Source organism: Chrysemys picta, chromosome 9 (genome assembly GCF_011386835.1).
Source record: "Chrysemys picta bellii isolate R12L10 chromosome 9, ASM1138683v2, whole genome shotgun sequence".
Classification (NCBI taxonomy): Eukaryota; Metazoa; Chordata; order Testudines; family Emydidae; genus Chrysemys; species Chrysemys picta.
Window position 1 is genome coordinate 63,258,899 of NC_088799.1, and position 104,935 is coordinate 63,363,833.

A 104,935-nucleotide genomic window follows, 5' to 3' on the forward strand; every position below is an offset into this window, starting at 1 on the left:
GACAGCGTATCTTCAACATCATGGCCTGTGAAAGTCCCCAGTAACTGTGCAGCTGTGTGCTCAGCACCAGTTTACAGGGGACCTGCACTTCACTCCAGGTCTTTCCATGTCCCAACAACAGGGGCTGCGGGCATTGGGGAGGGGTTGTTCAGTGAGGATGTGAAGAGACCCACACCCCTCCTGGCAGGCAGAGTCAACTCCCTGGGACACATTCAGGAGCACAGCATTCACCTGGGACACTCCCTGCTGCAGGGAGTCATTGCTACCAATAGCTTGGGCTGATTCCAGAAAGGACCTGTCACTCACAAGAGCAGCATCTGCATTCATGGTCAGCTGGGCTCAGAGACCCACTCCTTGTGCTCTAGGGCAGGTGCCGATGGTAGCGATCTCAGCCATGGGTCAGGAGGGAGGCGCCCCTGGGGACAGCTTTGCACTCAGGTGCAGTGGGAAGGGGGCTACGTGCGCTCAACGCTCACCTCCAATGGGCCCATGATGGCAGCCTCCATTGTCCACTTGTTAAATTTCCAAACAGGCCCCTTTGTGTGTGGGAGGAGCACCCCATACACTTCTGCAAAGCTGCCTCATCATCAAACCCCTCCTTAGAATTCACCTTTGCCGTGACACCTAGAGAAAACTTGACAAGAGCGAGGCTGCAGGCGTGCTGAGCTCACTGCCCGTCATGCTGACTAAGAGTGTCTCAGGGTTGTCTTGTACTCTCCAGTCAGTCTATCTGGATCCATCTGTTGTCGCTTATCTTATACGCAGCTTGCAAGCTCTTTGGGGGCAGGGTCTGTCTTTTTGTTCTACGTCTGTACAGCGCCTAACACAAGGGAAATTTGCTCCATGACGAGGGCTGCTCAGCGCTATGGAAATACAAATAATACACCTGGCCATGAACCCTCCAGTGCTGTTCAGTGGCAGAGCCAGGAAACCTGGCGAATTGGACCATTGATCTGCTGAGGAATGCTGTAAGATTGGTCCCTTATCCCACCCTATTGGAATGTACCACCTAGCATAGGCACTGACTCTGTGGGTACTTTGGGGCTCATGCACACACCGAAAAATAATAGGGGGTGCTCAGCACCTGCAGGGCCAGCTTAATCTTTTGTGAGCCTCGGCACATGGACCATGGCCTTGCCAGCTCTGCCCTGAGGCTCCGCTCAGCCTCTTCCTCCCTGAGGCCCCGCCCACACTCTGTCCTGAGCCTACATCCATGTGTCTTTCCCCCAAGGCCCCACTCACGCTCCGCCCTGCACCTGCTCAGCCTCTTCCCCCCGAGGCCCTGCCCGTGCTCTTCCCCCGCTCAGCGTCTTCCCCCAAGTAGGGTTGTCAACTTTCTATTTGCAGAAAACTGAACACCCTTGCCACGCCACCTGTACCACCCCTTCTTGCAGGCTACAACCACGCTCACTCCATCCCCCCCTCCCTCAAATCATAGAATATCAAGGTTGGAAGGGACCTCAGGAGGTCATCTAGTCCAACCCCCTGCTCAAAGCAGGTCTAATCCCCAGCCAGATTTTTGCCCTAGATCCCTAAGTGGCCCCCTTAAGGATTGAACTCACAACCCTGGGTTTAGCAGGCCAATGCTCAAACCACTGAGCTATCCCTCCATTGCTCATTCTGCCCTACCCTCGTTCACTCACTCATTTTCACCAGGTTGGGGTAGGGGGTTGGGGTGCGGGAGGGGGTGAGGGCTCCGGCTGGGGGTGTGGGCTCTTGGGTGGGGCTGGAGATGAGAGGTTCAGGTTGTGGGAGGGGGTTCCGGGCTGAGGCAGGGGGTTGGGATGCTGGAGGGGTGAGGGCTCCGGCTGAGGGTGTGGGCTCGGGGGTGGGGTCAGAACTGAGGGGTTCACGGTGCAGGAGGGGGATCCGGGCTGGGGCAGAGGGTTGGGGTGCAGGAGGGGGAAAGGGGTGCAGGCTCCAGGCTGCATTTACCTCATGCAGCTTCTGGGAAGTAGTGACATCTCCCACCGGCTACTAGGAAGAGGTGCAACCACATAGCTGTGTGCACTGCCCGCACCTGCAAGCTGCCCCCTCAGCTCCCATTGGCCGCCTAGGAGCCAGAGCGTGATGCCGGCACCTTCCCGGGAGTCATGCAGAGTTGAGTAGGGAGCCTGCCTGTGCCACCAACTGGACTTTTAATGGCCAAGCTGCCAAGGTCCCTTTTCAACCAGATGTTCCGGTCGAAAACCGGACACCTGGCAACCTTACACCCGAGGCCCCACCTGCACTCCACCCCATCCCCACTCCTCCTCTTCCCTCCAGGCCCTGCCCATACTCTGCCCCGCCTCCCAGTCAGCCTCTTCCCCCCAACTCACACAGGGGCAGAGAAGAGAGCAGAGAGGAGCACCCACCAGCAAAAACAAAAGTCAGTGCCTGTGCCACCTAGGCCGGGGCAAAAGTATTCTGACTGTTGTCCCCTCCCCATACCACTTGGTTTGCCATTTGTTCTTGAAGTGAAAGCTTCTCACTCTAGCCCCATGCCCTGGCAGCTGTGGCAGTGCCACGCCCTGCCTGTCATAGCCACTTAGCCTTGGGTCTGGTGCTAGCTGCTCCGGGATCTGGTGCTATCTAGCAAGCTTGCCACCCCCTGGGTGAGGGCGAGATTAGTCTGTGCTGTGGGATTGGAGGAAGGGCAAGGGTGGAGCAGGGAGGGGCAGAGAGAGCACCTGGCTTTGCTCTGTTGCTATAAATTCTTTTTGCTAATGATCAGATAGCACAAGAGAAACACAGGAGTGTGCAAATGCACTGGGGCCGGATGGGGGAGGAGAGTTTAAAAGGTAAAAGGCACAAATCTACTGGAGATCTGAATACATGGGGAATGGGAAAGAGAGGTGGGACTAAAAGACAGAGTCTTCCCCTGCCGAGGGGCTTTTACTCTACCATTTACACCAGCGGGAGTCACTCCTGATTTACACCAGGGCCAGAGAGTGCAGGGGCTGTTGAGCACTGGGTTGAAGGCAGAGAGTGGGACAGCAAGGAGGCAAAGGAGGAGGAGTAGCGGGTGCAAGATCCAAAATGGAGGGAAGAGGCAAACAAGGAGAATGAACGCCGGTATCCAGGCTGGGTGAAGATGCTTCATCTCTTCTCTTAAGAAGCCTCACCAGTAGGGAAACCCTGATCTGGTGGGTCTCTGGGGTTCTCTGCATTTGTGAGAGACCCCGTCCCCATTGTTTGTGATGGGCTGCAGCAGAGCTGGATGGGCATCGTCTCCACCCAGGACCCTGATGGAGATAACTCAGTTACCCTAGCTGACAGGGTTGATGGGCTCTGGAGGCCTGAGTGAGGAAGCTTTAACGCAAGTGACCAAGCCTCCATGCCCTCAGGGAACCCCCATGGAGAATCCCAGCCTCTGCCTTCTGCAGGGAGGGTACCAGGTGGGAAATCCAACCAGCTCAACAGATGAGGAAAACATATCTAGAGAGAAGCCACAGACAGTGCTGTTGAATTCCACTCATGTAGGGCCCATGGAGCTACCCCGACTCACACCAACTGAGGAGCCAGCCCTTGCTCTCCCTCAGAAACCCTAAAGTGCCCATCTCCATGCCATCAGGTCAGTGTGCAATTCATTACTGCTAAAGAGGGCTGATCAGAAAATGGGGGGTTTCCCCAAGGGAAACTGTCAGCTTTTTGTCAGAAAAAGCTTGTTTCCACGAAAGACTGAAGATTTCCAGGCAAGCAAACACCTTCTGCCAAAATCCACCCTTTGCCAGAAAACCAATTTTCCATCCCCCAGCGGTTTGGATGCACAGCTGAATGCAAAGTGTTTGTAAGTTGTTTCTGTGGCACACTGGCCCAAGCAGTTCAGAATACCTCCAGGACTAGTCAGAGCTGGGTCACATAGAATCATAGAATATCAGGGTTGGAAGGGACCTCAGGAGGTCATCTAGTCCAGCCCCCTGCTCAAAGCAGGACCTAATCCCAACTAAATCATCCCAGCCAGGGCTTTGTCAAGCCTGACCTTAAAAACCTCTGAGGAAGGAGATTCCACAACCTCCCTAGGTAACCCATTCCAGTGCTTTACCACCCTCCTAGTGAAAAAGCTTTTCCTAATATCCAATCTAAACCTCCCCCACTGCAACTTGAGACCATTACTCCTTGTTGTGTCATCTGCTACCACTGAGAACAGTCTAGATCCATCCTCTTTGGAACCCCCTTTCAGGTAGTTGAAAGCAGCTATCAAATCCCCCCTCATTCTTCTCTTCTGCAGACTAAACAATCCCAGTTCTTTCAGCCTCTCCTCATAACTCATGTGCTCCAGCCCCCTAATCATTTTTGTTGCCCTCCACTGGACTCTTTCCATTTTTTCCACATCCTTCTTGTAGTGTGGGGCCCAAAACTGGACACAGTACTCCAGGTGAGGCCTCACCAATGTCGAATAGAGGGGAACGATCACGTCCCTCGATCTGCTGGCAATACCCCTACTTATACAGCCCAAAATGCCGTGAGCCTTCTTGGCAACAAGGGCACACTGTTGACTCATATCCAGCTTCTCGTCCACTGTAACCACTAGGTCCTTTTCTGCAGAACTGCTGCCTAGCAGAACATGACTTCGGGCAAGGTGATGGTCCTGTGACATCAACTCCTGAGTCACTTTTAAAGTCAATAGTCTTGCCAGGAATATTCAGTTTCAGCAATTGTGCCTTCCCCACTCTAAGGGCATCACAGATATATAGGACGAGCCGTTCTCTGTGCCCTCTTAATATCCCCAGGGAAGGCTGAGGGAGGAGAGGCGGAAGCACCCTAAAAGTGGGAGGGCCACAGGTGCCTGAACCGGGGCCCTGCCCCGCCTCCACACCACCCCTTCTCCCTGAGCCCCCACACCACCCCTTCCCCCAAGACTCTGCCCCCACACCACCTCTTCCCCCAAGGACCCACTCCCTCACTGCCTTTTCCCCCAAGACCCCGCCTCTGCTTGCTCCTCTCCACCCCTTTCCGCTCATCACTCGCTCTTCCGCCCATAAAAAATGGGGGGCCATGTCCCTCGGTTCCCCGTTCCGGCACCCCTGGGCTGAGGTCCCATTTCCCCATTTTATGCTAGGGAAACAGACTCTGTAAATTGCCTGCAGGAATTTCAGGCTCTCTGCCTTTCTGCACCCTGTAGCTGTGGACTCTGCATGAATATAGCAGCATGCTGATCTCGCCTGGCACAGGGAGGTAGAGAGGAAGGATGGCCTAGTGGTTTGGGTGCTGACCTGGGTTCAATTCCCTACTCTGCCCTTGGGCGAGTCCCTTAGTCTCTCTGTTGCCCGTCTGTAAGATGGGGATAATAGCGCAGCATGGGGTGGGAGTGTTGCAAGGATAAATCCATTGGTTGACTGTGAAGTGATGCTATCGTGATGGGGACCAGATCGGCACCTCAGCTCCCCTGATGCTCAGCCCTGTAGGTAACTAGTCCTGAACGTGAGAATGCATCTGTGATTATTAGCCAGGAGAGAATAAAGGTAATCATGGCCCAGGGCTAACAAACCCCCGGAAACCCCCTATGTAATTCTTAGGCCACATGTTCCCCTCCCTGTGTTTGCAGGCTCTGGCATCTGGAAGGGGCCTGTTTGGGGCATGCACTATTTTCACTGATCCATTTCACCCATCCCTACCCGTCACAGTACATGAGTTGGGCTCAGCGCATGGCGTTTTTCTCAAGAGCCCAGGTACCCACTTCAGCAGCCCCAGAAACCAGAGATGGGACAGAGCTGCCCAGTTCGCATGCAGATCTGAATTTCCCTGAGGTTCCAGTGGGTTTGGATCCAGGTGCAGGTTCATGCCCATCTCTGCACAGGGGTCTGTAGCCTCCTCCTGCCACACTGTCTTTATTCCCACCTCCTAATGTCCTCCTCTGCTCTGTGCATCCCAGACACAGAGACCCGCACTGGGCTGCAGACACCCTGGCAGATCAGCGCGTGCCACGCAGAAGCCGGGCGTGTTGCGCCAACTTGGGAAATCCTCCCTCTAAATGTGGAGATTCATGCACTGCACATAGGTGACGTCACCGACAGCCAATCAGAGAGCTCCAATTGTATTTGGTGTTGCCACGGAAATGGTTGTGCTGTTACAAGTTCAGCGTTGCCACCTCACTGCATGATCCCGGGGGCAGAGGGCCATGGACTAGGAAGCAGCAAAGGCTGCGGTTCACATGCAGCTCACAAGCACATGAAAGGCTCCATCTTGCAGCTTGATGGCCTGTGGAGCAGACTGAGGCCCAGATCCTCAAAGGTTGAAATCAAGGGGAATTAGGCACCTCAATACCTTTGAGGATTTGGGCCCGAGTCCTTACCCATCCTCAGCAGAGAAAAGACCCTGAGCTAGAGTCCAAACTCATCCCGCTTCCTAGGGTAACTCCGGCTTCCTCTCTTGGGCTTCCCTTTAAGACCTTCTGTCCTACTATCCTCCCCCTGGAAAGCCACATCATCCCCATACATCCCAGGTGCAGTTCAGAAGCTGCATGTGCCACAGTGAGCCACCCCAGCACTCCCCTTCATCACCCAGAGCTCACCCCAGGTTCTACTGGGCCACCTGCCAGCTCCAGGGGAGGACAGGAGTATTCTACCTCCTTAGTTAGAAAAGGCCCTGCACACACCTCCGTGTAATAGCTCCTGAAGACGTGCCTGCTAGGACCGATGGGCCCTTAGTCAAGTAGTGCAGATCTGGACCCAGTGGAGTTCAGATGGCCAGAAATGCAAAGGTCAGATCTAGTTCTGGATCCAGGTCTGGATTTCCCCAACATTCAGGGGAGGGGGATTCCAATCTGGTGTTTGGACCCTTCCCTACGCCAGACATGGTGATGGGTCAGGATAGGCAAGCTCTGCCGCTAGACATGGCAGCGCCCTGTGCCTCCTGGGAATGGATGACCAAGACACATTTAGCTTCTTTCCTTCTTGTCCTTAACCAAGCCATCTCCACACAGGGGAGGTCTCCTGCTGTCGTTAATGCTCATGGCCACTAGAGAGCAGCACAGCTTCAAGAACAGAGCGAGCCTCTACACTAGTAGAGCTGGGGTCTGGCCCAGGCAGGGTAATACCATGTGTTTGGGTTTCTGTTTATCCTTAGAAGTGCATGAAACTATAGCCCAGACATCGTATCCCAGGAGAGTAACCTCAGGCCTAGCAGAGACCATGTGCATTGCAATGACATAGGGTATCCCAGTCCTTAGCTACTGACTTACCTCCTTGGCTTTAGCATCTGAACCACATAGATTTACCTAGGATGGGCATAGGCACATAGCTGTTCTGGAGCAGGGCAGTGGTTCTTCTAGTCCGGTCTCCTGTCTCCAACAGTGGATGTTTCTGAGGCAGTGCCAATGCCCATGATACACCTGGAACTGTGCTTGGAGATCCCAGCAGTCAACCCTTGCTGGAGGATATGTGCCATATGCTGGCCTGGAATCAGTGCTAACAGAGCATTCCACAAGGGCATCCCCCACTGCCCCGACAATGCCCTTCCATTCTCAGGGGGGCACCATAGTCGTTCAGAACATAAAGGAGTCCAGGAGCCGCTGGGCTAGCGAGGAGATCCCACTGTCCATGAGGCTGAAAAGTGACTGTGGACATTTAAATTCCCTCTGCTGCGTTAGCATTACTGTACTGAGTGTGTCCAATTGCTACAACGCTGGGTTTAAATGAATGTAGTAATTCTGCCAATGAGCTCACTAAGATACAGAGAGGTGGAGTGATTTGCCCAAAATCACATGGTGAGTCAGTGGGAATGGAACCCAGGACTCTTGACAGCTGGCCACCTGGCTGTCACCACTAGACAACATGGCCTCCCAAACAGGGCAGGTACCAGAGGTTCATTTTGTGACAAGAATTCAGAATTGCACCCCCCCCCCCCCACCTCCCGCAAGGGTCTGCATCTGAGCTGGAGCTGGGCAGATGCTATCTCTTTTCCTGAGGCCAATAATTAACCAGAGAGCTTGGCGGGGATATATTTCCCGAGAAAGGAGCACTCAGAGCAAGTCGTTTCCTTGGTAACGGATGTTTCAGCTGGAGCAGAAATAGTTTCCCTGCAGCCCTGCGATATGGATTGGCAGTAAGGGTGGCAACCGCTACCTTGGGGAGAGGTGACAGTGCTAGAGCAAATGGGTAGGGAGGATGCAGCAGCCACACCTCTACAGGTTTCATTGGCCAAAAGCAAAGGTGCAAGGGTGAGGAAAGCAGAGACCGGAGAAGAGCCCCAGATCAGAACCTTGTTGCAATGACACAGGCAGAGCCAAATGTCACTGTCCCAGTGCCCAGAATACCCCGAATGTCCCCACAAAGATGCATACATGCTGCCTTGTGGTTCACCCTGTGACACTCTGTATTTCAAGGGAACAACCTACACCACCATGTTCATCCTTATAATATGACAATGCAAAGTTTGTCATGTTGGGTGTCTTCGGAAGGCTCACGATGCATTGAGCATTGTTGTTATAGTAATGTTATAGGTTGTAATTTCATGTATATAGTTATGAGGTTGAAAATATGTCCTCATGGCTTAAAACAACCCCTGGCAAAACTGTCCAGGAGCAGAGGGGCAGTTCACACCTCAACAGGGCATGTATGGGACAAACCCAGCCCAGCCTCACAGGAACAAAGGACACTGGCCTAGGCAGCAACAAAGGATCTGTTGGACTCTCGAGTGAGTCACCCCCCCCTTCCCTTGGTCAGTAAGGGACGACAATGAGGTAATGCTCACCTGACTCTGAAGGGGGGGGGGAAGCCAAGAGAGAAGAAAAAACATGATAAAAGGGAGAGATGTTTGCCATGCTCTCTCTCTCTCTTCCACCTCCATCTCCAGACACCACCATCAAGTGACTGAAGTGCTGATCAAAGAGGAGAGCCTGGTTGAAGGGCAACCAGCCAGTCTGTGGTGAGAAGCATCTAAGTTTATAAGGACACTGAAAGTGTTAAGATCAGCTTAGAAACCGTTTTGCTTTTATTTCATTTGACCAAATCTGACTTGTTGTGCTTTGACTTATAATCACTTAAAATCTATCTTTTGTAGTTAATAAATCTGTTTGTTTATTTTACCTGAAGCAGTGCATTGGGTTTGACGTGTTTCAGAGACTCCCCTTGGAATAAAAAGCCTGGTGCATATCAATTTCTTTGTTAAATTGACAAACTCATATAAGGTTGCAGCATCCAGCGGGCATAACTGGACACTGCAAGACGGAGGTTCCTAGGGTTGTGTTTGGGACCGGAGATATTGGCTAGTGTCATTTGGTTGCACAATCCAAGCAGGTTACATGCCAGAGGCTGTGCATGAACAGCCCAGGAGTGGGGGTCTCACAGCACAGCAGGGTAAGGCTTGCTCCCAGAGTCAAGGATTGGAGTGACCTAGCAGATCACCGGTCCAGATAACAGTCAGGGGAATGTCACACACCCCCAGCTCTGACAGGCATTTCCTCTGTTCTGTGAATTGTGATTTTAATTAGGATGGTGGAGGAAGGAGGTGATATCATCCAACATTTGGTGTGAGCTGGACCTCCAATGGCAAGCCCAGAGACTGAGAGTAACTGGGGAATTCTGCTGAGCTCGGACAACACAGATTTGCGGTCATCACCGGCAGCCACTCAGAATTAGAGATTTCAAAAAGAAAAAGCTGGTGTTTGAGATGGGGGTGGGGGAGTGGCCAGGAAGGGCTACTTGGATGGATGGATGGATCTGACACAACTCATCTACAGCTTGTTGGAGTGTGCTGGACAAACAAGGGTACATCTGATCATCTCAACAGGGTGTAAGTTACACCCAAAGTGATGCTACCACATTGTCTCAGGGGAGCAAAGAGGGAGACATTTGCTGGCTCACCTTTCAGGGGAACAATTCAAGAAGTGGGAGTGGGTTCCCAGGAAGGAGAAATGGTTAGAACTAAACAATTTTCTTGGCAGATCACTTCCAAGAGCTGTGTGAAAAAGGAATCAGCTAAAGCTGCTCCTCCATGCATAGACAACAGCAGTTATGGGTGTTGGGGTGGGGTCTTTGGGAGACTCTGCGTTCCAGCATCTGACCCCTGTGTCTTTGTTCCCCTTTAGTGGCTGGACTTTATAAAGATGTTTATAAGGACTGTCTACACAGAGACACTCAGGAAAATTAATCCAAATTAACTAAAGGTGTAAATTTAAGTGGATTAGTTAAACCTTATTACACCTGTGTGGACACTCTTTTTCAGAATTAAAGTGGCCTTTTCTCAGTTAAGTTTATTTCAGTGAATACAGCTAAACTGAATCATGGCCATTTAAATTCTAAGTAAGAATGTCCACACAGTGGTTTAATACAGTTTAACTAATCCACTTTAAAATTTAATTCAGATTAATTTTCCTGTCCTGTTTAGACAAGCCCCAAGTCTGCCTCCAAGCTAATGGGTCTGGGTTTTCAGCACAAGAAATAGAATCATGCTTTTAGATCCAGAGGTCACTACTTCTATCCTTATAAACAAGCCCACTCATAGGTTGTCTTCTTTAAAGTGATTAATGCAAGACAAGACTTGTTTGCCATCTAGATGTCATACTGATCTAATGCCAATAGACATGTAGCGGGGCCCATCTGTACTGGGTTGTGCAGACTCCACTTGTACATCACCAAGTGTGGGGGGTATTGTCTCCATAACAGACTCCCCAGTGAGCATTATGGGCATTACTGTTTACTCAGTTTGGCATTAGGACCATCTACTGCCTCCGTTTACCTTCTGCCCCAGTCAAACATATGCCCCACAACTGGGGTTTTTGCTTTAACCTCCCCTGGAGTGGAGTCTGATTTTTTAACATCATGTAACCATTTAATTCAGAACTAATTTTCCAGCCTTTCCTTTGGCTTAATAGTCTGTTCAGTCCTTACCAAGAACAAGCCATCCTCAGGGCCCTCTCTCTGCTGCATCCTTGGCCAAGCTGCCTAGTGGAGGGAGGGAGAGGGGGAGGGTTTCCCATGATAAAATCCACCACCAGTAAGAAGAAATCCAAGGACATGCCCCTACATGCAGCACATACTCAGCAGGTGCCTTGTCTACACTGGGAACTTGCTCTGAGTCCAGCAATCAGTGACTGGCAACTGACATAGCTGCATCAGTGCATCCTCCTTTTATTAACTGACATTAGGACTGCATTGCACTAGGCTTTCTGCAGACACATAGTGAGAGACTGTTTCTGCTCCAAGCAGGAGGGAACTCCACCAGTTCAAATCACAGTTTTCTTTGTCTGTGCTTGGAGAGACACAGGTGTAACTATATCAGTGCTGACCACTGATTGCTGGTAATTCCCAATACAGACAAGGCCAGAGGCCTGAAGAGCGTCTGGCTCATTCGGAGGAAGTGATAGAGCCATATACTGTGTCTGGATTTTTTTTCTACAAAGACCATTATAGATATTCATGTTAAGATTGGGATGAATGAGCCTGATGTTTCAGGGCATCATCAGCTGACCATCTCAATGGTGGAGGTCAGGAAGGAATGTACAACCCCCTTGCCAGTCCTCCCAGCACAGCAGTACACAGCAGCACACAGCAGCCCAGAGGCCTGGTTGGGAAATTGGGAGGTTTTGTGCCAAAGGTATCAGCGCCACTGTGAGAGGTGGAATTCCAGATTGGATGGCCCCCTGGTCTGACTAGATACCAGACCAGATTGGTCTGATGAGGTTCCATTCCTATGATTTCTGTCTAATCTAATTCAGTATTTTTCATGTGTCTGGAAGAGGCTTTAAAAATGATGCCATTTCTAGAGCCAATGCCGCTGGGATGGAAAATCCCCTAGCTTGGGGGAATCCCCAGCAGAGATTGACTTGATCTCCCAGAAAGTTACTTCTGTCTCCCAGTCCAATTTAAACACAGCCACACAGTTGAAGCCTGTTGTGTAATTAGGGGTATTTTTAAATCTAATGATATTGATTCCACATTCCACGACCAACTGCATTGGTCATCTCCTCCTACAGAAGATCCAGCGTGGTTTTACCTGCTGCGTTGCTCCAGGGTCCTGTTGTCAGAGGGACTGGGAGTGCTGTTACGTAGGGCTTGGAGTTAGTATAGCCTCTGTAACCAGTCCTACCCATTTGGGATGTGGTCACAGCTGGTTAGCATTGCACTGGCTATCTCCCTAGGTACCTAGTGTGACATTGCACTCCATATGTTTTATGGAAATATGCTTATAAGTGTGATTATGATGTAACTGGAATATGCTTTATGCAAAAGATCTCTTGTAAAGTATCATTACAAAACTTATAATCTACTGAATATATTCCTCCTATTTGTATGTATGTATCTTCCTTGTATCTGAAGCTAGAAATATGATGTATAGCTCTGAGGTCCCATTGTAATTATACAAAGTGTGGGCCATTAATGGTGGTTTGGAAGCTTGATGGCTCCCATTGACTAGAATAATTGGTTGTAAAGGGTCTGTTTACTTGTAAACCTTCCTGGGTGCGTGCGGGCCAGCCCTCGAAGAATGGAGGCTGGGGTCTCACAGTACATGTGAACATGTCACCTGATATTGGAATGCATCTTAAACCTGGTGCTTTTCCATTTAGAAGGAGGGGTGGGGACCCAGAGAGACAAAAGATTCCTGCCTTGTGCCAAAGCTATAAAAGGGGGTGGAACAGAACAAAGGGGCTTCCAGTCATGAGAAACCCCTAGTTTCCACCTAAGATGTCTGTTAACAAGGACTGTACCGGGGAAAGGATTGGGCCCAGACTAGGAAGGAGTCTAGTCTGTGAAAGAAGCTTATTGGAACATCTCTGAGAGTAAGATTTTACCTGTAAACAAAAACAACAAGGAGTCTGGTGGCACCTTAAAGACTAACAGATAGTCTTTAAGGTGCCACCAGATTCCTTGTTGTTTTTGTAGATACAGACTAACACGGCTACCTCCTGATACTTGATATCTGTAAACAGTTTCTTAATGGATTAGGCTTAGACTTGTGTGTTTTTTGCTTTATTTTGCTTGGTGACTTACTTTGTTCTGTCTGTTATTACTTGAAACCACTTAAATCCTACTTTTATATTTAATAAAATCACTTTTGTTTATTAATGAACCCAGAGTAAGTGATTAATACCTGGGGGAGCAAAAAGCTGTGCAAATCTCTCTATCAGTGTTATAGAGGGCGGACAATTTATGAGTTCACCCTGTATAAGCTTTATACAGAGTAAAACGGATTTATTTGGGGTTTGCATCTCATTGAGAGCTGGGTGTCTGGGTGCTGGAGATAGATGACCTGCTGAGCAGTTTTTGGTTAAAGTCTGCAGCTTTTGGGGCATGGACCAGACCTGGATCTGTGTTGCAGCAGGCTAACGTGTCTGGCTCAACAAGGCAGAGTTCTGGAGTCCCAAGCTGGCAGGGAAAACAGGCTCAGAGGTAATCTCAGCATGTCAGGTGACAGTCTCAAGGGGGTCTCTGTGACTGAACCCATCACACCTAGCCATCCCCCATCACCAGCTGAGCACCATATGGCCATTAGAGGAGTTTAGCCTTTCAACAGCCTGGTGAGGTAGGAAAGTACACATATTACAGATGAGGAAACTAAGGGCACTGTGTGGCTTAATTGACTTGTCCAAGGTCACACAGAGGACATGTGGCTGAGCTGGGAATAAAACCCAGGTCTCTGAAGTCTTGGCTAAGTGCCCTGCCTAGTAGACCATGCTTCCTACCCAATAGCTAGGGAGTGTTCTTTCCAGAATCTTGATTGGGTGTTTACCAGCCCTCAAAGAATCTACCTCTGGGTTTACACTGAGCCTGCTGCTCATTGAGCCAGGATTTAGGGAGAGCAATCCATCCTGCATGGCTATCCCAGGCAGTGCAGTTGTGATCAGTAAAGCTCCTAACAAATTGGCAGCTGATTAAAGGATGGATGTTTAAACACGGTACATAATTAGCCAATGGAGCTCATTGCCATAAGATCTCTTGGAGGCCAAAAGCTTAGCAGAATCCTCCCTAAAAAGGAATGGGTTTTTATATGGCTAATAGGAACATCCAGAGTTATAACAGGAAGGATTAACAAAGCAATTGTTTTGGAAGGGATATATAAACTTGCCTGCTTCAAGGCATAAGCCCCAACCTCTGACTAAGAGGGGTTGGCAAGAAACTTTCCCTGGGGACAGGTTATCCCATAACTCCCTTTGGGGGCTTTCTTGCACCTTCTTCTGAAACAGCTGGGCCTGTCTGCTGTCAGAGCCAGGCCCCTGGGCAAGATAAACTATTGGTCTAATCCAGGATGCCAGTTCCTAGCAGCTCTCAGTGCCTTCACTTAAGGTTCTCCCTGTACACAGCCAGGCCTTGGATAGGTATGGGAGACCTCCAGGGGAAATCCTATGCCAGATGATGGCTGGCAGGTGATCCAGAAAATGGGGCTCTCTCTTCTGAGTTAGCACTGACTATACTCCAAGGTAATAACCCACTGAGGAATGCCTCCCTCCCCCCGCTGAACCAGGCTAAGCTGAATAGGAACAAAACACCATTATTCTGGAATAAGAGCGCCCACACATGGAGTTAATCAGGAGTGACTATTCTGGAATAATTCCATGCATAGACAAGCCTTAATGGCAGGGGGGGCAGAGGAGGAATGCAGAGTCCTTGGCACGGGGAGGAAGGGAAAATGGGGGGCACACCGAATCCCTCACGGGGAGGAGAATGGGGGAAGGGTACATGGAGAAAACAGAGTCCCTGGCATGTGGTGGAGGGGCACACAGAAGGAGAGGTGGGGGACACACAAAGCCCCTGGCATGGGGGATAGGGTAGGGGAGTTGCAGGGAGTCCCTGAAATAGAGGGGGACAGCCGGATGGGACACGGGGAGCGTGTGCAGGTGGAACAGAGGGATACAAAGAATATGTGCCACGAGCTTGGCCTATACAGGCTATGAAGTGTGGGTCCCCTCGTCAATAACTCGTTAACATCTCGACACCAGCTAACAATCACCCCTCTGTGTCACTGCCTTTGGAAATTCTCCAGAGAAGCCTGCCTGGTTTCTGTTCAGACCGAGGCTGGATCACATGCCGTGGGAGAAACTTTGCTTTGGCAAAGCATGACTTTTGCTGAGCTCTGGCATGCAAGAGACATTTAGTGTCAGCTCCAAGGTGAGCTACCCACTTCCCTGTCTGAATCTGTGTGAGGAGCTGTGGTTTGGCCTTCAGCACAGAGCTAGATCTCCCTGGGAAATTCCCACTTCCAGGAGGTCTTCACCTCACTTCGCTGTAGTCCGGGATCCCATCGGCTGCTTTGTGCCTTGGGGTTCAGATTCTGGAGGCAGGTGGGATGAGGCTAATCCAAAGCTGAAGGTAGGAAGAGAGAGCAGCAGGGAGGATTGGGCTGCAGGATGCAGTGGGGGACCAACAGCTGCCATTAGTCAAGGACCTGATTGTCAGGAGTGCTGCACACTCACTAGCGCCCACTGAAATCCACTGGAGCTTCAGCTGCTCAACATCTCTGAGGCCACGTCTACCCTACAGACTGTGACGCAATTAAGATCGGCGTACAGCCGCTGCAGTTAGCATATTGCACACTTGGTACTGCGTGTACTCACCAGGAGTGCTCGTGTCGATGCAAAGTGTGGTGCACCATGAGTAGGTATCCCAGTGTGCCATGTGCAACCATCTGGTGCAGTGCCTTCTGGGAATGTTTCACAATGTGTTGTGGGATAGAAAGACTTGCCTAGGGATCTCTGGGACTTAGGGATCAAGTTCCAACCATGCAGCTTATGAATCAGGTCTTGCTGCTTCTGTGCCTTGGATTGCAGAGAGGTAATTCTCCCACAGTGAACAAAATAACTGCATTGGCACAAAGTGTTAGCACTGCATGAAGCTGGGCGCAGCACTTGAAGTGTAGGAACTGAAAGCCATGCTGCAGGAACTGTGGCAATTGGGTCAAGCAATCATCTGGGAGAGCCTCCTTCACACAACCAATGAAATGTGTTGCATCCAAATTAGCTCTAGAGTCAGGGTGGTGCCTGGTGGAGTCACCTGTGATATCACAGTGCTCTAGGACTCTGGGCATGGCATAGACTCATGCCATACTGTAGCTGAAAGCCCAGACCATGATCCCAGTGATGACTGAACCTGGTGATATTCAGAACAAAAAGAGCTCTCAGCCATGCTGCTAGCTGTTTCCATCACTTCACACTGACTCAACAGACATTCTAGGCCTCAGAGTGACACACACACAGCAACACTCCTGGACTCTTATGATATAGACTATGCCTGGTCGCCTATGGGCATGCCACCCTCATATGATCACTGTCACAACACAGCCTCGCAACACCCACTTGGGATTATGGGAAGCTCGGATCCCAGTAGGTGGGACAGATCCATGGAGATTTGAACTGTGCTCTGAATAGCAGCTGAGATGGTCGTAGGGGCATTGTGCTAAGGAGCATGGCTCAGATACTCAAGCGATATTTAGGCACCTAACTCCCATTGAAATCAAAGGGCATTAGGTGCCTAAATACCTTTGCAGTTCTGGGTCCACAAGCCTAGGGACTGAGTCTCAGTTATATGATTGATAAGAACAGACACTACACTTGGACCACGGCTCCTTTATGCCACTCCAGCAGTGTAAAGGAAATGTAAGGTAGGTAGAGATGGCTCCCTAAGGATCCCCGGTGCAGGTCCCCAACCAGCACAGAGTTGGCATGAAGGCTCTGCACCAGCCCCTGGCATAGTGGGGTGGGGGGATTGCGGACATGGCCAGGATGCACTGGACTATGGCTTTTCCCAGCTCTCCAGGGCTTATAGGGACCATGAAAAGGGTGTGTAAGTTAGTGTGGCCTTGAGGCTGCTCTAATTTGCACCAGGGCCTGAGTAGGCTCCTGCACAGCCCAGAATACAGGGTGGCTTCCCTGCCCCAAGCAGTACTGGAGTAACTGAGAATCAGCTCTAGAGAATGCAGTGCCCTGAATGTCCATCTGGTCCCAAGAAGAAATAATGCATTCCCCTTTAAGAGGCGGGGCCCAAACACAGCTGGAGGAACAGGACAGAAAGGGTTAAATGTGAATACAAAGTGTCTGTATTTATATATATCTACACACAGATAAAAAACAAGGCCAAGACTCTTCCAGCCCCTCCCTCCCCTTGCGGCATTGCTAGAAGACAGGGGAGGAGGGTGACTCCCCAGCTCAGCGGAACAAGCCACACTGATCTATTTATAAGCTGCACATGTGTGGGTGGGTGGTCTGGTGGGAATTGCCTCATTCACCTTGATACTCCCCCAAAGCCTGGAGGGTTTGTGGGTGGTGGAGACCTTGTTTTCCTTCCCTCCCCCGTTGATTCCACAGCCGCTCCAGCGTGAAGAGTTATTTACCAATAAGGGCCGTCACCGAGCGCAGGGCTCCAGGAAATGGTGCGGGTGCTTCTGCATTTCGGCTGCGTACACGCTCTCACCTCAGAGGCTGCTGAGTTGGAAATTCCCAGCCGTGGCCACTCATCAGATGCAAACCCCCTGGGTTGCTCTTGTGTGACTTGGACAGGGGAGGAAAGCAGAACCCAAAAGCAGAAATTGGTGGCTGTCCGGCTATCATGTGCCGGGAGTGGAACAAAAGGCAGCAAAGCCAGCAACCACTGACCCACATCATGGATGGCCTGGCTAGTCACTGCCTAGATAGTGCTGGTAGTATTCATGTTCCAGTAGCACCTAGAGGCCTGACCCAGATCTGGTCCCATTGTGTCAGGCACTGTACAGTCACACAGTGAGTGATTGGTATCTCCTGTCCTGAAGTAGGATGATCCAGTGGTTAGGGTAGTAGGGTAGGAATTAGAGAACCTGGGTTCAGTTCTCTGCTCTACCACCGGTAAGTCCCTTAGTCACCCCGTGCCTCAGTTCCCCACCTGTACAATAGGGACCATGGAGCCTCAGGGAGCACTACCTCACACAGCTGTTGGAGGCAGGGGCAGAGCTATAAAGATTGTGGGGGGGATCAGGTACTGTGGTGAGGGGGCAGAGAGGAGCAAGCAGCAGGTGGGGTCATGGATGGAAGAGACAGTGTGAGAGCAGGGTCTTGGGGAAAGAGACAGTGTGGGGACGGGGCCTCAGGGGAAGGAGCAGCATGGGGGGTGAGGCTATAGTTCAGGCCCTGGTGGATCCCAGTTTTAGGGGGTTTCCGCTGTTCCTGGTGCACACTGCAAAATGACAGGGCTTGGACCCAAGTCACAGCAAGATTTATGTTCTCCCCCCCCCCCGAACTCCCTTCCAGCGGGGTTGTAGGGGTTCTGAGTGCTTGCTGATCCGAGTCAGACTGATCTGTGTGTGGACCAAATGGGGGCTTGAGCTGAAACTTGAGTCATAGCCTGGGCTTAGTGTACAGTGTGGATGTACCCTCAGCATTTGAGCAGTTCCAGGTTTCTGTTAAAGGAAGCTTTATCGGCACCAGGCACTCACGACATGGAAGGCCCCTCACAGGGTCTCAGGGGAGCAATGTCTCTGCAAATGCTATAAGCAGCATTAATTGGGTGGGAGCGGGGGAGCAGAGGGGGCACAGTTTCCCTCTCCGCCTTCCCCACCTAGTGGAGTGAGCACAAGGATACCCCTCCCCAGTGAGGGTAGGGAGAGCTCCCTCCCTCTACACCCCCACTCCTTCTGTTAACTCCTTCTAGGCGGTACTGGAAAATGCCCACATTTGGGGTGAAGTGGGAAGTCCCTAGGGAGGGCCTGAGCCACAACCCCAGAACCAGATGCCCCTGAAAATAAAGAGAATTTGGATCCAGGATCAGCTGCTAGAACCCATCTCTAGATTTTACAAGCCTACTTGACAGCTTTCAGCTGTCGTTGGACTGGACCCACCCTGGTCTCAGCGTGATGGTCCTGTGTGCTCCTTCCACTAAGTGGCCCCACCTGTGGAGCAGGGAGAGTGCTATACAGATGGTACTGGAGATGGCCTGGATCACATGGATTGCCGAGTGTGTGGAGTAGCCAAACCTACAGAAAATGCGTCATTTACTGGAGTTTCTTCTCATACCAAAATCCCGAGCAGTCGTATTGCTTGGGGTTGGTATGATTGTCCTTTGTGGCCGCCGAACCTTTATGCCTTGTCAATATACACTCTTCGGCCACCCACTGACGCCCCTTTCTGCTTTGTGGTTGATTTCACTCTTACCCACACCGAGATTATTATCACTGGGTAACTGGGCTGCTTTCTCCACTCAGAACTCTTTGCATCATCATTGGTTTCAGTTGTTTGCTTGCTTGTTACAGTATGTGGCGGATGAACTGTGTGAGAAAAGCAGAGGGTCTAGCATGCCTCAGCTGAAATCAATTTTCATGCGGTTGGTATGACAGGGCTTACAGTGCACCCTTCAGTGGCCCGGCTTGATTGGGGTTTTTTTCAGGCCTTGGACCCCTTACAACTCTAGCCACTTTAAGCTCTGATTGTGGCCACATGTACAACAGGAATTGCATGTGCTCTTCTGTGTCTGTGACTGGAGCTGGGCAACTAACTGATTTTTCATTTCACTGGGCAATTTCAAAATGTCAAAAAAAATTGTTTCAGGTTGGATTGAAAACAAATGGGTTTTTTTTTTTTAATTCAGCCAATCAAAAAGAAAAAAAAATAGTTTCAAGTTGAATGAAGCATTTCACTTCAATTGTGATCAATTTTCAACATTTTTGACTTTAAAAAAATAAAATTAAAGGAGAATTTGAAAAGAAAATTAGTTCCAAATGAAAAATTGAAAAATGAAAGCTTCATTTTGAAGATGCCCGCATGAAACACTTCAATTATTTTAGATTTTCGGAAGCATTTATTTTCAGAAATGAACTGTTTGGTAGAATCAACAAAAATTCATCACATGTTTTGGTGTCACCAAATCTGCATTTTTTTTGCAGATTGGCAAGTGTCAGCTAAAAATGTTGCCCAGCTATGAAATGAGGATGAGTTGTGTGTCTGCATCTGGTGTATGAATTGTGTGGAGTCTATAGTGTGCCAGTATAATTTGTGTAATCAACTGTGTGTGCACTTGTGCCATTGCACCTCTGCATGAATTGTGTGTGGGGAGGGGGGCACTGTGTTTCACTCTTTGGGTGTTGTAGGTACTACTGTATGTGTGTATGAATTGTATCAGTCTGTGTGTGGGTATGCATTGTATGTGTGCGCGTGTATGAACGTGTGTATGAACGTGTGTTTTACCACACATGTGTACATTTGCATTGGGCGAATGTGGCTGCATCCTGTGTGAACTGTTATGTCGGGAAATTCTCAATGAAAATATTCAGGGTAGAAATATAGCCCAGAAATGACGTCCCTGGAAAATGTAACAAGGGTCTCCCCTCGCAGACCCCTGGAAAGGCCAAAGGTGGGATGTGCGCGCCTCTCGGGGACCTTGAGTTTCTTTGCAAACTTCCCACTGTTGCGACACTGAGTGCGTGGGCAGACACCCTCTGCCCTTTGTGTGTGTGTGTGGGGAATGGAACAGGCTCCCTGCCATTGAGAAATTCACCGGCGCTGCGGGCGTGAATAACTTTCTCTGCTCACCCAACAGCTGACGATGACTCCTCTTCCTCGGTGAAACTCCCACAGCGCCGCCGACCGAGTAGCGACGCTTCCTGGTTGCGATCCGCAGCGGGACCCATGTGCGACACCACCGACACGGAGAGACCGGGGCGCTAGGGGCGTGACATTAGGGGCGTGCCCCGCGGCGGCTCTTTGCCTGGCACTCGGCTTCGCCCCTCCAGCGTGCCGGACAGCCCAGCCCCAGCCCCGAGCATGGAGACGGGCCCCCTCCTCGCCCTGCCGCACGACAAAGCAGAGCTCCTGTCGGAGCTGCAGAGAGGGGCCCCGCCGCTGGATTTCTGCCTAGAGCAGGGCCCCCGGCTGGCTAGACCCCAAGACGCTCTGGCTCTCAACGGGTAGGTAAAGCTCCGGCGGGGCCGGGGGCTATTGGGAGGGGGCGTGTGGCGGGTGTTAGGTCCCATCAGAGCTTTAGCCGGGAGGGAGCGACAGGCATCAGCTGTGACCCCCTCCCCCAGTTGCTGGACGGGGGTAGCTGGGAGCGGGCAAGGGAGCTGGGAAGTGAAACAAGCCCCACGGGCTGCCTTTACCACCTCTTAACGCCCTGCCCTGTTCTTCAGCGCGGGGGGCCAGAGAGCCCCTCCAGGGGGCTTTTTAAAGGAGTGCTTCATGGTATCTTGAGAGCAGCAGGAAGTTTGAGAGAAGGGCTGAGGCTGGTGGCTGTGTGTGAAGGGGAGACATAGGGAGTTAGGCTGCCAGGTTATGACATATATACAGAACAGAAGGGGTGTGTGTGTGTGTATACATAGATACACACAGGCATGTAACCAGGCCAACAGGCACTGGTTGGTGGTTGTGGCCAAAGCTGTGACATCAGTGCTGCTGTGAAACAGGTGTGGACTGGGAGTTCTGTTCTGTGAGAGCCAGAATCCAATTCTGGATGGCTTGGCAGCTTCCCTGCTCCCTGCTGAACCCCAGTGGCTGCTAACATGGTTCCTGTGCTTGCTGGCCCCCAACACACACACCTCCCCAAGAATCACAATATAAACCCACATTGCTGGGGTAGCTGGAGACCAGCTCTTTGAAGGAAAAAACAGTCCTATGAATCTATCAGGAAAACTGTGCTAGATTCGTGTTTCCAGCAACCATTTTTAAAGGGCAGCCCAGCTCTGAGAAGTGACTGAACGAGTGGCTCTACGCACATCCCTGTTTGTCTCAATTGCTTTGGTCTCCCAGTCAAGAGATGACTTTCTGTCTGACAGTCTTACAAACCTGGGAATCACCCCAGGCTCTTTCTAAATTGTGCATCATCATCACCCGTAATAAGGATTCTTGGAGCGAAACTTAGTTATTAATAACAATAACGACAGATGAGCCAGACTAGAACCTCACTCAGCTTCCCATCGCTGTGGTGGCTTGGCTGAGCTGACAGGAGCAGAGCATTGTCATTTGCAGGAAAGGCATCTATCTAGGTATTTATTACTGTAGGTGGATCTGATTCTCAGTACACACAGGGGACAGTGCTGTGGGATCAGAGGGTAAATTTTCTCTATAGTGATTTTCCTGCTCTTAACCACCCATCAAACACTCTTCTACCTAGCATAGCTTCAAATGCAGCATGGACAGGAGCTTGCTGGAAGTTGGGGTAACATTTCAGGGAAGTAAATTATTTTTGATTAAGAGCTTCACTCTGAGCAGAATGACCCAGATCCCCAAAGGAATTCAGATTCTCAAATACTTTTGAGAATCTGGGTCAAAACCACTATAGCTGGAATTTTAGGGCCACAATTAGGACCACATTTTTCAAGAGCTCAGCATGTTGGGTGGATGTTGAGTGCTGAAAATCTCAGTCTGAAAATCTGGCCTTAGAGTTACACTGGGAGTTCCTGGCTGCTGAACCGATCCTTATTTAGGAACCAGAATGGGAATTGACGGCTTGAGAATCTGGCCCCGTAACAAACATCGCATCAAAATGCATTGGACTAACCCGGGACGGCCATTTTACTGCACTAGATACACCAAGCTTCACATTTTAGTTAACTTTACAATAGGCGCCACTAGATTATATAGCAGCTTAGGAACTGGCTTTATCATCGGTGTCATTCCAATTACTCCAATGGAGCTGTGTCAATTTACAGCAGCTAAGGATTTGGCCCATAAAATTTTATTCTTTCTCTCTCTCTGTCACACACACACACACACACACACACACACACACACACATATGCTTTTGTTCAGATATTTGAAGATAGTAAATAGCAGCTTTCTGCCACATGCAATGTTTGTTACTGACCTGAAACTCAAACAAAATTGACCAGCTATATGCCTCTGGGCAGATGGAGCCTGTACATTCTGCATATCAATGAGCAAGTGATTTGCATAAGCCCTCTGTGACGTATACACAGAGCCAATGATTGGTGAGTGTGGTAACCTCCAGGACCTACAAGCATTGTTTAGGTGGCCTATTGTGCTCATAGATTCTAGCAGGCCCCGGTATTCACACATTGCCCTGTTTTCTTTCATACACAAGATACCACACAATCACCAGAGATTTACATTATCATTATTTCGATTGCAGTAGCACTTAAGGCTCCCAGGCAGGGATCAGGGCCCCAGTGGGCAGGGACCATCTGTCTATGTAGGAGACTGACTTTTCTCAGAGGCTGGTCTAACTATGGGCCATCACAAGCTACCTCCCACTCTAAGTGCCAGGTGAAGTCGGGATTTGGACTACTCCTACCTACCCTCACATACAGAGCAGCATCAGCATTTAAAAACCAAACCCAAACCAAACCCCTCCCCAAACCAACCATTCCACTGTGCCCCCACAGTTCTCCTCCTGGGGAGAGGATGTGAGAGAGAACGAACCACATGCTTAATGCATGACTGGAAGGTCAGATACTGTGGTGATGAAGGCAGAACAAGGGCCTCAATAGAACTGTGTGTGTGTACAGCACCTGACATGATGGGGTCCTGGGGCGTGCTTGGAACTCCTTGGCGCTATCGCAATACAACTAACAATTGCACTGGTCAGACAAATAACACAAAAGCAGCCTCTGCCCTAGGCTGCTCACAATCTGGGATTTAGACAGAAGGTGGTAGGTGAATGGGCAGTCATGGAGGGCAGGTTGGGAGAATAAAATTCCACTAGAGACAGATGAGTACGTATAAGTTAGTAGTCAGGGAGGTCTCAATAATCGCAAGTGACCACTAGCCTAAGCAGTGCCAGCTGGGCATGATTTGTAGGGATCAGCAAAGGCAGATGTTAAGGAGAAATTTAGAAGAGGCTGAGGTCATGGGAGAAAGAAAAAGAAAACATGGGGTGAAATCCTGGCTCCATTGACTTCAATTGGGAGTTTTCCCATTGATTCCACCATCACCGGGATTTCTCCCACAACCCCTCCAGTCTGGGATGGCAGTGGGAGCTGCTACTGCAGGGGAGAGGAAATGGAGCGGCCGGCTCCTCACCCCTCTAGTTTCAAGGAGGCCCTGGGAATTGGAAAGCAGCTTGGGTTGGGAAGGAAGGTTGGTTGTTGTCTCAGGCCAGTGTGGTGACACATTCCCAGTTCCAAGGTGCCCAGTCTCCAGCCAGCCCACCTGCCAAGCTTTGTTCTGCTCCACCTGTGACATTTCATGCAAATGGTTTAACAAGATCATGTGGGTAGTTGAAAAGAATTTGACTATGCGTAAGCTTTTATGGTCAACACACCCTGCCCTGAGCAGTGGCTGGGGTAGGGGCTTGAGGATGTGGGGCAGTGGGAATCCGAGTGAGGAGCTGGATGGATTGCTGCTGTGGCTAGAGAGGTATGGGGGGCAGCAAAGCTGAAAGAGAAGGAGGAGGGGTGGGCTGACTGCTCAATGAGTGCTACAGCAGCCTGTAGTGGCCAAAAGATACAACTGCAGACAACTCCTCCCAGAAGAACGGTGAGAGGTGTCAGCTGAGATGCAGGAATGTGTGGCAGGGCTGCCTAATGCATGGCTGCCATGTGAGCTGTGTAACATTCGGCAGCCCTATTTGTATTTATTGTTACTGCTTGTGCTGTAGCCACAGCTGGAGGCCCCCGCCCCATTGTACTGGGTGCTGTGCAATCACATAACAAAAAATGGCCCCTTGCCTGGAAGAGATGGCATGGGAGTGACTGCAATGCTTGTAAAAGGTGCTGCACGGTTGGGCAGCCCTCGAGATTGATGTCCTATTGATCCCAAGAACGGAGGCAGCAAAGGCAGGCAGTGTCTAAGATTCCCCACTAGTGTGCATCATTCCTGCTCTAATGGCACCATTAGGCTTCTCCACGCTAGGTGTGTTTGTAAAACCTGATAGTTAACACATCATAAAATCCTAATGCCGGCACGGCACGTGTTAGTTGGTGCCCAGGCGAGGCAAATCCGTAGCAGGGATTTTAGGGGACACCCAGATTGCGATCCCGGTAAACTGCTACTTACCCTGTCTACACTGGGATTTGAACACATGAGCTAGTATTAGTGAAAGCCACTACCACTCAAGGTGGCACTGTGTGTGTCACCCCCTAGTGGTGGCTGTGTTACATAGATGGTGATCTCCTGCTACACCCTGACTTGCCCAACAAAGCCTTTTACCTCAGGCAAGTAGAGGCTCAAGCCTGTACATCCAGAGGTGCTAGGTTCTTTCCCTATTGCCACAGCCTACTCATTTTAAAAACACCTTTTATCCTGGTGTGGACAGACCCTTTGAGAATGACAAGGGAATTCTGTCTTCATAGCCAGTTCGATCTTTGTCCTCCTTGCTGGGACTGCTTATAAGGCATGTATGTGATGTGTGTGTGGGGGAGGGTCAGTGCTAATTGTGGTGAGACCCCCTTCCCCTCAAAAAAACAACCCACATCTAGGCCTCTCCTGTGACAGTGCATAATCATAGGGCTCACTGGACATGCACTCACTGATCTGTTTAATACGCATTGACATTTCTTACCTTCCAGCTTTTCGCTGAACCCTTTGGACATGGGAGTCATTGTCTAAGCCTCCTGCCCATAGCAGGGACTCACAGCCCAATCCAAAAATCAAAGGCCCTCACATGGGTCCTAGTTCTCAGATTGGACTGGTTTATGCCTGGGCAAATAACCCACAGCGATGCTAATCTAGCTAGAGATGTAGTCCATGCTACTTCCATGCAGGGTATGCTGGGGGGAAGCTAGCTAGAGCACTTCTGAGAATATGCAGAGTTACAAATAGACACCGTGACATCATTGCAATTAAAGCTCTGGCACCTGTCAGGGGGGATTTCCCAGCTCTGGTCTCCAAGGCTATTTGAACAACAACAGAGATTCATTTGCACAGGTGAAATCTTACCTGCAACCAGCAATTATTTAGTTCTTTCCGATCACAGGTTCCAGGGCTGATAATTGAAGGACTTGACTGTTCCTGAAATCATAGGTAGTATTAACACTGCTCAGCACTGACACCGTGCTTTACTGCACATCTTCAAAGCACCAAGGTGACTCTGATCTTAGTAGATCACAAGATGCCATATGATAAAATCACATCATTCTGATTAGCATCCTGTTTCACTTATACAGGAAAGAGAGCCAGATCCTGAAGACTCTCATACATATGAGTTGGCGTTATTTTGGTGCGTCTATTTGTGTGAGTGAGGGTTACCCACAAGAGTCAGGGTGTGCAGGACTGGTCCCATTACATCATGGTAGTAGTAGCTGATATTTAAGGAACTGATGGAGCAAATGCTATATGCTATTTCCAAGCAAAGACCCAGGCTGCTTTTACAGGGCAGACAGAATTAAGCCCAAATTTTTAAAAACTGACCCCGTGATTTTGGGTGCTCAACATGAGACACTGTGGCCTGATCCAAAGAAGTGCTGAGCACCCGTAACTCTACCTAAAGTCCGTGGGGGATGAAGATGCTCCGCACTGTTGAACATTAAGCCCGAGGTGTCTCAAACTACAAGTCTAAGTTGAAGCCCAATTTAAATACAGTTGTGGTTCAGTGGGGCTTGATCACAGGTGGGCGGCATAGTGTGTGAAGGGCTAACCCTATGTGAGTATTATTCAGGAATCCTAAACCCTCACTCAGGTTGAAGCCTGGTGTGTCCAATACACATAAGAACCCCACCACCATGGATCATCCTCAGGGATCTTCATTGCCAAAAGCACGAGCTTCTACCACTTGCGCTAAAGGAATAACTCCACTAGTTAGTAATAGTAGTAGGCCACTATCCTCTATTCAGCCAGTCACTAGAAGGGGACATACAGTTGTGTCAGACAGTGTGGATAGTGCTAAACCGTACCTACCCCTCGTTTCCTCTGGTTATCTCATCCCAGCCTGCAGATGGTGCCTCTCTGGATGTAACACGCTGGCCAAATTGTCATTCGAGTGGGAGATGGGCCGAAGCTGCACCCAGATTCCATTATACCCCTATGTTTGGGCATGTTTGGGTGTGAGTTTTGATTCAGGCCCATCTCCATTTACAACCCCACTTGACTACATTGGAGTTTAAATCCTTTTAAAGTGTGGTTGCTTACGGTAGTGTCAATGGGGGCCTAAGAGACAGATTTCCAAAGGGATTTAGGGGCCTCAAGGTACAGATAACAGGTGTGGCACCTAAGTCCCATTGGAAGTCACTAACTCACTAGGCGTCTATCTGCCCTTCAGTTCAGAGCCAGCACCTAGCTGAGCTTGCCCTAGCCCTCCTTGAATGTCCATGTGCAACTCCCAGGAAAGGGAGATAGCTACACACGGTTACATCTCCCTACACACAGCAGTCTCATGATAGCTCCCAGCTAGAGATGGGCTTAATCTGCCAGCCCTCTAAACATCTGAACTAATGTGCCCAGAACACATATGCCAGGAGTGAAGAGTCAGCCTTAAGCAGAAACAAACCGTGAGGCCTTGTCTGTACTGGGACAGTGAGATATGTGGGATTTAAAACTCAATCTAGACAAACTAGGGCAGCCCCCTAATATAGGTGCACCAGTAAATTACCGATTTAAGCTAAAATTGATATAAGCAAGGGGTAAACCAGTTTGTGTGTGTCTGTATTGGGGGTTTGCACCCATTTAACTGGCTCAAATTTTAAATAGATTTTCTTAGGCAAGCACTTGAGTGCTCATTGTGTCTGGAGTGAGTCAGCCAGGAACAATGCAGAGCCAGTGAGAGAGTGAAATTCCCCTGGTCAATTAGGTTTGATAGTAGGATCACCAAGCTACATGTATATATATATAATAGTTCCCTATTAGTAACTCACCTCCTCCCACCAGGTATGTCACTGATTATTCCACTGACAGGCTGCGCGAGAACAATGAAGATCGAGCTCTAACTGATGTACTTACTGACTTCACAACCCCCTGGGTGCTGGAGATCAATGTAGATGCACTTTGGAGCTCCTTCACACAACAGGTTGTTCTAGCACAACACAGCCAGATACCCAGTCAAAGTATTGTCACTTACACTGTTACCATGATACTCCCCCACGGCAGGGCCGGCTCCAGCATTTCTGCCGCCCCAAGCAAAAACAAAAAAACAAAACAAAGAAACCAAAAGCCGCGATCGCCGGCGGCAATTGGGGGGAAAAAAAAAAAAGCCGCGATCGGCGGCGGCAGTTCAGCGGCAGGTCCTTCGCTCCTAGAGGGAGTGAGGGACCTGCCACCCCGGAATTGCCACTGGTGCCCCCCCCTCCCTTGGCCACCCCAAGCACCTGCTTTTTAAGCTGGTGCCTGGAGCCGGCCCTGCCCCACAGACTCAAGTAGAGAGGCTATTTTTAGGGATGGGAGAGCTGGTTTGGATGACATGAGAACCAGCGCCGAGCCTTTGAGTTTTGGTAGAAAGGTGAAAATGGGGCCTGGATTTCACCCTCCATGTTTCCAAAAACAAAGTGTCTTTCCTTGTATTACTGGCCCCCTTCCCCGTCTCTGGAGTACCCCTGCTGGCCTTTCTTGCTGTATTCCCTCCCCCCCACACACACACACATTTTCTGCTTCTTCCATTGAGCAACCTCCCTCCAGCCACCCATGCAGGCATGGCGTAAGTGATGAAAAAAGGACGGGGTTCAGCCACTGGGAATAAGGACTTGGAAAACCAGCACAGGATATCAGTGCCAACTGCCTGGACTCTGCCTGCTACACCTGCTGGGAACCCAGACTCCCATGCTCTCTTATTGCCATGGTTTGAAAGCCTGAGTATGAGAACGTACCAGTTGATGACAGCCCGTCCCCTTTGTCAGGTTCCTCACATCAGCGGGGTGAGAAAACAGACAGCACCCACCAGCTCCAAAATAAACCAAAACACAGCTCTGTTCCTCTGCCTCCTGGAATATCCCCGATGCGGTCTCCATCCCTGCAGGAGAACTAACTCTGCTGATGCGACTGTGGGCAGAGGGCTGGGCATCATGGCTTCTATCTGTATCTCCCTGCATGAGGTCACTCTGTGCCTTTCTGTTTCCCATTGGAGTCACGATACCAAGCCCCCTCTGTAAAGCGCTTTGAGATCCCCTGCTGGAAGATCTCCTCCGATCATTACTGCCGAGGACTCTCCCCATGTGGGCCACGAGCTGGCCAGGCTTTGTACCACCAAGGGATGATCTGGCAAGTGATCCAAGCTAGGGGCTGCCCTCTGTTTGCAGTCCCATGCCGTTAACAGCAAACAGGCTGCTTTTTCTTAACAGCGCTGTTATGTCAGTATTGTCGAACCAGGTGACAGCATCCCAGGGCCCAGGCATCATGGCAGGGCAGCATGGGAGAAGGTTGCTGTGCGGATAAGGAGAGGTCTGCTGTCCCCGTGGAGATAAAAGGATCTCTTCCTCCAGCACTAGGTTAGTTTAGAAGCCAGAAGGTAAAGGCTGCATCGCCTAGCCACATAACTAACAAAGGTTGGCCCCTTACACAGGAACCTTTCCACCCCAGTGGACTTTTCCTGCCCATTTACTGGGCTCATTGGCAAGATTTGTAGTGAGTGCACCTTACTGGAAGTGTGATGAGTAGGGGGGCATTCCACCCAGCAGGGGGAACCCCATCGTTGTTCAAGTAACTGGGAGCAGAGTGGGTTTTTCAAGTCCTAACTGTCTCGTGTCAGAGTTTCCTGTCACTGGGGCCCGTGCATCCTGTATCAGCATCACCACTTCCTTCCGCCATGAGACTGGCCTGGTGAAGCCGTTGCCTTGGAAACAGATTCTTGGGCAGAGGAAGCTGTGCCGCCTCTAACGTAATCTCTGAGTTTTAGGGGTGGCTGGAGGCACAGGGCATGCGGGGGAGTCCAAGAGGTGTCCGAGTACCTGCTTGCAGAGGGCCTACTGATTTTGAGAACAGGGTGTGGGGGGGGGGCAGGGGGAAGAGGGGAGGAGGAACCTGCTTCAGTGCTACCCCTCAGCACACCTGCAGGATCACAGTTCTGATCAGCTCCAGTTCTCAACCCTGCTTCCCATTCTTCTGATAGATACGGCCCAGGTAGGGTTACCATATTTTAGTTTTAAAAAAGGAGGACACTCCATGGGACCCCGGCCCCGCCCCAACTCCGCCCCTTCCCCAAAGTCCCCGCCCCAACTCTGCCCCCTCCCCTGAACGCTCCGCCCCCTGCTCTTCCCCCTCCCCTGCTTCCTGCGAATCAAATGTTCGTGGGAAGCCTGAAACAGGGAAGCAGCAGGTAAACTGGGGCAGGGTGCGGCGCGGCCCAGTCCGGCCCCCGTGGCCGAGCGGCTCCCTCCGGCGCCCGGCCGGCCCAGGCCAAGAGGCTCTGGCCCCGGCATCTCCTGCCCGGCTCGGCTCGGTCTCTGGGGTGCCGGCCCCCGGCCGAGCACCCCTGGCCCTGGCCCCCAGCCGAGCACCCCCGGCCGAGCACCGCCGGCCCCGGCCCCATCCCAGCCCCGGCCAAGCACCGCCGGCCCTGTCCCCATCCCTAGCCCCGTCCCCATCCCCAGCCGAGCACTGCCGGCCCCGGCCCCGTCCCGGCCCTGGCTGAGCACTGCCGGCCCCGTCCCCGTCCTGTCCCCGGCCGAGCACCGCCGTCCCCGGCTCCGGCCCCGTCCCAGCCCTGGCCGAGCACCCCCGGCCCCGGCCCTGACCCATCCCCGTCCCCGTCCCAGCCCCGTCCAAGCAGCACCGGCCCCGGCCCCGGGCCCTGTCCGAGCACTGCCGGCCCCGGCCCCGCCCCTGGCCAAGCACCACCGGCCCCGGCCTGGCCCCGGCCCCCGGCCGAGCACTGCTGGCCCCAGCCTGGCCCCCGGCCCTGGCCCTGCACCGCCGGGCCCTCCCTCCCTATTTTCCCGGACATGTCCGGCTTTTTTGGGATTTCCTCCCGGACAGGGATTTGAGACCCAAAAAGCCAGACATGTCCGGGAAAATCCGGACGTATGGTAACCCTAGACCCAGGCTCTAATGACTGGCTGGTGTGTGGTTGTAAGGACCATCCTGGAAAGAAGTAAAAGGCCTGGCTCATTTCTAAGAGTTGCCAAGTGTATGAGACAAATGCTGCTTGCACTGAGCACCTCCTCGATGGAAAAGACAGTACCAGAAATGCTTCAGAGAGATCCGGCAAAACATCCCTATGGTCGATCCCACTAAAGGACCCAGGAGAAAACCCTGACTGAAGAATTGGGCAGTGAGACTTTGGACCTGAGACCCAACATAAACATGGTGGTAAAGTTCCCGGAATTGAGCCTGCACATCTGTGTTTAAGTGCAACACACACATAGCTTATCCTGTCCAGCCAGGTGGCCTCGTAGCAAATGCAGAAACTCAGTGATGGGTAAAATGGGTTTCATGCCCAGGAGCTTGGTTACGTGGATTGATCTGGCATCCAATACACAAGTGCATTTGGTACCTGGAGTGGTAGAGACTTCATCCATGCTCCTGATTTATTCCAGTGAAGATACCTGGGTAAGACTGGGCTGGTTTGAAGGGTAGTTGGGAATGGAACACAGACATTTCAAGACATCCCCATCCCAGGGGCATGAAGGGAAAGAGTCACGGCGCTGTCTACTTGCAACATGCCTGGTCTGTATGCATGGCATTGTGCCTAGGTCAAGGAAGCAATGTAGGTTTCACTGGGCTGCAAGCAAAGGAGGGAGGATTTGTATCAGTAGATGTGAGAAACAAGCCCAGAAACATTAGTAGAGCCATGGGCTCACTGCACCAATGGGCTATTGCCTTTGGCAAGCCCACAATGCACCTATCTCTGGAAGGCAAAAGCAATAGCCTACAGTAGAGATTCCTGTCTGGAGAATGGGCATCAATGGTGGAAATACTGCTTTGGTGCTAGGACAGTTTTGCTAGGCACAACGCATATCTTAGAAATGCAAGAGCTGGGTTTTCTCCCAGGGAAGACACACAAGCTTGACAGTGCCCTAAGGTCTGGGCACTCATCAGATCACTTTGCACCTTTTGGGACCCAAAGGGCAAATTGGGATGACACACTGTGCTGGATATTAGTAGGTGTGTTTCATTTGAGAGAGCGTCCATTATCGTCCATCATTAGTGACCATCGGGGAAGCTGTGCCTAATGAAAACACTGTATGCAATTTAAGGCATTCTTCCATCAACATCTGACTGAATCCCAAAAGGCCTGGGACACCAGTAATTGAAGATTACACTGGAATATGGTCTAGCATTTGCTATATTTGGCCAGCTAGTCCAAGGGACAAATGAAGGTTGCAAGGTCCCACAATACATAAACCAGAAGGACTGGGAAAGATTGGTGAATCTGCCTGGCAAGCTTTTGGGATTTCCATCTCCCTGCTGGTACAAAGCAATCATTTCCAGACCTGGCAGGCCAAGAGATAGCAGCCCATAAAATTCTTCTGATTCCCATCTTGCTTTACCCCTCAGACCTGGTTTTAGTGCCATGATCTCAAGCCCTGGACCATTACTGAAATTCAAACCTCTCGGTGTTTCCACAAAATGCAAATATATGTTAATATTTGTTAATATTTGTACTTCTGCTCCAATTCCCCCTTCCAGCGAACTGCAAGGGGCTGTTTGAGTCCCACGAGGCAGCTGCTGTTGTTGTCCTAAGCAGTTCCAGTTTCAATCATCAAGGGGAGCTGAAATAACGAAATAAAGTGGAAAAAAGAGATTTCCACCGGGCAGTTTTCTCCCACTGCTGATGGTCCCCAGCTAGCTCAGTTCATGGTAAAGACTCTATGGGGCTGCCCTGCTAGCACTGAGAAGGGATTTGACTTTGATTCATAACTTTGTGACCGTTCCCCTCCCCCCTCAGAGGTAAAATTGCAGACAGATCCTCTCTTAGTTCTGCTTTTGGAACACGTGGGGAAAGGAGACAGCTATTCTGGAAGCATTGGTCATGGATCCTTTGTTAAGATTTGGACTCAGTGACAAAGAGGTTTAACCCTTTGTTAGACATGACAACACCTCTTGGTCAGAACCACTTACTTACTCATAAGCAGATGGGTTGTTTTTTTGGAAGACTACAAGTAAAACTGCTTAGGAGCCTGAAGGAGTTACAAATGGATCCTTTGAAATCTTAAGGTGTGTGTGTGTGTGTGTGTGTGTGTGTGTGTGTGTATTTCTGATCTTCTGGGCTTATTTTTTAACACCATAGATCTGCTAAATAGAGATTTGAACAATACCTCAAATGTCACCAACACCCATTGACCCCCAAATGTAGCCTGACACTCCAGCTGTGTCAGGTGCACTCTAGCTGTGGTTGTTTACAGTACCCCCATAGCATAACTGCAAAGGCACGGCGGTGCTGTCTAGGTTACGAAAGTCACATGGAGTCAGGGAGAGGACATTTCACTACAGCACTGTGCTGGACTGTGGGGCGGGTAGGCTGGGTGTAACCGTGCCTCAGTGGATCACAACGGAGAATACCAAATTCAGGACAAACTGCCGAAAAATAGGGCAGCCCCCCCAAACTGATGATTATTCTCCCATGAGATATACCAAACCAGCAACTTTCTGTTTCACCACACTTACTAACAAGAGTCATAAAAGCAGTTTCCTTAGGTAATCCAGTCCTTGTATCACCACCAAAAACACTAGCCTTATAGATGAGTGGTTCTTTAAAACCAATTTAATCAGATAAAAAGTTGTTCTGATCCCAAAGGACAAGCCACACACCCAGGTCAATATACAAGTCAGATCTTACCCCAAAATGATGCCGTTGCCAATCCTTTAGCATTTAAAATCTAAAGGTTTATTTATAAAAAGAAAAGAAAAGAAAGAAAGGTGAGAGTTAAAATTGGTTAAAGGAATCATACATACAATAAATGCAAAGTTCTTGGATCAGGCTTGTAGCCCTGATGGAATAAACTACTGGCTGGACAAGTCTCTGGTTGCTTCCAAATCATTGGAAGGTCCTCAGTCCTTTGATTATAATGCTCCCATTAGTATAAGTCCATAGTCCAGAGGTTTGATGGAGATGTTTCCAGCGTCTTTTCTAGCTTCTCTCAAGGGAAGGGAATCCCATTGTTCTTACTGTGGAAAATTACAGGTAAAAGATGAAGTTTGGAGTCACATAGGCAAGTCACATGTCCATGCATGACTTGGCTTAGTCATAGCAGGAAAGTCCATTAAGAGTAGATAGGCATCTTCAATTGTAAGTTAAGTGTTCTTTAATGGGCCATTCTACTTGAATAGTTCCTTCATAATGTGCTGGCTAAACACCTTGTTGGCTAAACACCCAGAAGCAAACACCTTAAAAATACAGGTACATAGTATTCCTAACTTCAGGTACAAAAATGATACATGCATACAAATAGCACAATCATATTCAGCATACCATAGCCTTTCCATAGACATCTTACATGTCACATTTTGTACAAGATTTGTTGCAGTTATATAACAGTGGTAGCAACAATGATCTACATAGTCATAGTTTAATCAGATAACCTGCAAACCCAGTGTGACGTTAACACGCTGAGAATTACTGTACAGGATGACACTGGGTAGGGCGTGCTCATTAGAGGTGACCTGTTGGATCTCACTCAAACCTTCCAAGGGACAGTTTCTGGTGACACACTATCCATTGTTGTGTGCGAGGGCCGAGGGGTGGCCCTGGGAGATGTGAGGGCTCAGTAGCTTGCAGAATGAGGCCTGCAGGAACAAACCTAGGCTCATAGTGTCTCAGTCTCACACACACTTCTCTCTAGCTGAATTCCCCTTCAAAACCCCTTTTCAATGAAGTTGTTTATGCAAATCTAACGTATGCAAATGCCACTTACCAAGAACTTCCCCAATTTCTGAGTGAGATCAATGTAACCCGACTACTCTGAGCCCTCCTCAGTATGTGACTGTGTTCTAGTGGACAGGAAATTCATCAGAGAGAACTTGTTCTCCAGCTGGAGGCTTTGAGGAGCCTGCTAAGCTAGGCTGGGTCACAGCCCCCTATGTTGACACCCGGGTAAGGGGAGAGCTTTCTGTGCACAGATCTAGCCCTGCTGTGTTTCTTGGGTGCTGCTGTGGGGGAAGAGCAGAGCATCAGCTGGGACCCTCATGTCACTCCCTGGAGAGGATGCTGATGTGAGCATCAGGACAGTGCTGGCAGAGTGCCTGAACAGGGAGTCGGTGGGGAGGGGCACCCTGGGGTGAGGGCCCCAGAGAGGAGTGGGTGCTGCAGCTGGGGCCCCTAGTCTGGAGCCAGACACCTCAATGAAGAATGGGAGTTGTGCCCGTTCCTTCCTTTCCCCCTCGTTGACTTTCCTCCTCTCTTGGTGATGCTGGCAGGGAGGGCACCCAGCGAGTGCTCAGTGAGCCTGTCATCTCCAATCGGCATGACTCGGAGGAGATCGTCACCTACATCTCGGAGAGCATGACGGTGACATCGGCTGATGAGGAGAAGCTGCTGCTTCTCAACAAGAACACGGAGCTGCGGCGCATCAACAAGGAGGTGAACAAAGCACAGGCACCCCCGCCTCAGCTCCCTGGCCATACACCGCCTCATGCAAGCTACCGGCTTGCTCTGAGCCTCCTCTCCATGGCTGGTGCACATCCACACCCCATCTGTCCCCTGCAGTGTGATCAACCTTCAGCCCCTCCTCTCCAGCGCCCTGTACTGGGCTATGCTATGTCAATCAGGGCCAGCCGAAAGGAAACTGTTGGTCCTTCCAGGGTTTGCCCTTGATAGCGAGGACCAGACTCAATGACCCAGAAGGTCCCTTCCAGTCCAATGAACAGCTCCCTCATTATCTCCTTGGCTAGCGGGGGAGGGGGGTGGGTAGGGGACAGAATAGCTCCTGCATGCAGGTGTACAGTCCTCGTGCACTAAGAGTCCTTCCAGATCTGCCCCTCTTCCCAGTAGCACTGTATGGGTCCGGCTGTGCTCTGATCTCCAAGTCATGCCCCACGCATATCACAGTAGTGGGTGCAATTACATCCCCATAGAAGCCATGTCTTCATCTTTAGTCTTTTCCCTCCCATGGGACCATGCAGCTAACTGGTCAGCACCAGGTGACAGTGCAACTGGACTTAGGGTACGGAGTCCAAGGCAGCAGCACTGGCAGAGGGTGAGCCCTGTATCAAATCAGGCTGTGATCCTGCTGGATCTTGTCTGCCAGCTGGGTCATTGTGTAACACTGACAGACCCTGGTCGTCAGCGGGCAGGATCCAACCTGGGACCTATGGAGCTAAATGCATGAGCCTCTACTGCATGAATTAAAAGCCACATGGCTCTTAGCTAAGGCTGTAGCAGACTCATTAATCTCTAAGTGGTCTCGGAGCCACTAGAGGGGACAGATCACCACACCCAGGAGATGTGTGGGTTACAATTGCATGAACTTAACCACAACCCCCAGAATTAATGCTGAGCACAGCTCGCCCTAGTCTACACTGGGTACCATCGTGTTTGCTACCATGACTCCCCAGCGTCATGCACCAACAGGAGCTAATGCTCTAGTGAAGACAAGTCCTTAGACTTACATCTCCCAGGCTCAGTCCTGCTCCCATGGAAGCCCCTTGGGGCCGGGACCTTCCATTGTTACATTCCTAGGAAGTGTCCTGGGGCTAGAATCTATAATAATTAAATAGCCCATAGCCAGAGCAGAGTTGTTAAGACAAGTGTCCTGGGCAGGTCCTATCCCCAATCCCTTCTGTCCCCATCGTCTCCCCAGAAGCTCCAGCAGGAGAAGCTATTTCTCACTCGGCCCAGAATGGCTGAGTGACGTTCACCTGTGATGGGCTAGCGCACGCATAACCGGTTGGGGGTAGTCTGGCGCAGAGAACACTCGCTCCCTGTGCGGCCAGAAGGGCAATTAAACGCACCCCGTGGCTTTTCTGCCCCATTCTTGCAGCTCATGAAGCTAAATCAGGAGTGGGACCAAATTTACCATACCACTACCCTGGGGCTGCAGCAGAAGATGGGGGCCCTGCAGCAGGAGGTGGTTATCCTCAAGCAGCAGACGGAGAGGCTCTCCATGAAGCTTGAGCACGAACAGGTGAGCAAAGGAGCCCCTGCTACTTTCTGGGCATGCAGCAGAGCACCTAGGGCTAGGCTTGTATTGAGAGCACATGCCAGCACAGGGGAGGGACTAAGGCAGCAAATCCTGAGACGGTGGCTCGGTGTAGATCTTCAAGTCAGCCAATCTCCTCCCCTCGAGTCTTACTTGGCAGGTCAGTTTTTCTGTTGAGTAGCAATATTCTCTTGCCTCCCTCAGGGGCTCTTCCCTACTCCCCCCCTCCCCCAAAGCAGAGCAGTGCCATGCTGTGTTCATGCAGAGAGACTACGTGGTGTAGAAATAAAGCACCGGGGTAGAGGCACCAGCCTCCCCTGCAGTCAGAGCTACAGTGGTAGGTGAGCCCCTGTGTTACTGCACTTCCCTTGCACTGGGAAAAGCCCTGATTCAAATCTGTCTTAGATGACAAGAGAAGTGAATCTGATGGGCCTTTGCCTAGTCCTAAAAATACTGGTGACAGGAGGAAGGGATACATAATACCCAGCTCGCTTTTCCAAACCTACTCTCCTCATCTCTAATATCAAATTCATCAGGGAGTTATACCATCTAGAGGAACTGTACGGGGACAGAGAAAAGCCCAGTGAGCCTGATTCAGAGCCCACTGAAGACACTTTTTATTTAGCACTTTACAAAAGAAGTCAGTATCATTATCTCCTTGTTAGGGAAACTGAGGCACAGAGAAGCAGAGCAACTTGCCTAAGGTCATGAAGCTGGCCACCGCTAGAGCCTCGTCCAGTGTACTACCCCCTCGGTGACACCGAAGACACCAATGAGTTAGCTGACTGTGAGGGAGGTGGGGAGGTAAAGGACATAGGTTTGCTGCTTGCGAAAGACACACTGCAGCTCCCTTCTTAGCATAGATTTCCAGGAAGTGGTGCAGTAAGGCTGGGTGGAGAAAGATCAGTGAACAGAAACCCCTTTCCTACCACATGTGAATTTAGGATGCTGCAAGTAGCATCCAGGGCCTGTCTGCTTCCTTTGAATGTTAGATGCTGTTCTGACGGTGTCCATCCCCATTGCAGAACAAGAGGGAGTACTATGAACAAACCCTCATCCAGGAGCTCAAGAAGAACCAGCATTTACAGGAGTACGTGAGGCAGCTAGAAGGCAGACAGCACCACGACAGGGAGAAGAGGACCTCGGCTGTAAGTTCACAGTAAACCCTCCTCCTCCTCCCATAAAGGAGTCTAAGAACGGCAGGGCCGGCTCTAGGATTTTTGCCGCCCCAAGCGAAAACAGTTTTCCCCCCCGCCCCGTTTTTTTCTTATCCCCCCGGCCCCACCTCAACTCTGCCCCTTCCCCAAATCCCCAGCCCTGCCTCCTCCCCCCAGGCTCTCAAGCCTAGGAGGGAGGAAGGGAGAGGGAGAAGCAGCGCGTGCGCCGCGGGCACTCGGGGTCTCCCCCTCCCTCCCAGGCTCTCAAACCCGGGAGGGAGGGGGAGATCCTCAGCGGCCCGCGGCGCGCGAAACAGCTTTTCGCGCGCCGCGGCTGCTCGGGATCTCCCCCTTCCTCCTGGGTTTGAGAGCCTGAGAGGGAGGGTGAGCAGCAGTGTGCGAGGGGCAGCAGCGGAGGTGAGTTAGGGCGGCCGGGGCACATTTTTAGGGGCGGCATGGCCCGTGCCAGAATGCCGCCCCTAAAAATGTGCCGCCCCAAGCACCAGCTTGTTTTGCTGGTGCCTAGAGCCGGCCCTGAAGAACGGGGACTGTACCAAAGCTGCAGTGTTACAAACACAACTGAAAGTGATTCATTGGGTTGGAAGAGTCCAACTTTGTTATTGCATAGAAAACAGCCACCACCTCCATTTTCACTCAGGGAGGGCAAGGAACCCCACACTCTTTAGACCAGCTCCTAGCTGTAGTCTCAAAGGCCACCTGTGCTTGGCATTTGTCATATTGCTAGGTGTGAAAGACACCAGGTCAGTGCTGATGCACAGCCCTGGCTTTGACAATGTCCCGGAGCCATGCAAGTTGCTGCAGCATGTAGCCAACTCTATTAACAACAACGCACTAAGCAAGTTTGACTCAGCCGAAATTACTGAGCTTCGGGATGCAAAAATCAGAATGAAAGAAGCAAAGAAATATTCTCAGTAGCACAAAGAGTCCAGCTCCCACCACAATCCCGTCTTCTTATAACGGGATGGCCTGGTGCTCAGAGCAGGTTTAGAAGACATGGAGATCAGAACACCCACTCTACACCAGCATTCTCTGGGTGGGGCTAGAACAAGAGTGGGAGAATTATTGACAATGTATATGCCTCATCATGTGACCTCACCAGCTTGTCAGCACCTATAATTTCTCTTTCTTCCCCTGACTTTCCGAAGGACTCCGGTTCCATCTATCCTGGCTTTGAAGTACAGATAACCACACCTACTAGAATTGCACCCAAATGTGCTCCAGAGTTTGGCTGGCCAGCATGGATGGGGATCCAACTGTGTTAAAACAACAGTGCTCAAACCTGGCTAGGAATCGAGGCTAGATCGAGGCTCCACTATAGATTGGTCCCATCCACACTGGCCAGCCAAACTCTACTAGATTATTTCAGCTACAGACATGCTGAAGCTTTCAAACACTGCTTGAGAGCCAGTGCAGATATCTTATTTTGTTGTTATTTGTATTAGAGTAACATCTACGGGCCCCAGGTTGTGTCCCTGTTCTGCTAAGCTCTGGCCATACACAAGAGAGTTTAGATTCTAAACAGGAGGGGAAACTGAGGCAGAGTGGGGCAGTGACTTGCCCACGGTCACACAGCAGGTCAGTGGCAGAACTGAGACTAGAATCCACATCTCCCAACTTCCAGGCCACACCTATCCACTGGTCCAACTGTTTCCCTATATCATACAATAGCCTTATTTTGCTAAGCCCATTGTTTCAGGTGGCTCTTAGATGGAGTTGCTGGTAGCAGAGAGATGTGGTCTTGAACAGTTCAGTTGCCCTCCAGTTAGAACGGCTCATGATCCAAAATTATATCGGAAACAAACTGAAAAATGCAGAGGAGATTCAAATCTCCCCGGAGAGACTGACAGTAAATACAGGTCTTCAGGAGCAAGCTTCTCTGGTAGCATAGAACCCCTTTGTTAGGCTGGGCACCTGGAGACCTTAAATTTACCTTCATGCTTTTCTTACCTGCTGACTCATGCATGGTACCATCTGCTACCATGGGCATGACCTAATTTAGGGCTTCTCAGCTGTTTCCATATCATGGTGCCACATGCAGCCACTCCGAACTGGCCTGTCTTGCTGGCTCCTGCAGCAATGCTACAGGAATAGGAGTGTGGCTTGTGAGGCTCTGCTACCCAAGAATGACTTTGCTATAAGCAACAGATTCAGTGTCAAACACAGCCCCACCCAGCCCCTCCCCCTATTGTCACCTAGAGACCAAACTACTGTCCCTTATCCTAATGTATTGTGACCAGGAAGAGAATGAAACACCCAGGGCCCAATGTACAAGTGACCATTTAGCATTTCTAAGAAGCTGGTCACCAATGCCCTGGATGATGCCAACAGCTGACCTTTAAGCCTTTCCTTCCTTAGGGCTCCGAAGTACTGGCATCTGTGCCCTGGGAGGAATTTGTAGATGCCCAGTTCCCGCTTCCCAGAAAGAGCCTGAAGGAGAATTCACCCAAAAAGCACGAAGAAGCCAGTCAGAAAGTGCAGGGGGGTGAGACCTATAAGCCCAGGAAGTGCAAGCACTTGACCCAGGTGAATAATAGCTCGGATCCTGTGAAAGAGGTGACTGACCTGAAGGACCAGCTGGAGGCCTTGAAATGCCAGGTAACCAGGGGTCAGCAATGTGTGCATGGTAAAAATGTTGAAGTCTGTGGTAATTTTTCAAAAAATTGAATGACAATGTCATGCCCCCCTCCCCATGTCCATCACTAAGTACGGTAATTTTGTCAAGTGTCTGTCATGCAACATAGTGGTGCCGACCCCTGCAGGTAACTCAGCATCAGTCATGAAGGATGGGTGTTCATGGGGAAAGGGACTGCTGGGGGGAGGGAAAAGGGGAGGAGGAAAAAGAACCTCACTGAAATGTTTGCTCAGGCAGGTGGGAGAGGGAGCTAGTCTCAGGCGAACATCCAAGAGTGGTGCACTACTCCTCTCCAATCTTTCGCAGGAGGGACTGAGTATTGGCTCTGTGCTCTGCTCCTTCACCAGCTCACACCACCCCGCTGCATCATTTTAATCCCCCATCCTCCCAGCTTGGAGCGACCCTGGAAGCATTCTTCCAGCACCACCTTGTTAGAGTTCAAACAGAGTTGTTTAGTTGCTAGCGTGCTGGACCAGGACTTGTGAGACCTGGGTTTTAGTCCCAGCTCTGCCACTGGGTTGCTGGGTAACCTTGGGCATGTCACTGTGTCTCTCTGCTTCACTTTCCCCATCTGTAAATTGGGGATAATGATCCCTAAGTGCTTTGAGATGGCTATATAAGAAAGAGGTAGTATTATTGGAGTAGCAAGGGGAAGAAATTAGCATGACCAGTCCCCAAAAGGTGGCAATGACTTTTGCATGACAATCAGCATAAGACTGTAGAATGATCATCCCTTCCTAGCGTACTGTCCGGTTACCCAGCCGTGACAGAGCTTCCAAGCCCCTACTGACAGGCATCTCTTCCTGCTTTCACAGACAGAAATTTATGAGGCGGATTACAGGACGGAACACAAAGACCGGGAGCGAATCAAAGCAGAGAATGAGAAGCTACGGAAGAAGGAGGAGGAGATGAGGCAGCAGATGGCACTTCTGCAAGAGCAGGTGAGTCCCCTGAGTGCACTGGTTAGCCTGTTAATGCAACTCAGTTGCAGGGAAGGAAAAGCAACAGCCAGCAACTAGGCTGTATTTGAGGCTTTCTCAATGACGGCAGAATGGATTAAGGAACATGGGGCTTGCCATACTGAATCAGATCACTGATCCTGCTGATTTAGCCTCCTGTCTCTCACATTGACCAGTGCCTCAAGCATAAGAAAATGGGGAAGACCCTCCCTGATATACCTTGCAAGTTTTTCTGCCTCCAGTTAGTGTAGCTGTATGTGCAAGGGAATCCTTTCTGAAACCTGAATGATATCTGATTCTCCATATTGTCTCTTGGTTTGCAAGTTACAAGTGTTAGCAGGTCCCATTTTCTTATAGTGCGGTGAAGATAGAAGAGCACCTTCCCACTCAACGGATCTGTTCCTGATGTATTTAGAGCCACCACGGAGATATTATGGCGATTGGTGCTGTAGAGCTTAGATCTGCTGCTTTTGATGACAAAACTTTACTGCTGGCTCCGCGGAGCCGACACAGCTACCGGGGAACGAGCTCGGGTCGGGTCTGGCTCATGGATTACCAACTTTGTTAGCTAAGGTCCCTCTAAAGTGACATGCTCTGCCCTCAGTCTACAGCTGAATATTTCCAGGAAATACATCAGGTGCAGAGAAGAACCCTGCTTGACTTTCCAATCCCAGCACAAGGCTAAACTGGTAGTTAGAAAGACGTCCCTTTCCTTGTGAGCAGTCAAATGGAGGAACCAGCCACAGTCCTAGTGTCCTTTCAGCCCCGGGCTACTTAAAAAATGAAGAAGGTTGCTTTTTGAAAGCGATGTAAGAAACTCATTCCAGCCACTCTCTTCTTACCATCTGCAACCTCCCCCAATCTTCAGGGTTTAGCGAGTCTGCACCAACTGTTCATCACTGCAGTGCACTGCCAGGCTCCATGCAGTTTAATGACACAAGGCTGCTTGTCCCACTTGTCCTGAAACACTCTCTTGAAGCCAGAGGATTCTTACTAACCAGGGATGCGGATGCTACAAGGGGATTATTTCCTAATCCCTGATGATCTAGCAATCTAGAACATAAGAACAGCCATACTGGGTCAGACCAGTGGTCCATCTAGCCCAGTATCCTGTCTTTCAACAGTAGCCAATGCCAAATGCTTTAAAGGGAATAAACAGGGCAATTATCAAGTGACCCGTTCCCTGTCGCCCAGTCCCAGCATCAGGTAGTCAGAGGTTTAGGGACACCTAGAGCATGGAGTTGTGTTCCTGACCATCTTGGCTAATAGCCATTGATGGACCTGTCCTCCATGAACTTTAGTTCTTTTCTGAATCCAGTTATACCTTCAGCCTTCACAACATCCCTGGCAACGACTTCCACAAATTGACTGTGAAGAAGTACTTCCTTATGTTTGTTTTAAACCTGCCACCTATTAATTTCAGTGGGTGACCCCAGTTCTTGTGTTATGTGACGGAGTAAATAACACTTCCTTATTCACTTTCTCCACACCATTCCTGATTTTATAGACCTCAATCATATTCCCCCCTTAGTTGTCTCTTTTCCAAGCTGAAAAGTCCCAGTCCTTTTAATTTCTCCTCCTATGGAAGCTGTTCCATAGTTGGATTCATTTTTGTTGCCTTGCCCTTCTCTGTGCCTTTTCCATTTCTAATATATCTTTTTTGAGATGGGGTGACTAGAACTGTACACAATATTCCAGGTATTGGTGTACTATGGATTTAAATAATGGAATTATGATACTTTCTATCTTACTGTCTATCCCTTTCCTAATGGTTTCTAACACTGTTAGCTTTATTGACTTCTGCTGCATATTGTGGATAGTTTTCTGAAAACATCTGCTCCATGACTCCAAGATCTCTTTCTTGAGTAGTAACAGCTAATTTAGACCCCATCATTTTGTATGTACAGTTTGGACTATGTTTTCCAATGTGCATTCCTTTGCATTTATCAACATTGAATTTCACCTGTGATTTGGTTGCCAAGTTACCCAGTTTTGTGGACCAACACAGTTACAGGGGAATGAGCTGGGGTCAGGCCTGGCCTATGTATTTATATAGTACACAATCACCATGCCAAGTGCTAGGTGGCTGAATAGCTGGAATTGTTATTCTGATCTTTGGAAAGTACTGGCCAGTTGGGATCAGAAAAGAGGAGATAGAAATTATTCCCTCCCCGAATCAGCATGGACTCAGTTTAAACTATGTTCAAAAGTGTTCATGGTTTTAGCTGCACAATAGCTAGTGCCTCAAGTTGCACAGAGTTGGCCAGAGCCACCTCTGGGCTCATCTGCCTCTCCCTGCTCATTTTTGTTTTTCCTTTGCCTTCCTTGCAGCTTAAGATCTTTGAGGATGACTTCAGGAAGGAGCGGTCAGACAAGCAACTGCTTCAGCGCCTCCTGAAGAGCAAGGCCAGCCCCAAGGAGCCCATCCTTGTTCATCGCTGCAACAGCCAGGAGAGGCCAGTGGTATCTGCCTTGCCTGCGCACTCCACTTCCTCCACATCCAAGCGAGGCAACTGCAGCAAGCACTGTGAGAAGCACAGCCACAAGCAGGGGGAGTGTGCCAAGCACCACTTGCGGGATGCTGAGGCATAGGCATCCCCATTCAGCAGAGACTACTAGCAAGGAGAGACATATACATCTTCCAGGCAGCACTTCTTAAGCTAACATACATGGTCTCTCCAGCAGTCACCTGCTGCTGGGTGCATGTCTCCAGCCACAGGAACCAGCACTGCTCTCCTGCAGAGGCCATCAGGAGCTGCTTTCAACACCATAGATGCTTTCAGCAGCCACACCTTCCATTGGTTATAGCTCAGACCAATCAGGGCTTGAGGTTTCAGCAGCCCCATAGAGCAGAAGCCCAAGCTAATTTACTTGCTTCCTCCCTATTTTTCTGAAATAAGAATGGAAGGTTTGTGCCTGGATTGGAGCTCATCTCTTAGAGCCATCCAAGCAGCTTCACCTTGCTCCCGGGCATCACCTGCTTAAATCTACCTTGCAAGTAATTCTGGGGCAGGGAAAGCTTGACAAGAAGCACGTACATTGCCCCCCACATCAAGAAGAGTGTTGAGAATAAAAGGCCCTTGGACACAGGGGATGGGAGTGGGGGTAATGCTAGAGTCTGGAAAGGGTTCACCCCACCCTGCCTTGAGTCCTTAGCTGTAAGTCATCCTATATTCTAGCAATACCTCCCAGTGCAGCTGCTGCTCCAGCAAAGGGTTTCTCAGTGCTTCAATTTCTCAAGGGATTTCAGCAGCTCCCCACTCCAGCCTCAAACTCAGCCAGCAAGGACTGGGGCCAACTGTTACCTTTATTTATTTTAACCAATCTCCTGGATCCCATAGAGTTGGTACTTTATATAAGTGATTAAAAATAAATAAAATAAATACAAATGTCTTCATTTCTTCTGCTTTCTATGTGCTTGTAAGATACAGAGCAAAGACGTGTTCTTCCCTTCATTAAAAAACAGCGGTTGATTTAGGAACCAGCTCCACAGCACTGGAGATGGATGCTATTTACCTACAATGGAAGCAAAAGCATGGTCAGCAGCAGGGCAAACTTCCCCAAGCCTGCCCTGAACAGTCCCCTGGTGGGAGAATTCTGTCTGCGTGGCCTCTCTCTGCCTCCTAAAGAAGTGGTCAGCAGGCAGCTGGTTGTGGCCACACTAGTCTGTTTGTGATGTAGGCTGTTGTCCTTTAGGAACTGGACTGAGAACAACTAGTTACAGACTCTGGTTGGCTAGGTCCAGACCACTGACCTACAGCTGAAAGCCCCAAATTCCAGTAAGGGATTTAAAATCCTGTTTGAGGCACATCAGGCTCTCATGTTCCTAGGTACTGCTAACAGCTGAACCAGTTAACTTTGAATGGCAGCCACTGACTGGGCCAGGTTACCTGCTTTCCAAAGCAATACCAGGAGGATTTTATGCAATGTTATTTGTGACACAAGATATGCATGTGCTTATGAGATGAATGGACATCTCCGCTCAGATAGCAGAGTGATAAAGGTGGTAAAACTACTTAGAGTACAGATAACCAGGTCAGGGCCATCATATCAGGGTGACAAGCACTTCAGAAAATCCAGCATGTGCTTCAAGAAGTTCTAGCTGTGTGGAAAACATCCAAATAGTGATGTATGGGTCATTCTGGTTCAGCAAACTAGGAACACACTTGTTAAACTGTCTAAAGTTCTGCTTACCAGACAGAGGGGGAAGGTCCTATGGGCAAACCTTTGGGCTCATGTAGGGAAGTCGCCAACTAACAAAGCATCATTGACCTTGGTGTCAAGTGTGAATCTCAACTCTGAGTTGCATAACCCAGCACCTTCTGTTAACGGTTGGCAAGGTTCAGTTTTCTTGAATGCCATCTTCCTTTGCTAGTCAGCAACATAAGAACGGCCAGACTGGGTCAGACCAATGGTCCATCTAGCCCAGTAGCCTGTTTCCCGACAGTGGCCAATGCCAGGTGCCCCAGAGCAAATGAACAGAACAGGGAATCATCAAGCAATCCATCCCCTGTCACCCATTCCCAGCTTCTGGCAACACAGGCTAGGAACACTTTAGAGCCTGGTTTTACATCCCTGCCGATCCTGGCTAATAGCCATTGAGGGACCTAGCAATGCCAAACTGGGTTGAGCTTGATTTATTTTTTTTGTCCCAGAGCAGAGCCATCTATTTTCCAATGCCCATCTCTGCAGAGCATATATCATTTTGCCTTGATACCTCAATACTCCACTCTGCCCATCTGTCTTGGCAGTATAAAAGGCGGTGTCAGCGTGGCTGCTTTCTAAGGCGTTGGGTTTTTTTTAAATAACTAGATGAGCCTTTCCTAAATGATTTTTTGCCCCTGAAATTGTATCTTGGCAGTTGAATACCAGCATGACAAGTATCTCAGTATTGTTTAGTAAGTAGAAACGTTTTATTAAGTAGACGAGCATGTGTCCCTTCCTTCCCAGCCCCCACCCGTACTCCACCCTGCCTCTTGGCATAGTTCCTGTAGCCTTTTAGAAATATGCATTTTCCCAGATAAGTTTGTTCAAACGCCACACATGGCGGCAACACAAACCCAAAAGATTCACAGTTACACAGCTAAGCCTCTCCTTCAATGGCCATCTCAACCCATTTCCCTCACTCCATTTTATGCCAAACCCAGCAACACTTTGTGATCCTCCTGCAGAAGGACAGAGGAGGGCAGAGTGCTTCACAGAAATTCATTCACACTCAGAAAACTGCTGGGAGAGAGCTTTCCTTATCTGATGTTACAGATGGGGGAACTGAGACATAAAGAGACAATGTGACCTGCCCAAGGTCACACAGAGAGGCAGTGTCCGAGTTGGGAATGGAACTCAGGTCTCCCAACTCCTAAACCAAAATGTCCAACTTTTACAACTGTGCTCCACTGGACAACTCCTTCCAGCAGCTCAGTCCTGACTGCACCCCATTGCTGGGGAAAAGAAAGTGCATGGTTATATGAGGTAGTAACACTGGGTGGGTATTAAAAGAGTCCAGGCTGAAAAGACAAAGGCACCACTGTGACCCTCTGCAGTACACAGGCCAGAGAATTTCCCCTAGTATTTGCTGCAGTGGAGAGCATTATTCCCCTTTGCTGTGTAAGTGAATACAATCAAGTCACCCCAAAATAGGTGCATCTGCTAATGGTCGCTCCTGTGGCACAGAGCTTCAGACTTAATAGGGCCAAATCTCCCTCCTTACCTGCAGTGCTCACTGATCTAATCTCCCCCAGTCAAGTTAGTTCTAGCCTCACGTGCATTTGCCATGCCTCCAGTTTCAACATCAACCACAGATCTGATCATCACTGAACATACAGCAAAGGACAACTCAGCATAAATTACTCTTTCCTCCCCCCCGCCCCCAACCTGTGGATTGAAGTTGTGATATGGCCATTACTTTTGACCATTTGAATCTCAGTTTATGGTACAGCCACTCAGCCCCTCCAACTGGATTGTTCTGCAGGTCAGAGACCCTTCTAGCCCAGCCAAGTGCAGCACATTGCTAATAACTCTTGGTGTGCTGAGCATGCATGCAAGTCGTAAAATCAGCACAGATACAGCCTACCTGATAACAGTACTTACATGCCACCCTTCAGCACCCCACTATTTGCATAACCATCCCAGGTACAAAAGTCACAGCCATACGCTCACTAGGATTCCCCACCTCCTGCCCTATTGTACTGAAAGCCTCTTACTTTGCTATGGGGTTGTTCCCTACATGGAAATCCTGATTCGACTATCAAGGAGGTTGTAAATTTCCTCCTTACACTAATTATACAAGATCTTTCAATCAAATGTGCTTCACAAACTTCATACACAGACAGAAATGCAACCACCTCTGGGATAGAGCACAGTAACCCATCAGCACAGAGCACACTGTACAACAGAAGGACATGGGAGGAATTTGAGGCAAGGATACCGCAGCAAACCGCCACAGAACCATGTGGAATAGATGAGTCCTTGATTAAAGTCACAAACCACCTACAGCATGGAACTCCAGGAAGGACAAAGGGCTGAATCAACACTGATGGCAGAATGATAAGGTTGTTCTTTATGTAGAGTACTTGCAGGTTCTTTGAGTCCTAGAACTTTTTACATCAAACATGTAATAGTTTATTTGCCCTTCTGCAGCACCACTGAATAGTAGCTTGTTCTTTTCTATACTCCCAGAGTCTACTGCTTGTAACGCCCTGAAATAAGAAGTCTAACCAGGTACTAGTTTAGGCCCAACAGTTGCTGGTGAAAGTCTGAATGTGGTTTATTGTTACAATAGTGACCATTTGATAGTTCAGCAGAGAGCGTGTCCTGGGCCAGTAAGTCTTTGGATGGCCCACATCCACACATCCAAAATCATCAGCAAACTCTATGCCAGTTCTAATGGCACAGTGAGAGGCCAACCCATACAGGACTTGCTAATCTCCAAGTACACTCAGTGGGGAAGAGGAGGAGATGCCAATTGTTCAATAAGATCATGGCAAGGGTGGCTTATATCAGGAAACAAGGCACTATCACCCAACCAGAGATGCTGCTTTCAGTGTTTTGTACTTCTGATCATCACAGGAGGTAGGGAACAAGAACCAAGCTAGAATTTTATGCACCCTACCTACTAATGGGAAAAAAAAGTTGCAAACTGTGTTTGCCGCATTTCAAGGACAATGACCAGTCTTTGATATCCATTAAATGCCCAGAGCCTCATGCCATACAGGGACAAAGGGCTGCAGGAGCAGCTTTATAAAATAAAAGGGGTTCTCTGAGCACCACCACAGACACCTCTGTGATCATCAGATCAGTTGATCTTGCAAAATTCTTATAGGAAGTGAAGACTCATTTTTATAAGCCACATTTAAAGAAGGGTAAGAGTTCTACTTTGGATAATAAGTTTTTTCCTCCATGCTGTAGCCTAATTCAGAGCGCAGGGGGAAGCAAGTGGTTACAGAACAACACAAAAAGAATGATAGCACTAAGACTTGTACCAAAAGATTATTATAACCTGTACTTTTAAATTTAGAAGGGAACAGCTGAGCCTACAACACCTGCCCCAGCCCTTACAAAACTGTCTTTAATCTAGACAGGTTGCACAGGACCATAGAGATGAGATAATGTGGGAAGAAAGGGTCAGGAGGAGCAGCTTAGAAGGAAAAAGTTATTAGCTACCCAGGGACACTGGGGTTTTACAGTGAGGATTAAGAGTGTTTTATATAGCCGGTATCTGAGTGGTTAACCCAATGCAGCATGGTATTCATCTTTAACCTGCTCCCTTAGCATACAGGCATCACAGAGTAATGTTAAATCCTGCATATACCTGAGACACAAAGGCAGCAGAGTAGGGTGACCAGATAGCAAGGGTGAAAAAAAATCAGGGGGAGGGGGGGATAGGCACCTATATAAGACAGGTTTCAGAGTAGCAGCCGTGTTAGTCTGTATCCGCAAAAAGAACATTCTTTTTGCTATACAAGACAAAGCCCCAAATATCGGGACTGTCCCTATAAAATCGGAACATCTGGTCACCCTAGCAGACAGCCCTGAAAAATTTAGTTCCTGCAGCATGAGCTGCATTTACATCTTTCACCAAGACTTCTGTTCCATCCACGAGATGGAGCCAGGCTAGCCACAGAGGTACTGAAATGGTGATTTAAATGCTGTTAGAACAGCTGTGAGGAGCCGATCCAGGCCTATGAAACACTACTTCTGTAACAGCTTCTGTAACGGAATTTCAGCCATCATGTGGCAGGGCCTCACAGATGCCAAAGCTAAACACTGCCCCCTGCCAGCAGCACTTCTAGCTCTGACTGTAAGGGTGCCAACAGATTTTAAACTAATGGCTGCTATTGGACTAAATGCAGAAATAAATACCATCTAACATACTGACAGATAGGTAGAGTAATCCAGTAGCAATTCAGCCTTTGGAGCAGCTGGGGGATGGCATCATTCAGAAAAGTAAGGAAAAATCACCACAGTTTAGTCCACTTTCATCACAATTCAGTGTGTAATTCGCACCTGTTCAGCTGGAAGGACTTTTATGTCAGTTTAAGGATCCATGTCCAGATGCTGCTGCTTTGGCATACTAGCATGAAAAGTGCATGCGTCAGTAGCCTGGCAGCCACCAGGGCCGGCTCCAGGCACCAGCTTACCAAGCAGGTGCTTGGGGCGGCCACTTTGGAGAGGGGTGGCACGTCCAGCTGTATGGCGGCAATTCGGCGGACGGTCCCTCACTCCTGCTCGGAGCGAAGGACCTCCTGCCGAATTGCCGCCGCAGATCGCGATCACAGCTTTTTTGTTTTGTTTTGTTTGGCTGCTTGGGGCGGCCAAAACCCTGGAGCCGGCCCTGGTAGCCACAGAATAGCAGCCTGTTTGAAAGGACCCTTACTAAGCACAAATGCACGTCAGATGACTGACAGTGCCCCAGCTAACACCACTGTGGGTTTCTACCATAACACCTGCCCTGAGGAATTTACAGTGTGCAAAGCTGAGCACTGGGCTTCATTTCAGGCTCACACTGATCTGTACAGTAAACACAGGTATGTGGAATGAGGAAGAGAACTTATATCACAGGACCACTTCCAGGACAGATAACATTTTCAATATTGTTCTGCTTTCACATGCTAGCCACAGCCTCATTAAGCTTTCCTGCGAGGGAACCAGAGATGAACAGTTTTCAAACTCACAGCTACTTTTCCATTTTTTAGCATTCATTTTAGTAAACATGGAAAAGTAACTGTGGGACTTTCTACTCCTGCTGCCATCTCATAATATTTCATCCTTAGAGGTCCAGCATTCAAACATTTTCCCAAACACACAACTCCAACCTGCTCTAACCAGAAGATAGTACTGTTTAGCTGCGTCGGGGGATGGTGAGAGTAAATCTAAGTCAGAACAACAGATGTCTCAGCCTTCAGAGGAGAATGTTCAGAATTTGTAGCTACAGGCCATTTTCTGCTTCCTCAGCAATGTTTGAAGTTTGCAGGAGGAAGGCTCTCAAGTACAGGGTCAGAATCCTTCTTGCTAATTGTTTGGCGGTTTCACTAGTTGAAGTTCCCTGAACTCAGCCAGCATGTTAGCATAGTAGATAAGCACTGAGTCCATCTGCTTTGTCAGAAGAGTTCTGAGGATAGTTCTTGGGTGGAAAAAAAAAGCAGGAAGAACTCCACTGATTGAATTTAGAACAGAGATAGTAGTCAATAAGATGGAGGAAGGTGTGGCAATTTCACTGCTTGCTGCTAGAAGTAGGGGCCAGATTGAGTTTGTAGTGGCTGGTATATGCCGCACCAACACTTCACATTCCACCTCCTGCCTCTGTCCGCCATATCCTTCTTCCTAGAAGCACTACAGACAACTAAGAACCTTATTGTACTTTTATAGTCCAGTCATAAGTCTCCCAGGTACTCAAATGCCTGACTCTTCAATATACACATGGGTAATACACAATTCCACTCTTGCTGGGATGCTGGCTTGACAGCTCTTTGACTGAAGATAGCACTAGTCATATAGGATCTTTATATAAACATGCCTGTTGAGTAGGCTGTTTGGGGCACTAGTATAAAATAATGCAAAGATTCAGAGATGATAAAAATTTGGGGGCATCCTATTAGCTTGTCTTAAGCTAAGATACGCACTTCACATTTTAGTGCTCACATCATGAAAAACTTACCGTCTAGTAGCTTGACTTTGAGGCAACATGACAGAGTGAGGGATTATATAAGACAAGTGCCACACCTGTTTTAGACTCAATATGTCCGCTTTTTCCTAGAGTAACATCACTGTGTATGCAGAAATAATTGCTCAAAGGAACATCAGCCCATTCAACAACTCTTACAGGTTATAGATTTTCCTAATTGATAGTGCTTTTGTTTTCCTATGTTTAATGGAGAATCAAGCACAAGTCCAGTAAAACAAATTAGACCATAATGTAGAGTCACATTGGTGTCTAATATTGTCAGACTGCCTTTTTGAGATCACAGATGACTGAGTGCAACATTTTCAGCGGGGCAATGAGATCGGTTATCTCATCTGACTTCTATACAGTTGTCCCTTGCCCTTCTCAGCATCTCCCTGCTCAGGAGGAGGAAGACCTGAATGCAAGGACTACTATCTTGTTAAGTGGGAGTATTATTTTCAGCTACTTCCATATAACAAGGATGATCTTCATTCTGGCAAGCCTAAAATCATAGAGAAAAAAAGAAAAAAAAGATTAAGATGACTAATAAACAGTCATTCTGACTACGACTCTTCTGGATTAAATGCATTTTTACACAGTAGAAACTCTCTCTCAAATGAGGATCTGGTTAAAAAAGGCCCAGGTAATAAGAAAGGAGAAATGCAGCTAGGTACCTGTTTGCCTGTCCAATGGCAAAGCTTCACAACATTTTAAAAGGAAAAAATAACCACTTCCAGAGCTCTGGGAATCAAAGTCCCTGGTAGCAAAAATTTATTTTCATGACCGAAGACAAGGAGAAATTTATAAATGTATCCTAGCAACTTGCTGATAAAATAGTAATATTCCATCCTTGTGATTTATATGATCATCTGGAATACAGGAAAACATCCACAAAGGCTTCAATGTGCATGACTATGGCAACTAGGCTTATCAGGCCAAGTGCAAATCACCTGCCCTTGTATCTTCCCCAACCCCTAGTGTGCCAGGAAGTCTCTCTCAAAGGTCCACGGTGTATCCAGACATCATCCAAGTGACTAGTGTCCAATGTTAAAAGGAGAAAAAAATAAAGAAGATTGCGGTGGTAAGCAGCACACTCATTTAAAGCCCACAAAGACACCCACATTGTTAGATTCTCCTAAAAAAACTGCAGTTCCAACTTTTCTCCCCCAAAGACCATGTGGTTTGGCCAGGGTTCAGCGCATGAGCAGACTGTGCTTTGGTCCATCCACTCTCTCCAGCTTCTCAAAGTGTTTCCTAGCGTTGCGGATGTTGATCAGTGTAGCTGCAGAAGCTAGTGGGAAGAAGGGGCAAGAGAGGAAAAAACAAAGGATGTGAGTAATTAGGTCAAAAGCTGCCTGGAAAGGTTAGCTAGGAAGGTTCCCTGTAGTGTAAAACACAGGAGTTTTGGTTCACAGCAGCAGGACTGAAGCCACAAAGCTCTGTGTGGTTTTGGTTCGTGTTTCCCCTAAAGCTCCACAGCTATAGGTTTCACCAGGAGTGAAACAAACAAGGCAAGTTGCCACCTCGTGTAGCACTGAAAAGGGAATATTTTACATTGACCAATGTCAGATTTCACTGATCAAACTCTTGAGAGGAAAACTAACATAGGGAAACAGGACCTCTCTTCCAAAGGGCCTAGCGCTTATGAAAAAGTACCACTACTCTAAATAGCGAGCTCTACCAGATCTGTTCTGCTACTCCCAGGCCACTGAGGATGTAATGTAAGGGGCACAGCAGGCAAGATTGGGTTGCTGTGCTGGATGATCCCAGAATGGTGCTGTCTGAGACCCAAAGGGAGGTATACTGTACTGATGCAAGTTTGTTAACAGGAATTGTGATTATGGAAGGAAGTTGCTTTAGCTTTTTCTTAGCTTCCCATTTGTGGAATTCCAAAGAATGTCACAGCTGGTAGCAAGCCCCCAGTCTGGTAGGATTAAACGCATGGGACTAACCAAATACAGAAAAGTAGTTTTAAAAAGGTATTTTCTGCTCTCAGGGAATCACAGCACTAGGCCCATGTGCCGCATGTCTGTCTCACTTAAAATCCTCAAATAGTGTAATACAAAAAGCAGTTTCATAGTGAGCAACAGGAAAAAATGTTACCAAAGAACATACAAGGGCCTGCACTCCTTGGCTGTAAGCAATGTAATTTTATCCATCAATTGCTTCTTGAGTTAAAAAGGAAAATGCAGCCATAATTGAAGCACTAACGAAGCACAACAATTCATCTAGAAAATGCCCAAATTCAAATTTAGGCCCAAAACTCACAGCCCAGCTGCCAGATTAGATCTGGCAAAGAACATTTACTATGTTCAACTCTACTAGAATAGACATGTTAACTGACACTGTCTGAATAAACTCCCATCTGTATTAATCACTATGTTGAGAAACAGCAGAGAAGAACTTGATTTGCAAAGTCTGGTGCTGTTTGCACTGCATGATCAAGCCATCTTTTAACCCATGTTCCCATCTGGTGCATCACAGATAACACGTGTTAGTCCTATCCACAATTCCAGAATTAAACTGTTTCAACTGTCTTGGGGGCTTAGCTGATTGTACAATGTAGATGGGTGCTAATTTATGGTATCAAGGGCCAAATGCAAGTTTAACTAGCTCTTGGTCCCTGTCAAAGCGACGCAATAGATGCCTATGCTCTATTAAACTTACGTATGGAAGGATCAGACATGACCACCATCACATATGTATTCGATGTGAAGATGTCAATGAAAGCAGCAAAGTTAGAGTTCCTGACTTCCATGCTCTGGAAAGAAGCAGCCAGCTTACTGTGAGGAGGAAAGAAAAGTGAATTAACTCCTGTTATGTGACCATTTCAAAAGCAAGCACTTTATTTACAGAGCACCTCATATCTAGAGATCACTTTAGTCTCATCATGTGTTCATAACTGCACAGCTTTGTTTGTAAAATAAGAACTAAGCCAGTATGTGACACTAGGTTTTTTGTTTTTGACAGATACAAAATCTGTGGCTATATTTTTGATTTACTTCATGGTTACAAAACTTGAATACAATTTAAGCAAGGCCCTCTGTTCAGTACTGACTAGCTACGGTGGGTTAGTGTTCTCTTTTTACACTTAACTCAATAAAAAAAGCTTTTGCACTGCACAATAGTGACTGACACCTGTTTGAGTTTGCTATACCCCAAAAGTCAGGGTCTCTTGAGCAGTGCACACTGGAACCACTCAGCAGTCAGAAAGTCAACAATAGCAGAATGACTCTGGGGACCAGCAACAGAAGAGAGTAGTAAACTGAAGACTCTGGAAACAGCCTACTAAAGCATACATGTAGCTATTCAGCTGCTCCTACCCTATGAGTGTTCTAAATCTTTTCAAGTATTAGAGATGGAAGGGCAACAGTGGAGCAATTTTGGAAAAAAAAAAAAAACTATTTCAAACTTTAACTTTGTCTTAAGTCTTCTGCCTTTCTTTTGTGACTGTTGCTAAATTTGTTTGAGCAAGTGCTTCCTCTCTCAAACCAGCTTTTTGGAGCTCGCGCCCATAACTAAGAGCTTATCTTAGATTTGCAGTGCCACAAAGTGTTGTCATTAACTGCCATTAGGTCACAAGCTCAGTACTATAACTTCTCTGCAGAACCCAGAAGAAAATGGATGGGAGCAAAAATGTTTCAGAACAAACCTCTTTCAATGAACACCAGAAAAAAAAATGATAAAAAGCATGAAAAACTGAGTCATGATTAAACAGGATACATTCTAATACCTCTCTGAATAAGAGAACTTCTCTGGTGGCCTATTATTCATAGAACCATTACTCACTTCAAGGCCAGTATGCACTACAGAGAATTTACAAGGCATGTCTGGTTGACACAGAGTTATCATTTATGTCTAGCCAGGGTAGGTGGACATCAACACAGCCAAGTCAGGCTGATGGCACTCACCCACAGTCTAAAGATTTCCATTTCTTAGTAACGTGAATACACAGATAATCCATCTCACCTGCAGCTCAGCTTGAACTGTTTAATAATATTGCTGATTTTCTCAAATCTGTGGATATCGCGTTGTTCTTTGCACTGATAATGGGAAATAACCTGCAAGGAAAATCACTATAACTCAGCAATCAAAGCAGAAGTTCCCACCCACCACCACATCTCCTAATGAGTCCCGAGGATCTCCTCTTCTCGCACTGCAATTGCCCATGCTTCAACATACCCCCAAAAGAATAGGCAGAATGTGTTTTAGAAAGCTGTCAAGAATGCAATTTAAATAGTTTAAATTATTTAATTTAAAATAAAAATCTGATTGCATATTCAAACAAATATGCATGTATGTGGACCCAGCAAACCCTCACACTGTATGCATGCGCAGTATGATTACCAAATATGCATAATGATGTTTTTGAACAGAGTTTCTTCAAATATGTCAAAAGGATTTCTGCTTGAGGAGGACTAAGTCCACGGGGAAGTTATAAAGATATGAGAGTGCAGAAAAGAGAATCTAAAAATCCAGAAATTTATATTTTTTGTAAAAAAGTCACTTTTAAGCTGTGAGCATGAGAAGCTTCTGTCCCAAAAAATAGCTGTTATATGAAAATAGGGGTTTATTACAATGCTGTCAATCACATCGATCATTAATGCCATACTAATTTACAAAACCCCTCAGAAACTAGTAGAGGATGGTGGAAGATGGCAAGTATTTACTAAGAAAATTTTTAAGAGACAGATGTGGTTCCCTAAATTTTCCATTACAAAAAACCCGCCAAAAACCCAAAAAACAAACAAAACAAAAAACCCAACTCCCCCCCCACCCCTCAAAAAAACCCAACTTTGTTGAAAAGTTTCAAACAAAATAAATTTCTACAAAAGTTTTCCTTTAAAAGTAGGACATTGTGTCAGGAAGAAAGTTTTGAGGAAAGTTTTCACCCAGCTCTCAGGATTAGGTTTATATTGGATCAGGTACTCAGCAACAGAGGGACCCTGAACAGTTAAAGTACCACCTGGGAGGAAGTGAAAATCTGCAAATTTTTCAAGTCAGAATAAGTTTTTACCCTTGTGTAGTACAGAAGGAAATTCTCTGAAAATTCCAAGAATGGACCAGGCATTGGGGATGTGAAACTTCCTTACAGACTGGAGGAGGCAAAGGTGAATCATGCATTTAACATTGCTCACAGTCTAACTGCTCTGAGAGGGTGTTTCAGGAATGTCACAGGAGTACCTGGTTCATGTCAAAGGCAACAGAATTAGGCCCTGTCTACACAGGGAACTTGCCCTGAATAGCTATTCCACCATAACTCTCCATGGGGACACAGGTTTCAGAGTGGTAGCCGTGCTAGTCTGTATTATCAAAAACGAGGAGTCCTTGTGGCACCTTAGAGATTAACAAATGTATTTGGGCATAAGCTTTTGTGGGCTAAAACCCATGGGTGAAGAGGGTTTTAGCCCACGAAAGCTTATGCCCAAATACATTTGTTAATCTCTAAGGTACCACAAGGACTCCTCGTTTTTTCAAGTGCACACATTTATTCCACACTGAGTGCACCTTTGTTCGGTTTAGCTTAATCCACATAAATAGCTATTGTGCTTTAAATGTATATCCTACCTTATTTCAGAATAGCTTCCCTGTGTAAGCAAGCCCTTACTCTCTTTGTCATAAAGGCACTGAATGAAAAGTTCTGCAACCTGGAACTTCCACCTAGCATGCGTTATGGTCATCAACCCCATCTGAGTCCTTTGCACTCTACAATGCTTTTCATACAAGGAACCCTATGCATTTTAGAATCATGAATCTGCCCCCTTAAGGGACAGGGCAGAGGAGCAAATGGACCCAGCAAAGAGCAAGGATGGCAGTTCTCACCAGGAAAGTGGCTCTCTCAAACAGAAGAACTTCATCTGCTTCTATAATCTGAGCAAAGTTCCTCAGGTTCATTTCTAGTTGCTGGACATTAGGAATCAGCTGATAGACTATACTGGACCAAGCCTGTCAGAAAACAAAATGACCAGTGAGTGCTATGAGGATTGCATAAGGGTGTCCCCATCCTCCATCTCTTGTTATGCAAAGTGCTTGTAAGAGTCAGCGAATTCAGGCTACAGTCAATGATAGCAGAGACATGAGTTATGCAAGCTTCTCCCATCTCTCTGTGCCCATGCACTTCAATTATGGTTATGGCCCCCACTCGTGTTCCAATCACACACTTTTTCTTGAACAATCTACCAGCCACGTCAAATTGTGACACAGGCAAAAATCTTGCAGGGACTAGTCTGATACCATCTAATTGCCAGATGATGTCTGGGCTGAATTTGAACCCATGTTTCCAGAGGAGAAGCATTTGTTTACTGCTCCCAGCTAAAGCCTCAGTTTTCCGTTTTCTTGCTTGTAAATAAGCAGATCTCTGCTGTGTACCCATAGAAGTAACAGCAGAAGGCTCTGAACCACTGCATTAACTCAGGGACTGATCCCAAGAGGTGCCGAGCACTCAATTACAGTTGGCTCCAGTGAAGTTCAGCATATCTCAGGATCAGGCCCTCAGTCTGTAGGGGCTTCACCTCACTGCCTATGCCAAGCAGTGATTTGCTTATATATTAGAACTCCAACATACAAGCAAACTGGGCAAAACCAAAGCTTTTATTTATACATTTAATAGGCATTTCTCTGGTGCTCAAAGGAACAGCTGAGGTTTCACCTTGTCTGTAGGCAGAAGGTCCAAAATATTCATTTTCAATACAAGCTCTTATGGGACTGTATCTAGAATGATGCAGTTCTGCCTCTGGGCATGTCAATATGAAGCATAAACAAGAGCATTCACAATGACTGACTGGCTACAGGGATCCATTTAAGAAGAAAGGTTAGCCAATCTGTACCTAGCTGGCTCTCAAATAGGAAACGGGCTAACTGCCTACAGTATGGGACTAGTGTACACACTAAAGACACAGAAAAACTATTTTCAGGAGGATGTAGCCTGGACCAGCTTCATTCAGGCTGAAGCCACATACTGTAGACTGGGGCATTCTCTGTATGCATGGATAGATTTTAGAAGGTGCCCAGCTTCACCTCCCATTGAAGTCAAAGGGATTGCCAGAAAATCAACTCCTATGAATGTCAGTCTAACAGAAGGCTAATGGGCTCTCGCTGCTTTTGCCCACTGAGATGGTTGTGGCACATTTGTGACACTTGGAGAACCGTAATTTGCTCTCAGTCTGATCCATTTAACATCCATCACCCCAATATCTGGAGAGAGAGCTTAACAGGTAACTGGGATGCATGAAGGTAAGGAAAGTTTAGGCTAGATATCAAGACAAGCTTAGAGAGTATGAAGTAGTCTCCCAGGCAGATGTGGAAGTCTAATCACTTGAGTCACTGAATACTTGACAATGTCCTAGAAAATATAACATGGACAATTCTGCACTTGGCTGAACACATTATTGTGTTAAGTGGGGTGGAGGTTCCTTCTAAATGAATTAGGCAGAGAGTGTGGGCAATGTTAACAGGAAGATATAGGACTATGAACCATAATACTGATGGGAGAAGGGAAAGGTAGATTTATTTTATGAAGCCAGCAATTTAACTGCCATCAGCCCCACCCCTTGAACAGCCAGAATGGAACCACCTGTTTCAGAAAACATTTCGAAGTTAAAGGGCTAGGAGAATCCAGTCAAGCTATGGAATTCTGTAGCGACTGCCAATGCAGTTTACACAACAGTAGAGCAGGAGGAAGACGAATGGAAATGCCATACATGAAGAGAAGCAGCCATTCAAACCTTATAAAGTGTTTCATCCCAGATGGACGTTCTAAAGCATGCGCACTCCAGGGGGCGGGACAGTCGCCTCAGGTCTTCCTCCCTCTCTTTAAAAATCTGGAAGGCAGAAGTTTGATATTTTTAGATCAGTGATACTCAGACCTCAGTGGTTCAGGAGCCAAATCAGCGATTAACATTACCCAAGAGAGCAACAGTAGTGTGAATTCATTGTTTCATTTACTATTTATATATATATATATATATAATTTATTTATATTATATATATATAAATTTTTTTCTTGGTTATTCTGACCAAGTATTATTTTATCAACAATTGGTTAATAACATAGTGAAAGCATCCTGGCTGGTTAATAATTAAAATCACACGGTGTTTTAATATCATGTGCTGCAAAGAGCCACAAGAGACACATTGAAGAGCCACTTGCAGCTCCCGAGCCTCAGTCTGAGTATCACTGTCCTAGATGAACACACACATTCCTGTTTTTGGTGAATGCTTCTGCTGGGGTTATTTTACCGCATTTATAGTAAGAACTTTGCATTTCAAAACAGAACTCAAGGGTGCACAATGTTTTCCAGTGCCAGAGCAGCTGAGGATGCTGCAGGCCAGGATGGAAGTGCACTAGCAGAGCTGTCTGAGAGACCCATGACTGGAAGAACAGGGGGCTGCAGATCAAGACGGAGTTACATCAGCAGAGCTGGGTGAGATCTCAGGACTGAAAAATTGTGGGTGCTACAGGTTAGGAACCAGGTGAATTGGCAGATCTGTGTAGGAGAAGCATGCACAATTGCTGCTTGTACATGCCTGGCCCTGGCAATGATCATTAGTTCTAAATTCACTCATAGATAGGGCCCTACCCTATTTTGAAAAACATGTCATGGACCATGAAATCTGGTCTCCCCCGTGAAATCTGTTTTTTGTATACTTTTACTCTATACTATATAGATTTCATGGGGGAGACCAGCATTTCTCAAACTGAGGGTCCTGACCCAAAAGGGGGTCTCAAGCCTATCGTAGGAGGGTCGCAGAATTGCCACCCTTACCTCTTCACTGCTTTCAGAGCTGGGCGGCTGCTGGCTGGGCACCCAGCTCTGAAAGCAGCTCCACTTCTGCCCTGGGGCTGCCAGCAGTGCTGCCTTCATTCTCTCTCCAGCCACCTAGCTCTGAAGGCAGCACAGAAGGGTGGCAATGCTGCAACCTCCCCACAAAAGCCTTGCAACTCCCCCCGCCCAGCGACCCCCTTTTGGATCAGGCCCCCCAGTTTGAGAAATGCTGATTTAAGGGCTTTACATGTTTATCTTTTGCCATTTTTAAATACATATTCATGCTTTGTTCCAACACTGTGAAATTTAAGATTTAAATATCTGAAAATGTGAAATTCAAGGTTTTTAAAATGCTATGACGGTGAAATTTGTGAAAATGGACTGTGAATTTGGTAGGGCCCTGCTCATAGACTTATGAATGTGAACAAGGACTTAATAGGCGTTCAGGTTAAAAGAGGATGGGGGAAAAACCCTACAATGAAGTGTGCTGCATTAATTAAGCTGCCATGGGTTAAGCAGTCACTGTATAACCCCACAGTCCCACTCCTTACTCCGCTCTTACAGGTTATGGTTTAAAAATAGCTGAGATGGGTCAAAAAAAGACTTTCCAAGACATCAGAACTTAAGAAATCATGACAAAAGCAAGGTAAACAGCTAGCAGTGAACCCCTGGTGTGAAAAAATAAATTATTCACAGTAAATTCACTAGCAAAATCCAGATTGTTCCACCCACATCTATGAGGCAGGAAGTCTCAGAAGTGGACATTAGGAATGAACAGGGATAGGGAAAAATAATTTCTGTCCCAGCCCACCGTGTTAACAACATACTGAAGATTAACAGCATTTTGATTTCTTTGAGGTTTCTCCTCTCTCTCTCTCTGATATTCCAATTCACAAGAGACCCCAACCTTAAGAAGACATTTGAGATTCATACACTTAAAAAGAGCCCCAACTTGAAAGCTGACCCATGTCACAGTGTTTATCTTCCAGATTTCCACAAGCTATTTTTAATCTGTTTTCAGGAGCATGAAAGCAGGGAACATACAGAAACCTCCTGACTAACTACGTAACCCAATACACACAAGATGCCAAGGTCCACAATTTGGCACTACTTTCAAGTCAGGTCAACAGTTAGGCCCAAGCAAGCAGACAGAATCCCTGACTCAAAGGAGACTAGCAGATACCTCAAAGCAGTTCCTACTAGAGGGGTTGCAATGCTTTCAAGTTGTGTCACTGCATGATTCCACTCCTCCATGCCCTTCCTTATTTCAGGGAATGCTTAGAATTCACACCAACCAACTGCATATGGATACTGATGTTAATAGTTACTGGACAGCAAACTGAAATACCAAGCATCACAGCCCTACGGAACTAGCTTTCATTTAACTTATGCAGAGTCCAGGACATTCCTGACCCCTTCCTGGGGAGGATGGAAGGTAATAGTCAAACAAGCTCCAGAAGGAAAATGCTTTAAGTTACAACCAGATCGAGCTAGTGTGACAAAATGAGGCTCAGAACACTAGCCAGTATCTGCTGAGTTATGAGCCAATTTGTTTCATTGAAGTTTGTCTACCCAGGGAAGACCAGCCTGTGGCTTCACCCACGTGGCCTCCTTGCTCTTTTCTGAGCCCTTCGTTGCACATCTGGACAGGGATGTATCAAGCTGGAAGTGAAAGAAAGAGTTCAGTGTGTTGAGTAGGCTAGACCAGCGTTTCTCAAACTGGGGTCCGCGAGGGTACTCCAGGAGGTCCGCAGGCCCTGCAGATCAACTCCTCCTCCTCCCTTCCCAGTGCCTCCTGCATGCTGGGGAACAACTGTTCCCGGCGTGCAGGAGGCACTGGGAGGGAGGGGGAGGAATCATGTTCGGGGCCACTGACCCCACTGATCAACTCCTCCCCCTCCCTCCGAGTGTGCAGGAGGTGCTGGGAGGGATGGGGGGAGGGGGACACTTGTGGGAGGGGGCAGAAAGAAGCAGGGAAAAGGAGGGGCAAGGGTGGAGTGGGAGCAGGAAGAGGTGGGGTGGGGCTTTGGGGGATGGAGTGGAGCGGGGATGGGACCTGGGACTGAGCAGCAGGCTTGGGGGTCCGTGGCAAACATTTTAAATCAAAATGGGGGTCCTCAGGTTACTAAAGTTTGAGAACCACTGCACTAGACCAAAGAAGTGATCTCCAGGTCTGAACCAGGTTGATGATGAACCACAGAGCTAGGGGAGTGCATGTGTCATAAAGAAACGTATCTAACCCACAAAGTTAATTTCTCATCTAACACCAGGAGCTGGGTATAGCTTCCTAACTTAAAGATTACCATGGCCCAGATTGAAGAGTGAGCTCAGCAGCCAACAGCACCCACTGAGGACATTGGGGAATCTCACCCGTCCTAGGAATAACAGGAGCTGCTGGGCACTTTGGAACTCCATCCCTAAGTGTCGCTGCAGGTGTTGCACTGAGTGCTGGAAATACTTGGCTGTACTTCAGCCAGCCCGTAAAGAGACTACATCTGAGCAAGAAGGTAGGTCAGACTCAACGCCAGTTCATAGTCCATGGCCCCTTTGCTTACAACTGTCAGTCTTTGTGTTGGCTAGTGCCAACTGTGATGTGGACATCAGTGCATTAGGATTGGAATTGAGACTTCCCCAATTTACAACACAGGCTAAACAGCTGACACATGGTAACTATTTTTATTTAATACACAGCTGAGCTGGATTTGACCCAGCAGCATAGTAGTGACAGAGTTGATCACCTAATCCTTTGAAGTACAACAGGGAGGTTAAACCTTTTGGGTTTTTCTTTGTCCCCCATATCCCAAAAATTGGTAACAATGCTAAAACTGACACCATAAAGGAGAAGATTACAGGTAATTTGGCATAGAGAGTCTCTTCTCTATGTAGGCCATTAGACAGGCATTATACAATAATGGGCCAGGAGTAGCATGGGGACTACAGGTTTGGCGGTTGGGAGCAACTCAACTTTTCAGAGATTTTCCCCACAGATAAATCTGAAAAAAGCTTTCTGGAGAAAGTGCTGGTGTGGCTATGTTTAAAGTGAAAGATGGCAACAACATTATGCATGCTCTTTGTTACAGCGCCCACACTGATAAGGCAATGCTCAGCTCCTTACCAGATCACGCTGGTCCTCCTGCACTAGATCCATCTTGTGCACTAGGCAGAAGATCTTGGCATCAGGAGAGTTCTGCAGGATAGCCTCCAGACACGACTGGTAGTAGTGCATGTCCTTCTCCAACTCGCGACTCTCCACGTCGAAGACGTAGATCAGGACTTCCACATTGCGGAAGATGTTGTCCCGCTGGCTGGTGAAGTAGTTCTCCATGAAGGTGTCTTGTCTGAAAAGGGGCATAGCAGCAAGGCAAAGGGACTCCAGTTAGATCAATCAGACCAGCGTGGTTTACCCATATGTCTGCATTGCTAAGAAAGTCTATTATGTATGAGGACTAAGCTATCAATACAGCAACTGTAGAGACTGAAGTCCTCTCCTTAGCCACAGAACAGGTACAGCATGGGCGGTGTAAGCTTACTCTTCCAAATGAGCCTCATCCCTGCCCCACTTGAGTATATCAACTTTTTACAGGAAACCAAGTCCATTCATCAGAAGGCTGTTCAGCCTTTATGCCTTTCCCATCTCTGCTGAGGGTCAATGACAGGGCTTCTTCTATAGACAGCTACCCACCAGGAATGATAGTACCACCCCCAATTCATTTAACAAAAACCAATGGTCCAACACTACCACTTTGGTCCAATCTGAAGCATTGACCCCAAAACAAAAGGTTCTGTAATCCATTTCCAACAATAATTTCTGCAGCCCTAGAGGTAGCTCATCCATGTTGCAAGGCTCAGAGACATTGTCTTGACAGGAGAAAGAGGCAGTGAGGGAAGGGAGAGGCAGTCTACTCCCCCTGTCCCATGGAGAGGTTACTTTGGGCTCCATGATTATCAAGTCAGCCCCCTTCACCCAGCCCCCATGTCTGAGTTTATAATGTGGGGTTTATTAATTATATGGTACCATCTACAGTTCTAAGCGCCTTCATCAACAGTTCACTTGATACACAGAAAGCATTCCCACCCCACTGTAGCTAAAAGGACAGCCTCCTAACGTATCACACCACCATCCTAGTTGCCACAGCCACCTCCATGGGTTTCACAAGCAAAAGAACAGACACCTACCCTCCACAGTCCCACAGGTTCAGCACCAGATTTCCCAAAAATCGAACATGGGAGTGCTCCACATCAACTGGAAAGAGACAAGAGAAGTCTAGTAACTGTACCACATGTACGTGAAACACAGAACAACTGAAAAGGGGGACTACTGGGAAGTTACCATCCAACACAGTTGAAAACCTGATTCATGGTGACTATTTAAAGCCCAGAGCTGTAAGCGTGGAATTCCAGCTACTCAGCTTTACTAGGTATATTCTGCCATGGATGAATATAGAATCATAGAAATGTAGGGCTGGAAGGGACCTCATGATGTCATTAAGTCCAGCCCCCTGTGCTGTGGCAGGACTAAGTAAACATAGACCATCCCTGATAGGTGTTTGTCCAACATGCTTTTAAAAACTTCCAGTTATGGGATCTCCTTTGGAAACCTATTCCAGAGCTTAACTACCCTTATATTTAGAAACTTTTTCCTAATATCTAACCTAAATCTCCCTTGCTGCAGATTAAGACTCCATGTCCTACCTTCAATAGATATGGAGTATTGCAGAATCATCCATGCAGAGGTCTTTCTGCTAAGACCACTGAGCCCCACTCTCTAGCAAGCAGTTTATTACTGCCCCAAATCATCTTGTTGGCATAGAGAAGTCAGGTTTTCTCTGGAGGGTTCATCAGCCACTCTGAACACTTCTTTGTGAGCAGGCAGGGTCAGTGGAAAAGCATTAGTTTGCAAACTCTATTTGCATCAACATTTAGTCACCTTCTGGCCCACAGCTTAAAGGGGAAGGATCATTCCACCTCACCTACATCCGAGGTACTTTGGCTCAGATTTTCAGCCAGGACCCTCATGGAGGGGCCCAGCAGACATAGGAGACACTCTTATTACTCCATCCACAGAGGAAAGGTGAGAGTCTCAGTGGATAACTGCCTTGCATCTCTGTGCAGATGGTCTTAAATGTTAACCCGAGTTCAAGAGCAGATGCTTTAGGAGTCAATAAGAGACCAAGCTCTTACTTGTGGCGCCAAGGCGCCGTGTGTCTCTGGCGATGTAGTTTGCAAAGATAATGGATCTCATGCTGGTTTTTCCAGACCCACTTTTACCCATCAACAGCACCTGGTAAGGAAAGGCAAGAGAGAAGAGTTAAACCACAATGAATGCTGGCTTCTCCATGGCTCTTTAATGGCTAAATACTAATGGTGTAAAGACAAAAGGCTTCAGTAGCCCCATGCACAGAGGATTTGACTTGTGCATATTGTGATTTGGCCCTCTCAGAAAAGGCTATCAAACAAAAGCCTGAATGACTGGATGACATGTGTTCTTAATTCCTTGATATTCATGGTCAATAAACCAGCATTACACACTATAAAACTCTGTCACTTTACATGCTTTCCATTTACTCAACACACAAACGGACTACTCCTCTTCTCCTTGGCTTTTGCTTTCTTCCTTTCCCACAGTCAGATCACACTGTGGGAGCTGCATACCCGGTCCCTAGTATTGATTGTATAGTTGCCTAAAATCCAGATGAAAAGTAACTGTGCTTCTTGAAGCTTACTCATGCTCCTCATCTTGACCCCATACCAATAAAAAACCATCACAACGCATGAATGTGTCACAGAGAAAGTCAACCCGAGCTCATTTCTGCTAGATACATCGAGAAGGCACTCTGCAGAGTTCACAGCTGGATTTCAGACATTCAGTGAAGAGCTAAATTTATTTTTGAAGTAATTTTTAATCTTTCACTTCCCCAGCCTCCACACATGTTCTCCAAACACACTGGCACTTAAGATGAAAGCTTGCTCTTCCTGATTCATCAGAAGCACAAGGATTTGATGAGCCAAAAACAAACATTTTAAAAAAAAAAAAAAAACCCCAAAAAATAAACCACTTGACCAGACATGAACACTTGACCATTCAATGTCCTCCCCTCACCACAATGCTTATGTTTTGTACTGTCTACATCACAATACAAGAATCAGATTCTCCTCCCTGACTGTGAAATGAAATTCAAGTCCGGCTTTTAGATGTGAACATACTGGAAGGCAGAAAGAAGTTTAAAAGCAGATGAGCCAGTATAATTTGACTACCCAATACTGCTACGCAGGAGGCACAGATGCAATCCCAATCTCTTGCTTCTCAGGTCAGCAGGCCATGAAAGAGCAGGAGACATTGTGATTAGGTTTTTGCTTTTTTTGGGGGGGTGGGGGGGAAATCATTTGAATGGCTCAATAGCAACCCTAAATGATTTGATAGCAGCAGGGATTGGCTCACACTATCAAAAGAATCAGTAGCCAAGTTCCAGTCCCAAAACAAAGTTCTGCCTTTGGCAACACCTCTGAAATCCTATTATAGACAACAGGGTTTAAAAAAAAAAAGATGCAACTCTAGGCTGAAGCTGTCCTACAGAATCTTTGACTGGCAATGGAGTATAAGTCAGCAAGACACCCGCTTGATTCTCAGATCCCAGAGCTTACAGATCTCAGAGCATGGTTTACAACTAGAAAACAAATCTCAGACTTAACCAATTGACATGGAATCCCACTTTGCCATTTTAGTCACTTTTTATAGGCTAACTAGTTCCCTTCCAAAGGCAGCTCACCACACAGTTAAGGCACAAACTAGTTGAAATGCTCCCACAGCATAACCGAGTTCAGGATAACAGGCTTTGGTGGACTTTGCAGCAGAAGAATGGCAACATACTCTTCTTCAAAGAGGCAGACAGGCCCTGTAATGCATCTCAGACTCTTTGAAGCTAACCCCCAAGTATAGTGTTTTCTGGTGATTGCATATAAAAGGCCAAAAGGAGAGATATCTGATCTCATTTCACAACAAAATTGGTGAAGAAACGTCTGTATGAGCGTCAGCCTGTTGTAATAATTAGACATAGCGCTATCCAATTTAAAATAGACTCTAAATTCAAAAGTGTGAGATTTCACCACCAATCCCTCCGGTGGCTTTTCAAAGGGACTAGACCCCAATATGTGGGTGAAGAAGAGAAATCTGATCCAAGTAAAACATACAAGAGTAATCACATTCTTTAGTTAGCAATCTTAGGCATTTCTAATACAGTTATCACTGTAATATCTACACTCCTAATTCTGAGTAGAGGAGCTATATTTCCATCATTGACTCCCAATCACTATCCAATACAACCAAACTTCCCTCTCCACTTGAACCCCTCAATGCAAATATAACCTTCCAAAGTACATTCCTCTGACAGAGCTCAGGAGTGTTTAATTACATACATATGAACTAGAGTATAACACATTTTCTCCCCTTAACACTAAATTTTTGCCTGAGTATTTGCCATGAGTGAGGTGTATTCAATTAGTGATTACTGTGGTGGGTTTTACTCTGCACAAGCCCAGCTGCTCTGATTATCAAAATATTTGATAAATACTCATTTTCAAGTCCAATCATGTTAACTGAAGGACACAGCAGCCATCACTACCACAGGATGCAAAAGGGTCTTTGAATATTAATGGTCACTTGACAATCATGAAGATCATATCATGAGACTAGCACAAGCACTCACACCAGAAGGTATCTGATGAGCACTTTGGGATCTCAAAGGTATTTTTATAGGTTCAAAGGGGAACTTGATCAGTATTTGCCAATGTAGGCAGCAAAGAAGTAGAGGGTGTGTAATCCAATTCTTACCTTTTTCTTCATGGCTGTGCTTGGCATCACCCACCTACAGATTTAAGACAAAGACAAGCATCCTTGTTACACTGCTGTACTTTCCTCTGCTCCAGTTAACAACTTCATCCCAACCCGGATAACAGAGCCAGCTACAGAAGGCACTTTACAACTTTTGTCCCAGGCAAAAGAGCTGAAGGGATCTTTAGGAAAAACATCCTATCATAAAGAGATCCTTAAAACGCCCATGCTTACAAGTCTCTTAGTTATGTATTAAAATAAGAGTTAAAATAGACATAAGCAAGATAAATCCAGTGTGTGGTGGAAAGTAACCCTACAACACTGCCGGACACCCTCCACAAGCACGTCAAACTCCTAATACACACACACACACACACACACACTCTCTCTCCATTCCCCTACAGCACTGTCAATTAGCAACACTTCTATTCCCACATATAAATTAACCCCCACATTACTGTTCCACATATTACCCAATCTCTAAACCCCAACAGTAAGTAGCTCCAGCCAAACACACAAACCACCATGACATATTCCATTCACCATTAGCCACTCATGTACACACTAACCCCAAGACAAACTGGTCACATGCTCCCACACATCCTAATATCCCCTTATCCTCTAACCACCCCAAAAACTGACATTACACCCTAAGCAAATTAATCTTTAGCCCTATACTACCCCCCTAGTTACACCCTAAAGTGTTCCACCCACCCAAGTTATTACACAGCCATTCACATACTGCACCCTGCCCATGCTAACTCCTGCTTAATGTCAGTGATCCTGCTCTACCCCATGTCTTTTAAACCCAGTTACTCATACCCCCAGTGAGATCACGACCCCAACCACACTGACCCCCTCCTAGTCACTACATCCCCACAGCAATCCCAATATCCCATACTCTACTCCCTTGCTCCCACTCCCCCTACGTCTGCGCCCCCATACCTCGCTCTCCCCCCACACCTTGTTCCCCCTCCCCCAGACCCCGCTGCCCCCCACATCTTGCTTCCCACCGCGCCTGTCTCCCCCACACCTCTCTCTCTCCCTACATCCCCTTCCCCCATACTCTGCTGCCCCCCCGGCCCCGTTACCTCTGGCTCTGAGCGCGGCGCCTCCTGGGCCGACCCCGCGGTGGGGCGGGGGGTCCCTGCTCTGCGCCCCAGGCCGCGTTCTTGCCGAGCGGTGGCTGTGCGAGCGCAGCGGGGCGGGGGGGTTTCTCCCGGCCCGCACCCAGCGGGGGGTCCTGGGGGCAGGGCTTGGTGCGCAGACAGAGCCAATCCCCCCGCTAGTCCCCGAGGCCTCGGCCTTGCCTAAGCCAGCCGCCTGGCGGGGTCTCCCCTCCTTCGGATGCGGCCCCCGGGACACCCCCTGCGCCCCTGGCTCACGAGACTCAGGAGTAGGCTGCCTCCGCCGGTCACGTGAACAGCCACCCAGCCCTCTCCTCCCCCGCCCGTCAGGTGACTGAAGGCGGAAGGGCGAGAACTACAGCAGGGCCGCGAAGGGTGGGGGAAGCCAGAGCGGCCATCTTGCGTGGGGGCAAATTGCCCATAAGTGAGGCATTGCTTCAGTACCAGGCATGATCAGTGGCGGGGGGGAGCACCAAGCCCGCTGATGTCAATAGGTGTCATGGGTACTCAGCACCTTGCAAGACTGGGCTCAAGTGTACGATTGCAGAGAGCCTGGGGTGGTAGGGACTCGGGCCTTGTCTGCATGGCTGGGGCACCCGTGGTATACAGTGTGTAGGATGCAGACTCGAGACCCATCTATATGACTGTGTATGTGGTGCAGATTGGGCCCCATATGTTTGATTGGGGCATATCTGGGGTGTGGCATATGCAGTGCATATCGTGTCCTGTGTGTATGATGGATGCATATATGGGGTGCAGTATCAGGTCACATGTATGATTAGCATGTATCGGTTGTAGCTGATAGGGTACAGGATTGGGCCCCATGGGAATGACTGGAACATGCATGAAATAAATAGCGCATGGAGTGAAGGACTGGACACTGTGTGTAGATTGGTGCATGTACCAGGTGCTGTATGATCAGTTATCAGGGGTATGGTTGGTGCATTTGTGGGGGCATAGTGTGTGATGTGCAGGATCCAGTTCCACATATTCATGACTGACACCTACTTAGCGTGTAGTAGAAGCAAGCCCCACGCATATGCTTGGCACATGTACAAAGTGCAGAATTAGGCTCAGAGTGTAGGATTTACACATACATGGGACATCAGGCCTCAGGTGTAGGATCATTGGGGGAAGGGGGGAGAATTGCAGAATCAGGCCCCAAGTATACATATTAGAGATGGGCCTTAGGTGCAAAGTTTGGATCCAAATTTTCCCAAGATTTTGTTTGGATACAGGATTTGTCTCGGCCATTAAACAGACATTTCCAAACATCAGCATCATTTGGGGGTGTTTGGCTCCAAGATTTTGATTCGGCCCATGATAGAGACTGGACCAGTCCAGTTGCAAAATTTGGATCCAAGTTTATGGGTGTCTCAATCCAGGACTTTAGTTCACACCCAACCTGGGAGCATATTTATTATTCCCTCCAGTACTGCAGATAATACAATGTAACCTATGGCTGGGGTGAGTACAGGTCTATGTAAAGCCATGCTTGTTATAAGCCCATGTGGGCAGGTCTAGATGGTGTGCATTAGGGCAAATCAAGCTGGTTAGACATGGCTTGTGCATACACAGTGCAGGAATGTTGCAGGTTTGCAATTACCAAAGACTCAGTATTATTCAATTTTTCCCCATCTGATCAGAGGACAGTTTTACCTCGGGTGATATGATTAGTCCTAATGCCTATTGCTACTATAAGGGAGTGCTACAGTCATATTATAGGCTTGTTTGCTAGAGCCAAAGGCAAGTAGAAATGGACTTAACAGATCAATTACAGTGTAAGCAAGACAAATGAAACAGCAAAGTACAACTATAAGAGAGGTAGATACAATAACTTCTCAACGCCTCCCATATGGTCTAGCGGTTAGGATTCCTGGTTTTCACCCAGGCGGCCCGGGTTCGACTCCCGGTATGGGAAGTTTCACTTTTTCCCCACATAAATTACATAGTTTCCAAAATTATATTTAATCGGGTACAGTAACCCCCCCCACCAAACAAATACTCAGCTCTTTAAAGGGCGAACCACGGTGCTTTAAGCAAATAAAACCCGCGCAACATGGGCTTGGAAACAAGGCGCAAAACGGAGACGCTGGCGGCATGTGGCCACTAGATGGCGCTGATGCGTCGGTCCATGCAGGGGTGCATAGCCCGAGCCACCCAAGGGACCTTCTGGAGCAGAGCGGGGCAAAGGCTGTGTTACAGATCCCTGATGTTTCTTATTTGCTAGAATAGGAAGGGACTCTTCAGAGCTCTGACTTTGCAACCTGAGATGCATGTAATACCAAATACCTTCGCTGATTTCCTCTTAGTACCGGTGGGTTTGGGATAAATGATTTTAGTTTATTTGGCAAACTGCCTATACTGGATTTAAGGAATCCAGCTCAGGTAGATTTGAGTTGCTTCCACCCTTCTTGGTACAGCTCCCCCCGGAGGGATATTGGAACTTTTCCCAACTTTTCCACAGCTGCAAAAATCTATCCCAGGTTGAGGTGCTGCATCTGGAAATGCTGGCTGCTTTCACCTGACCTCTGGCACAGATCATGTTTGGAAGCAGAAATAGTTTATCAGCCCTGTCTTCTTTGGATCCATGCAGAACCTGCATTATAGCTTTTTGCAGTAGTGCCCAGGAGGAACCAAGGTCATGGAAGAGAACCTCGTTGTGCTAGGCGCTGTACAGATACAGAACCAAAAGGCGCCCTCCCCCAACGGCTTAGAATCCATAGTAAAATACATACATAAATAAAAAGGAAAACTAATCTTGGCCATCCGCGGGGCAGATGTTCTTCCGAGATGTGAACACTGCTCTATTGCCTGAGCTCCTGCATCACTGACAATGGAGAGAGAGCATTTTGGCCCTTTATATTTCTTGACTTTTAAATGCAACAATACTTAGCACTTGTTTACATTTTTTGAGTGCTTTAACACTTAAGTCTGGTCTATACACAGTTTTTGTACTGATTTATCTGTGTAGGCAGGGGGTGTGATTTTATACCACGAGAGTTATATTAGTACAACCCCTAGATAGATACAGTTAGACTGACAGACAGGTGTGTGATACTGTAAATATATGGTAACGAGCCCTGGTCCGTACACAGTTTTTGTACCTACTTAATTATTTCAATTAAGGGTAGGATTTTCTACCAAAACAGTTCATCATTATAACCAGTCTACCAGGTCTACCCTAGGAGAGTTTTGCCAACATAGCTATGCTGCTTTGCCACACCAGCAGAGGGCTCCTAGTGTGGACACAACTTGTATTGGCAAAACTGCACTTTTGGTCATATAGCTTATTCCAGACCACTCTAGCAAAATGAATAATACCAGTAAAAGCGCCATTTTACCAGTATAACTGCATCTCCACTAGGGCTGCTGCTGGCACAGCTATGTCGGACACAAATCACACCACTGACTGACAGAGCTATGCCAGCAAAGCTAGTAATGTAGGCCTGGCCCTAGTGTGGCAGCTGGTATACTGCTATAAAGGTATTTAATACAAATTTATGGAAAAAAGCTAGACTGGCATTAGCATCTTTATACCAGTATAACTGTGTCTACACTGCATGGTTGTACCACTTTAACTATACTGGTACCACTTTTGAGTGTAGCCATGTGTCACAGATCCACAGGATCAGTGCTCAGACTCATAGGCTGTAAAGTCAGTAGGGACCATCATGATCAGTCTGACCTCCTGCAATTGTAGGCCATAGAACTTCACCCACCCACTCCTGTAATAGACCCATAACCAAATCATGATTTAAAGACTTCAAGTTACAGAGAATCCCCCATTTACATTCGTTTAAACTTGCAACTGACCCATGCTGAATGCTGCAGAGGAAAGCTAAAAACCCCTAGCTGCCAATCTGACCTGGAGGAAAATTCCTTCTCAACCCCAAATATGGCAATCAGTTAGACCCTGAACATGTGGGCAAGACCCACCAGCCAGCCAGCCAGCCACCCAGGAAAGAATTCTCTATAGTAACTCAGAGCCATCCCCATCACCGAGGTCGTTGGTGCTATGGCCTCAGTTTTGGAACAGTCTCTAGGACAGGGGTGGGCAAACTTTTTGGCCCAAGGGCCACATCTGGGTGGGGAAATTGCATGCAGAGCCATGAATGTAGGGCTGGGGCGGAGGTTGGGGTGCAAGAGGGAGTGCAGGGTGTAGGAAGGGATGTGGTATGCAGGAAGGGGCTCAGGGCAGGGGGTTGGGACACAGGAGGAGTGCAGGGTGTACAAGGGGGCTCAGGGCAGGGGGTTGGGGTGCAGGAGGGGTGTGGCAGGGGGTTGAGGTGCAGGAGGGGTGCAGTAGGGGGCTCAGGGCAGGGGGTTGGGGTGCAGGACGGGTGCGGGGTGCAGGAGGGGTGCGGGCTCCACCCCGGCGCTGATTACCTGGAGCGGCTCCGGGGTGGCAGCGGCACACAGCGGGGCTAAGACAGGCTCCCTGCGGGCCCTGGCCCTGCGCCGCGCCACTCCTGGAAGCGGCCGGCACCGTGTCCTGTGGCCCCTGGGGGTGGGGGGGGGAAGGGGCAGAGGGCTCCAAGCGCTGCCCTCCCCTACGGGTACCTCCTCTGAAGCTCCCATTGGCTGCGGTTCCCCATTCCCAGCCAATGGGAGCTGCGGGGGGCGGTGCCTGGAGGCGAGGTCAGTGCATGGAGCCCTTTGCCCCCCATCCCTCAGGAGCCGCAGGGACGTGTAGAGCCGGCCCACAACATTTTGGCCCCTGAGGCAGGGATCTCAAATGATGCCTCCATGCCCCTTTGCTCGGGCCAAAACTTTGAAAAGTCTCAATTCTGCCTTCTTCCTGTTCTACTTCTCTCTTGGTACTGCTCTGCTACCTACCCCAATAAAGGAGAACTAACAACTTAAAACGCCTTGTTCAAAAATTTTAAGTAACACTTAACTTTCAAACGCCTGAACAGCAAATGTTACTTTTCTTGTCTGCATAGTAAACACTGGTATTTTTATCTGTTTGAATAATCAAAGTGGTGCTTTCTGTGCCTTCTTGGTTGCAAAGATTTGAACTGCTTCCTGAAGGTCCACAGTCTGGCCCAGCTCATGCTCTGTTGAGATGGTTGTAAGGCCGACCAGCCTCTCCTGTGTCATTGTGGAGCGTAGATGTGTTTTTATTAATGTCAGCTTGGAGAAGCTGCGTTCTCAACTGGCAACTGTTAAAGGAAGTGTTAGAAGTATGCGCAGAGCAACAAAAGCATTTGGAAAGAGGGTGGTCATCTTATTTGTGCACATATATTCCAGAACATCCTTTGGAGTTGATCCTGCTGAAATGTATCTTGAAAGGGCTTTCAGTTCATCACCTAAATCACTTGCATCAATATCGCGCATGTCATCATGTGTCAACACTGTCTCTATTGCCCTGCATTGCTGGTGTAGGTCTTCTTCAGGTATAGTGAGGAGTTTTGGAATATCATACAACATCCCAAATATACTGCTGTGTTCCTTGAGCTGCATGAAATGTTCTTCAGCTGACTGTATTGCACAATCTAGCACCTGATTAAAGAATTCAACTTTGAATTGTTGTTTGGGGTCTCTTATAGGATTATCCCGTGCCTCGTAATCAAAATGTTTTCTTCTTCAGTGACTCTTGTATTCTTGAATGGGTGGGAAAATAGCTACAGTGTGAAGTTTCTCTGCCAACTTCTGTGCACTCTTCAGAACATTTTGAAATCCCTCATCTGACCGGTAAGACTGTAGGTATGACTTTGCTTTGTCCAGTTGTTCCATTGCTCCAGATATATTAAGGTCAACACCTTGGAGTCTCTTGCTGACAACATTTATTTCAAACAGTATGTCATGCCACAACACTAAGCCACACAGAAATTTGAAGTTATGTATGTTTCTGGTGATTCCATTTCCCTCTGCCACTGTTCTCTCACGAACAGTTCCTGTCATAGCATTATCCTCCATAATGGTAACTATGGCATCATCTATCTTCCCAATTTGGTGTTTGTAGGGTGACCAGACAGCAAGGGTGAAAAATCGGGACGGGGGTGGGGGGTAATAGGAGTCTATATAAGAAAAAGACCCAAAAATCGGGACTGTCCCTATAAAATCGGGACATCTGGTCACCCTAGGTGTTTGATAGGCTTTATCACCTCCACTTGACTTTCCCATTGTGCGGCACTCAGTGGTTTCAGTGTCAGAGAGGATGTTCCCAGATGTTGCTTCAAAATTTGCCATCGATGAGTTGATGCAGAGAAAAATACATAGATGCTTTGAATTACATTAAAAAATTCAGCAGCCTCACTAGAAGCTGATGCTGCATCACAGACTACTAAGTTCAATGAATGAGAACTGCATGGGACAAAAAAAGCTCCAGGGTTTAACTCTCTGATCCGTGTCTGCACTCCTCTGTTCTTTCCTCTCATGCTGGTAGCAGGGCCTGAGTGAGGGAAGATATCAGCGTCTTAAGGGCCTAACTGGCTCCTACTACTTCAATTGACTGCCTGCTCTCCTCAGGTGGGTTCAGGGAAGCATCAGGAAACAGAAAGCTCCCTGAGAAGCTGGTGTTAATCAATCCAGGCTCGTGGGGGTGCTAGAGAGGTACATAAGAGGCTCCTCCTCCTCTCTCTCCCTGCAGCTCCTGCTGCTTTCTGTTATTCCCTCTCACCTTTTCTCCTACCCGCCTATTATGTATCTTGTGCCCTCCTTCCTCCAGCACAGCACTCCACCATCTCTGTGCATCTAGAGCAGAGAGAATACATATGCATCAGCAGCAGACACAATTTTCTACACTCTGGGTCCTAGTGGCACCCCACCCCCCACCCAGTCTGGCACCTGAGGCGGCCGTCTCAGTTCGCCTCATGGTAAGGCCAGCCCTGGGGTTGTGGTGCCGGCCGCTTTCAGCAGCGGCATGGGGCCCACAGCACCATGAGGATGGCAATCCTGCGAGCCAGATCCAAAGCCCTGACGGACCAGATTCGGCCCGCAGGAGACTTGTTCACTTTTCAGGGACTATTGCACCTTGACAATCATTTGCAATGACACTCACTGTCATAAACATACAAGTTTCAGAGTAGCAGCCGTGTTAGTCTGTATCCGCAAAAAGAAGAACAGGAGTACTTGTGGCACCTTAGAGACTAACAAATTTATTAGAGCATAAGCTTTCGTGGACTACAGCCCACTTGCATCCGAAGAAGTGGGCTGTAGTCCACGAAAGCTTATGCTCTAATAAATTTGTTAGTCTCTAAGGTGCCACAAGTACTCCTGTTCTTCTTTTTGCATAAACATACAACTAAGGGTAGCATAAAATCCCTTCTTTACCTGTAAAGGGTTAAGAAGCTCAGATAACCTGGTTGGCACCTGACCAGAAGGACCAATGGGGAAAGAAGATACTTTCAAATCGTGGGTGGGGGAGGGGGGAAGGAAGAAAGGCTTTGTTTTGTGCTCTGTGGGTGTTCTCTCAGGAGACAGAGACCAAGCAAGTAATCCAGCTCCTACTGAAATGATATATCTAATATTACAGAAATAGTAAGTAATAGCAAGGAAATGCATTTTGTTTTAGTTTGTGAATTTTCCCTGTGCTAAGAGGGAGGTTTATCCCTGTTTTCGTAACTTTAAAGTTTTGCCTAGAGGAGAAATCCTCTGTGTTTTTAATCTTTTTGTTACCCTGTAAAGTTATCTTCCATACTGATTTTACAGAGGTGATTCTTTTATCTTTTTTAAAAATAAACTTCTTTTAAGAACCTGATTGTTTTTCAATGTCCTAAAGACTCAGGGGGGTTGATCTGTGCTCCCTTTGTAACTAATTGGTTAGGATATTATTCTCAAGCCCCCCCAGGAAAGGGGGTGTAGGGATTTGGGGGGGATATTTTGGGGGAGGTAGGGCTCCAAGTGGCCCTCCCTGAATGTTTGTTTAAATCACTTAGTGGTGGCAGCGATACCAAGGGCAAGGAAGTAATTTGTGCCTTGGGGAAGTTTTAAACCTAAGCTGGTAGAAATAAGCTTAGGGGGGGGTTTCATGCGGGTTCCCACATCTGTACTCCAGAGGTCAGAGTAGGGAGGGAACCCTGACACTCACACAGCCCAGTTGGGTTTATTAGTCATCTGGAACACAGCATAGGAAGTCCTTAGGTTAGCATAGAGGAAGGTAAGTTAAAGCAAAGTCCATTCTGGAGAGCCCAGCACCCAGCCAAGCTGTACCCCATTGTGCAAGCTCTGTGTATCTATCAGTTTGATCTCCTTGGGCCGAACCCCAGGTCAGAGCCTCACAACTGTCTCCAGCAACCAGCACTTATCCCCCACCTCACCTCTCTCCAGTCCTTTGTTCCTGAGCTGGGGAGATGTGGCTCAGGGCCGCCCCCCCCAGGTGGGGAAGTCTATATCTCTCTGGGTCATTGGTTGCTAGGTATCAGTGTCTGGGCAATTGGATTTGCCATTGTCTTCTCAGATGCTCCAATGATATGGAGATGAAGGCCCAGACAGCTAGGCAACACCCGTATCTATGTCTCTTAGCTGTGTCCTTTCCCACCTGCCAGGTAATAATGCAGCACACAGGGGAAACTGAGGTACACAAAGCCTTCTTAAAAATATTACAAAAAATTCCCACTTTGTCTCACCATTACCGTAAAGCGCTATACCAGTATAAGCACCTTTTTATTTTGCAAATGCAGAAGTGGTACAATAAAGATGGGGAAAAGTTCAAACAAAATATAAAGTAGGAAACTAAAACAAGTGTAAAAAAAAACCAAGGAGTCCTTGTGGCACCTTAGAGACTAACAAATTTATATATTTGCCCAAATAAATTTGTTAGTATCTAAGGTGCTACAAGGACTCCTCGTTTTTTTTTTTTGCTGATACAGACTAACACAGCTACCACTGAAACCTAAAACAAGCGTATAAGTCAAAAAGAAAATATCAGAAGTGTCAAAAGGACTTAAGTTGGAATCACAGGCATTTTCATTGTTCAAAAGCATTGGGGTCAGGAGTGTGGCATCTAAGAAGTCCCCCATGATAAACTAGCCTGACCACCACGCCTCTGACATGGTTGAGCTTGCACCAGAGATAGGGTGGCAGCTCAAAGCCAGGCAGTCTCTCATCAGGCTGAGTGATAAGTAAGGAATTTCTTACAGAGGGAGCTGCTGGTTCCCATTCTGCTTGTCATAGTGTGGCCGCATCCACTGTGGAGACGGCTGGTAACATAGTGCAGATTGGTCTTCTGCTGGTCAGTCAATGGCAAGGTGCCTCCTATATATCTTTGAAAAGTGGCAGTTACATCTTAATATCTGTACAGCTGTACCTACACTAAGGGGTTGTACTCTGTGTCTTCAAGCATTACAGTAGCACAAAGTATATTGGAAAGAAAGAAATGGAAGAGGAGGTTGTTAATTTGACTTATATATTTCTGGCATTGTGAATTATGGCTGAAGAGACCTCATAAATTTCGCCTTCTGGCTAGATCTGAATTAGAGGAGTCACTGTTATTATTTCCTTCCCTCCTTCCTGCTGCTGGACATGGGGCTGTCACAACTTATTTCAAGCAGGGTGGTTAGCCTGGGACCACATCCAGGCAAAATCCCTCTGTTTACAACTCCCATTGTCAACAGGTGAGTTCCATGTCTGGAAGGTTTGAGGGACTGGGCCTGTAGGCCTAGTCTAGGTTAAGATTTAAAGGAGTGATGTCAGAACATGTTCTAACATTTGAAAAGTCTAGTGTAGACAAAGCAGTGTAGACTTTAACACATGTTAAACTGATCCAGTGAAAGCCTAGGCTCCTTTCTAGGCTTCAATTTGACCAGTTTAGCACATGTTAAAGGCAATCTACACCAGATCTTTCAAATGTGTTAGAATGTGTTAGCTAAGGTTCTACCATTATACCTTCAAACCCTAATCTAGACAAGTCCTTTCTAAAGACTGAACTCTATTAGATTTGAAATATTTGGATGGTCACTGCATCTGTGTTCTCTTATATGCAACAACGTTTGTGTTTTGTTTGACCGATGTAGGGTTGTGTGAAATAGTCACCTCGAAATCTGAACCCCTCTGAACTGGAGGTGTTGGCATTTCATTGCCATTTCATCAAAATGATCTGATTTCATCCCCAGAAAGTCAGCGTTTGAGGGAGTGTATCAGAATGGTCTGCCCCTTTAAGGACCAGGATGCTTGGGGCCAGCCAACCTTGTTCAATGATGAGACCCATCTGGGAAGGGATCAGGTGAAGCCTATAAAGGGAGCTCAGTTGGAAGGGAGGCTTGCCCTGTGACTCACCACTGCAGCAGAGAGCATTCCAAAGGGAAAGGCCTCTGGGTCCTGGAGTCCAGTAAACCGTACCCTGAAGGAAGGGCCTGAAAGAAACCTGAACATGGAGTTGGTCCTTCCTGGGCTGGGGGAGACAAACCAACAGCATTAGATGGGAGTTTACTCAAAATTCAGGTTATCTGGGAGTGAAAAGCTCAGCGTTCTTAAAACATCAAAAATCTCCTCCAGACTAAGGTCAGTTTCTGCCTGAAGACATACAAACACATTTGTGAGGAGAGTGTTAGCTGGAGGCTGGGCAGTTACATCTCCCCTGAGGCACATCCAGTCTGGGCCAGTTCCTGTTCTGGCCTGCAGCTCGCAATCCACTAAAGCAGGGGTGGCCAACCTGAGCCTGAGAAGGAGCCAGAATTTACCAATGTACATTGCCAAAGAGCCACAGTAATACATCAGCAGCCTCCCTCCGCCGCTCCAGGACCTCCCATCCACCCGCAGCCCCGCTGATCAGCGCCTCCCCCACCCTCCCTGCACCTCCTGATCAGCTGTTTTGTGGTGTGCAGGAGGCCCTGGGGTGGGGAGGGGAAGGAGTGAGGGCACGGTGGCTCAGGAGAGGGGGCAAGAAGGGGTGGAGTGGGGGGCAGGGCCTATGGCAGAGCCATGGGTTGAGCAGTGAGCAGCCCCCGGTACAGTGGAAACTTGGTGCCTGTAGCTTCAGCCCCGGAGTTGGTGCCTCTACAAGGAGCTGCATGTGGCTCCGGAGCCACAGGTTGGCCACCCCTGCCCTAAAGTAAGGGGGTAGGAATAATGACACTCCATTCACCTCTGCTCTGCATTGTCCCAGGGCTCTTCAAAACTTATCAGGATGTACTGGGGAAACCCTCACTCCCCTCTACTTCCCAGCAACATGATTTTTCCGACCCCTGGCTGCAAATAGAATCTACATGTATGTTGATATCTAGTATAGCAATCAGTCAACAAGCTAAGACTAAGGGTGTGCTTGGGGCAGAGAGGTTAGAGACCTTTGCTTGCAGTGGGAAATGTTACCCCTGAAAATGTTAGGGTGCAGCCTTGTACAGTTTCATGTATAGACCCTGAAACAGTCCACTAAAAATGAAACCATCCTAAGGATGGATTGTGTAGTGCTAAGCTCTGGAAGGCACTGGGAGCCTTTTTTTCATAAACTGATTCTGTATTAAAGAACAAGTTAGTATTGTGATACAGCATGGCCAGAGGGCAGCAGGAGAGGGTTAGAAAGGAGCCTTATTCCCTGTAGAGGGAAGAAAGTTTGCTATAGATTAATTAGAGCACCTGAAGTCAATTAGAACACCTGAAGTCAGTCACCTGATTAAAAACCCCTGCTTCAATCAGACAAGGGAAGGAGTTGGAGCAGAGAGGATTGGAGTTGGAGCAGAGAACAGTTTGAAGGAGTAGAAACAGTGGATTGGTGTTGGAGCAGAGAGCAATTTGGAGGGAAGCAGAGGGAAGTTTGGAGAAGTGCTGAGGTGGGCTAAGAAGACCAAGACCCTAGGTAAAGAGACACCTGGCTTGTGCAGAGGGAAGGCAGGAGAGGGAAGTAGCCCAGGGGAAGGAACTGCTAGTTCAAGTGGTTTACCACTTATCCCTAGGCCCTTGGGCTGGGACCTGGAGTAGAGGGTGGGCCTGGGTCCCTCCCTCTCTACTCCCCTCCTCTAGGACACTAGTGGGGCAGTTAATATTCCAGTTCAGGGGCAAGAAGTGGGGCCCTGAACCCCCCCCCCCCCCAATAAGAGAAAACACGAGACCCATCATAGTAGTGCTGGCAATTTGCAACAGTATATAGATCACACCAAGCATGGCTAATTATCTATGTGAAATTAATTAATCCCTTCCAAAGTATCCTGTCCCAGCAAGCACTGGGTCTGATGTAAAACCCAGGCTGGATTCTTCATTCTTCTTTGGTTATTTTAAAGTCCTGGTCTGTGGTGTGGAAGGGAGATCATTGTGGTCCCATTATCCACTGGGACAGCTGATACAAAAGCGGGTTAAGGGCATGTGCTTTGAGCATCTAGAACTGATTTCATAGTCTGCCTCTGAGCCTGTGCTAATCCCATTTCTTAATGGGAGTTCTTTGTTCGGCTCCTATAATAGGTTTTGCGTTTCATACCCATAGTCTCCCAAAAGCTCTTAATACAGTAATGAGCTGAGAGCGCAGTCATTGTTCAGGCAAACGTGGCCACCAGCCCAGGCTCAGCCACGGCTCCCACATGGCCTTAGACCTTGAATCCTTGTTAGTGAGAGAGTCCGGTACACTAAGGTTAACTCCTGCTCTCTTCTCAGAGCCCTGGGGACTTTTATTGACACCATAAAGGACCCTGATGCAATGTCTGCTCTGAGAGATGGTGCCTCTAAGAGCCCATCACATGTACTCTTAGCAGTGATCAATTAACCCTTTTTGTCACTGAGGGACAAAAAAATAAAAATATCCCCTGTACACTCCAGCCATGTGAAAACCAAATAAATGGACACCTTTTCCTCACTTTCCCCCTTCATTTCTGTTTGTCTTTAGCCTTTGCCCATCCAGCCCACAGTGAAATCAACCAATCCAGCTGAAAATATGTGTTGGAAGTGAGATGAACTACTCTCCCCTAAATATAGGGGGCCAAATCCTCTGCTAAACTCCATTGGGATCAATGGAGCTGTCTCCACTTAGGGCAACAGAGAATTTAGCTCAGTGGCTCTGTTGTGGAGCTTTAATATCCCAACCCACAGAGGTGAAATGTGGATACTGCAGGCAACACTGGATGAGACAAGAGTTGTTTAGTGACACTTCACGTTGAGCTGGAAACTCTTGTGTTTGCGGGAGAATGGCTCCTGCTCTCTTGATTTTTCTCAACCACAGACTGCTTTAGAGCCCCAGAGGAAACTCAGTCACAAAGAGGAGTAATACACTCCTCCTGCCACAGTGTGTCAGAGTTGGGCTAGGCAGCTCAGGAGTCAGGGAGTTAAGAGTTTCATTTAAAAGGAAAGGGATATTGTTACATTTTCACCTTGTGTTAGGGCCTCAGTGTTGTCAGGTCACGCTGCAGGTAGGGGGTTTTCCACAATCCAACCCACATTCAGAATGTTTTGTTTTTGCCTCTGGCACAGGAGAGAGCAGCGAACATCTGGAGCATCCAGCAATACTCAGGACGGGTGTGAACCAAAGGATGTAATGAAGCAATCTATGTACATAGGCTTTGCTTCTGAGCATGCCAATGCTCTGGACAGCTTGTCCTGCCTTGAGGGAAAGGTTGCTTCCTTCAGCAATAACAGCTGAGCTGCTAGTATTCCAAGGCTTAGATCCAATTGGCAAAAGAGTGATAATTCACATCTGTCTTTCAGATGAGATATAAACCAAGGCTCTGACCTTGTGAAAGTTTAAAAAGCCCAGGAACCATTTAACGGGGGCATCACCCCCAATTCTGTCTTGTGGAACATGTCTGTGTGGACATCCCCATGTCATTTCAATCAGAGACATAATCATAGAATCATAGAAATGGAAGGGACCTTGAGAGGTCATTTAGTCCAAGCCCCTGCACTCAAGGCAGAACTAAATATTATTTAGACCATCCCTGACAGGTGTTTGTCCAACCTGCTTTTAAAAATCCACAATGATGGAGATTCCACAACCTCCCTAGGTAATTTATTCCAGTGCTTAACCACCCTGACAGTTAGGAAGTTTTTCCTAATGTCCAAATTCTTCACTGCCCTTCGTGAAAACTGTTGCATAGTGCTTCTAGCAAATCATTGCAGCTGGAAACACTGCCAGTGGTACTGCATGGAAAGTAATGGAGTTATGTCAGCTGCTGCATTGCACCCCAGAGGGTGCTGCACTTAAGAGCTGAGTGAGTGATCCCTACATATACAGCATGTAAATCACTTTGGGATCCTTCCAAATGAAAGGTGCTCTATAAATATTACAATTAATAGGCTTGCAAAGAGTGCAAACGACCCCTTTCACTTCTTTCCTGGGTCTTCATAAAACTCAGCCTCTACAGTCAGGATTTCATGCGCCAAATATCCAGTTAGGGGGGATAGGCCCCAGGTCTCTGTGCCAGTCACCACACATGCCCCTTGGCTGGCCTCAGGCCACTGTGCCAGTCACCACTCATGTCAATTATTCCCCCTGAACCTCTTCTATATGTTATATCTCAATCCCACCTCCTTTGTCTGTTCATTTGTCTCTTCCCACTGTAAGGTGGGTGGGCAGGGGCTCTGCCCAGCACATTGTAGACACTGCTGCAGTTTAAACACCAGAGTCAGCAGACGGACAAGCTTCCCCTGTACCAATGTGCCTCAGCAGCAATGTGGGGCCTGTTGATCTGAGACAGGAGTTCAGTGGTGTCCATGGCCCATTCTATCCTTGGCCTCTCTGCTGAGGCTGCCAATCTGGGTGCACTCTGTATTGTCAATGTCCCACGATCCACTAGGACCTGCACACAATCTGGAGGGGACTGAATTGCTACAACAGCTCTTCTGACTGAGCCTAGGACTAACTCGAGCTCATCTTCTCCCTCTCCCGGTGAGGTCAGCATGGACTTGTCTCTCCGCATGGGAGCCGAAGAGCTGTGTGAAGAGCAGTGAGGCTGCACAGCAAAATTACAGATAGCCAGGAACTACAAAAGCCCTAAGCCAGCAGCACCTGGTGCTCACCTGCATTGCACATGCTCTGTGCATTCTGCAGCAGCAAGAGTAACCAGCAGGAACAGAAAATAGCATATGTGAAACATCCGCATGTTGGGAGCTTGCATTTTCCATTTCTTGGCATCTCATCATGCTGCTCTACATTACACCAGAGCAGGAAGGCCAACCCCAAATATTCAAAAAATGAAGAGTCAGCCCCCCCCCCCCCCCAATCATAAAACTGGCTTAAAAATCACAAGATTTCTTTTTAAAAAATTAACTTTTTGGTTCTTTTTCTTTGCCTTCTGGCTTCTGAGTCTTCAGAGTGCATTCAGGTCACATTTTCAAGCTTTTCTCCACAACAAGAGCTTTTTAAATAGAAGCTGAGATTCTTCTGCCATCACATGACTCCAGCTGCTGGGGTCTGAAGCAAAACACTAGGTATCACGAGACTTGAGATCAAATCATCGCAGCTGGCAACATTGCCAGTGGAACTGCATTGAAAGTAACTGAGTTATGTCAGTATAAAACTGAAGCAATGGAGAATCAGGTGCCTTCATTGTGTGTGTCAAGGCTGCTTCCCCACTCTGAACTTTAGGGTACAGATGTGGGGGCCTGCATGAAAACTTCTAAGCTTAACTACCAGCTTAGATCTGGTCCGCTGCCACCACTCTCGATGCTAATTCCCTTCCCTGGGTAGCCTTGAGAGACTCTTCACCAGTTCCCTGGTGAATACAGATCCAAACCCCTTGGATCTTAAAACAAGGAGAAATTAACCATCCCCCCTCCTCCCTTCCACCAACTCCTGGTGGATCAAGATCCAACCCCCTTGGATCTAAAAACAAGGAAAATCAATCAGGTTCTAAAAAAGAAGGCTTTTAATTAAAGAAAAAGGTAAAAATCATCTCTCTAAAATCAGGATGGAAAATAACTTTACGGGGTAATCAAACTTAAAGAGTCCAGAGGAATCCCCTCTAGCCTTAGGTTCAAAGTTATAGCAAACAGAGGTAAACACCTAGTAAAAGGTACATTTACAAGTTGAGAAAACAAAGATAAACTAACACGCCTTGCCTGGCTGTTTACTTACAAGTTTGAAATATGAGAGACTTGTTCAGAAAGATTTGGAGAACCTGGATTGATGTCTGGTCCCTCTCAGTCCCAAGAGTGAACAAACCCCAAAACAAAGAGCACAAACAAAAGCCTTCCCCCCACCAAGATTTGAAAGTATCTTGTCCCCTTATTGGTCCTTTGGGTCAGATGTCAGCCAGGTTACCTGAGCTTCTTAACCCTTTACAGGTAAAAGGATTTTGGAGTCTCTGGCCAGGAGGAATTTTATAGTATTGTACACAGGAGGGCTGTTACCCTTCCCTTTATAGTTATGACAGTGTGTGATTTTAACTCTGTAACCTAATGCTGCATAAACGCTGGCTTGATTTATTAGGGTTTTTTTTTCTTTAAAGAAGAAAAATATGGAGCTCCCAGTTTTGCAGATATACATACATACAGACTCCCATCTCTGTAGCTGTTCAGCTCACGGAGCTAACAAATTCTCTGGTTTCATCAGCAGAACTTGTAAATTCTTTAATTTAGGGCTCTATTTGACTTGCAGAGCTTACAGGCTTTCTCCGCTTTGCCAACCAAGTTTTTAAATTCTTTGAACCAGCTGGTGTGTTCTTAGGACTAAGTTCTGCTCAGTGCTGAGCACCGGGGGCGTTGAGGTCACTCACTCAGCACCCATATGGTTAAGACCTCGATCCTGAATTCAGATCTATGTTGCAATCACTTGCACATGCATAGAGCTCTGTGTGGGCACAAATATCTGCTCATGTGTAACTGATTGCAGGAGCAGGGTAGATTTCAGGACATGAGCCATCATTTATGTTAAGGGCTTGTCTACACAGGGAAATAGCCTGGAATAGCTAATGTGGAAAAGTTATTGCTCTTTAAATTCACATCCTTGCTTATTTCACAATAGCTTCCCCATGTAGACAAGCCCATCATGTGTGGGTTTCAGACTTTCTTCATGTTGCTAAATACAAACCAGGGCCTATATTTTCAAAAATCGCTAGTGATTTTTGGGTGCCCAATTGGAGGGACTTTAAAGAGCTTGATTTGCAGACAGAACTGGGCATTCATCTTGTGAAAATCAGAGTGCTGAGATGGGACACCTTAAAATCAAGGCACACCTAGCATGAGTCATTTTAAAATGCAGGCTCCTTTTTTCCAGACCAAGCCAGACCCTTAGTCCTCAGTGACATTAATGGCACATTTCCACTTAGAAACTGAGTGATTCTGTTTTTCTTTGCTCCTTCCCCCACCCCCATTTGTCCTGAATTTTTGAGTTTGATTTAATTAGAAGAAATACATAGCATTGTACCAGCAGTAGTTACAGCTCATGTAATCAGATTATGAATTTATCCTAAATACTCTGATCTGTGTCTTAATTGTGGACTAACACCCTCAAGGAACAGACACGGAAGGAAGCCAGTGTTTTCAAACAGAACAATTTGGGATTTACTGGTAGAAATAAGAACTACGGGAAACATGAAACCTACCGAAGTAAGCATGTTAAACTCAGTTCTTTGGCATGTGGTTTTGCTTTTTAGTTTGTTTTTGACATTATGAATTGGAGTCTTGACAGAAGAAGGCACTGAGAAAAGGATGATTTTACTGACTGGTGAAGTCCCCCACCCCCTCACCTCTCTGAATAGTGCGAAATCATTTCTGCCCATAACACTTTAGGCCCTCTATACAAGGGCTCTCAACTGTAGGAGGATGTTATGGGGCAGTCCATAAATTATGTAACACATTTTGGGTACTTTTCAAGACTCGTCCACGCGGTGTAATGCTGAAAAGGGCCCGTCCCCCAGCTCCTGCCCTCAGATGCCACCACATACCATTAAGGGATGTATCCATCCCCTCTGCTAGCACCCCGACTGAGCTCTCTTTCTCTTGCGTGCACACATTTTATTCTCCTATCCCTTGCAAACAGTCCTGGACACCTTTCTTTCTTTCCCTCCCTCCCTCTCCTAAATGCTTCATCCTCGCTCTGTCTAGATACCCTGCGAATCACCGCCAACAATGGCTCTGCCTTTTCCTAATACCCCCCAGACAGGGCCAGCTCTAGGTTTTTTGCCGCCCCAAGCAAAAAAAATTTTGGCTGCCCCCCACACACCCCTGCCTCCCCAGCTCTGGGCTCCCCCCCACCAGTGCTGACTCCGCCCGCTCCCCCCTCGCTTCTAGCCAGTCCAGCGCTGGTAGGGTTGGAGTAAGCAGCAGGGCTCCCGGGCGGCGCCTCAGCCCAGGGTCCTTCCAGCCAGGCCTCCTGCCTCCAGGACCGGCTGGGATCCAGGAATGCAGAGCTGGGGGACTGCCCTGGCAGGGGACTGAGGAGCTAGGGCAGGGTAGCCCCAGAGGGAGCGGAGCCCCGGAGAGCGGGACGCAGGCCCCACATGGCAGCGCCCCAGACACCAGTCCCCACTATGGCCCTGCTGCTGCTGCTGCTCCTGGCCGCCCTGCCGCAGTCCCTAGGCGGCTCGGGCAGCTTCACCCAGCCCCGGCTGCGGCACTGGGGGGCGGCCGCCTTGCGGCACCTGCAGGCAGCTCCCCCCACCCGGTCCCATGCTCGGAGCCCGCTCAACCCAGCCACAAGGTGCGGGCGCTGCTCCCCGACACGAACCACAGCGGTCCCAGGCCCCCCCCACGCTGCTGCTGGCTCTAGGCTTTTGCCACCCTAAGCAAAAAACAAAACAAAACAAAAACCGATGGCCGGAATGCTGCCCCTGAAAATGTGCTGCCCCAAGCAGGTGCTTGGTTTGCTGGTGCCTAGAGCCGGCCCTGCCCCCAGACACAGCACTGCTTCACCAAGGTATTATTACACCCAGACACCCGCCCCGATTTTAGCCCTTTCTGCAACCGCCACTATCGAGTCACCAAGGTTTTCATCCTTTCTGCCACACCCCACGCCCTCCAGGACTTTATTCTCTTCTGCAAATTCCTCCACACACACCCCCCCGGGTTAAATACGCCTAGGCCTCCGATCTATAACCCCCACGGTGCCCTGCACTAGCCCCGTCTGCAGGATCCTAAGCGATTGCTCGGTGCCGCGGAGTGTATCGTTTTTCAGCCGGACATACGGCATTCTTTCCGGGACTCACGTTTCGTTCCATTCACAGAAAACCCCCTTCTTTCAGCCGCCGCTTCTTGACAGCCTGCTGGGGTTTGCTAGGCGGGTCCTCGCGAGCGGCCCTCTGATTGGCTTAGAGCGAAGGAGGGGGCACGGCCGAAAGCACAAAACTTGCCGCGCCCGTGTGAAAATAGCTTTTAGAATTTAGTCACTTTCATATTGTGACCTATTGTCTTTCTTCGCAGAAGAGAAGAGCGTTTTTTCAGCTGATCATGGCCAGGCCCACAGAGAACATGAACAATGCAGGTTAGTGCTGCCTCCTTCTGTATTAACTTTCTCCCCTCTGTGAGTTATTACAATTATATTTGATCACTGGAATGTAAATGTTTCTATTCATTAATGTATTTGAAAACTCTTATTGACCTTTTCTGGCTGTTTTGTTAAAAACCTTGTACTGCTTTGTATGTTTAACCTTGCACGTCATCCTTAGAAAATCCAATTTTTAAAAAGGGATAATATCGAAGAGGTTGGTGCACCGGTTTGAATGCTATAGAACAGGGGTAGGCAACCTATGGCACGCGTGCGGAAGGCAAGCTGATTTTCAGTGGCACTCACGCTGCCTGGGTCCTGGCCCACCGCTCCATTAATTAATTAATTTTTAATTTAATTTTAAATGAAGTTTCTTAAACATTTTTAAAAACCTTATTTACTTTACATACAACAATAGTTTAGTTATATATTATAGTCTTATAGAAAGAGATCTTCTAAAAATGTTAAAATGTATTACTGGCACGTGAAACCTTAAATCAGAGTGCATAAATGAAGACTTGGCACACCACTTCTGAAAGGTTGCCGACCCCTGCTATAGAATGAATTAGCTGTATCACTACCTCTTGATCTTAGTAAGGAGAAATAATTGTTCAGTGTGTTTGTATTTTTAAAAGATCTCTCCTCATCCTTGTTTATAGAATTCTCTCTATTCAGTATAATTTGTTGCTACAGATTTTTTTTAAATCACAATAAAGCATCATCATAAATAGTGTTAAATAACTGAAAAAAGGTTTTCTTGAAAACAATTCATATCACAAGAATTATTTCCACATGTTACTTTAAAAAATCCAACATGCTGTGTGTATTTTTGATTATTTGCCCTTAGCCTAAAACCTGATCAGAGGAAAAATGCCAGAGACTTGCTGCGTTATTTTTAAACCAATTACAGTGAGCTTATTCTTTCATCTCTTCATTCATACTAAAGAGGGAAAGATGTTATCTTAGATATATATTGTGTGTATTTACTTTTAGTTTTTGTACACAGTCAATGAAAAAGGAGTGCCTACCCTTTGCCTTAAGTAATCCTTGACATATTTTAAAAATAAAGTTACACAAATAGACTCTTCTCCCAATAATTCACATAAATCATCACACAGCAACTAAAATATATCTCTGGTCTTTATGATCTTGCAACAGTATCCTCCCAGCGTCTCTCAGCCCCAGAAAACAAATGTACTTCAGACCAAATTTCAAAAGAAAAGAAGAAAGAAATAGATGTGTTCCTAAAAGTCCAGGTCACAGGTTTGTGTCATGAAGAGACATTCCTTTTCTCTTATTGAAATAGTAACAATGTGAACAAAAATCAACCAAAACAACGAGGAGTCCTTGTGGCACCTTAGAGACTAAAATGTATTTGGGCATAAACTTTTGTGGGCTAATACCCACTTCATCAGATGCATGGAGTGGAAAATACAGTAGGCAAGTTGTATTTTCCACTCCATGCATCTGATGAAGTGGGTTTTAGCTCACAAAAGCTTATGCCCAAATACATTTGTTAGTCTCTAAGGTGCCACAAGGACTCCTCGTTATGCTGTTCCACACAGCTAGTGTGAGCTATTTTCTGGATTATAACTCACTGTATCTTAACATTTCTTAAGAGTAAACTTCTATGTGGAACCGTATCCACCCTTCGGATAGAATTTTGTGGCCTGATCCTCAGCTCATTGACTGGCTTCAATGGATTAAGGGTTCCAGCATCAGACCGTGTTGTTATACTTCTTCCTTCTCATGAATGTTAAAGGATGGGTAGTAGCTCTTGTGGATTTGTGTCCCTGCATGCAGGGAGCGGTATCCATACACAGCCACGTTTTGATAAAAATCCTCCCCTCCCCCAATTTTTTTTCTTGATAGTGTACTGATAGTGAGGGACAGCTCCAGCTCCCAGACTTAAAGGGTACAGAGCAGCGGCTGCAGCATTGAACCTCAAAGCCTGTAGCTCCTCTCTCATGGGCAGGCAAGTCAGCTGTTAACCGTGATTCCTTCCAAGGCTGTGGGGAAAAACCCCATCCTGGGATCACGCTCCTGTAAACTGTTTACTAGCCATCAATTATTCCAAGCAGCAACTTCTCTTCGGCAACTTTCTCCCCATGAAGCCTATCTGCATTGCATTTCTGCCCAGAAGAGTAAATACATGTTGTACAATGGAAGGGGAAAAAAGTAGACTGCTTTACTGAAGACTAGGGAAATATTCTAAGGGTTTCCCCCTCTAAACTGTGGTAAGAACCACAAAACAAGTTATTTATTAAGGACTCTCAGAGAGCCAAGATATGTCACTCAGAAGGCACTCTTGCAGCACAATTCTACCTCCTCTTGCTATAATCTAACTAAAAACAGTTGCTGGTCTATAGAAGTTGCAGTGTGTATGTTTCCTGCCATCTGCAGATAACCTGTGTACCGTTACCCTCATTCTTGAAATGGCATGAGGATCGGGACAGTAACCGTTATCTCTCACTCATATGCACACACCCACACAGGCCCGTGCACACCCTCACAGAAGTCAGGCTTCATTACATTCTCGATTATCTTGTCTGTGCTTGTGTTTTGTAAGTGGTTTTAATTTTAAGCTGTAAATGCAGGAGAAGAATTTTCTGATCTTTCTGAAAGCTGTTATTCATGGGTGACCGATGAGCATGTCCTCTGAGCGTGGTACTCTAAATAAATAGCCATGAATTTACAAAGATAGGGCTGGATCCCCAGCTAAGCTAAATCCAGAGTAACTTAGTGGAATTAAACCTGATTTACACCAGCATAGATGAAATCAGAACCCAGTTTGTGGATCCCAGGAGCTCGCCAGGATTCATTTCAGTTGAGTACGTCAGTTCTCATACAGTTCAGAAGGGTGTTTATATTTTAAAAAAAAGTCTACTGTCAAGAAAACCTCAGAGGAAATGAGCACACAGACAATAGGCTCTTGTATGTGATGCTAAGGATGTGATTGAACTTGAAGCCAGCAAAGCAAGGAGGTTGATGGATAAAGGAGCAGGATGGCTTTCCATCTTAAACTTGCCCTAATCTTCATGAGTATTGCAGGGTGTCTCCAACTCACACAGGAGAGTATATTCCATACAAAAACTAATCATGACAAACTTTACCTTGCTCAAGTTGGCTTGCATCAAAACCTTTGGGTCCCATAAAAGCATTCTATTGTGAGTTGAGGAGGGAGCGCCTGTGAACAGAAGAAGCTTTCAATAGTCTTTCAGAGATCAGAGCAAATGTTTATATTGTAAACTCTTTGAAGCTAAGATCTTATTTTAAGCTCTCTCTGCAAAGTGCCCAGTGGGCAATTAGCTACAAAGGTTTCCAGTAGTTGAGGATCTGGCCTCTTAATGTTTGTGAGCCAGCCAGCTACTATGGTAATAGGTGGCTAGAGAGACCCAGCTGACAGGCCTGTTTCCGCTCACACACCAGCTTCCCAGTGGAGGGACTCCTGACTTACCCCACTCTGAGGGAGAGCAGAACCTGGCTCTATGTAGTGTAGAGCGGTGGTTTGTAAATGCGCTGAAGAGTGGCCTCTCTTGCAATCCTGTGGTGCATCCGCTCAGCTCTTCTTTCTGCAAGGTTGTAATGTTGCTTCTTTATTACACTCCAAGCAGGGCCGGCTCTAGGCACCAGCAAAACAAGCTGGTGCTTGGGGCGGCACATTTTTAGGGGCGGCATGGCCGGCGCCAGAATGCCGCCCCTAAAAATGTGCCCTGGCCGCCCTAGCTCACCTCTGCTGCTGCTGCTGCCACGGCACGCAAAACAGCTGATTCGCGCGCCGCTGCTCCCCCTCCCTCCCAGGCTTGAGAGCCTAGGAGGGAGGGGGAGAAGCGGCGCCCGTGCCGCGGCCACGCGGAGTCTCTCTCTCCCTCCCAGACTTGAGAGCCTGGGGGGAGGAGGCAGGGCTGGGGATTTGGGGAAGGGGCGGAGTTGAGGCGGGGCCGGGGGGTGGGGTAATTAAAGAACCCGGGGGGCGGCCAAAATTGTTTTTTGCTTTGGGCGGCAAAAATCCTAGAGCCGGCCCTGACTCCAAGGCTACTCTGTAAGTTTTTCAAGGCCCGCTGCATTGGGGAAAAATGGCAGTGGGTTAGTGTGCTCCCTGCTGTAACTCTCCTGAAGGCAATGGAGTTAAACCAAGGAGGACTTTGGCTCAATGGGTCAAAGTCAGTGGTGATGTGGGATTGGTTGTGACAATTAGTTTGGCTACAAGGCACAAAGTGCTGATGCACCAGCTGGTGGAATGTCCACTGAAGTCAATGGAAGTAGCTCTTATTTGCTCCCAGCTGCATTTGGCACATTCTTGCTGGTGGAGCTGTAGAAGCAACATGCTCACTCCTCAAGGGGAAGAAGAACCTTGCACCATGCATCAGTGACCCAGCTGCTCCTTAGCTGGCTAGAATTGCTGGTTCTCTTACAGCCCTCCTTAGCCAGAAGGCTGGTGCCCATAGCAGTTGGGTGGAGTGAGGCTGAAAGTTCTGAGGGGGGTAGGGAAGAGTTGTCTGTCCCGTTGCTCAAGCTGGTGGCCTGGAGTCTGCTCAGACACATCCTGGAGTACATCTGCTGCTCTGCCCCTAGGCTGGGATGACCGTACAGCTTTCCCAGCACTCCCTGCTGCTTTCCATATGTTGGTTTTTCTCCTACAGAATTGCCAAAGCTTACAGTCCCAACTCCTAGCTTCACAACAAGGAAGTCAAATTATAGAGAAGACTCTGCCAATTGTATTTATATTGCTTGATTTGCACGTTGCTGGAGGGCTGGTCCTGGAAACTCACTCGGCTACCCAGGAGTAAATACAGGGATCCTTTAAAATCCTGACAAAGTTTCCTCTACAAATTTACATCCCTTGGTTTTTCCCCCTCCCCTTTCCCATGCCCATTAAAAACCACTCGGAGGAATCCAATGAACTGGCGTGATCTGATTCCAATCTCACGTTGGTGTAAACTGGGAGTAACTGATGAAATTGGTGACATTACACTGGGGTAAAGCAGTAGGTGAGATCAGAATCAGGCCCAGGGTCTATCTCAGACTCTCTGCTGCACAACTGCATCTGCACTGTTGCTGACACAGTTTGAACTATTCTGTAGACAGAGCCCTTGTGTCCTCAGGTCACACTCATGAGCACTATTGCAAATGAGTGGCTGCACAGCCATTGGCTGATTAGGACATGTTGTCCAGTCAATCACAGGGATAACTGAGAACAAGGGGTTGATGGTCATATCTGACCCACATGCCCATGATGCTGAGAGCATAACTGGGATTGGCTGCTGGGGTGTCCATGGCGGGGAATGCTGGGGGTGGATAAAGGCACACCCAGACAGCAGCTCCTCCTGTGTTCCATTATGTATGTGGCTAAAGGTGGCCATCTTATGGGAACACTCTTCTGCTCTACGGATCACTTCAAAGTTGCTTTTCTGGTCTCTCCCCCTTACTCAGATCCAGGGCCTGACTCTGATCACTCTCACATGGGCTCTACACTGTGGTAACGTCACTGACTTTAGGCTCCTAGTCTATCTGCTCTGTTCAGTGCACTGAATTCCCCGTTCTCCCCCAAAATCTGTCCACTGAGAGCCTTCTCCCCTGCTGGTGCGAGAGCCTTCTCCCCTGCAGCTCCTACCACCCAGGACAACTTCTCTCTTCTCCCCATGTCATCTGATTTCCAAGCTTCATAGCAAACCTCTTTCCTCCTTTGTCCCATAATTTCCCTCTCTTTCTGATCTCCTGATCCCCCTTCCCACCCTGCCCAGAAGCACTCCAGGGTTTTGTGTGTGTGTGTGTGTGAGAGAGAGGGTCTGTATTGCCTCCAAATGACTCACTGGGCTGATCTGTTGAATCTTCAGTGCTGCCAGATGACCTCAATGACCTCCTGAGGGAGTTTGACGAGGTGATTGAAGACTTTGACAAGGGTGAAGTTTGTCAGTATGAGCAGCACCTGGAGGAGCTGAAGAGAAGGACCCTGCCCAGTGTCTATGACAGCGGCATTGATGAGCTAGAAAGTGAGTTCTGGGGGTTGTTGGTGCAGAATAAAAGGAGTCATGGTGCTCACCCGGGGTGGGGTGTTGCATCACTGGGGAAAACCCACTGGGAGGGACGAGGGGAACGTGTCTGCCTCCTCCATCCCCATCCAACCACTTATTATCTTGCTGGAGATCCCTTGAACGTGGCTGCAGGGCTCCTGCAATTTTACCTCCCCAAATGTCTGTGGCTGCACCTCTGTTTTGTTCAGTGATTCAACTTTCAGGTCATTCCGTCTTTGAGCATCCCCATGTTGGCCACACATTCATGGGTCTCTTCCCTCTAAGGCTTTGTTGGGTAGCATCTGTGCTTACTCTGAGGGGTTGTGATGTCTGTGTGCCTGACAGGTGCATCTTTAAAGTCAAGGGTTTGTCAGCCACTGCATTGTAACCCCCATGCAAGAGAGGATTTAATGGCTTCACTGCTGCATAACATACCAGAGTCTTGGGCCAAAACCCACCTCTCTGATCTTTCTCTGCCCCCTTGTGCCTGTGATAATCCCAGTGAAGTTCCAGATCACTGTGTTCCACCATCACACCCAGACTGCAGAGGATGCTGTTAGATTGAATTTGGCCCCTGCTGGGCTGGTAAAAAAGCGTTGTTCACTTTTGTAGCTGGGACTTGTAGCAAAAGTGATGCAGTTCAGCTGCTCAGCTGACAGAAAGTGGGACCCAGCAGCTAGATTTGGGAATCCATGTTTCACCATGTTGGCCCCTGTTCCCTGCTGGCATATTTATAATGCCCCTGTGGTCCTTGGAGCTAGATGATGCCTTGGTGCAGTGACTGATCTTGTTCTGTCTGCAGGTACCAGCACGTCTCCTGGGAGCAGTTTAAACTCCAGTGAGGAAGATCTCAACACGTCAGACAGCATTGCTAACTCCAAAGGTAAGACCAGGACAGATCTCCATCAAAAAGTTTTCTTCAAGGGGTACCCTAGGGAATCCTATTTAAAGAGCCCTCAGGGTAGAGGAATCCAGGATCTGAGCCCATTCCCTCAGCAATGGCCCTGGAGAAATTGAATGCATTAAAGGTAAGGTGCATTCAGATCAGTAACTGCAGCATATCCATGTTTTTATGTGGGAATCCTGGCTAGCGGGGTATGTTCTGTGAGGAATTGAGAGTAGAGTTGACTCCCTCTGAATTGCAGAACGTGCATGACGTTACCGAGCTATGTTTCTGGTCCAGGCTGGAATCCGATCTGATGGGTCCATTCAGCACTCATGGATCCCAGCCCAGAACCTTGTTACTGAAAGGGTCACCAAGCCCTGGCCCTGACAGAGGGCTCAGCAGAGGGTGATCTCAGAAGCTGTGCCTTGCATGGCTCAGGAACAAGAGAAATACTTGGGTCTGTAGCCCTGATTTTTCTTCTACATCAGAACGCCACTGACTTGCATGGAGTCGCTCCTGATTCACCCCAGTGAAAGTGAGAGGAGAAGGGGGCCCTTGCCTCCAAGCTATCAGTTCCTCCTACTATTCAACCTGAATTTTCCTTCGCTTAAGTTCAGCCCATCAGTCCAGGTGACACCCCTTTGGGCCATCCTAAACCCCAGAAGCATGTTGGCTGGGTTCAGTGGCTGAACTGGTTGTGCTAATGGGGATACAGGCTGGTGGTTGCCCAAGGACCTCTAAGGAGGTTTGTTCTGGGGTGACATCCTGGGTCCCCTGTAGAAATGAGACCAGAATCTGTATGAGGATTCAGAGATTAGGGAGAGTCGCCTACACACACTTCCACTCCACAATAAAGGGACCATGGCTTAGATGTCTGATGCTCTCCCAGGCATCTCCTGGGGACACCATCATCATTCCTCAGGCTCTTCAATTCCTAGTCAGGACTTTGGAAAGACTATCTCCAGAAAAATCCATCCCACATTTTTCCCTAAGATGAGTGTGTACAGTGCAGGCTTTGAGAGATCAATAAGTGCTCATGCAAGGCTGATGTGATCAGTAAAGATCACAGTATATGCACCTTACTGTCAAGTCTCAGTGCTTTGGTTTAAGGCATTCCAAAAGACCTGGGCCATAATGCCAGGCAGACCAATCATTTGTACTCCAGACTGGCCATCAGAAGTACCCCACAACCCAATTAGATTTCACATTAAGGCTGTGTCTACACTACTAACTAGGGATGCGATTCCCCGGCTCATGTACACATGCTCACGCTAGCTCAGTGAGCGCTAGCATGAGTATAAAGAGCAGGGTAGTTGGGTAGCCCAGGTAGTAACAGAGGAGGCACGCCTGAGCCGTGCTGAGTGCAAACCCACCTTTAAAACAGCAGGTATGTATTTGGCAGGGCTCAGCCACCTCTGCTGCAGCCACCCGTGCTACCGGGCCTATGCTGATGCAGCTGCATGGAGTGAGCGCCAGTATGTGTACAGAAGCCGGGGAATCACACCCCTAGTTCATAGTGTAGACCTAGCCTCAGGCTAGTCTATAAACTACATCCCAGATGTTCCAAATCCTTGTGACAAGATGTGCCAATGGATGATGTTATGAAAGCAGTAATAGTAGCATGGCCTGAGCAGCCATGGGCAGAAGAAGCCAAGGAGAATCCCTTTTGTAACCTGCACTGGGATGGGTGTGGCATGCCAAGCATCTGACTACAGATCTTTTTCTCTGTTAGCTAAGCTTGGGGACACACAGGAGCTGGAGGAGTTCATTGCGGATCTGGATAAAGTGCTAGAGGGTATGTATGGAGCCTTGATCTCTGCCACGTTTTGATGACCACTGAAAGCTAGATCCTCCACTGCTGGCCACCAGTGCAGCTCCCCTGAAGTCAATAGAACTACGGTGACTGATCCAGGCTGATGATTTGTCCCTAGGCATGACTGTGTCTGACTATGCCTCTCCTCGTTCTCCACGCTGTGCAGTCCCTTGCAGGAGCTCCGCCTGTCCTGTGGCGGCTGCATCCTTCTCTCCTCTAACATTAGGAATTGTATCTTGACAGACAGCATGGACACCTGACAGGTGTGAATTCTGGGCTGCTGCCTCCAGGGTTGTAGAGCCCCTGGGCTGGAATGTGGTGTCTAGACTACAGTGCATCCTCCTGAGTTAGTCTGACACAAGGCAGCCATGGCGGGGAATGTAATCTAGTGTTTAAGGGTGGGATTTTCAATGGGAGTTAGGTGCCTGAATCCCCTAGAGCAGTAGTTCTCAAACCTTTGTATTGGTGACCCCTTTCACACAGCAAGCCTGAGTGTGACCCCCCCCTTGTAAATTAAGAACACGTTTTTATGTATTTAACACCATTATAAATGCTGGAGGCAAAGGTGGGTTTGGGGTGGAGGCTGACAGCTCACAACCCCCCATGTAATAACCTTGCGACCCCCTGAGGGATCCCGACCCCCAGTTTGAGATCCCCAGCCCTAGAGCACCACTCAGCTCCCATGGAATCCATAAACCTGGGCACCTAACTTCCTCAGGCTTGTTAGAAACACCAGCATTAAACACTAGTGGAATCTGAGATCTCGGGTGAAATCCTGGCCCCATTGGAGTCAGTGGCAAAACTCCCCCTGACCTCAATGGTGCCAGGATTTCACTCTGGGATTCCATTCTAGTCTCTTCCACCCAGCTGCTGGGGTGACCTTGGGTCAGTGTCTCCTTTCCCCTCTCTGCGCCATCCTTTCCCATCTGTCAAGTGGGGGTGATGCTACTGTCCTGCCCTGAGGGAGGTGGCTGGGGAGCCTGACAGATATTGGTGAAGTGCTGGGTGCGCCACAGGTGATAAATTCTACAGTCTCCATCATTCAGGGCTACATTGGCCCAGTGTGTTCGGGGCAGCCCTGGCAAGCTGCCGCCCGAGCTCTGCATCCCTGCTGCTTCCTTGCAGCCCCCCTCTAGTCTGAGAGGAGAGGGGAAATGACAGCACTTCCTGATTATATTTGTCTCCCGCTGTGCTGGTGCTGGCAGGAAACCCCCCAGAGAGAGGTGGCCCAGGCTGGATTTCCTCTCACTCAAGCAGCCGGCTGTGATTAAAACAAATCAAACCAATGTGGATGTCCAGCGTATAGGATAATCTGTGGTGATAGCAGGAGTGCAGGACAGCAAGCTGGGGCTGGGCTGCTATTGGATAAACACTGACCTCCAGGCCTGTAACACTGGCCTTTACTGAGCAGAGTGACAGATCTTTCCTGCAACTCTTTGCCTGCTGCATTGCTCCCTGCTAATGAAACCTAGGGGGGTTTTACATATGCACGTGGGAGACGGTTTCTATCTTCAGTTTTGTCTAAGGGAAATTCTTGCCCTTTTCTGACCTCCGTATGCAGGGATACTGACCGCAACTTCTGGCCCACTTCTCTAGAATGAGTAAAAAGCTGCAAATCGAATCCTCTGCCATTCATAACATCTCACTTGGGAGAGAAGCCGTAATAACAAAACGCTGCTCTCCTCCAGCACCTGGCACCCAGGCATCTCCACGCACTTTACAGGATGGCTGGTCTCCATCTTTACAGATGGGGAAACTGAGACACAATTAAGGTCCAAACTTTCAAAAGTCATTTTTTGGTGCCCAGCTTAAGGCAGTTAGGGTCTGACTGTTTTTTCAGATGTGCTGTGCAGCTCCCCTGGAGTTCCTTTGTTGCTCAGCACCCCTGAATGTCCCCCCACAGAAGCCACAAGTTGGCACATAAAATCAGTTGGTCATTGTTGAAATGTTGGCTGTTAACCCCAAGCAGAGCCAGGAACCGGATCCAGGAGGCCCGATTCCCAGTTTAACCACTACACACAGAGCCTGGCAAAACAGGGTTTGGGTTTCCTTTGCATTGGCTGAGTTCAGTGGCCTAACAATACATTTTCTTTGCCCTGCAGAGATGTGAGATGCTGTCTTTGGCCTGGAGTTCTGAGAAGAGGTTATGGCAGATCTGAGATGTTTCTCATTGTTCCACCCCATCCTTTCATGTTCTACTCTGGAAGAGCAGGGTCTAAAATTCATACCCTATGGGGCAAGGATAATACAGGCACACTTCCCATCTGCAGAGCAACTGTCCAGCAACAACGACAGACCTGAAGTGCAAATCCATCATGCCTGAGAATCCTGGCTGGTTTCCTTCTGTCTCATTTGATTGTCCTCTTCAGACAATCAGCATAAATAGCAAATACTGATTCATCTCAGGGTGTGGGCACCTGCAAGTTGGGATTTATTTAGGTACTGGCCTTGGCATATTTCCTTCTGCATTTGGTGGGCTACTAACCACAAAAACTTTCCACTTTCAAAGCAAAATTTCTCCAGCTGTTACCCATAGCACTCCTCTTCCCTCCTCTTTCCAATGTATTGTCTCCCTGTCTCTGAGGGGAAGGGGTTGGGTGGAGTGTTTAAGGAGATATCTTTACTCTAAGCAGAATTCCAGGTGCCGGAATTGCAAGCCAAGGTAAGCTACCCCTGGAGTCCAGAGTCCCATCTGTAATGAGAAGGAAAGCAGGGTGAACCCTTTTATTTCCCAGCTCCATCAGGGTCCTCTCTATGAGAAATTGTACAGTATTTCCTGGGCCTGTGGACAATTGTTCTTCTCTTAATGAACCTCCTGAAGTACTTTAACACTGCAGGGCTCTCTTTGGTATCAGTGGTAGCTCTGCTGGCAAATACCACCTGCAGCAATTGGTGGGCATCTCCATTTTAAAGTTGGCTAAGTGTCTGCTCATGCTCTAAGCACCTTCCCTAAGGGTTTAAGATGGGCTAGGCTAGCAATTGATTGCCATTTATTGTAGTTTAAGAGTAGAGGGAGACCCATACTAACCCTCTGGATCTCCACTAGAAGGTATAATGGGACTGTGCAAACCACCAGAGCTGAACATCCCTCAACTTTGGATTTGGATCACAGCTCTACAATTGACCACACCTAATTTTGTGTTGATCTATATTGACCAAAGGAGGCTGTTGAATCCTAATAAATGACCTTTAATAATGATGCCAAGCCAGATCTTCAGCTGCCATAAATTGACATATCTCTGTTGACTTCCATGGAGCAATGTCAAAGTACCACCAGCTGAGGATCTGTGCAATGAGGTGTCTCTCTTCAGGTTCAAAAAGATACTTATTGCCTAACTCAGTGGTTTTCAACCAGTGGTCCATGAACCCTTGGGGGTCCATGAACTATGATTTCCAAAGGGGTCCACACCTCCATTTGAAAATTTTTAGGGGTCTGCAAATGAAAAAAAGGTTGAAAACCACTGGCCTAAATAAGCAGACAATGGTTCTTACTTTCTCATAAGTTCCCAGCTGTTTACTGAATATCTTCAGACCAGACCCTAAATGCCTCTGCCTTGAATGCTTGTATTCTGTTGTAAATATTGTAAAATAAGGATGATTCTAAAATTTTTATACAGATGTGCATGTATTTTATGAATAAAAGGATTTTGTGGAGCCTTCACCCAGCGTGGATTTGCTCTGTGAATGCTGCCTCCAGGGCTTTCCCATTCCTGGAGTTGCAGAGCTGTGCACTCAAGTAATCTTGTAGTTATAGGGTTGCACCTAACCCCATGGACAAAGGATCTGTGATGGGAGCTGGAGCTAAGTGATTCTCCCACATGGGCTATGTGTGACCCTTGGGTCACCCTGAGAAATATCGCAGCATTCAGACAGAAGTAGCCAAGCAATGAGGATGCTTGAAAAAGTCTTCAATGGGCATGGTGTCTCATGCAACGACTGCATCTCTGACCCCTGGATTCTTTATTACAGTGGAGAGGTGACTTTGTGATAGTTGAGGCTGAGACTTGTTTTTGTTTTGTTTGTTTTTTTTTTTTTTTTTTTAATACAGGCTCCAAAAATGACATGCTGAATCAGATAGTCTTGAAAATTACTGTGTCTCAGGGGACTGTTAGCAGTCCAAATCTGACTCCATTTCAGCGAGGGCTTCCTGAGATACAGCCCCCTAAATAATAAATCAAATGACATCCAAATGTTATGGTTCTTATAAATTTGCCCACATGTGGGGTTCAAATGATGTCTCTGATCCTCCGCAAACTGCTGTCACCTGCTGGGGATTGTTCCCCACTAGTCTCTGGCTAACCACTGCCTCTTTGAGGAAGCACTGTTTAAAAAGCTGTTTGGGTTGATGAGCCAGAGAAAGGCACTTGCATGTCCGCAGCAGGACAGGGCATTGGAGGCACGCCCAAGTGTTCACAAGCAGCCTGACCTCTGAGCATGTGACACGAGATAGCATGCAATGGCCATTAAACCCAAACAGCACCTATGCTACTGTGAGTCTGAATGCTGCCCTTGTCAGCTTTCTAAAACGTGTGTTGTGCACCTGAGTTCTCTAGGACTATTTCAAGAACTTCACTGCTGGTTTACAAGCCAAGAAACTTTCTTAGATAGACCGGCCACATGGGATAGGGTGGAGAATCAGACTGGAGAACAGGAGTGTAAGACTGCAAGGGACAGGATGAGGTGTGAGTGGGACAGGCTGTGCACAGATGAATGGGTGTATGGTTTTGAGTCTGTGTGTCTGAGAAGGGGTGTGTGTGGGAGGTGTGAACCCTGTGTCCAGGGGGCTGGCCAGCTCAAGTCAGGCCTCCTACAGCTGGTGCCTTGGAGTGTGTGGCTCTGATCTCACAGCTGAGCTGGTGGGAGTTCTGCAGCTTGGACCAGCTGAGTTTCACAGAAAGCAGGAGCAGGTGGTACTTGGGCTGAAGCTGGCTGGCTCTGTGTGTGTTTTAAGGGTGATTTTAAACAAATGTTGCATACTGAACAGGACACTAACCCTTGGCACGATCAGAGGAGATAATCAGTGGAAGGGCAGAGTGCCGGCACCAGTTTATAGGGAACCGAACTGATGTTATTCATCAAATATTAGGAACATGGGGATTCTGGAGGGAGCTGAATTTGGATTTGGTACTGGAAGAAATGTGGATGAGTGCTGGTGCTGAGGATAGGTGGGAAAAGCAAAGAAACTGGGTGTGGGAACAACAGCATTTTCTCTCAGGGGCCGGGGAAGGGATCTGACCACTTCTCACATTTCAATTCTCTGTTTTAGTCTTTTTCTAGTTCTTCCCCTTTTAACCTCCCACAAATTTAAACCTTAATTGAGAGGATTGAGTCACCTTCCTTTGCTTCTTGCCACCTTTGTCTTTGTTAAAAGGAGGATGAGCCCAAACCAAAACCCCAGACCCTGAGTTGCCCTAAAGGTGTACGTTGGCTGCACTTGCTTCCCTGACTTCAGTGGAGTGTTACTGATTTACATCAGCTGTAGCTCTGGCCCTTGAGTTGGGTGGGAGGTTAAACCTGGATCCTAGCTTGGGATCCATTGGCTCACAGAACAGAGTGTTTCCTGGCAAATCATTATTTATTTGTACTACTGTAGCCTGTAGGAGCCCCAGGCATGGACCAGGCCCTACGGCGTTAGGTGCTGTACAAACACAGAACACACAGATAGGATCTGCCCCAGAAGCTGACTACCTAAGGATACATCTATACTCACCCTCAGGCAGGCAGGTTCAGAGCCTGCCTCCACTGAATTGGGCTCATGCTGCAGGGCTAAAAATAGTTAGATCTAAAAATGTGTAGATGCTCCTGCTAAGGGTGGAGCCCATGTTCTGAGACTCAGCCCGTCGCCAGCTTTCGAGCCTGGGCTGTAGCCTGAGCAGGAATGGCTATACTGCCATTTTTAGCCCTGAAGCATGAGCCCCACAAGCCAGAGTCAATTGACCTGGGTGCTTCAACTCCCTGGTAGGGACATTTTTGGGCAGTGTAGATTTATAGTGCCAATTGCCATAGCAGATGTCTGGGCAAAGATGCATCCACCTGCATAAGTACCATGTGGGAAACACTCAGGACCGGCTCCAGGCATCAGCCGAGCAAGCTTGTGCTTGGGGTGGCAGATTCTACGGGGCGGCATTCTGCCCAATCCTAGGGCAGCACGGCTGCTTTTTTTTGGTTTGCCGATCCAGCTGCCCTGTAGGGGGCAGTGATACGGAGGAGGGGAGAGCCCTGCTGGGAGCGGGCTGCGCACTCCGTCTGCCCCAGCTGGTGCCAGGTCTGTAGCAAGCCTGGCAGGGCAGCCTGCGTCTTTCCTTCCCCGCCAACCGGAGCGGCACGGAGCCCTCCCGGCAGGCGGTGCGGTGGTCGGGGCCGCATGGCGAGCGCCGCTGAAGCGCTGGCCGCCCCCCTTCTCTGTCTCCCCCCATTCTGTCCTCCTCCCCACCGCTAGCCGGGGCACATCTGTAGCACAGGGAGTCCCCCTGCACCCTGGGTCCGGCCGCCTCGTAGCTTTATTATTTTTTTGCTTTGCTGTTCTGGCCGCCCTGATTTTTTTTTTTTTTTTTTGGCTTGGGGCGGCAAAAAAGCCAGAGCTGGCCCTGGAAGCACTGCAAGGACCCCAGAACGGTGAGGGGCACCACTAGGCAGGTAGAACACTGCTGGCATGGCTCAGTGAGGCTCCCTGGTGCGTGAGGCACTGCACTAGTGATGGGAGAAATGGGGCTTTTCCCTGGGGGCTGCTCACTGAGATGTGGGGAGGAAGAGGAGACAGAGAAGCAAGCAGGCCCTGCCAGATCTCCAAGACATTCTGCAGGACACTGAGAGCATCTCCAGTCCACTGAGGGATGCTCAATGAGGCTGGGTGGGCAGCTATAGGCCATTGAGGGCTGCCTCACGAGGTTCAATGGTCACTTAGTTCCTCTTGCTGCATCTAAGCCCCAGATTTCCGTGACTCGAGGGGGTCTGACATGTCATTGTGATCACAGTATGGTTTTACAGAACAAATTGTTCAGACTTTGGGGGCTGGTAAAAGGGGCACTGAATACATCAATATCCACATGGCTAGGATACGGACAGACTCTGAATAAACATGTTCAAATTAAACTCCTGTTTTTCTTTATTTCATTGCACGACAGCTTGAACGAAAGGGGCTTGTCTCTCATTTAAAATGGCTTGTAGTGAGAATTTGAGGGCCTGATTAGCTTCTCACAGCTCCTCTCACTTAGTGTAACTCATTGACTTAAATGGAGACACTCCCAATTGGCAGTGGGATAAATTGGAGAAGAATCAGACCCCCTGCCCTGGAACCCATCTTTCTGCCTATGGATTTTAGTTTGATTGTGCTTGGAAATACAGGTGTATTGGTCAGTGAGCATCCCAGATTGCTTTTTTCTGAATGAGTCCCATCTAGTTGCTTGTACTTAAGAACAGACCTGGAATTTCCCTCTTTTCCTGCTTGCAGGGGCAGCCTGCTTTGCCAGAAGATACCAGGACTTCTATAACCTCTGTGTTCTCACAGGGAGCACCCTGCCC

At 47.9% G+C, this 104,935-nt stretch overlaps 3 protein-coding genes and 1 non-coding gene across 11 annotated transcripts; 3 read left to right on the plus strand and 1 right to left on the minus strand.

The window, feature by feature from the left end:
- Positions 1-20,638: 20,638 nt before the first annotated feature.
- LOC101938311 (TNFAIP3-interacting protein 3-like) lies at positions 20,639-44,930 on the plus strand. Its single transcript, XM_042853341.2, has 7 exons — positions 20,639-20,781; positions 35,048-35,210; positions 36,610-36,753; positions 37,794-37,916; positions 40,302-40,541; positions 41,394-41,519; positions 43,869-44,930. Exons 1-7 carry the CDS (start codon positions 20,639-20,641, stop codon positions 44,127-44,129), a joined length of 1,200 nt encoding a protein of 399 aa, XP_042709275.1. The 3' UTR covers positions 44,130-44,930.
- Positions 44,931-52,436: 7,506 nt separating this feature from the next.
- LOC101938583 (ras-related GTP-binding protein A) lies at positions 52,437-88,517 on the minus strand. Of its 4 annotated transcripts, none has more exons than XM_065556396.1 (11): positions 88,424-88,517; positions 68,290-68,323; positions 65,643-65,742; positions 64,638-64,704; positions 63,577-63,799; positions 62,034-62,123; positions 59,421-59,516; positions 57,520-57,642; positions 55,666-55,757; positions 54,364-54,479; positions 52,437-52,987 (listed from the first exon to the last, which is right to left on the minus strand). In XM_065556396.1, exons 2-11 carry the CDS (start codon positions 68,314-68,316, stop codon positions 52,890-52,892), a joined length of 1,032 nt encoding a protein of 343 aa, XP_065412468.1. In that variant the 5' UTR covers positions 68,317-68,323; positions 88,424-88,517; the 3' UTR covers positions 52,437-52,889. The 4 variants fall into 4 exon arrangements, with proteins under 4 accessions (XP_065412468.1, XP_008173302.1, XP_065412470.1 ...); XM_008175080.4 differs by lacking the exon at positions 88,424-88,517 and adding an exon at positions 69,381-69,745; XM_065556398.1 differs by lacking the exon at positions 62,034-62,123 and having other exon boundaries at positions 88,424-88,513.
- Positions 71,266-71,337, plus strand: TRNAE-UUC (transfer RNA glutamic acid (anticodon UUC)). The gene has a single exon. It is a non-coding gene; the product is annotated as a tRNA-Glu (tRNA).
- On the plus strand, positions 76,833-101,075 carry LOC101938853 (regulator of cell cycle RGCC-like). Of its 5 annotated transcripts, none has more exons than XR_010590198.1 (7): positions 80,998-81,153; positions 86,732-86,825; positions 88,638-88,698; positions 94,539-94,694; positions 95,518-95,598; positions 97,334-97,677; positions 99,517-101,075. XR_010590198.1 is itself a non-coding variant. In XM_005279158.4 (7 exons), the coding sequence occupies exons 2-7, from the start codon at positions 86,811-86,813 to the stop codon at positions 99,522-99,524; spliced, it is 384 nt and encodes a 127-aa protein (XP_005279215.2). In that variant the 5' UTR covers positions 81,000-81,153; positions 86,732-86,810; the 3' UTR covers positions 99,525-101,075. The 5 variants fall into 5 exon arrangements, 1 of the variants encoding a protein (XP_005279215.2); XM_005279158.4 differs by having other exon boundaries at positions 81,000-81,153; positions 97,334-97,396; XR_010590200.1 differs by lacking the exons at positions 80,998-81,153; positions 86,732-86,825 and adding an exon at positions 76,833-76,901.
- The last annotated feature ends 3,860 nt before the right edge of the window (positions 101,076-104,935 follow it).

Bases quoted from the DNA above. Each gene is read 5' to 3' on its own strand.
- LOC101938311 (XM_042853341.2), top strand. From the start codon at position 20,639: ATGGAGACGGGCCCCCTCCTCGCCCTGCCGCACGACAAAGCAGAGCTC. The intron at 20,782-35,047 runs GTAGGTAAAGCT...TGATGCTGGCAG, and splicing joins GACGCTCTGGCTCTCAACGG to GGAGGGCACCCAGCGAGTGC. The intron at 40,542-41,393 runs GTAACCAGGGGT...CTGCTTTCACAG, and splicing joins TGGAGGCCTTGAAATGCCAG to ACAGAAATTTATGAGGCGGA.
- LOC101938583 (XM_065556396.1), bottom strand. From the start codon at position 68,316: ATGCCAAGCACAGCCATGAAGAAAAAG. The intron at 65,743-68,289 runs GTAAGAATTGGA...TTTCCTTACCAG, and splicing joins GCACAGCCATGAAGAAAAAG to GTGCTGTTGATGGGTAAAAG. The intron at 59,517-62,033 runs GTAGACAAACTT...TCTGCCTTCCAG, and splicing joins CACAGGCTGGTCTTCCCTGG to ATTTTTAAAGAGAGGGAGGA.
- LOC101938853 (XM_005279158.4), top strand. The intron at 94,695-95,517 runs GTGAGTTCTGGG...TTCTGTCTGCAG, and splicing joins CGGCATTGATGAGCTAGAAA to GTACCAGCACGTCTCCTGGG. The intron at 95,599-97,333 runs GTAAGACCAGGA...TTTCTCTGTTAG, and splicing joins CAGCATTGCTAACTCCAAAG to CTAAGCTTGGGGACACACAG.